This window comes from Arvicanthis niloticus, chromosome 9 (genome assembly GCF_011762505.2).
Source record: "Arvicanthis niloticus isolate mArvNil1 chromosome 9, mArvNil1.pat.X, whole genome shotgun sequence".
Classification (NCBI taxonomy): Eukaryota; Metazoa; Chordata; class Mammalia; order Rodentia; family Muridae; genus Arvicanthis; species Arvicanthis niloticus.
Window position 1 is genome coordinate 63,839,811 of NC_047666.1, and position 144,179 is coordinate 63,983,989.

The window sequence follows — 144,179 nt, forward strand, 5'->3', positions numbered from 1 at the left end:
CTTAAGTGCAACTAGATAGCTGAGGTTACCCCTGAGGTGTAAGTGCCACTACTACACTCTTGGGAAGATCTTACCGTGCTAGTCATTGGGGTTCAAAGGCTTTCCATCAGCTGATTATGACTATTCATTCCTTTTCTAGCTTGCATAGCAGCTTCAGAAAATGTGAGAGCTGGTTTTCAGAGAGGAGGCTTCCACATCGGTTTCAGCTCTGTTCCTCCAACCGTATACCAATAGGGTCTTAACATCAATTTCTGTTGCAACCAAGGGCATTGGCAATAGCCTATACTGTTTTGTGAGTCTCTTGGGCACCCTTGGCCATGGCTCAAAGAGCATTGACCTATTCCTGCCACTGGGAGTTTTGTTAAATAGTGTAGTTCTTGGGATAAAAATTATCACTGAGTCCAGCTCTGGTTGCCAAAGGGGAAAAGCACTGGTAGGAGGTCGGGGGAGATAAGACTTGGTCTTGCAAGAGAATAGGGCTGCTTTCTATAGTTACATATACCTATCCTGACTAAGTTACTCTAAGGCCAGAAGATGCAGGCCTCTGGACCTATTGACACTTGTTGCTAACAGTTGGGGAGGGAGGGTAGGTAAAGGATTTATTGCTACAACTCCCTTCTCTGGCAAGGCAGACAAAAGTCTCTCTGGATCAGCTGGTTAACTCTTTGTAAACCAGAAATAAAGGAAAGAAGATTTTTTTAAAATAATCTTTTACACAGGCATATATGCACAGAAGCATTTACATTCATAGGTTCATTTACATTTTCATTCACACATTAGCACATTCTCATTTTTATTAGGCAAAACCACCTGTCTGATACACTCCACAAGTGCATGCTTATATACAGACAGACATACATACATACATACATACATACCCCTACACACATACATGTAAACAAACAAACATATACATTTGGATGATGGATGGATGGATGGATGGATGGATGGATGGATGGATGGTGGGTGGGTGGATGGATGGATGGATGGATGGGTGGGTGGGTGGATGGGTGGATGGATGGAGCAAAGCCCCTCAAGCCAAAGCATCCAGCCAACTTTATCCCCCCCCCTGGCTTTTATATACCTTTTCAGCCAAAAAGTTTTTTAGAAAGTTACCTCAGAGATAAAATGTTACATAAAATGGAAGATACAGAGGATATTGATATTCAGTTCAAAGCAGTGTTTCATTCTACAAGCTCATTATAAGTTCAAAGCAACAGTTTTTACATGACCTTGCCTTATCATAGTGCATACCTCTGGCTTTATCCTTCCACCTAAATGTTTTTCCTAGAACAAAAATTTCTCCCAAATTTATTTCTTTTTTTAGTGTAATTATGAAAGCTCATTGTATTTCTTATCATGAAGCCTTACTTAATATTATGAGGAATGGGCACGTTCTATTCTTGATTCTAGCTTTATTATATCTTTCTAGTAAAGCAACTATATAGCAAAGTAAAAACTATCTAAAATTATTTGAATTGAATCAGGAATTCTTTAGAAACATTAATTCATTTAAACAGCATTAATTTATGAAAGTTCATCTTTATGATGATATGCAGGAAATCTGATCAATGGTATGGGCTAATGCCCAGGGATTATTATATTAATTTAATAATAACAAGAAAGGCATATCAATTGCAAGAAGTTGCAAGCTCATAGAGCTCACCCACTGCAGACCATGCAAGAAAGGTAGGCCACCTCCAGAATGGTCACCTGCTAGACTTAGCCTATAGACTTAGCCTATCCTAGATAGCTCCTGACAAAAAGGTGTGTGTGTGTGTGTGTGTGTGTGTGTATGTGTGTGTGTGTGTTTGTGTTATTTTAGATAAACATAAAATGTTTCCTTATGGCCTTTCAAATATGGTTGCTGTTATTTATGCCTCTTGCCTTCGCCTCCCCAACTAAAGAGCACCCCCTCCCCGCTTTTCTCATTTCCCTCTCCCTAGCACCTGTGTCTTACTACTCCCCTCTCTAGAATTCCTACCCAGGCCCCATCCATGCTCTATTTTTTTTTTTTTTTTTTTTGGTTTTTTTTTTTCGAGACAGGGTTTCTCTGTGTAGTCCTGGCTGTCCTGGAACTCACTCTGTAAACCAGGCTGGCCTTGAACTCAGAAATCCGCCTGCCTCTGCCTCCCAAGTGCTAAGATTAAAGGCATGCACCACCACTGCCCGGCCTATGCTCAATTTTTTTTTTCTTTCCAGATTTTCAGTTATTCTAGGTTATAGTCACATGTAAAGACTCAGTGAAAAAAAATGAAATTACAGGTAAATAGATTGATAGGATTAGAAAACATTATAATGGGTGAGGTAAACCAGACACATGACTCATGTTCTCTCTTATTTGTGACTTACTACTTCTCAGCTGTCGATCCATGTTCTCTCATCTCTCACCTAGCTGACCAGTGAAAGAAAGATTGAGTAGTTGTTTTCTTAATCATATATTTTGAAAAAAATATATTGTTTATTGCAGTGCAATAGTGATGCAATTGTTAGGAAAAAGTAAATAAGGTGCTAGACAAGCTTACCTCCTTCTCTCTAAATCAGTGAGGCTGTCTAGATAGTTTCTGTATTTAATTTTTACTTATATAAGTAAATTACATAAAATATAAGTGATTATATAAAAATGTGTTTATACATGTAATTTTAGCTAAAATTACACCATATCCTTATATGTTTCTTCAGCTATTCAGCATACAGTGAAACTAATTTTAGCCTAACACTTCTGCACATTTACAGAGTTACACTAAGTTATTGAGGACTGTGCTAACAGGGCATTGGCAGAGGTCCTCATTGTCTGTAGGTGGGTAGGCTAGATAGAATGTATTTACATTTACAAAATGCATTAATTAAAACCAAATTCCCAGTCTGTGTGTGTGGTTAGGGATGTCTGCGTACTTGGTCCCCACCTAATGATTTTATGTGGAAAGGTTGAAGAATGATCATGAAGTGGAGCAGGAAGGGAGTGTGTCATTGCAGATGGGGTCTTCATGATGCTAGTTTAACCTGGATCCTATTCTATTCTGTCTATATGTCTTTACCTACTCTGATGTAAGTAATCACCTCTACAACCACAAGCTGCCCCTGCCTCTATTATCCTAGCATAACAGATGACACTTCCTAAAACTGTGTGGCAAAGGAACCCTTCTTACATTGCTTCTTGTTAGATATGTAGTCACTGCCATGAGAAGTCATGTACCATCTCAGTGGTCCTCAACCTGTGGGTCGTGACATCAGACATTCAGAGTATCAAATATTCACATTGTGATTTATACCAGTGGCAAAATTGCAGTTATGAAGTAGTGACAAAATAATCTTATGGTGGGGGGGGGGGGCGGTTCTCACTACAACATGAGGAACTGCATTAAAAGGTTGCAGCATTAGGAAGCCTGAGAAACACTGTACTATCCAATAATGTCAGCAAGAAGTTTCCCATTCCCAACACTCCACATACCTCCTTCTCAGTCAGTGTATCTTAGACACCTAATCCTTTGTGCCCAGCAAGAAAACACTTTTTTGATAGCAGCATAGACCCTTCCCCAGAGGCATAAGTTCATGAATGAGCATGATGAAGCTGGAGATTCATACCAGTGTGTTGAGCTGCATTTAGTGGAGGAGAATTTGTAAGTGGATCTGTAGACTACTGGTATGAGGATGGAAGACATATTTGATAGATCCTTGAATCTTTCAGTGCACTTGGTCCTGGAAACCTGGTGAGGAACAGCAGGAGTGGAGAAATGAAGGAAGCACATACAGAAAAGCTGGGTTTGGGTGGGATGCAAGCAGTCTGGTGAAGAGTACCAACTGCACAACAACCAGGGAGTCTAGGGCAGTTACTAAACACAGCACAGGAGAAAGGGTGAGCTTGTCTCAGTGGGAAGTCCCTGGTCTGATGCACTGGATTCTTTGACATGACCGTGCTCATGCCAATAAAACACATTCACTCAGAAATTCATCTGCTCCTTACTAGAATTTCCAACACTCTCATGCAATCTCAAGTTCAAGGGTTCTCAGTTGTACTCATCCACCCAAACCTGGCCAGCTCAAGGGCCCAGCAGGCTCTCATATGGTAGGATAGTTTCACTAAATGACTTTCATTGTACTGTATGTATGTATGTATGTATGTATGTATGGTATATATGTGTGTATGTATGGTATGTATGTATGTATGTATGTATGTATGTATGTATGTAGACAGATGCTGAGGAGGCTGTGGACATTTTAGTACAGAGTGAGGAGGACCTCCAACTGGTTTAAAGTGTTCTTAACTTCTCCAGTATAAATGTTACCTCCAATCCATGTGACATTCTCCTGTACTGAGATCAAACTTGGAAGATCAGAAGTCAATACACAGCACAGATTCTCTGGTTTCTTAGTCACTGCCCCTGCAAAAACAAACAAACAAACAAACAAACAAAACAAAAAGCAAAAAAAAAAAAAAAAAACCACCCCAAACAAAAGCAAACAAACTAAAAGCCCACAGAAATGCTTTAACTGAAAGAGCCAAAAGCTAGACTGGGAACAAGTTCTATGATTATTAAACGTAAAAAGATGTCAGTCAGGAGTCTCTTCTCATCAATCCTTGTCAAAACAGAAATGGTTTCCCCCTAAAAGCTATGCTCAACATTGCCAAAAGAACGGCCATAAGTATACCATGTGTTAGTCCATGTTTTGTTAGATTCAGTCTAAAATAAAGCCCCTGGGAACTCCTCTTATTTATGGCCCTCGTGCGTGTGTGTGTGTGTGTGTGTGTGTGTGTGTGTGTGTGTGTGTGTGTTGGGGGAGGCTTTTGTTGTGTGAAGTCATGTTATGTACATCCTAATCACTGCCCTTGAACACAGATTTCCTTCATGAGACGTGACACAAGAGCAAATGTCGGCCCTTCCTGTCTCTGGAAAGTCAATTAGCAAATGTGTTGTTCCAGGAAGAGGTGATTGACTAGGAGGGAGTGGGAAGCTGTGTGAGCTTAATTAAGAACTAGATTATTATCCTGGGCTTGGGGATGTTTGTTGTACATTTTGAGATTTCTTTATTTATGCTCTCTCTCTCTCTCTCTCTCTCTCTCTCTCTCTCTCTCTCTCTCTCTCTGTGTGTGTGTGTGTGTGTATGTGTGTGTGTGTGTGTGTGCGTGCGCATGCGTGCCAAAAGAAGGCATGGTATCCCCTTTAAGTTATAGCTACAGAAGATTGTGACTCATCAAATACTGGTTCTGGGAACCAAACTTTTGTCCTCTATAAGAGCAGCAAGCACTCTTAACTACTGGGCCATGTCTCCAGCCCCTCTTTTAAAGTTTTATTTCTTTTTACATGCTACTTAAATATACTTCTGTATTTGTAATTAAAATTTCATGCATATTTACAATCTTTTCCTAAAACCATAGAAATTCTCTTACCTATCTGAGCCTGGATACATCCTTAGTGACCCAAGGGTTGTGTTGGACATAGAGAAGTTTCTCAGATAATGGCTGACTGGACTAATGGTCACCAGACTTGAAAGCACAGAGAGGCAACTGTGGAGAGAGACATACTCAGTTGCAAAGCTCAGTAACAGTGTGTGTGTTCCCTCTTCTTTATCACTTACAAACATTTCCAAACTTTCACATCTTCTGATACTATCCTGAGGTCCTAGCACCACCTTGTTCCTTGCTCTGGCTCCTTCCTCTCTTCTCTCCCTCCCCCTTTCCCTTTCCTCCTCCACCTTTCCCTCTTCCTCCACCTTCTTCTCTTCTTCATATTCTCCACTCCCCCTCCTTCTTCCTCTCCCTCTCCCCTTTCTCTCCCTCTCCATATCTCCCTCTCCTCCTCCTTTCCTCCACTCCCCCTCTTCCTCTCTCTTCCTCTCCCCCTCTCCCTATCCTCTACTTCCTCTATCCCCTTCCCCATTCCCCTTCCCCTCTCCCTCTCCCTCCACCTCCACCTCTCTATCTTCCACTCCCCCTGCCCCTCTCTCCCCTCCCCCTCCCGATTCCCCTTCATCACTACCTTGCCTCATTCCTTCTTTTCCTTCCAAAGCTGCAATAGAGATCTTTGTGAAAAGATGCTGAGAGTTGTAATCAGCATGTCTCAGGACTGGTGAACAAGTTGTCACACACTTCTGATCCCCTGACATCTCCCTCTGATAATGTAAGTTCAACAGGGTCTTCTCACAAGACTGCCACACAAGACATGTGCTTCACTCAGTGTGGGGAGGACTTTAGCTTAGACCTACTTGGACTGTTTGATAATAGATGAAATTATGAACCTCAGGGAAGGCTGAATCTATTTTGGCAAGTTGATGGTAGAGATAAAGGTAGAATCAGGTCTACTGTCTCTCTGTTGTGATTTATCTCGTAAATCAAGTGTGGTACTAAAACTCCCCTTAGCACTGACATTAAGTTTGCTATTGACTGTCATAGATGCTGTAAGACTTGCTTCTAGAGGGGGTTCTGTGCACCTGGTCCCAGGGCTTCTCTCTACCTGCAATTAAATTACATTAACAATGGGCATGACTAAGCTTGGCTATCAACTTTATTCTCCTGGGAAGATGGAAGACCAGTTGAAGAACTGCCTTCAACAGATTCACCTGTGGGCTTGTCTGTGGGGCACTGTACTCACTGATTATTGATGGGCAAAAGCCCAGCCCACTGTGAACAATGCCACCTATAGGTTGTGCATGTGGTCCTAGGTGGTATAAAAAATCTCATAGAGAACCAGCATGGAAAGCAAGCCAGAAAGCAGCATTCCTTCATGGTCTCTGCTTCAGTTCCTGCCTCCAGTTTCCTACCCTGAGCTTCCTACCCTGGCTTCCCTTAATAGTGGACCATGATATGGCATTGTAAGCCAATAAACCTTTTCCTCCACAAATTCCTCTTGGCCAGAATTTTTTACCTAGCTTAGTGATTTCTTTAAGTCATTAAATATCAGATGCTGTCTTCTGACTGACCCCATGCACCCTTTGGCATTTCCACCTAAAACCTGGATTGCAGTCTTCACAAGTAAGCAAGCCTGCTAAATAGTAAGGCAGGTTCCAGATGGTATCCCACAGTAGGGCCCACAGCAATGGGAGCTGGGAACCCTAGGTGGGGCGCAGAAAGCCTTGTACATAGCAAAAAGGCAGAGGAACCAGAGGTAGCTCAGGTCTTTGCCACTTTGGAATATTTCTCTCTCCTTTCAGTATCATCCACATCCCCACCAGCCCACCTCTTAGCTTGCAGATGCCTTACTAAAGGCACCCTAGGCAAACTGCATTTACAATAAGGAAATCCGGGTTCAAGTTTTGGGCTGAATTTTTAACTTTCTGTGTCATGTTGGGCCACGTTGTTTTGGTCTATTTGGTGTAAAACAAAAGCTTATCTGGTGGCTTATGAGTCAACAAGAAAGTTCTTAGAGACTGGGGGCAATCATGGGGACCTTTTCCACTCGGTATTTACTTGTTCTTCCAGTGGATGAAAGGTCACCTATCCTAGGGGTCTCAGCTCACAGAACCCTGTACCTTTACCCAAAGCAATCCTTTAGTACAGTATAGCCTGTTTGAAAATAACCTGCTTCCCTGGTCCGTAGTCTGGCCTGTCCCAAGACCAAGGCCCTACAGGCTTCTCATCATTCACTCCAATACACTAAGATAACAACCATGGAAAGCAAAAGGGTTTTAATGGAAGAAGAGTGCCAGTCTGTCGGCCTGTGACCCACTTGTGGCCCAAGGCCTTTACCTACAGTTAGGTGGATGACTCTGAGTGGAGCATTCCTGAGACCACCCAGGAGTCCTCACAACCTGTAGAGCAGTGTATACATACAGTATTGCTCTATCTGCCTCCTTAGAGCCATCATCCTGCCTGCCTGGGTCCTCAGAAACTGCTGGGCATGGCCTCAGTGGGGAGAGTGGGCTACAAGGAGAATTTGGCAAGTGGTAAATCTGTCTTCAAGGATTTCAGGGGCAGCTGCGTGAGTACTGTCCACCTGGCCACACTCCCACCACCACAGGCTTCCGGATGTTTGTGAGCCCACAGCTAGGAGTGAGAGCCAACCCACCCAACCCTGAACCAGTACAAATTCTGCACTCACCCTCAAAAAAGGCAAGAGAAGGGGCTGGGGAAGATGAGAAGAAATGAGAGAAAACAACATTAAACAAAACTTTACCTCCTCCACAAGCTTCCCTGTCTTCCTCCTCTGTGTTTCCAGAACATTCATCAGACTATCAACTAGTGTGCATGCAGAATGTATGTCTGTGTCAGCCTTTGAAATGAATGAGTTGTATCTCAATACTTCATAAATCTGCTGTTAAGTGAAATGGGCTGGAAGCATTGCAATGCACTACTTCTGGGACCCAACACCTAGCACTAGGGTCACTACACCACTTTTTATGGTAACAATTATAAGAAAGGAGAAATGGTAGAAGCAGGAACAATCCAAGGCTACCCCTACAATAGCCTTGATATCATCTAATCCCTAAGACCCAGATGGTAATGACAGCTTTGTCTCTGACACGGAGAAATTCTGCCTACTGCTATCATCATCAATAAGAAGTGTAGTGCATCCCAGTGCGGCTCTGGGGCTGTCCAACAAGGTGAAGGGGATAGAGTCCACTGTACAGAACTCACTGAGTTATTAGCAGAGAATCTGGCAGACAAAAGGTTTTCAAAGCATATTCCCATTCGGAACATGTAAGAAGCTTTGTGTGGGAAGGAGAGGGAAGAAAAGAGCATGGAAAACTTAGTCTAAGAGTCTTTCTATTCCTTGTCCACCATTCTGCTTCCTTCAGTGGGATGCCCTCAACCAAAAAGGCTTCCCCAGGAGACAGGAAAAAAAAAAAAAAAAAAAAAAAAAAAAAACTCTGATCTTCCATAGGAATCATGCCCATGAGTAAGGACTGTGTATATCTGTCTTCAGCCTCTGCAGAACTGAGAGGGTAGTGAGCAAGGCCAGGGGACTTCTGTCCCTGAAACCATGTGGAGAAAGGCAATGATCTCAACAGAAGGATCAGACACACAGTGTGGAGGAAAGCAGCTCTGTGCTGAGAGGCCCTGACACTGGTGTGTGTGTTGGGGGTGCTCTGTTTTCATACCCCACTTCTTTCTCTCCTTCCCCAGGATGACTCTGTCACACTCTGGTACTTCTTCCACTCTTCTTTTTTTTAAATTTATTTTTACTTATTCACTTTACATCCTTCTCACTGCTCCCTCCCAGTCACTCTCTCCCACAATCCTTCCCCTTTTCCCCCTCCCCTTCTCCTCTGAGTGGATGGAGGCCCCTCCCTGTGTATCCTGTACCCTGGCACTTCAAGTCTCTACAAGGCTAGGCACTTTCTCTCCCACCGAGGCCAGACAAGGCACCCCAGCTAGAAGCACGTATCCCACTTATAGGCAACAGCTTTTAGGATAGTCCCCACTCCAGTTGTTTAGGAGCCACATGAAGACCAAGCTGCACATCTGTTATATATATACTGGGAGGCCTAGGTCCAGCCTGTGTACATTCTGTGGTTGGCAGTTCAGTCTCTGAGAGCCCCAAGGGTCCAGGTTAGTTGATTCTGTTGGTCTTCCTATGGAGTTCTTATCCCCTTCAGGACTTACAATCCTTCCTCCTATTCTGTAAGGATCTACAAGCTCCATCCACTGTTTGGCTGTGGGTGCATGGCTCTGTCTGAGTCAGGTGGTAGGTCAGGCCTCTCAGAGGACATCCATGCTAGACTCCTATCTACAAACATAAAAGAGTATCATTCATAGTGTCAGAGATTGGTGCTTGCCCAGAGGATGGATTTCAAGTTGGGCCAGTTATTGGTTAGCCATTCCCTCAGTCTCTGCTCCATCCCCCATCCCTGTATTTCTTGTAGACAGGATAAGTTTGGGGTCAAAAGTTTGGTGGGTGGGTTGATGTCCATAGCATTCCACTCTTCTCAAACCCTCACTGTCATTCCAAACTCAGGAAAATCGATATCTGAGTGAGAGCCCTCAGCAGAGTCCAGGACCTAACTGATTTCATGAAGTCATTGTCAACTAGTTTACATGTGACTCCAAGTCTCTGACATTCAGAGCAAGTGATGTGGTTTTTCCACTGCCGTATGGTTCCCTTTAAAAATAACTGCATTGTGTTGAAAGTAGACCTGACTAAAGAGAAAGTATTAGGTAATGGCACGTTTGGGTGTTTGTAGATGTGCCAAGGACAATGAAAGCTGGATGCTCAGGGCTGATGTTAGGGGCCCCTGGGATTGTGAGGAGAAAGAAACACAAGGTGCCCAGTTTCTGTCATTGTTCTGACACTTGCTAGTGCATGGCCTGATGCCATTGTAACATCTTGTATGACTGCTTTTCTATGTGTAGAAGGGGGAGAGTTGGTAGATCAAATGCTTTCAAAGCATATTCCAGTTCTGAAATTGCAGGAAGCTTTGTGTGGGAAGGGGCGGGAGGAGGAGAGTGTGAAAACAATGCTTTGGGTTGTAAAATGAGGTGGAACTTTTCTGTCTATCATCTCTGGAAGTAGTGACATGAATGCTTGTAAAAAATAACTTTTATTTGCCTGATGTAATTGTTGTCTCCAAGGCTTACTGCCTCACTCTGCTAAACTAGGCCTAGTCCTGGAAGCGTCTAGTCTTCGTACACTCTTATCTAGACCTAGAATGTTCTCAGTCTCTGAGACTTACTGCTGAATAAGCTCATCCCTTCCTAGCTGCCTCTGAGCTCTACTCCTCTTGTTCTGGCTCAAAGTCCTCTCCAAGCTGACTGCTTCAATGTGGCTTCTCTTTAGGCCTCTGACTTTTTGCTCTGCTTGGCCTCAAACTAATTCTGGCAATATGTTCTAATCTTCTGGCTCCTTCTTATTCTATGGTTCATTCTGTCTTTACCTTTGTCTACCTTGTTCTCTCTTCAACCTGTCTTGGTAAAATTAACTCTCTCTCTCTCTCTCTCTCTCTCTCTCTCTCTCTCTCTCTCTCTTTCTCTCTCTCTCTTTCTCCACAGCTCTCTTAAAAAGTTTCCCTTTCCCCTTTCTTCTTATGAGGGTTAGGCATATCCTATTCTGTCAAATCTTTCTCTGATTCATCACTTTGTCTGCCACTCAATTAGACATCACTTTTAAACATGGGGACTTCCTTCTACAAACTAACTTTACCATTATTGTTTGGGATTAAAGGTACGTACTAAGGATAGAGGCACACTACAATCAAAAAGAGTTTTCTTCAATAAATAACAAAAACTTAGGGTTCACAGTGTCATCAAATATCCTGCAACAAACACTTGCTCTGGTTCACCATGAACTGAGGCCTAGACACAATGCCAATCCATTAATGCTTTTCTCTCCTCACACACCCAGCCTCCTCCTCACATGGTGGCTTTGTGGTGCTGAAGAGCTATGACATTGCTTTTAGAAAGGGACTCTGCCTGGTCTACATATCCTGTACTGCTCTTCCATGCTGAAGCTTACTTAAAAATAAGACTCTGAAAATGTCCTGATCATTAATGGCAACATGGACTTGGCTCCATTACCAAGAGCTCCCTGGAGGATCCCGTCAGCACTGCCTGTCTTCCCATTGTTACAAGTGAAATGAAACCCTTTCCAGAGGCCTCACTGGAGTTTGCAGTGAAACGAGAAGTGGGGACCGTCTCTGTACTGGGACCCAGCCCTTGTCCCTCTTCGACATTAGTGACTGCTTTGGAAAGAGAAAGGCAAGATTTGATCTTGAAAGAACTTTTCTCAAGAGTTCTTGAAAAATATTACATGAGATATCTAATCATCTGAGTAGCTAAAAGGTCAGTGAAGCTCTGGAGAGACTGAGCAAACCAGAGAGACAAACCAGGAGGGGTATGGGCTGGAAACAGGGGGTGGTCAGGGAGAAAACATGATCTGAAAGCCTAAGCTTCAGGGTAGAGTCTGAAGATGCTCCTGTGAACCAGACCACACATTGTTATATGGGATATTTCTGGCAAAGAGATGTTCTGAAGATTCCATACTAAAGGGCTTAGCTCTAATAAGACACCTCCTCCAGCTGGGCTAAGCAACTTCTACTCCTGACATTTCCTCAAAGTATGTGTCCATGGACTCTACACTGCAATTGTAATGGTGTCTTCATCCTGTGCAAGAGGGTACCAAATTGACATGAGAAGGGAGCACACTGTGTTCTTGAGCACCAGTAGAGGTGTGGATGGTAGTAAATTGGGCTCCATGGTCTGCACAAGATGGCTGCCAAGGTGGACAGGAAGACTCCTCAGGGTATCATCAGTATGGATTGGCAAAGGGAATCAGGAATTCCAGAGTTTTATTTTAACTTAATTTACTTTTTTTATTAATGTGAACTAAATTTACAGTTTATGGGTTTCATCATGACAAGATGAAACTTGTCTGGTAAGATTTATACCCCTCCATTACCTCCTTTTATGCATCTCCATCACAGATTCTTATTTGAAAGTTGATGAATTAGAAACAAAAACAGTGGGTAAGCCAGATGGCCCATCAGATGAAAATACAGCCAAGCCTGACAGACACCCTAAGTTTGGTCATTCAGATCAACAGTGGGAGGAGAGAAGCAACTCTCAGAGGTTGTTCTCTGATCACCACATAATCTCTATGGCACATGTGTGTCTAGACACACACACACACACACACACACTTAATAGGTAATAAGATTTGAAGATGATAATATGATAATGTGTCCAGGGGGGAAGTACCAAGTCTTAAATCCACCCTTTCTGTCAGTTTTTGCTATAGAAGGCCAATCTGGAAAAAGGTGTCAGCCCCTCATTCTAACCTTTGCCTCACTCCAAAAACAGCCATGGCACCTATCGAGGTGCCATGAAGAGGCATTCTTTGCCTCTGTCTACCTAGCACTATCCTATCCCCACTGTCGGATTTTTAGTAGTGAAAAAATATTTTGTTTATTTGAACAAAGGTGAAGTTCACTCACCTCTTGCTCAGTCCTTATCCCCTGAGATCCCACCATCACAACCAATACTGTGTGACAGGTTGAGTTTATAGTGGAAAGGATGGTGGATCCGACATTAGGAGAACTGGATTTGAGCCAGACGAGGTGGATGAGGGGAGCTTGCAGGCATTTTGATCAAGGTGGGGCCGGGAAACACCTGGGATGAGAACCTGTGGGAAATGACGAATTGCCTTATCTCTCTAGAGTCAGGTACAGTTAGGTGAGCTGTAGCACAGCACTTGTCAGGGTCTTGGGGATAAAGTATGAGAGGATTGGGCAGATGAGCCAATCAGTTGGAGTGCTCTAGTCCAGAACTTGGGCTCTTCGGCAAATTGCAATGATCAGACCTTCCTTGAGGTCCCGGGGCTCTAATCTCAAATAGTGTGTCACAGCTTCACATTTGCCTGGCAGGTCCAACTTTATTTTTAGATGTAAGAGAACTTTGGGTTGCTTTATAGGGTATGCTTTTAGCATATGAAATGACATTTTCTTTTATGGTCTAGAAACCTTGATGCTTGGAGAGAAATATTTATTCTATGTGTTTTGTGACTTTGTTCCACCCCTGGGATTTACCCAAGTGTACTTACATCAGGTACACACAAACTCCTGCTGAAGGAGTACCACTAGGAACCATGGGCAAGAGGAGAGATGGTTATGTCAGGAAGCTACTGAATAGTAAAGGAGAGAAAGGCCGGCATAGGTTGAAAGATGCAACAGTAAAGAGTGAACTGTAAGTTCCTTGCTCCATTTCCAAGAGGAGTTATGGATCACTGGCCAGACTTTGACTGAACTAGGAAGATGCCCTTTGAGTCATCTGACAGAATAGTTTTCACCGGCCAGAAAATGTGCTTGTGCTGACTGTGGTCCAGAATTAGAGAAACCAACCCACAAACAAATGGTGGAGGCAGCTCCCCATGCCTGCTTCAGTTTAGAGCTAGCTTGGACCAGGCAGCTTTGCATTTGAAAGAAAAGCGAAGAAAGTCCCTAATTACAGCTGTAGACTCAAGCCAAGCATGGGCTGTTAGTTCTGTAAGGGGCTCTTTAACAGAGACTTTGACTAAGCGATATTTTGGTGAATTAAATGCAAATGAATGAGAACCATGTGTGGGGAATGTAGATCACACCCTAGGAATAGGGCGGAGGTCACGGGAACAGAAAATCCTGGAGACTCTGCTAAAAGGACCTTGGTAAATATCTGGTAGCAGTTGCTCCCAATCTGCTTTTTAAAATCCAGATATTGTTCTGGGGGATGCTGGTCCTCATTTATAGCTATAAAGAAGCCCAGCTTGTCAAGAATTCTCTCTGGCAAACTGAAGCCAATTTAGGCCAAGGTAGAGATAACTGCAGGTTATCATGGACTCTTTTCCCCCTCTCCATCACTTGGATGTTTCTATGGGAACACACAAGCTAAGGCTTGGGGATTTCCAACTGAGTGCTGATAAAGGGGGTTGTGAGTAGTCCAAATACCCATGTCACTATGCATGATTTGTATCCATGAAAAATATTACAAGCTTATTTCCTTTCTTAGTGATGAGTTGCTTTGCATCGTGACGAGGGAGTTGAGGTCAAGAAACCTGTAGTAGACCTTGGTGTGGAGAGAGCAGGGAGGTCTTGAAGGTGGGAAAGGCTGCAGAAGTGAGGTAAGAAGACGCTTATAATGCAGACACCTTGTCTAAACTTCTGCTGTTTTTGTTCTTGTTTGTTTGTTTGTTTTGCTTTGCTTTGCTTGCTTTTTGTTTTCCTTTACTTCTTTTCTTTTTTTTTTCTTTTTCTCTTTTCTTTTTTTAAGGGAAAAGAGCTGAAGAATGGACTGGAAGCCAAGAATGAGACCCAGAGAGCCCACACTCAATTATTACATCAGTTTTATAAATACATGCTCAACCAGGAAGCAGTCTTGGAGGAATCCTCGTTTTACTGGCACAGCCCTTTCTAGGTTCCTTGTGCTCCATTGTAAGCATCATGCCAGCGTTTCAGGAAAGCACTTACAAGGAGCTAACTGCCAAGTCCACGTTATTCATATAATCATTGACTCTTTCTAAACCTCAAGCTGCTTTAAACCACTTGTGTACGGGACATGATACAGGACACCGAGGCTGCAGAAGAGACTGGTATAGCCTGTGTCCCTAAGCAGCATCCATCCATTTCTTGGCTTCCCCATTCTGCGCTCTGGCTGCCTACCCTCATCCCTCCTGTCTTACACAATGAAGGTTCAGGGAATCCACAAGGCAAGTGTCATGGGGTGTTTAAGTAACCCACTGGCTCTAGGTTACCCAGCAAAATACAGGGCTCTAGGTTAAACTTGAGTTTCTGGTAAACCTAATAGAACATCCTAGTGTTCTTTTGGTGTTCCTTTGTCAGCACTTGGATGGGAACTATGGAGTCTGCTTTCCAGCCCCGATCTTGATCTTTTCCTGAGTATATTTTCTTTCCACATACTCTTATCGTGGTTCCTGCCCCCAACATCTCTTAAAACATCTAGCATTTTCTCTTAGCCTGATATAAACTTTTCAAAAGTTCTTTTATTATAAGCCCTCATTCTAACTATGGAGCAAAGTTCATCACACTGGAAACAAGCGTCAGGCTCTAGTTGAGGGGTGAGCCAGAGCCCCCCTGTACCCTTGGAACGACACCACCCACTGTGTCCATTGGAACTGAATTCAGGTTAATATCAGTCTACAGTCAACTGTCTCAACACCTCTTTTAGTCTTTGTGATGATAAGTTTCATTCTCAACTCAACTGGACTTGGAATTACCTAGGAGACATAATTCTGGGCATGTAACTGAGAGTGTTGCCAGACAATTACAACTAATGTTAAAATGAGATAGGTATATGTAAAATGTAATGCTCTTTCTTCTAACTCCTCTACAATGCCAATCAAAACCCAGTAAGGAAATCTATTATGCCAGAGAAAGGCTCTGGAGCTTCCTCCTCCCTGTCTGGGAGGAGGGCTCCCTCACTTACTCCTATGCTTAAGCTGGCAACAACTTTAGGAATTCTTTACCTATAGATATCTGTCTATCTGCACTGTGTGCAGTGCTATTTAATGATAGATGGAGGTCAGCGTCCATCACGAAAGACCAGCTGAGACATCCAGCCTCATGGACTCAACAATCAATGGATTCTTGGTTGTTAGATTAGCTAACCCACAGCCTGTAAGTCATTCCAATAAATCCCCTTTCTAAATATAGAGAGAGATGGATTCTATAAAGTTTGTCACTCTAGAGAACTCTGATTAATACAAGGTGCTCAGTGGAACAACTGATGCAGAAACCAACTTGGAAAAGATGAGGGTTCTCATCACCACCATATAGAAAGCCAACATCTAAGAGCATCTTAAGAGAAACACAGAGAGATATGAACAAAAGACATGGGCAGAGTCAGATGAGTAAAGGGGACAGTAAGTGCCTTGTGTTTCAATGTAGACATGAGCTGGATTGTTCACACAATAAACTGGTACAAAAAAGATGTTCAAAAATATTCACACAAAATTCTAAGTCTGCAAAAATGAATTAATGAGAGGCATATCTATGTGATTCTGAAGATATAATGTCTATAAGGAGGCAGGCTATAGAATAAATCATAAAGTAGGAGGCAACTTTATTTCATGTCTATGTTGTATGCCTTAGGAAAACACACACACACACACATGCATGGGAATTATGAACTAAAAATTCAAAGCAAGGACAGTGTGAATATTCTCAATGATTTCTTTATCTCAACCGAGTCTTGTATTCTTCTTTACATTTGCCATCTAACAAACTGAGCAAGTTGTTTTCTCAAATATTTTACTCCATGCTGTCCCTTCCTTATGGCTTCTTTTGTTTTATAAAAGTGTATCTCTACCCACCTTCCCAAACACAAACTGGCAGTTTGTGGTTGTTAACCACGCCCACTAATGTGTCAGTCCTATTTCCAGCTGCTTCATGTTCAGCCTTTCATCCCACCAAACTACAACTATGATGAAAAACTAGCAAAGCATTTCTACACTGGGGCTGTGCTCTCCAAATTGACTTCAGCATCAGCTCCAGCACTTTTTGCATGACCTCCAGCTTCCCTGCACACATTCTCAGCACTCCTTCCTCTCATGGTTGTTTAGGTGCAGGTTGCTTCTGGCTTTCAGGGAGCTTCAGTGTTGACCAAGGAACTTCTTTGAAGGGGGGTCAGAATTAAAGTGTCTCCATGGGTGACACTTTAATTTCGACCTGGTGACCTGGGACAGTTGGGATTGGTGTGAGCTTTGCCTACTTTCTCTGTAAGTTTCTTTTAATCTTAACATTCTTTCATCAGAAGAATTGATTTAAAAACCCAAGTCTTAATGTAAGAAACAAATCTCCAAAGAACCATGGTTAAAAGTCATTCTATGACTCCCTGATAACACAGTGTTGGCACACACATGGAGTTTCATATAGTATCACAACCTACGCTGGGCATAAGTTGTTACAACACCTTTAAGGAATGATTTATCGATTCCTGTTAAAGGTAAAAATGCACATGCTTTTCAATCCAATAAATTCGCTTCAAGGAGGATTCCAGCGAATGTAAACAGTGAGAACGTTTATGTTAACATCCCTAAGTCCAGTGATAAATTGAAAACAGCCCAACTATCATCCAACAGTTGAACTGGTAAAGAAATTGTGGAATATTCTTATAATGGAAAAAATAATAAAGCAGCAAATTAAATGTCTAGAATTATGTGTGTTGGAATGAGTAAGTACTAAAGTACTATATACATATAAAATGTCTGGATGGGAAAGAGTCAAGCATCTACAACCCATAGCTGAGGAGCTATTGACTGTTGAGAGTAACCTTTCTTCAGGCTGTGGCCCTTGTTACTTGGTCATGCTTCAGGGGGCAACCCCTAAACCCAAACCAGACTCAGTGGGTTATAAAAACTTACAGTTCAAAGTACATTGCATGCATGTATGAAATGCTCAACATTAATAAGATATATTAAAATTATGCTTTGCAATGGGACATATCATCTCTCTGAAAGGCTTAAGATTTGAGAGCTAGCATTATGTATCACTTGTCGATGTATACATACAAAGTAATACAAATAACTGATTGGAAACACTAAGCTCAGACAGGAAATAGTTGGGATGAGATGATTAGAAAAATAAGAAAGAAGATAGAACACACTCAGAGACTCCACGTGTCTCTACTATGGTTTTATTCTTATTGTTCATGTTTTTATGGTTTTAAAGCAAATGTCTTGTTTCATTAGTTTTATCCAATAGTGGGCATTTCCATGTACAATCATAAATTTATGTCAAACCTACCAACATTCATTGTTTTCTGCCATCCAAAGTATGCAGTATATTAAATCTACACAGTGTCTTAGAAATATTTTTATTTTCTAAGATGGTCTTTGTTGGCCGGGTGAGGCTCAAAATATTGAGTTTAAGAGGATCCTCTTGCTTCAGCCTCCCTAGTTCTGGAAGAAAATGTATTTTTTTTTAAACTAAACTTGTACAAATCTGAATTCCCTTGCATTCTACACAGTACAATTTATGGAAAAGTCACAAAGTGCTTTACATGGAGAGCAGGGTCTCTTTTTGCTCAACTCTATATGCCTGGCCCTATGCACACCTGCCTGCTCATTCCCTCACTGTACAAACAAGATCCCTGAGTCTTTGCTGTCCCCATATTCTGTATTTACCTCCTTGTGTCATCTAACTTATCCCTCCTGCACTGTGATCCCCACACAGGGAATGTGAGTATGTGAGAATTGGCTACATTCCAATTCAAATTATTTTGAAAAGAAAACTTCCTGGGTTGTACTGAATATGTCCAACATACCACCTGGAGAGAGGAACAGTGTTTTAGTGTTGGGAAAGGTGAAACCAGATAAAAGGTGATGGCAGCTAGCTCCCTCGACTGCCTGCTATCTAGTGTCCAGCAGAATTTTTGCTCTTTTATTAAAATTTTTAAATTTTTAAAATTTTATTTTTTTAAATTTTATTTATCTATCTATCTATTTATTAATATTCCATCCAATCGAAGACCCCCATCTATCCTCTCCTCCCAGTCCCACACTTACAAATCCCTCTCCCCATTACTCCTTCACTTCTCAGAAAAGATTAGTTTCCCCCACCACCACCAACTTGTGAGCCACCCCATCCTGAAACATCTAGTTGCCTTGCCTCTGTAGGCCTAATTGCATCCTCTCCCACTGAGGCCCAACTAGGTTTTCCAGTTAGGGAAAGGGGATCCAATGACTGGCAACTGAGTCAGAGACAACCTCCTATTTTAACTATGAGTAGACATGCCTATTTCTCTCTCTCTCTCTCTCTCTCTCTCTCTCTCTCTCTCTCTCTGTGTGTGTGTGTGTGTGTGTGTGTTTGTGTATGTGTGTGGGGGGGGGTGTCTGTGTATGTGTGTGTCTGTGTTCTGTGTGTGTTTCTATGTATCTGTGTGTGTCTCTATGTGTATGCATTGTGTGGGGTTTCCTGCAGAGGTCAGAAGGTGGTGTTAGATCTACTGGAGCTGATGATATAGATAATTACGAGAATTGGAAATTAAATTTCAGTTCTTTGTAAGAGTAGCAAGCACTCTTAAACATAGGGCCATCTCTCTTGACAGGATCTCACACTGTAGCCCAGACTAGCCTAGGACTCACTGTGTAGCTTAAGGTAACTTCAAATTCATGACAGTCTTCCTGTCTCAACTTCTGATGTGCTAGGAATAGAGCCGAGGACTAACGTGCCAGGATCCTAGCTGCCTTTCATGCATCAGTTTAAATTATTGATGATTATTTCCTGGATTGATGATTTTATTCAAGTTAAAAAATTGTGATTCTAATATTCTATTGTACCTTCACTTAATCATAGTTACTTCTTCAACAAAAAGAGACTTCTTTATCTGCAAAGGCTTTTCAGTTAATTTGAAGTATCGCTGCCATAAGGAGGGTAGCAAGAACACTCATGGAAGTGTTTAATTTTAACTGTCAATTCTCAGAATTAGGAGTTAGTGCAGTAGCGTTTTCCTTTTTAAAAAAAAAATCCTAAACAAACTAACAAGCAAAAACAAACAACAACAACAAAAAAAACAAAACCTGAAGGCAAAGAGCTGGGAGGAGCTTCTGAGGTAGAACATTCATCTAGCCTGCAGAAGGCTTTGGGTTTGATGCTCAGAAATGAAAAAAGGGAAAATTCCATAGGAGGAAAAATACCACTAGGAAGAAAACTTATTGTTAAGGACACTTGATGCTCTTAGAGAGGACTTGGGTTCTAATCACAACACCTTCATGGGGGCTCACAACCATCTACAGTTCCAGTTCCAGGAGATCTGGGGCCTTCTTCTGGTCTCCTTGAGCACCAGGCATACATGATACACAAACATACCTGCAAGCAAAACACCCACACTTTTAATAAACTTTTAAAATTAAAATAAATGTATATATATCAGCAGTTGTTAAGGGCTTATAAAACCGGTAAATAGCCAACTGATTTCCTATACTTTAATAATTTTGAAATATTTTATGTTGGAATTTTTAGTTGAGCAGAAGAAAATATCTTTATCAAGCTCACATACTTGAAGGGTTCATACAACATTTTAAAAACATTAACCTAAATTTTAGAAATAGAAGCTATATAATAGTTTTAGGAAGGCAATGAAAATTTGTGTAAGAAAGAAAACTGAAGATAGAAATAAGGACTGGAAGAGGCACAGAGTGAACAGACCATCAAGCCCGTGGGGAAGGAGGCTAATGGAGGCACCAACCTGCCCCAGAGAGGGTCTGATTTGCCCACTTCTCTCAAGTGGAGTGACAAAAGAGCAGTAAACTAAGCTAACAACAGAGTCTCTAAAGGTTGTTCAGAAAGTTCAAGTACAGGAAGGAGAATGGACCACAGGACATGGTACCCAGGCAAGGATCCTGGACTTGTCAGCCAGGAGCTCATGTCAGGGACTAGAGGGAGCTCATCTGAACTTGTATCTGGAAGGCACACTGTCACAAGGCTTAAGAGCTAAAGAATGCATTCAAGGGGTTGCTATTTAAGGAGCTGAGGAAAAAACACCAGCATGAGTTTGGCTAGGCAGAGCTGTATTTAGGTGGCACTTGATGAGGGATAAAAAGACTTGGCCAGGGGTGAATGGCAAACCTCTGGGGACAGGAAATGGCTTTTGTTCCTTCATTCACAAGATGGAGTGAAAAATACTTGACCATAGGGTTGTAGTGAGGATCCGATGGGATAGCTGCATTGTGACATAGTATATTTTGAAGTTTTTATTTTGATCATTAGTGATACAATAGCTCCTGTTAGTTAAATATGTGATATCATTTAAATACATTCTGCAAGCTCATGCACCAAGAACTTAATTCCCAATATAAAAACCTGAAGATCAGCAAGAAGATCACCACCACTGACTGGGATAACTCTGATACTCTTACTCTTCACCCTGGACCACTCATTCCACAACTTAGGGCGTGAGAGAGCACTGCACATCCTCTGTTTCCATCTCCCTTTGTGCCCTCTAAGCCTCAGACATGTTTATTTTTCTTGACTCATGTGCATATTGACATGCTTCTGTCTATGTGCAGTTTCCATCTGTATGTCCACCTGCTTTCTCCTGTCTGTGAGCCTTTCTGTGTCTGATTCTCCATACCTTTGCTTGGATCTGAATCAAGGGTTTATAGTTTTGGCCTTCTTACACCACTGGACTTATCTTTCTCTGCACTCCCCATTCTCTCTTTTATCCCTACATTCATCCCTCCATATCTGTGGAAGCAGCCGTGGCTAAAACCTATGTTTTATGTTTTAAAGATCACAGTGGCCCTAAACATGTAAGAGACCTTTTCTCACCAGTATTCCCTAAAGCAATGCAGCACAGTTATGTATATACCATTAATGTTGCATTGGGTGGTGTATGTACTCTAGAGATGATGTAACATGTACAGAAGGAGGTATGTAAGTTACATAAAAGTAATGTGTTATGTAAGAGACTGGAATATCTGTGTATTTTCATGCTCACGGTGGCAGTGATTCTGGAAGTGAGATTAAGTGGAAAGGTAGTGACATGTACAATAACTAGGGGAAGCTGCAGCTGTGTCTTGGTTCCAGCACCTCCTGATTAAGCAGGGAGTTAGATGTGAGGTGGCCAAGAAAGTTGCAGTTGAATCATGGTACCCATGTCTCCTGATGGACAGAAGGCCCCTTCGTGCTTAAACATCATTGAAGTTGCATTTAGGTTCCCCCAGCAATATCAAAAATGTGTGGTACAACTCTCCTAGTTGACAAACATACACACTAACAAGGGGCATGCGTCCTCAAAAGATACCAGCTTCATCAGAATCTAACTTGTAGTGTGGTCTTGGTCCCTCCTTTGGGGTTTTTCAACAAGACCACAAGATGGATTTTTCTAAAAGGGAAATTTTGTTTGTCATGATTTGAGAGGGGAAAGAACCTTATCCCTACTGATACCCCCAGCCACCTCATAAATATTTATAAATACAACGTTAAAATACCTAACACAGAACCCACTGGACCACTACCTACTCATTAAACATTTGAGTCAGCCTGCTCCAGGGTCTCCCTCCAGTATATCATTGTTTCCATTTGCTTTGCTAAATAAACTGTTTAAACGGTCTGCCTCTCAGCAAGAACAGAAGAACTGAGCCAGCGGGGTGACTCGGTGTGTATAACACCTGCTGCACAAGGCTGATGACCAGAGTAGGAAGGAAACAGAAGGTCATACTCGTTGAGACATATGGTGCTGATATAGATATCTGACATGCACTGAGAGAGCTGCTGCTGGGTATCTAGGGGGGCTATGAGCCAGCATAAAATGGCTAGCAAGCGGTGATGTAATCTGTTATAGGTCTATTTTTAGAAGAGTATTACTTTTGTGTGATTATGCAAAAATACAGCCTTGAGGTTAGAGCCTTTATCTTTGCATTTGCCTCTCTCTCTCTCTGTCTCTCTCTATCTCTCTCTCACTCTGTGTCTGTCTCTGTTTCTCTCTCTGTGTGTGTGTGTGTGTGTGTGTGTGTGTGTGTCCATGAGCCTGTGTGCCTACCTCTGTTAAGAATATATATATATATATATATATATATATATATATATATATATACTGTATATATATATATATATATATATATATATATATACTGTATATATATATATATATATATACTGGTCTCTGTGTGTGTGCCTCTGCCTACCCTGCCTACTGGTTTCTGCTTGCCTAGTGGCCTGTATGCTGGTGAGCAAAGTAATTTTTTCCTGCCCATGACATCTCAAAATCTTTTCAACTTCAAGTCTTTAGTGACCCTTCTTCCCTGACATCAGAGCTCAGACCTCCCAGTTTTCTATGCCAGAACCCATGTAAGGCAGATGTGGCAATGTGCACCTGTATTCCCAGTTATCCACTGATAAGATGGCAGATGGAGATAGAATTTAAGGGAAGCTCCAGGGCCAACTTCTCTGGACTATGTAAGAGGGCAGAGACCATGAAAGCGCCTACCTCAGCAAGTGGCAATTAAAAACTAGCTCCTGAAAGTTACTTTCTGACCTTCATATCTGAGTATTTGCTCTTTAACCATCTGTCTGTCTCCCTTTGTCACACACATAAGTAAAGAAATAAAAGTAATAAAAAAAAACTTTTAATAAAAACATATCATGTGTAGCCGTTGATGAAAATTGAATGGGGAACATCTTATTGCAGAAGAGGACAAACCTGAAGAGCAAGTCCTCTATAGTCCAGGTCTTCCTGGTGCCCTTTTGGGTAGGGAAGTCTAGGGGGGTGAAATGGGAGACTTTTCTTCCTCTCTCTCAAGAGCTGCAAACTCACTGCTCACCACAGCCTTGCCACAAGTTTATCTAGGAAAAACGGCGTTAGGGATGGGATGAGTGCATTTGCTTGGTTGATTCCAACAAAGGAAAGCTTAGACTTGGTGAGTAGATGTTAGCACTCCACATGTATTTTGTTTGTGATCTCCTTTGTAGTATGTTTAGGATATTTTCTGTCACAGCTCAGGGAAATAAAAGCATGTGTATTGGTCATTTTCTTTACAAGTACTTTCAAGAAATTCTATGACTAGGAAATGAACTTCTAGTGTAGAAGCTGACTCCTAGAACGCTAATGTCTCTTTATGAAGCTAACTTCCTCTATCTCATCTGCACCACTTAAATCTCCAGCTTTGATCAGGGAATGGTGGAACTCCAAACCCTTCCCATGATTTGTGCTAGCCTGAGTCTCGAGGCAGGTGTGTCTCACAGGGCATGTTCTACAACTTGTCCTTAGAGCATCACTGAGGTTTTTCTACCAATCAGTCCCTTTCCACTCACAGATCACACACTGTTCTCAGTCTGTCCTTCTAGAAGGCCCCAAGCCTCCAGATTCTCCCACCTTTAGCAATCAGTTCAGTGGTTGCTTGAAGGTTGACGCCCATCAACCCTCACATCCTCTCAGATTCCTCATAATTTACCAAATGTGGTGCAGAAAGAAGTTATGGATTTTTACTAGTGTCTGTGCCAGCCCCTCTTCAAACTAGGAAGCTAGGCTCCAAACAGAAACCAGAGCTTCTGTTAACTCTCCTTCTGAGAGGCTCAATTCCCTCCCATCCCACTATGACCATCAGAAAGTCATCCCAGGTGGCAAAATGCCAGATGTGGAAAGGAATTGGAGGCTCAGTGCCCCTTCTGTTGCCTCTTAACAGCACAGGGCCTGTGTTGGACACTGATTCACTGACAATATAAAGGCCGTGGGTGGTTTTTCATTTGCTAACCCTTAACCTCCCCTTGTCTTGGCAAGCCTAGAAGAAACAGGAAGTGTACCTCATTGATCTCATGTTTTATGTCCTCTATTCTTCAGAAAAGAAATTTCTGTCCCTTCTGCCCACAGAGGACACTCTGTCTTGTTTCTCCTTGTTCTTATTATCTCAACATTATTATCCTTTGACCCTGCATTAACCTGAATTCCAAGGTACCCAAGAATGCCACACCCTTCTGAACAGTTGAAATTCACAAATTTCAGCTCACTTTCACCCTCAAAAGTGCAAAGCCTCTTTCAGGATGGATATTTCCCAGAGACCCATCAAACAGTAGTCTTGGTATTCTGGACCACTAAGGACTTAAGATTCAAGCTTTGCACCCAAGTTCAAATCTCAACTGTTTGCCCTTTGGGATATTTATCAGTGCTTCTGTGACTTAGATTTTAGATACTCTATCATCCTGGTAGGATATGTGAGGACTTCACTACGAAATATTACAATGTTGTGTTGTCATTTCCAGTGACAATACATTGAGACCATGGAAGTTACTTCCCAAAGCCATTTTAAAGATTAAGCAGAAAAACAAATGTGCTTAATAAGTTGTAGATAGTTGGCTTTTTCTATTTGTTTAGACATGTATACCATTATAAATTACTCTGAGAACAGTTTCATAGATCGGTTAAACAATTAATTAGAGCTTAATGCCAATTTGCAAATAATTTTGCATAGTCAAAGTTTCCAAAGCATAAAAGTCATCTCAATTCATTCATTCATTCATTCATTCATTCATTGACACATAGCACAAGGTGGAGTGTTACATAATAGGCTGATGTTGGGACACTGTGAAAAGTACAAGGAACCTGTCTCAGGAAACAGGAGTTTATTCGGGTGACATCAGGCAGGACACACAACCTTAGTTATTCATCTGTAAAGGAGTTATAATAACTCTTTTATGTGTTGTATTGGATACTGGTGGACAAATCAAGCAACCGGAAACATTTTGAAAGCTGTCAAGCATGTTGTTTAGAAATTAGTTCTTGCAGAGACAGTGCCCATAAATGCAAACTAAGCTGCAAAGAGAAGGTTCACAAAGTAAGCTAATAACTGTGTCTGAATTTCCTCACCTTGCTGATGTCAGTTTTCACCTAGGCCTTCTTGATAGAAATAAATTAATCTGGGAGATGACCTAGCTACCAATTTGTTAAAAGGTAATGTATTTCTTATTCTTTGACAGTTTCCTACATGTGAATTTTAGTCATTTTCTTTTCCTGTTAACCTGTATCATCCCCCTTCTTCTCCAAACAAGTTCCCCTTCTATGTTTATTTTCATGGCCTTTCTGTGTGACTCACATTATATTAAAGTTGCCTGCAAAAGCTTGGGTAGGGGCTATAGACTAGCACAGACAACTTATCATTGGCTACAACACTTAAGACAGTGATGCTCATTCCTCCAGTCCCCATTGGGATCTCACAAGCCTTTCTCACATTGATGATGAAAAGTTAACAGGTCCACTTTGGTCCAGGTTCTTATAAACCACACTTCAATGAGTTCATGAGTGCAATAGGTGGTGTGTCATTTAGGCCTAGTCATTTAGACTTTTTAATGCAGAACACCTCCCCACTTTCTGACTCTCCCATTCTTTCTACCTCCTTTTTCTTACCATCTCCTGAGCCTTCAAGGGATTGATACAGGCGGCCCATTTAGGGTCAAGCATGCTACCATCCTAAAAGTAATCTTTAGACTAAGATGTGATCATTATATTCATGCAAAGATAAAATAAGATACCATCAAAGATGATTTTGAGCACATTAAATAATGAAAGAAGCAGTGTGATGTCACAACTAGCCAAAGGGGAACTGAAAGAAGAATGTATTTATACAATGGAAGTGTAGTAGCTAGGGTTCTCTATGGGAACAGAACCACTAGAAATATATATGTGGGCTGAGGAGATGGCTTAGTAGGTAAAGTGCTTGCTGTACGAACATAAGGACTTGAAACCACATAAATGTTGGATGGGTAGAGTGTTCTCACTATAATCCTAGCATTTGAAAGGTGTAAACAAGGAATACCTGAGGCAAGTTGAATAGATACCAAAGTAGAGTCGGTGGACCCTGAGTTTGAGAGACCCTGCCTCAAAATATAAGACGAAGAGTAATCAAGAAATTTAACACCAACGTCTTACATCTCCATGCATGTGTAGGCACACCTATATACACACATGTATTCATTCACATGTGAATTTACATAAGCACATGTGGACACCATACATACATAACCTCACAAAAATGTATGTATGTACTTGTATTATGAATGGAATTTACTGCATTGGTGTATGTAGTAGAGACTGGATAATCTAATAATGGAACTATATACTCTGGAGAGGCAGAGAACCCAGTAGTTGTTCAGTGGATCTTTCTTTTGAAAGCCTGGAAGCTCCCTGGAGAGTCACTGGCCAAAAAAAGCCGGAGTCTGAGATCAACGGAGGATGACAACAGCAGATCTAAAGGCACAAAAGGGAACCAGGACAGGTATGCAGTCCTTATCTTCCCCTTGGTCTTCCTTTTTATCTGGGTCACCCATTGAAAGGTGCTGCCATATGCAGCAGCCTTTCCCTCCTGGTCACTTGTCAACCTTTTTTTAAATCCCCCACCGAAAGACATAAAGGTGTATTTGCTTTATCTAAGCATTCCTTAATCCAGTCAACTTGACGAGGCAGACCAAGCTTCATAGGGAGACTGAAAAGAGATTGCAATGCAAATACTGGTCCTACATAAAGTAAAAATTGAGAGCACTCCATCAGACATAGGAGATTCCACTTATGATATACAACCTATTGCTCAGATTTGATTATTGTATATAATATGTATGAGTATATATACCCACATTATATCACAATGTTACTCATAAAGATGTACAAATATTTTTCTTTCAATCTTTTAAGAGGAGGAGTCTTCCAAAGAGCCTGTGACACATCATCTTCTAACTTTATATTTGGAAACAGGCTGGGGTGGAGCAAAGGGGCAGATGTCACATCAAGATACTTAAGTTTTAGATAGGGGCCATTAAAAGTGAACAGAGAACATACAACAATTTCTGCTTTTTTATTTCCATTCAGTCATGCTATGCACACACTGCCAATAGTGCATAGTTCTGCTAACTCCAGGATGTATAGCATACTTGCCTGAGGAAGACTGACCTTCACAATCACACCCAGACAGCAGCTGCCATGAGCTGAAGCCATTTCCAAAGAGTTTTTGAAGCACCTCATAAACAATTTTCACAATGAAGATAACAAAGGTTACAATGCGTGCAGCTGCATCTCAATGCCAAAACACAGATATACAGACACACACACACACAAACACACACACACACACACACACAGAGAGAGAGAGAGAGAGAGAGAGAGAGAGAGAGAGAGAGAGAGAGAGAGCATCAGAAAGGAAGACATATGCCACGCTTAAGTGCTGCTCAGGGGCTGCCATCTTACATGCAGAGGAGAGGTAGGAGAGAGAGGCAGGGAGGAAATTGCTGGGTTCTCGGTATGATCTTTGTAACCACACCATCTTCATTACTTAGAAAATCTGACAGCAGCAAAATGGCATGGTGAAAAACCATTCCAAAACCTTGAGGCAGCTCTACAGTCAGTAGAATTGTTTGCAAGGTGTCTGTTTACTTTGGGGAAAATACAACGGAGTATAAAAGGTATCAGACAAAATATTCCAAGCACATTTCACTGGGACCATTTCCAATCATCCTCAAACAATTTTTCTAAGTTCTAATAAAGTGAATAGAATGGCCATACACTTTGTAAAAATGTCAATTTTTACAGCATATTTTAAATATATTTAATACGGTTAGGAACATACCTTTATTCTTTCCAATGACTAGACTCATTTGTTGTTATTGTGAGATGTCTTCTAGGAGACGGGTCAATCATTATTGTTTTTTGTCTAAAGCCCAACATTTGTCCAGAAATGCAATGGTCTTCATCCTAAAAGTTGGGGGTGGCAAATGTGGACATGCTTTATATTAGCCCATTTGTTAACTCCCAGGATGCCCTGGGTAAGGAATAGAGAGGATCTATACCACCAAAGGGGCTCTGATCATTGAAGCCAAGATTCTCAGTGGAGTCTGACAAAGTCCTCAGGTTCCATTAATAATGCTACTTATCTAGTCTGGCCTGGCCTTAAACACATAAACTTCCTGCCTTGGCCTTCTGGGTACTGGGGGTATACTATGTCATATGACCTGTGTCACTCTGCCTAGCCTACATATACATGTCTGAGCAAAGAACATTTTCCCCCTTCATGGGGTCTCTATTCTCCTGAGAAAGACTTAACAATAAAATGTAAGTGGATTTTAATAAACGCTATTAGTTATTAATAGAACCAGGAGCCCCTCAATAATCAAAGCAGAGTCTTACAGATTTTTCAAATCAGCTGTATCACAATTACTGGGGGATTATCCCTAATCTATATTTTCATATCGCTAGACTGTCTACTTCTTAGCTGTATTACTCAAGTACTTGCTGTTTGAATCTTACCTGGATTACATCTGTTTCACCCACATGTTCTCAGAGTCCATTTCATTCAGACATGTCTAGTCCATCATGTCTAATGGAGGCTTCCTCTTCTCTCTGACTTCCTCCTCCTTCACTCTTCTCTCTCCTTCCTCCTTACGGTCCTTACCTGCAACCTCCAGCCTAGTAACTGAAAACTCCACCTCTTTCTATTCTCCTTATAATTGGCTGTAGTCACCTCTATTTAATCAATAGTTTTAAATTGGGGGGGGGCAAAGTTTACATGGAATCACTTGGTGTGCATGAGGATCTGCTTGTTGGGGGCAATCAGATCTTGAGGGCCAGTATTTAGCATCTGAATTCATAGCAACACCAGACCAACCCCTAACAATAAAAGATGAGCTACCGTACATTTTAAAAAGGAAGAATGAAAAGTAATATCTTCATCATAGAAAATATTCACCATGATAGTCTATCAACACTAATTTTGATGCATTGCTGGTTGAAGACTCATTGATACTCATTCACCTGAGAAAATGTTTTAAGCATGAATCATGTTTCAGACACTGATGCTGGGAGTTGGGCTTACTTGGCTGAATGATAGAGTGCCTTGGGTCAAGAAGACTTTTCTAGGGAGAAATACAATCCACAGCAAAAACAAGGGAAATCCACAATGATTTTAAACTCAGAAAAAGTGATAGCTTGGGCGTAAACATAGAAGAAATCAGGAGACTGCCCTGAGAAATATTCAGTGATATATAGACTGCTTAGAGATTGTCTTAGTCAGGGTTCATATTCCTGCACAAAACATCATGTCCAAGAAGCAACTTGGGGAAGAAAGGATTTATTCAGCTTACACGTCCACATTGCTGTTCATCACCAAAGGAAGTCAGGACAGGAACTTTGAGGCAGGGGCTAATGCAGAGGCCATGGAGGGGTAGTGCTTACTAGATTGCTTATTTTCTTACAGAAGCCAAGGCTACCATCCCAGGGATGGCACCACCCACAATGGACCCTCCCATCCTTGATCGTTAATTGAGAAAATACCTTACAGCTGGATCTCATGGAGGCATTTCCCCAAGGGAAACTCCTTTCTCTGTGATAACTCCAGCTTGTGTCAAGTTGACAAGCTAAACCAGCCAGTACAGGGATTAATCCTTAAACCTTCTATCATCAAAATCATTATATCAATAGCACTTGGTTATCATTGGAGAAGTCATAGAAAATATAGACATGTCCTATTGGTTATCTGGAGAAACTTGGCTGACACAGGTAAGTGGAAGAGATGCTTGGCATGGAATAGATGCTCTTCCTCTTGGTCAGTTGTCGATAATTAGGACATCTTTGCTGCCAAGACAGGATTGGAGACTGATGGAACACATGGAGATGGATAGAACTCTTAGTGAGCAGTAACTGCCTCCTGCACAGCATCACAGTTAAAGAGTGCTTTTCGCCGTCACCATCGTATGGGCTGGAGAGGTAGAATGCACAGTGAGAAGGGAGATGTTTCAGAGGTGGTCTTTGTACTCTAGAAATGATATTCAGAGGTAGGCAGCTGCGTGCCTCACACTTATACAGCATTACGATTTAGCAGAATAAAACTGCCTTCACCTCTTGGCTCTGCAGTTCACCAGATGGTTTTACTACCAAGCTTTGGTCTATAGCTCCTGCATAGAGAAGAAAGTGGTGTTAACCAAAATTGTTTAATCCAGGGTCTAGTGAAATTCGACAATAGGTGCACTGGGGACATGTGCTATCTCCATGTGGTCACTAATATCTTAGGTCAGACAGAGTCTCCTGGGTATTTTTAGTTTGAAGGGCAGAGAGTGGGGAATTCTACCCTGTAACAATTTGGGCCTGATGTTTTAGAGTATGAGAGAGCAAAACAGCTTACTTTATGGCTGGAAAGCAGAAGAAAAGGAAAGAGGGAAGAAAATCCTTTTGCTGTCTCTACAGGCATCTCAAAGGCCCACTAGTAGCCCTACCTTCTAAAGATCCCAGCACCTCCACTAGCACCATGGGAAGAAGCTAGACGTTCAGGATAGGGGCTTGAGGAGTAGTCACGCCATGGCCCTTATGTGCACCTCCTTACTCTCCAGCGCTTTGGACAACAAGCTTCTTTGCCGTGTTGTTCTAAGTCATTCCACATGGTTCAGAGCAGTAGCTCACTCCATGCGTGTAGCTTCAGGTTATTCCATTTTATAAAGCAACCCTTCTGGCCTCATTTGCTCTGCTGTGAGGATACATGCTGTAGAAACATGATCTTTGTCTCGTGTGTACAAGTTAACTGCCACCTTTTCTCTTACTGTAATTTTTGTCTAGAGGAATTCTCACAGCAAAGAGCTGTGACTTTAGGCTCCGTACAATGACAATCCTGCCTGCCCAGGACATACAACCTACTTCAAACATAGAGTACTCAGCCCCAGCTGGGATAGCTGTGATTTCCCCTCTGATGTCCAGGGAACAGAAGAGGGGACAGAAAGAATATAAGGACTGGAGGAGGGAAAGACATGCTGGGAAATGCTATCTTTTGATGTGACCTGGCCATTGTAACAATGGACTCAAAGCACCTGTAGTTAGCTGCACAAGATCAGCAAAAGATTGGGCTATCAACACTCCATCACACATGGAAGAGGGACTCGTGAGGCTCCACCAGGGAACAGCTGGTGGTGAGTTGTCAAGAGAGGGGAAGTCATTTTCCTCAGTGTTGTAGCCAATGGTAAGTTGTCCAAATTCTTGTACATTACCCCTTCCATGGCCATGCCGTCAACTAGTTAAAATCCTCAGTGAGTCGAAAATAGGCATAAAAGTAGGAGGCAGACTAGTTAGAAACAAAAGTAGGTTCAGCAGGAGTGAAAGGGGGACAAGAAAGAATAATATGAATAAATGTGATCAAAATATATTGTATACATGTGCAAGACGGCCCTCAAGTTGCATGTTGTACACATGTGCAGATTTGTTTTAAAAAATTAATTTAAAAACAAAGAAAACAATTATCTGCAATGTAGACCTGCATCTGACCCAGAAAGCTCTGTGGTTCTGGTTCCCAAAACGTATCTGGTCCGTCATCAGCTCTCTGCCTGTACCTTCAGAGTAGCCTGTCTGAATTCTGCAGCTTCCTTAATTCTCTCTTTGCCGTTCTGTAACTCATTATGTGAGGAGTAACACATAATCTGAGAGCTAGTATCAGTAAACGTTATTGATGTCTTAGTTACTGTTCTGTTGCCGTGAAGAGACATCATAACCATGGCAACTCTTATAAAAGAAAGCATCTGTTGGGGGCTTAGTCATAATCTACAGAGAGAAAGAAGGAGCACAAACTTTGGAAACCTCAAAGCCCACTCCCAGCGCCACACTTCCTCCAACAAGGCTACACCCCCTAATTGTTATAATCCTTTCAAACAGTTTCACTCCCTGGTGACCAAGCATTACAAATACATGAGCCCATGGGGGTCATTCTTATTCACATCACCATAAGTGATGCCAAAGAACTTGTGATTACAAACAACCACAGACAGCAAGAAAAGCTAGGAGGTCTTGGTGAAGTAAAGCTAATGAAATAGAAACAGCTTGTAATGTCACCGTTATTTAATAAATGCCGACATCGTGGAAAGGTATGATGGGGTCATATTTGTTTCTGACATAGCTCCCTCATGCAATGCCTGTGTTAGAATGTTCTCATGGGGCTCTGAGTTGACTGTAGAAAGCGTGGCAGAGCAGGCATGCAGGAGACCGGCAGATGAATGCACAGGCTTGCTGGCACTTGTCCTGCGCCCACAGGCCTTGGTATTCTCTAAGGCCAGGAAGGGGCAGAAGGAGACATGAAAACACTCTTAGAAAACAGGTTTCATTTCAAAACATCAGAGAGCAAAGAAAAACAGTGAAAGAGTTTAGGAGAGGGCTTTCGCCCAGGCGGGCATTCTTTTAAAATCCTTAGGAGAGAGAGAGAGAGAGAGAGAGAGAGAGAGAGAGAGAGAGAGAGAGAGAGAGAGACAGAGAGAGACAGAGAGAGACAGAGAGACAGAGAGACAGAGAAGAAAAGAGAAAAGAAAAAGCAATTTGATTGAAAGCTACTGCTTTCAATTCTCCTGTGACAAGAAAAACAAAGCAAGAAACAGGCCTGAGTTTTGCCAAATCACAGAAAAGCACACAAGCTAAATCATCTCCTTCCCAGGGGGTATTAGAGAAAACATCAGAATGAATGAAATTTAACTCTGAGTGCAAACATCTGTGGAATTTTGTATTTTAAAAGAACAAGAAAAGAAAATGTACTTAAACCCCACAGCATGTGGAGAGGCAGGTTCAGAAGAATAGCAGGTACCAAGCATAGCTCTGTGACTCAAAGGATGCTGCCTCCCACAGGGCTCTGCTGGGGTGTCTAAAACAACAAGTCACTTGAGAAGGGGTGCTCCTCCCATTTGCATGGAAGAAAAGCTCCCACCAGTGCTGCCTTTGCCTTCCAGAACCTTCTCATTCCTGGCTGCTACATACACCTTTCTTCCCAGGAGATTCCATCCTAAGCTCAGGTAAACTGCCATGCCACCCACCTGTCCTTCCTTCTACACTGTCAAAGGACACATGTACAGCCATGCCTGTGCTCACCCTGCAGTGTTTCAACCTTCAGGCAAAGTGATTTATGCACAAATGGACATCTTGCTGAGACTCTTCCCTCCCATCGAAAGAGTCTTTGACAGAGCCCTCGGTTTGGCACAGTGACTTTGTGAAGAAATGGCCAGTCTCCTTCCCTGGGACAATGAAGATTTTGGGGACAACAGGGAGCCACCTTTGACACTGCAATGTGGGTGCCTGCTGCGAACATAGACAATGAAGAATAAAGAAAGAGAGCATCTGAAGAGGTGACAGGGGCTCAACCCTGAGGACAGCACGCTGCATGGGTTGTGGTTAGTGCTGAGGAAATCCCTGTGTGACTAGTGTTAAGCAGTGTGGCAGCTGGAAAGGTGCGGGCCTCAGACAGGACACTCTCCTCACTAACCTCCTCAGATGTGTCCCAGAGAACAGGGGCACCAGTGTCCCCAGCAGCCCAAAGCCATCAGAGTTCATCAGAACTGGTGATGACAAACATCATCTGTTAGTGTTTGTCAACTTGACACAAACCGAGTCACCTGGGACGACAAAACCGCGACTGAGAAACTGCCTCCATCAGACTGCCTTTGGGCGTGTCTATGGGGGAACTTTCTTTCCTTCCTTCTTTCTTTTGTTCTTTCTTTCTTTTTAAATTTTCTTTAATTAATGATATGTGAGGTCTATAACCCCTGGTTTTGTGGTCCTGGGTTGTGTAAGAAATCAGGCTGAGCAGGTCATGAAGAGCAGGCCAGTGAATAGCCCTCCTCCATGGCTCCTGCTTCAGTCCCAGCCTCCAGATTCCCACCTTGGGCCCCTGGCCTCAGTAGTGGGCTGTAAGTCATAAGAGCAAAGAAGCCCATTCCTTCCTAAGTTGCTTCTGACCAGTGCTTTAGCATAGCAGAAGAGAGTGACGCCATCCTTGTCTACCCACTAAAAATGGGTGGCATAGGTCTGCCTTACCTGTTGGTTTTTCTGTGCCTCTTTCTCAAATGAGAGCTTTTAATGAATTTCCTTCAGCTGACACCAATGACAATAATACTTAAAGGAATCAGGATCAGGCTCAAGACTCCCCAGATTAAGTTCTCAGCACAAAGGAGATTTCTATGTTCCAGAGGGACAGAGAGCAGAGAATAACAGACAGCAGGAGACAGCCATCGAGGAAGAAGGGGAAGCAAACAGGGAGGAGAAATGGATATTTGTCCCAGGAATTGGGGGTGGGCAAAGGACTGACCCTGAATGGAGAGGAAACAGATATGGTTCATAGGCAAATGATGGTTTATAAAGGGAAAAGGAAAACCCATGTTAGAATGATATGTTTAATATTAATTGGACACGTTAATTAGCTGAGCCTAAAAGGGGTTTTGATTGGGAGACTTTAATATTTTGATAGCTGGACCTCGGTGGTCAGCCACAGGAGGAGGAAGTGGTCAAATAAGGGAAGAAGCCTTAGTGCCTAGCTTTGAGAACGTAATCTAATAAATTTTAGGAATGAGGGAGAAGGTCCAGGCTTATGAGAGCTATGTTTGCCATGCTCAGGCTGTCTAGAGTCTCTTTAATAATGATGATGATGATGGTGGTGGTGGTGGTGGTGGTGGTGGTGGTGGTGGTGATGATGATGATGGGCCCTAAATGGCCATGCATCTCTAAAGTCTCTCTGCCCTAAACATCAGCCTTTCTGAGATAAGGTTTCAAGTTTTTAGGAAGTAATCTGGATGTTTAACATAATAGGGATCAGTGAAGCTTAAATTGGGGTAGTGTGTGTGTGTGTGTGTGTGTGTGTGTGTGTGTGTGTGTGAGTGTGTGTGTGTGTGTGTTCGGGGACTTCACCAAATAGCCATCCAGTGAGTCCCAAGAGCTGCTTTGTATTACTTCCCCAATATTGGATTATAGGAGTGTTGCAGCCCACATTTCTGCCTGGTTCTTGTTGTTGTTGTTGTTGTTGTTGTTGTTGTTGTTGTTGTTGTTGATGATGATGATGATGATGATGATGATGATGATGATGATAATGATAATGTTTGTTTTGTTTTTCAAATTTGGATTCCGGGACTGCACATATTTACAAGGCAAACACTTCACTGACTAAACTATCACACCAGCCCTAAAATTGTGACCCTTGAAGACAGCAGGCAAAGGCAGGCAGGAGGCTGGAGGTGAGACCATTGTGTTCAATTGATAATTTGGATCTCAAAAGCCAGGTCACTTTCTCACTCTGGGATATGTGTGCGGTCATCCTTCTAAGGGAAGGAAAGGGGAACAGAAATCAGGTAAAAGACCAGTGTCAACTTCAGTGTTACCATGACATGAATGTAAGAAGTCACTTGAGGCGCTGGAGTGATGACTCAGCGGTTAGGAGCACTTGCTGCTCTTGGCAGGACCTGGTTCCCAGTTCCCACACAAAGCAGCTCCCAAGGGTCTATAATTCCAGTTGTGAGGATCTAATGCCCTCTTCTGGCCTCTTTGGGTACTGCACACACATGGTACTTCTACCTTCCCATGCCACTCCAAGGACACTCAGTAACATCAGCCTTACCATTTTTATTCTTGACACCAGTAGATGTATGTCAAGTGTCTGCAACACAAAAGCATGCAGAGGTTGAGGATTCTTGTGGGGATCCCTTGTAAGTGTCACAGCTAAGATGGGAAAGGTATCCTGGCAGCCAGGAGCCAAAGAATCCCACAAAGTTACACCATACAAGAAACATCACATAGGAGATTTATGGGGAGGGAGAAAAAAAAACAGAAGAGTGGCTGCCTCTTCTTGGGCAAGAAGCAGCAGAGAACTGAGTGGAAGGCCAGGTTTATATAGGAGTTCTTTGGGGTGGAGCTCTCCAGTGTGGTATGGGATTTGAGGGATTCTGTGGCCTGATCTTGGGGAAATCTCAGGGATTGGTGGGGTTCTGTGGCCTGATCTTGGAGAAATCTCGGATTGGTGGGATTCTGTGTGTGGTGTGTTTGTGTGTGCGCGTGTGTGGTGGCTCCCATACATCTGAACATGGGCAGGATTTGCCCTCAGCTGTCACTACTCAGGAGCCATCCACCTTATTTTTGAAGTCAGTGCTTCTATCTAGGACACAGGGTCACCAATTAAACTAGATTGTATGATCTTGCCGAGAGTCTAGCTTTTGTCCCCAGCACTCACATGGTGACTTAAAATGATCTGTAACTCCAGCTCCAGGGAATTTGATATCTTTTTCTGACCTCTATGTATGCCGGGCATATGTGTAGTATAATACATATATTCAGGCAAAACACACACACACATACACACACATAAAATAAAAGTAAATAAATACATTTTTAAAAATTAAATATCAGTTGTGGTCATGGCATTGTTGACTTGGAGGAAAGGACAGACACAGGTGGACAAAACTAGCTACACCTTTAGTTGCCGGTATGTGGGGACATTTTGGGGATTTAGAACATTATCAGCTTCCAAGTGGAGTGGGGGAGGCGCTGGATAGCTTACATACAGGGGTGCAAACTTGTTGTAGTAGTGTTTAGTCTTGCACTCACGGAATTTTTCTTGCAAATACAGAAGATTTAGGAGCCTTTTAAGAGCTCACAGATATGGAGGAAAGACTCCCTGTACTGACCCTTGGGAGGTGACCCAGTGGTTCAGAGCATTTGCTATGAAAGAGTGACGGAGATCCTGTATTGCAATCTCCAGCACCAGCCTGAGAGCCAGGATGCCTGGATGGTGATATACACCTGTAACTACAGGACTAGGAGATATGGAGCAGACAGGACGGTGTAGATCTCTGTGCAGAAATAAATAAATAAATCTGGCAAGCTACAGGCTCAATTAAAAATTATCTAAAGAGACTAAGGAAGAAGAATGATGGAACAGGACACTTGACATTTTCTTGCCCCTGCACAGATGCACCATGTGCACACACACACACAAATCAAAATATTACAAAAAGTCTCTTATATTATTGGGTATTCTAGAAATTAAAATTTTTTGTGTAAGTTAAGACACATCACCTCCAAAGCTCTCCATTTCTCAGTTCTAGGAGCTATCTATCTATCTATCTATCTATCTATCTATCTATCTATCTATCTATCTGTGTGTGTGTTCATGTATGTCTGTGTTTCTGTATGTCTATTTGTGTATGTCTGTGTGTGTTTACAAGTCTGTGTGTGTCTGTGCATGTCTGTGTGTATCTGTGTCTGTGTGTATCTGTGTCTGTGTATGTCTGTGTGTGTCTGTATGTGTGTCTGTGTGTGTGTGTCTGTATGTCTGTCTCTGTGTGTCTGTGTGTCTATGTGTGTATCTTGTATCACTACTTCTCATGTTGCTTGTTCATGACCCCAAGGGCTGTGTCCTGAGGCCCTGTTTCAGGGCTCCCTCGGGTGTGAGTAAGTTGGCATGGGGTCAGCCCTGCAGAGGAGCTTTCTGAAATGAGTCATGATTGCCTTGAGTCAAGCCCTCATTGGCAGTTTGTGAAGTCAGAGGACAGCTGGTCACCACAGTTGGAGAGTGACCTTTCCCGTTTTCAGCCATGTTGAGTCATCCTTTGGCTTCATCAGCTCAGGCCTAGAGGCTCAGCCTCTTCACCATCTCTTCTTCAGCCTGAAAAGGGACTGAGGAAGATTAGCACAGACCTAGAACTCCAGGGGAGTCTCACTAACACGAGCCGAAGCAGTGTCGCTTTAAATAACCTGTGTGTACATCTATGTACATATATTGCTGTGATTCCCATCAGTAGATAAACCCTCCACAGCTACCCCTTCTCTCCTTCCTCACCCCTACCTTCATCCATTCGAGCTTCTTTACCATCTCTCATCTTCATAGGCTCAATTCCATCACACCACATAACTCCACGGGCCATGATTTAAAAATTCAGAAATGACTCAAGTTCTACACCGTTCCAGTCTGTTGTAGAAGTCTCCAGGATTCCTCTTTCCCAACAAGTGTCCATGCTCTCTGTTTCATCTCCCATTTGTTTGCCCGCTTCACCTTCCTGAGCACCTTAGCCACTCTCTTCATGATGTCCCTCTCTGCATGGGTATCACTGACTCCCGCAGCATCCGCAGACCATTCACAGGGATGCTGTGGAGGAGAGGATACATGCTGGGTGACAGAAGCGGGGTTGTAGAAGTGAAGGAAGCCAAATTTCTGGGACTCTCAGAAATGTGACTTTAGATCTATATTGGCGACCCTGAAGTGAGGAAGGTGTTTGGGCACAGGTGTGCTGAGGCTGGCGGTAGTGTGACCTGTGCCTCACTGATAATTCTAGATGTTGTCAAACCTCTAGCCCTCTTTGTTCCAGTCTTGGCCTCTCACCTATGTGAATAAAGCCAGCCAAGTTTCCAGTGATTTGAGGATGGCCTGAGTAGAGAAAGCACCTGAACATGGACAGAACCTGCTATGATCGTCTTGCTGCTGCTGCTGAACCTTCTGTGTATTTCAGTCTCATTCACAATGAACACTGGAAGCTGAATGTCATTTTTCTTAAAATTTTAGAGTTGAAATCTAACAGTGTAAAGTAGAGGACAAATAGTCCTCCCAGTGGGTGGCTTTTCAGTGTGAAGTTTCACATCAACTCATCTCTTCAGGCACCTAGGATGAAGCCCATGAGTCTAGGGAGAAGGAGGAAGAGGAGGAGGAGAAGAAAAAAGAGGTGAGGAAGGTAGAAGGAGGGGAAGAAGAGAGGAGGAGGAAGAGGAGAGCTTTTTCTCAGAAAAACAAAAACAAAAAAACAAAACAAAAAAAACTATGATCAAGACTAGCAGATGTTGCCTTAACTGTCTGACCTCCTTGGGGACACTTCCCAAAGTAACTTTAGATCTGGTAAAGGGTTGCTGCCCATCAGGAGGAGGTGTGAAATTCTTTCATGGATAGAATTAGTCTTGGCAGGTGAGCCGCAGGCCAGAAGAAGTAGAATGCAGGCACGTCTGCTTGGTATGTGAGGCAATACAAGACAGAGTCACGGACAAAAAAATAAAGTAGTCTGGCTTGCCTCATCGATATTGTTCATGAAAACTGGAGAAAGCAAATACTTCGAAGAAACAAGAGGCTGGTTCTGACTGAGCTATGCTGAAAGCATCCTGTGTGCTGAGCATTGTGCAAGATCTTACACAAACAAGTGTTAAGTCACTTTTTCTAATCAACAATGCCATACAGTCTGTTAACACTGTCCTCTTCAAAACACTAGCACTTAAATGCATGTAAATTCAGGCATAATTCACAAAACAACAGAATGCATCTATAGTAGAGTATAATTGAATGAGTTATTTTTGACAATTACAGATAATTATAGACAAATATAGATGATAATGGTGTGTGTGTGTGTGTGTGTGTGTGTGTGTGTGTGTGTGTGTGTGTATAAGACATAGAACACATCCCAGAAAATTTCAGATCTAGTCTTTCCTTGAAAGATACCTTTCTTCAAAATTCAGGCTCACTTAGTTGGCTCTGCTAACTTAGTTTCACTTACTTTTGCTCTTGTTAAACGAGAGATACTGTAACAAAGAACAACAGGCTGGATAACTTACACAACAAAATTTTATCATCTCTAGAGGTTGGGAGTCCAAGATCAAAGAGTCTAGAGGCTTCAATTCTTCAGTCTGATCTCTCTTCTTGGCTTGTAAACAGTTGTCTATTTTGTTGGTCCTCAGATTGTTGTCCTGCTGCATGCTTGCAACCCTGATCTCTTCTTCCTTGTATGTATGTGTCTATGTCTCTGTGTGTGTCTGTGTCTGTGATGGCACATGTATAAAGATCAAAGGACAACTTGGAGTGTCTTCTCTCTTTCTAAGGACAAAACTCACAGAACTCAGGGTTGGTTCCATAACCTGCTGACCATCTATCTCACTGGCTCCTGTCTGCACCTCAGGCTACCATGGAACTCAGTGGAACTCAGAAATGCTCTCGACTAAGCACCCTACCTACTGAATGCATTTGAACAGGTATGAGCACCATACCTAGCAGCATTCACTTCTTCTAAGGACACCAGACACGTTGGATTTGGGTCCATGCTGATGTCATCATGACTTATCTGAAGTATACTCAGAATCCGAAGTGCTAGGTAAGCAGTGGAATTGGTGAATAGCCTGTAACATGTATCCTGGAGCTTCTCACGAATCGAATCACAGGAATTAGACTTTAGCATCAGGCTTCATTCCCTCTGCATATTTCTGAGAGACCCATTATTTCTCATTCTCTATCTATTTCTTATTCTAGTTTATTCTTTCAGGCTTGTTGATGGACATCAACATTCATTTCAGTTTGGGTCTTTCCTTGTTAAATGTGCTATGTACATTCTCCTCCAAACCTATTTAGTGTGTGTTTGTTTCTGTTGGGTAATTAATGGCAGAGTCACAGGAAAATACAGCGTTTGCTTAGTAATAGCTATAAAAATGGAATTCCAGCGGCTGCACTGGTTTCAAGCCCCAGCAGAATGAGAGGGTCTCAGCCAGTGGACATCCCAGTCAACACTTGGAATGGTTAGTCTTCTACTTAACTGTCATGAGTGTGTGGAGTGAAATCTTCCCTCTGTCTCTCACTCTTTTGATGTAGACTACCTACTGTGTGTTTATTGCTTCTGTACAGATATTTGTGATGCATATAGCCAGGAGCTTCTTGTTGTTGTTGTTGTGGTGGTGGTGGTGGTGGTGGTGGTGGTGGTGGTTGTGGTTGTTGTTGAAAAGTCAGATTGTCTTTCTGCTGAGTTGTAGCATTTCCTATGCATTCCTACGATGTCTTTTGTAAAATAAAGGACTTGAGAATATTTTGTTCTATTCTGAGACTTTCTTCTCAATGTTCTTAAAAAAATGAAAATAATTTTTTTTGTTTTCTACCCCCATTCTCTCCCTCCATCCTATCTCCCCTTCTCTTTCCTTCCTCTTTCTTCTGCTCTCCCCCTCCCACTCTTTAGTCCATCTGTAAAAATCTATTCTATTTCCCCCTCACAGGAAGATCCATGTGACGCTATGACTAACTCATGCCATATCTTCCTCTACTTGTCACCCCTCTGGTTCTATGAATTATAGCTTAGTTATCATTTATTTAATGGCTAATCTCCAGATATAAATGAATAATACCATGTTTATCTTTTAGGGTCTGGGTTACCTCACTCAGGATAGCTTTTTCTAGTTCTACCCATTTGCCTGAAATTTTCATGATGTCACTTTTTTTAAAGATCTGAGTAATAATCCATTGCGTAAATGTACCACATTTTCTTTATTCATTCTTCTATTGAGAAACATCTAGGTTGTTTCCGATTTCTGGCTTTTATGAATAAAGCTTCTGTGAACATAGTTGAGCAAGTGTCCTTGTGATAGAATGGAGCACATGCCCAAGAGTACTAGAGCTGGATCTTGATGTAGCTCAATAGCCAGCTTTCTGAGGAAATGCCATACTGGTTTCCACAGTGGCTGCACAAGTTTCCACCAGCAGTGGTGTTTGTTCCTTTTGCTCCGCATCCTCACCACCCTGAGCTGTCACTTGTGTTATTGATCTTAGCTATGCTGACAGGTGTAAGATGGAATCTCAAAGTAGCTTTGATTTACCTTTTCCTGATGGGTAAGGATATTGAACGGAAAATAATTTTTTTGAATTACACACCAAAATTAAATAGACCCAAACACTAAATGACTTAATGAACTTATACACAGTTACAATAGGCATTCAAAATGGAAGCTTCACATTAATGTTACTTTTAATATAAAATAGATTTTATATACATATCCACCACCAAACCCCCCCCCCAAAAAAAACATATATGACAGAACAAGAACTAGAAAAACATTTGTTTCATAACTCAGACAGGTCTACTACTGTCATTCAATTGTCTTAGTTGTATTTGTGATGAGAAGAAAATTTTAGCTTTATAAAACCCAATCTATCTGATTCTTTTTTAGACTTACTATTTTGAGTGTCCTGACAAAACATTTCCAGTCCATAATCCTGCTTTCTCTCATTGTCCTCTAGAAACCTTAAAATGTTTACATTTGCTCTGTGGTCCATGTAAGGTATGAGGTGGTGTTTACCACTTCCTGGCCCCTGTGTGGGAACTAGTTCTGAATGGTTTGTTTAGACTTTCCTTCCTTCATTAAATAGGCGATTCCCCCACTCCACCCCCAAAAAGTAACATGGCCCATGTACATATAGGTCCATTTCTAAACTCTGTGTTGCATGTCATTGGCCAATAGGTCAGTCCTAATGGCAACATCACCCTGTTTTAATTGTGGCTTTATGCAAAACTTCACATCTGGTAACACTTCTTGTCCAACTTTGTTACAAGATAGTACTGGAAAAGAGTATTTTATAACATTTTCATGGACATTTGAGCATAAGCTTGTTTCTTGAGCTGTAAAACCTGTACTCTTCTAAACATCCAAGGAGAACCTTGAACGTCATCCCGGTGATTGGTGTTATAGAGATGTTCTTGCCTGATCTGTGCTTGGGATTGATCAGGTGGGCTGGCAGAAAAGACCCAAAAAAGGCATCAGAGTATCAGAGGTGTGTGTGTGTGTGTGTGTGTGTGTGTGTGTGTGTGTGTATGAAGGTTTATCTCCCATTTGGGAGAAAATTAGAATCACACCTTAAAACCTTCAGAAAACAGTTCTTCCTTAACTAGAGTCAAGTTGAAATTGAAATGTGTTGTAAAGACAATGAAAAGTGGATAGAGATTTTCAAGTCTGCCCCTGTTTCTGCTGAATCAGACTGAAATCTGTATGTTACATTTTAAACACTCAGTTACAAATACCTATTTAACAGGATATAAAGGACTAGACAATTGTAGTAAATTATTAACATTGAAACCCAAAGCTGTGGGCTGGGGAGAAAGCTAAGCTGCTAAAAGACTTGCCTTGAAAACACAGGGACCAGAATCCATGCTTGCAATACCAGGGGTAAAGAAGCATACACTGAGGGATTCTTGGGTGCTAGCCTAGGCTGTCTCATAAAAGAAAAGAAAGAGGAAGAGAAAGAAGGGAGAAAAAAAGAGAACATGGGGGGGGGGCGGGGGAGAAGGGTAGCAGCTCCTGCAGTATCCCTCCTCAAGTTCAGTTAATTCCCTGTGGAACTCTGGAGGCATCTAAAGGTAATCAGGTCTTCAGAGAGGCCAGCCAGGCCACGGTTGAAGAATCTGTGGCCTGGAAGAACATTCTCACGTCCCTGGCACTGGCTAGCCATCAGGAAGGGCTACCTGTTTCACACCATAATGAGGTCACAAACATGTCTACAACCCAAGAGCCAGCTTTTCTCTCTTCCCTTCCTTGTCTCCTCTCCCACTCTTCCTTCTCCTCTCCTTCTTCATCCCCTTTTACCTTTCCTTCCTTCCTTTCTTGTTCTCATTTGTCTCTGTTCTTCCTTCTTTCTTTTCTTCCTCTCCTGTCTGAGTGCCCCCCTCACTCCATTCTCATCTCTCTCCTCATTTTAACGAGTATCCAACAGCTGGGAGCTTTCTTGAAGCCCCTTCTTTGTTTCTTTCTGAATTGATGGTGAGTTGTGTGAATTTGTGAGATTGCCATAGGAAAGTAAATCCATGCTTCCGGAGTCTGAGTCCTGCCCTTTGTTCCCCAGCTTAGACAAAAGGCTTATTTCTCCTTCAAACATACCACATTATCCCCAGATCAAAGTCAACGCTCTCCAAAAAAGTGACAAATGATGAAGCCTACTGCCTCTCGGCTGCCCCTACAATAGCTTCTGTGGAGAGAGAACAAATCTGCTTCCATTGGTAGTGGAGGGAGCTAAGTACCTTATAATCCTGTTATGATGGGAGAAGATCAGACCCAGGGGTTTAGGCAGGCTTACACTTGACTGGTCATTCATTATGCTTGGCAGACGTGGCTAGTCATGGGGTCTATTTGGTCATATATGATCAGTGAATGAGGTGATGGGATTCTTTTTAATACTATATTATTAATACACATAACAAAATGTTTTGTTAGAAGTGTGACTTTGTGCAACTTAAACAGTTGAGGAAATGGGATGTTCTGGTGGGGGAGGTGGTGGTTAATGTTCTCTCACTGTCTTGGGTAGAGAGCTTCTCCATGATTCTGGGCTGACTTCACTACATGGCAGGCAGGTACTCACTCAGAAGTGGATTTAACAGTGACTCTTCTGGGGCATTTGAGCCTGTCACTGCCCCTTACAGAGCTCTGGTCTTCACAGCACTAGGCCCAGTGCTATTGCCTCCACTGCTTTCCCAGGAGGCAGAAGGCAATAAGTTTTGACTGAAAAGTATCTCCCAGCCATGTCTGATAATAGACAACTATCATAATGCTGGAGATAGAGAAGAAACAGACTGAGTTGTACGGACTTTTCTGGTGGAGGAATTGGCTCCATTGGATTGGTCTGTGGGCATATCTGTTGGACATTGTCTTGGTTGCTAAATTATGAAGGAGGGTGTGACCACTGCGCACAGTAACCTCTGGCAGTACCCAACTATTTAAGAAAGGAAGCAGAGTGTGAATGGGGCAGCAAGCTGGCACACGCTGTACTCCACAGCCGTTGCTTTGGTTTCTGCCTTCAGAGTCTCACCTTGGTGTCCCCTGATGATGAACTGTAACTGATAAGCCAACTAACCCTTTCCTCTATGAGGTGCTTTTGGTCATGGTGTTTATCACAGCAAGAGAAAAGAAGCTAGAAAGCCATGGAAAGTCTCAAAGAGAAAAAGACATCATTCTCCCTGGGCAAGCTGGAGGGGTAATGAACAGAAACAGCCTCCTAGGAAAGCTTTCCAAGTCCCAGGGCCTGAGCATGTCATGAGGGACTTTCACAAGTTACGGTCATCTCTTCTCTTAAAGGCTGGGACATGACGCTGACAGCTTGCTGGTCAGCAAACCTACTGCTTTGATTTCCTGAGGGAAAGAGGCAAATTGGAGAAGCCTCTAGAACAGTGGTTCCTCCACCTTCCTAATGCTGTGACCCTTTCATACAATTCATGTCATGGTGACCCCAAACCACAAAAGTATTTTGTTGTTGCTTCATAATTTAGGAATTGTAATGCAAATATCTGATACTTCTGATGGTCTTAGGTGACTCCTGGGAAAGGGTTGTTTGACCTCTAAGGGAGTCTTTAGCCGTAGGTTGAGAATCATTGCTCTACAAAGCCATCTGCCCCTGAATGGGGTGTTATAGTCTTCTCATCGCTTCAGCCCAGATCTAGTCACCTGGAGAAAGTGTCCTACTGCCTCTAAGGAGAAGATGGAGGGCAGGGTGGTGGTGGCGCATGCCTTTAATCCACTTGGAAGGCATGCCTTTCAGCACTTGGGAGGCAGAGACAGGCGGATTTCTGAGTTCGAGGCCAGCCTGGTCTACAGAGTGAGTTCCAGGACAGCCAGGGCTACACAGAAAAACCCTGTCTCAAAAAAACCCAAAAAACAAAACAAAAAAAAGGAGAAGATGGAGGCCTCCCAGGTAGAAGTTGGAACCAGTTCTGTAGCCTAAGGACACAGTACCCAAAGGAACTTTGTACTGAAAACATCTAATAGAATCTAGAAGATTGCCTTGTCTTTTTCTTCTCTGAAGAAAGGTGCTGGAAAATAAATTCTAGTCTGCTTTTGTTGAATGGAGTCATTGTTGAGTTGGTGCACAAAATAAGCTGGCAATGCCTTTATACTGGGGAACAAATGGGGTGAAAAAAGAGACGGCAGTCATCTATATAACAGACTCCTTTTTATATGAAGTTGTAACCTAACACACCTTGTGCCTAGCAAGGTCTGCGAACTAGGGACCACACTTTGGCTCTGTTAAAGGTAGAGTCCTCATTACGTTCAGAGAGAGAACTGAAGATTGTAAATTAAGGACTGTTAGTAACTGCTTTTAAGATCTATTGATAATACAACACAGAGAAGGGCCAGAGGCACTGGATACCATGGCACACAACTGAAACCCTACCATGGAAGGAGGCTCGTGAGATAGAAACTGTCCTGGACTAGAGAGTAGAACATTGTCATCCACCACATGACACAGGGTCTCTCATTTGCCTGCAGGTCATCAAGCTAGGCTAATTGGCCAAGGATCTCCAGGAATCTGCCTCCATATCACTGGCATTATAAGCATGTATAACCATAGCTGGCTTTCTCCTCCTCCTCCTCATCCCCCTCCTCTTCCTCCTCATCCTCCTCCTCCTCCTCCTCCTCCTCATCCCCCTCCTCTTCCTCCTCCTCCTCCTCCTCCTTCTTCATCCTCTTCCTTTTCATCATCCTCCTCTCCCTTCTTTGGCTATGTTTGGGGAATTAAACTCAGGCCCTCATGCTTGTGAAGCAGGCTCAGAAAGCTCACTGACTGAGCTATCGCCCATCCCTTCAGAGAAGGTTTATTAGGTAAATCTTACTACCATGTGTCTTGTAAAGCTGTAGAATATCCTCATTTGTGCAAAGTTCTGTATTCCAGGAAACAAGAAAAAAATGCTGATACACTCACCAGCAGGGATCCTGTCATTAAAACACTTCAGTTGGCTTACCTACAATACGATATCGAATACAAGGCATGGATGACAACGTGACCCGAGTCCTGGTTCCTGATGGTGGGAGGAGAGTAGGCAAGGAGAGGGCAATGCTCCAAGCTCAGAATGGGTCTGTGTAAAAACAAATGACCACCTGGACATGCAGAAGTTGGCTTCTGCTGCAAGCTTCTCCACCCTTGTAGGACAAGGCTCCCACCCAATTCCTTCTGTGGAAAACACTGTTGGAAGTGACACCATCTTCCAAGGCATTCCCTGGATTGAAAAGCCTCCTTTTTGAGGATGGAGCTTCACTGGAATGAAATCCCCAAGCCTTCCTGACTCTTCAGCATTTCCAAGTTAAAGACATGAGGGGGAGAATTAAGAAGCAGAAACAGAAGGCAAGACATGAGATATATTCTTGGCAGCGGAATGCCCATCATTGGCTTCCATTTCCTCAGTGAGGTCTTAGACAGTAAGTACTAACCAAATGGCATGAGGAACAAGGAAATTCTTCATTTTCTTATAAATCAATAAATCCAGAAGCCATTTCTGCAATGGTTGATCTTCAGAGCCAACTTCATGGGATTTAGAATCAGCATGGAAACACAGCTCTGGACATGGGTTTCCACAAAGATTTGATAGAGGGAGGGAGACTATTAGAAGTGAGACTTATAGAATACATGTGGCACCTTTCTATGAGCTGGGGTCTCAGACAGCACACAAAAGAGAAGGTATGCTGAACATCTCACTCTGCTTCCTGGCTGTGGACATTATGTAGTCAGTTGCTCATCCTGCTGCCTTGACATATCCCACTCCCCATGGTGGGATGCACCTTCCAGCTGTGAGCCAAAATGAGCCTTTCCTTCCATGGGCTGCCGTTGTCGGGTATTTTGTCTAAGCAGAGAAAAAGACACACTTGTAAGTAGGTTTGGAACAGGCAAGCTGCAAAATGTCTAGACAGAGGTGCTTAACACACACACACACACAGAGAGAGAGAGAGAGAGAGAGAGAGAGAGAGAGAGAGAGAGAGAGGAATGCATGCACGTATGCATACACATATTGTATGTTTTGTATTTACCTGGTAGTGATTCCCAGATCAGCCATTTGAAGGAGGCTCAGCGCGCACATGAATGGGTACAGAGCACCAATGGCATGTGATGACCCTCCAGAGACCTTCCTAAGGTGAGACCTAAAAGGGAGAAGTGGCAAAACAACAGTAGTTAGGAAGGACAGTAACAGGTAAGAGGTGCTGGAAAATGAGATGGCATTACTGAACTAAGAATTAGGATGATAGGCTGGGGAGAGAAGGAGGGAGGGAGGAAGGGAGGGAGGGAGGGAGGGAGGGAGGGAGGGAGGGAGGGACAGAGAAAGGGAAGGAAGAAAGGAGGAAGGGAGAGAGGGAAGGAGGGAGGGAGGGAGAAATGGCTCTCAAATATTTTTAGGAAAGAAAGACAAAAGTTTCAGAACCAATGTGCTATGGAGAGGAACTCTGAAAATGTGCATAAGGGGACGCTGAGAGGATTCTGGTGATGGTGAACCCCATCTTCTCACATGGGTCAAGTCCAAGGATTCAGAGTTGGGAGGAAGCATCTGCTTGTGTTTGCAGTGTTCTAGTAATGGGGCAAGCAGAAGAGTGGTCAGAAGCCAAGACTGAAAAGTCCCTACAGCTTAGACTGTGCTCCACTAGACTGAACTGAATTAGACAGTAGGGAGCCTAGAGATGACCTCGTCCTGATGGTTTACTGCCCTGGGAAGCAGAGGGGAACCTGGTCCATAGCAAAGGGGGCAAGGATACAGATTCCAAGGCTTTCTGAAAACAAAGTGCCACTTAGGAATTATGAACTAATAGGGTCTTTAGTAATAATTTTAAAAAAATTTGTAATTTTCCTGCCATAACTCTCTGAGTCTGTGGGTGGTGCTTGAGTAAATGTGATAGCCACAACACTGCTTGGAACTGTGTCCTAGAAATGACCAGACTTCATCTGTCCCCTCCCTGGCAGAGGAATAGGAAGGTCAGAGGGATAAGTGGCTGTCCTTACAAGTTCTCAGCAAGTGAGTAAGAGAGGTAGCTGGCAAGCCAGTCTCTTGGCTGCGGGTCCCGAAGGCTTCCCAATACAGCCCACTGCTTTGCAGGAGTCACCCCTTGCTCCTAAAGAGATGGGAAAATAATCAAAGACAAGTCATTCTCTAAATGATGAGTCCATCTCTTCTGAAGATGATGGCCTGAAGAATCAGCAGAGAGGCCCAGACTGTCAAGGAAGACGCAATCAAGGCCCTGCATCATGGGTGTCATTCCTAAAACCTACAAATCGTTGGGCCAAGAATTAAAAAATCGCTGATTCCCCTTCTCCTCTAATGCCAAGGCATCTCAGCAATGCAGAGCAGCGAATTTTCCACGTCGGAGCCCAATATCATAAGGCATTTCAATTCCCCAAATCCCTTCTCTCTTTTCAGCCAGCTGTCTCCTTTCTTCACACTGTTCTTAGTGTGAACGTCTCTGTGGACCAGTCAGCTCCTATCATGTAAATAATGCTGTTTCCCACTAGAAGGGAAAGGAAAATGCACCCATCCAACCACAGAAAATTGCAGAGACAGCATAGAGACCTGAAGAGGTGCCATATTGATAGAAATGTTCAAGTTAGGAAGAACGGAAGAAAGAAGAAAGGTCATAGGGGAAAATGGGAAGGTGAGGAGAAGGAACTGGGTGGATAAAGAAAAGAGGGTTAGGGCATGGTCCCCATGGAGACCTTCTGAAGTGATTCAGTGAGCACACAAGAAATAGCATTAATGGGAGAGGGCTAGGCTAGAAGCCATGTATATCTTTCATTTGCTTCTCTGGCTGGCATGCTCCACTATCTCCCCCTTGTGGGGAACAGCAATACAAGGTGCAGCCAAGATTCTGCCGAGCAGACTCTGGTATAATGGACTGCTGTAGGCAGGCCAGATACTACTGGACACTCGGGTACTGTCAGGCCTAACAGGATTGGTACAAAGCATAACATCCCTTCGCAGTGATTCTGGGAGTGATGGATCCACCCAGCATCAGTTTCAGGGGCTCTTGAAATTTACTGTCCTTCACATGGAGAGATAATGGCTCGAAATGTTCCCATGCCCCATGAAGTACCTTCTACCATCTAATCTCGAAGCCTTCCAATAAGAGATTATTATTCTGATTTACAAATGAGGAGACTGAAGCTTCATAAAATTACCCAAGAGACAGTGAACCATACTAGCATCTCTCTTTGCCTGAGGACCTGTCTCTTTCTGTGCTCACCACAGAGTGCCTTCCAAGAGCCTTGGAATGAAGTTCAATTCTTCACCCTCCCTCTCTTTCTAGTCAGTGTGGCATGTCATTGATTCTTCCCCGCCCAGGGCACAGTGCACAGCCACAGAATTGTTGTGAGTGTGCCGTGCCTCATGTGCTGGCCTGGAGGCATTCCGACTTGGTCAGAGCATTCTCACAGTTAAGATTCATTCAACCAGGATGTTTTATGGTTCTACCCCAAACTGGGATGCTGTGTCTTCAGAGTAAAATCCCATTCATCTGTATTGACGCTCCTTCCCACAAGGCTCTGAGACTATCGCAGAAAGAATGTAAGAGCCAGAGGTTAGGAAGAACTGGAGGGAAGCAGTGGGTTTTGGACAGCACGGGGGCCACTGTGTTCATGAAGTTCTGGTTGCTGTCGCTGCTCACACAAGATCAAACTAGTCGGCACTCCAACATGGAAAGGGGAGCTGCTCGTGGGTCCCCCACTCCCAGCAGAGGAGCTATTGACAGTTGATGATGTCTTCAGGAAGGAGACTTAGTTTTCTGTAACAATGATGTGGTTTCTTATAGGTTGAATATCCTCCCTGCAGTGGATAGGCCTTGAGTTTATGGTCAGTACAAATAACACACACACACACACACACACACACACACACACACACACACACACACGGACAGGAAGTTGTAAGGGGTCAGAGGATGAGGTGCCTCTGGGACGAATTGGGGGCAGAAAAAGGCGTGAATATAAACCAAAATACATTGTATGCATGTATGAAATTCTCAAATAATTAATTAAAATACTATACATATCTTAATCCCAGGTCTAATGGTCACAGCATAACTATGGATGTTCACCTCTTCCCCTGGAGGCATCCAGACAATTCTACCCTAGACTGATCCCTTAGACCTGTTCTGGTGTTCTGGCCCCTGAGTAGAGAGAGAGATCTGAGAGACTTTGGTCTTGGGCCTGAGTTTTCTTGTACTCTGGATGTCTAACTCAGGCAAGCCAATACACCTCTTTGGGCTTTGGTTCTAAATAATGAAAGGAGGGCACTGGATGAGCTGGTTTTCTTCCTTCTGCCTAAAGTGCCAGCCCCAGAGCATGGAGGATCTAGAGGATCAGAGTCTCAGAGCATGGAAGGTGTAAAGTATAGGGGTCCTGGAGCATGCAGGCCCCAGAGCATGCAGGCCTCTTGGGCCAATCCTCTTCTGTGCTGGCTGCTACTGAGGGTGTTGACTGACTTCATCTGTTTACCAAGATAGACTCAGCTGTCCGCCTCCAATTACTTCATCACAAGCACTGACAGACCCTCTGGGCAGGGCTCCTGGCACTGCCCCTCTAGAGGAGCATCTGCAATTGTTGTCCATCCTCATCAAATTCAGATTTACGGTGTGTGAGACTTGACAATGCCCCAGGAAGGTCACAGAACACATGGTCTCAGAGTCCCCTCGGGAGCTTGTGTTCTGACTCACAGGCAGTTTTCCAAGGTCTTCTGCCAAGCAGGTCAGCACTATGGTCCTTATCCTTACCGGGTGAGGTTAGGGGATGGTGACCAAGGCCACAAATGTGTCATGTGAACCAGGTCATTCTGCCATGTTGTGCTGGTGACAGTGGCAAGCTGCTCCTGAAGGTCACATTGTTATTGTAGCTGTATCTTCAGGTATTCCCATTCAACAATTGGTATGGTGAGGGCAGACACATGCAGACAGACAAATGATACTCTCAGCCTCCAGTAATGAGAGTGTTCCTGTGTAGTGGTCATTACACCAAAACTGTCATGTACTTTTTACTCAGTTACACCTTCCAACCACCCCGCAGGGCCATCATGAATCATCCCAAGTTACTGACAAGGGAGCCGTGCTTTAGAAAGAACAAGATGTTTGCCTTGAGTTTACCTTGACTTGGGAAGCTTAGACATCCCTCATACATCCCAACATGGGTAGGATAAGGGATCCCCTTCCCAAATAATGGCAGCCAACAGAACAGGCCTCTTGTAGGTAATAAGACTGAGAGACTCAGAGGACACATGAATGGGAGTTGAAGGAAAGAGCCTCATAGGATGATGCATGGGTGGAGAGCTCCCAGTGCAGAGGTGTGGAACAGGACGGGCAGGCAGGCATGGTTCCCCAGGTAAGCAGAGAAGGGCAGACACAAGGAAAGATGCAGAGGTGTGTGTGTGTGTGAGAGAGAGAGAGAGAGAGAGAGAGAGAGAGAGAGAGAGAGAGAGAGAGAGAGAGAAACAGGAACCTCAGGAATGGAAAGAGAGTACAGACAATGTTTCATTCTTCTTACAGTTCACTGCCTCTGTAGCCTGATTTCCAGAGACTTCTAAATTACTGGGATGAGCATATGATCAGAAATGCATAAAATGCTTGCTTTTTGTTGGGCTACAGGTAGAGCATGTGACCTCTGGAATCTTTAGACTTTACCAGCAAGGCTGTTGACCCTGGCACTCATCTACCTATGTATGATGGGGGAAATTGCCAAGGTGGCATTTGGGACCTGTATGTCAGAAGGGATCAAAGGGCATGGTCCATCACTATTCTCATCACACGGTGGCCTTACATCCCTGCTGTGCTCCATGACACAGAGCACACTTCTGCCCCATTCTGACTGCTCAGTCTTCCTGCAATGTTTCCTCACTGCTCTAGACTATGTTCCGGTTCAGGGTTGTCCAGAACATAAGCTTCCTCTAGGAATCCGAAGTCAAAGACTGAATTTTGGAGGGCTGCACACACTCTGATGTAGAGGTGACAATCATCTCCCTCTGCTCCCCCTGGCTGTGAAGCAGTGACTGTGCTGGTGAAGAGGAAGGGGGACACACAGTGACTTATACTTCTCAGGGTCCCCCACTAAAGCGTGCTATTGGGCACTCGTGAATGCGGTCTCTGCAGGCAGCTATGGGAGAGCCTGCACACTCCAGTTTTACTCACCCTGTGCCACACGCAAGCTCCACACATGTTCCCAAGTAGAAAAGGTCAACCCACAACCCCTCCCTTGCTTTCTTTGTCCCTTACAGCTCTATTTTTAGTTTAGGAAAGACCTTGTCATCTGACCCATGGTCCCACTGACAAATATGCCCTTAACAGAGCAAGCTAAATGAAAGGGTCATTCTCATGTCACGCTCCTGTGAATCAAAGAGGCCCTTGTCACTGGGCCCTTTTGGCCATTTTGCACTAAGCTCTCTCTAAAACCATATTCTCTGGACACTTATGCAGACCAGAGCATTAGGACCAAATAATAAACACACACACACACACACACAGAGAGAGAGAGAGAGAGAGAGAGAGAGAGAGAGAGAGAGAGAGAGACAGAGACAGACAGAGACAGACAGAGACAGACAGAGACAGAGAGACAGAGAGACAGAGAGACAGAGACAGAGAGAGAGAGAGACAGACAGACAGACAGACAGACACTCATACACATACAGATACTCATGCACACATACCACATCACATAATGCATCATGCATGCAACACAGCACACATATAGACCACGACTCACATACATGCCATGCATACAGACACAGCACACACATGGCACACTACACACATCACACTAAAAGTATTTTATTTAAGTGCCTACATGACTCTCCTGGGAAATTTTAATCAGGAGTTATTCCTTTAATGCCAGAGAATTCCCATGGTCGAGGTGTCCAGAGAGAAGAGGGAGTCAGAGAAAACAAAAGCAAACTGTTGGCCTTGACTTTCAATACCTTCATTTGAAGAACCCATTGAAGCTGAAGGTTAATTGCACCTCTTGAGAACAAATGGGGGGCCTCCTTTTAAGTTCTGAGGTTGGCTGGTTCCAGTCCTAGGTCTGAATCTCACCCCATTTGTCCCTGTTCCCTTCTAGTCAGCCATTTGCTCACTGGTCCCTCTGTAAGGAGTAGAAATTCAGGCCTGTTAGCAACTGGGTCTGGAGAAAGACACTGTTGAGAAGAGGAAAACTTTAGAAGGAGGTATCTAATGGGAGTTCTCCTTAAACCAGTGGAAATTTTACCTCAAATATAGTTACAGGTCCCTGGCTTCTTCCTTGGCCTACACCCGATCTTGGTAGAATCTCCAAAACCATGAGCTCCAGCAAACCCTTCATCTTTGTAAGTTAATCATTACATGTATCGTGTTATTATATCAGAAAGCTGATTAACATGGATACCTGACATGCCTATTTCCCTTTTATCTTTTTTAATAGAAAAAAAAATAAATAAATCTAAGAATTAGAGACCAGAAGCTAAACCAAAGATATTAGAACCTTCAGTGAGTTTCTGTTCTCTGTGCCATCTGTAGTAACAGAGCAGACTCTTGGTTCTAAGTATCACAGACGATCATGTGAACGTCCCGTTTTTCTGCTAAACTTGCCCATGATTTTGTACCGGGTTCCTAACAGTCCTAGGAAACATAAACTCTTATCTTCGTGTTTCAGTTGTAAAAATGCATATACAGAGACGGCAACACTTTCTTGCAAGCACCAGCACTAGCATAGAAATCCTTTCCTGTCCCAGATCCACCCCTAGCTAGGAGTCCTTTCACCAGGTCGTGTAGAGTAAATATCTATCAAATGATGGGTTAACAATTCCCATGGCCCTGAGTTTATAGAGGATCAGGACATGAGTGTGGCCCCAAATTATGAATGTGAAAAATCTCCCACACTCTTCCAGGAACACCCCCTCCCCCCAGCTTTCCTGAGAGATTGCCCCTCATGGTCAAAGAGACCAACACTGAAGGCTTGAGAAGCTCAAGCCCACAGCTGGTTCACCTGCCCCTCTCTTTCCTCGGCTCCCATGGAAAAGAAACCCAATCTTTCCAGCCCAGCTTTGTGCTCCTGGGAGCTTTGGTCCCAGTGGTTGATTGGATTATCTTTATTGGTCTTTCTGCCATTATTAAATCTCTGGGGACGTGAACCAGATGTCCCTGTTTGACCAGGCATTGTAGTTGTGTCCAGCAATGACCAGCTGTTTCAGGCTCCGTTCACAGACTGTCTCATTTATCTTAGATTTCTTAGTGCCAGAAGCAAGCTGCCAGAGGAGAAAGGGATGCTCCTGACCTCAGGAGGAAAGTATGAATCAGGAATCCAGGAAATACCACAAAGCATCGCTTTCTTCCCAGCATGCACCCTCCCCGCCCAGCTAAGCCTTAGAGGTATGCTTTGTTTTCCTTCCTTTAAGAATCTGATCCAGGCATCTCCCCTTTCAGAAAAGATTTCCCGATCATCTCTGAAAAATCTGTTGCATTTTAAGGTTGATCCATAGAGGGATTAGCTTTTGGGTTTTAGTTCCACATCTTTAGTGAATCGGGGTAGCACAGCTGGATGGACAGCTTAGCTTCACACATCGCTGAGGAAAGCTTTGAGTCTAGGAAATTGTTAAGGACCGTCAATGTTTTGTGTCTCTTCCCTACCTGCCTGTTACCTATTTCTAAGACTTGAGACAAAGCACCACTCCAACTTAAGTGGGATCAGAGAAGCTACGTTATCACCAACAGTATCGAACTTGTGTGGAGGTGTTGGAAAGGAGTGTATGCTGTCTGAGAATCAGGGCACTTGTGTCGTTATTCTGACTGCCCCTCTGCGGGTTAGATCATCTCATGGGGATGTATATCTCACAAATACATGGAGAAATACTTGCCACCTCTACCCAGAACTGAGGTGCATCACAGCCAGACTTCCATAAGCAACCTGGAGTGTGGGATCAAATTCATGGGTCTAATCCAGGCTTAGTTACTGATCTAGACTGAGTTTCTCTGGAACTTGGTTTAGTTGCAGATTTTTAACAGACTGTCTCCCTTTCTGAAATAGTGTTTGAAATATTTTAAAACAGCCTGCATACATTCTCACCCTGAACAGTTGGAACTCTTCATGCAGAACTTCTTGTGTCATTTCCCATAATCCTCAGCACCGCATGAACACCTCTGGATCTGCTGGACAACAAATGGCCAGAATGGAACTCCAAGTAAAACTTTAGTTGAAGTATTAGTATTACTTCACCATTTCCCTATCAATCTTTCTAAAGTATCAGGACAAATATTATTTATAATGTGAAATCCAGAGACTAGGGGGCTGGCAAAGGGTTAACTAAGTATCTCATTATGCTTTATGCTATAATGTGAAAATTAAAATCATACTGTAGAAAAGTGCTCAAGACTCTGGGAAGGAGCCTCAGATGCAAGGTTGGGTCAAGGACAGGAGGCAAATGCAAATGATTGAACCCAACCCCTTGTATCAAGGATGACTCTCGCAAGCTTAAAGTCAAATGAAAGATATATAGCTCCCAGTGTAATACATACTATAAAGGTCAGAAACAACTAAAACTTACACACAACAATGTAAGATGTCCAATTAACACCTCTCTCTGTAGAGACATGTGACTATTCTGTCACTGGAAAGACATATCAGGCTTCTAAATTTTGGTAAGTTTTGTTTATTGATCTAGGTACAGGTTTGTAACGAGCTGTTTTCTTTCTGGCCCTAAGCCTCCAGAATAATGACTCAGAATCAAAATATACTTACAAATAGCTAGGCCATATAGCTAGGTTCATTCCCTGACTAGCTAATAATTTTATATAACCCATTTATATCAATCTATATTTTGCCATATGGTTGGTTACCTCTGCTCAGGTACCACGTATGCATCTGTCTCCTCACATCTTCCCTGGAAATTCTTCCTGCTCCTTGCTCTATCCCAGAATTCTTTCTGCCTACCATATGTTCCACTTTCTATTCAACCCTTCCCTATAGGCCATAGGTTTTTTTAATTGACAGATAATACATCCAAATAACATACAAGATATTCTCTTGACATAGGTTAATTTAGTATGATAATTTTCTCAAAATGAAGCTCTTACACTTTTATTGATTATTAATTGACAAATCGTGTGTGTGTGCATGTGTATGTTTAAGGGGAAGGATTGAAAGTTGATACATGTCTATGATATGTAATAATTAAATCAGAGAAATAAGCATCCCCATCAAAAATATTTCTATGTGGTGCAGCATTCCAACTCTTATTCTTATTCCTCTCTTATTCTGAGAGGTAAAATTAGTTACAAACTGTAACCCTATTGTGCAACATTACACCAAACCACTTTCCTCTCTGTGGTAGTTTGGATGAAAAATGTCCCCCATAGGCTCCTGTAGTTGAGTAGTTGGTTCTCAATGGTGATGCTCTTTGAAGAGAAGGTACAGCTTTACAGAAGAAAATGTGCTACTCTAGGGGTGGGTTTTGCCAATCTTTTCCATGTTACAACCTCGTTCCATTCCTGTTCTCTATGTCTGTCTGTCCTCTGTCCATCTGTCTGTCTCTGTGTGTGTATCTCTCTGTCTCTCTCCATTTCTCTGTCTCTTTGTCTCTGTATCTCTCTCACTCTCTCATTTCTTTCTCCTCTGCTTCCTATGTGGAAGAAAATGTGAACAGCTGCCCCCCCTCCACACTGCTTTTCGCTACCTCTTCTTAGTCATGGTGGACATAACCCTCTAGATCCTTAGGCCCAAATAAACTTTACATCCCAGGTTTCTTTTAGTCAGGGCTCTTTATCACAGCTACAAAATACAAGGAGTAGAATAGAGGGAACCAGGTCACATTTATTCCTGTCCAAATGGTTTATACCCTACATGGTGGTCCCATGTCTCCAATGATGAATTCCTGTGCTCTGTCATGGTCAGTCACTTCAAGGCACCACTATTCATTTGCTGTTTGCATTACTTCTAATCTGTAGAGGAGACAAATGTTGACCTCTATTCTGATTTTCCAGTGTCAACTAGTATATGTGAGCTATACTTTCAGAAAGCTTATATTTAGAAAATATGAAGTGTCTAAAACTCAGTGTGCTAGGTTCACACAATTTAGCTGCTGGAGGTATCTACCAGAAAAGACTCAGACATGGGCCCAAGCCAGTGTCTTTACTATCTGAATGATGACTACATCGGGTGTTTGGGACCAGAGTGTAGTCCCCAAGCTTTTTTCAGGGTTAGCTTTATTTAAGTACAAAAACCACATCCTAGGTTGACACACCTCAATTAGCAAGAACAGTTAGCCAGAAAACAACAGGAACCCAAAAGGAAGGTTAGTTCATATGGTGGTTTTAATAGGTATGTCCCCCCCCATAGACTCATGTGTTTGAATGCTTGTCCATAGGGAGTGGCACTATTAGGAGGTATGGCCTTCTTTTGTGTAGGTGTGGCCCTGTTGGAGGAAGTGTATCACTGTGGAGGGGGTCTTTGAGGTCATATATGATCAAGCCATGCCCAGTGTGGTACTCAGTCTCCTGCAGCCTGTGGATCAAGATTGCACTCCTCCAGTACCATGTCTGCCTGCAGGCTGCCATCCTTCCTGCATGATGATAATGGACTGAACCTCCGAAACTGTTAGCCAGTCCCAACTGAATGTTTTTCTTTATAAGAGTTGCAGTGGTCGTAGTGTCTCTTCACAACAATGAAACCCTGATAGAGTACATTTAGGGGCTTTCCCAGAACTATGGACTTTGATAGATTAGATATAGATTCTCTTTCTGATAGATGTCACTTCCTACATACTGGGCTTCAATGGTACTTCCATTATGAAATCAAGGTCTAGGGGCCTGTTACATAGTGATTTTGAAATTACTTTACATTTATGTTACAGATTCATTAGCCTTAAACAAGTTAGTAAATGGTCTCTAGATAATGAGAGTCAAGCTTCTCAAAAGTAACCAAAGAAGACCAGAATAAACCCTGCAAACGTTTATTCATTTTTAGTTTTATGTATGTGTATGGGTGTGTATGCTCACAAGTATATGCACATACATGTGAATATTTCTGGAAGCTAGAAGTTAACTCTCCTAGAGTTAACGTTACAAGCAAATGTTGGCCCTCCAGTGAGTGCTAAGACCAAAACCAAGTCCTCTGCAGAAGCATCGAATGCTTTTAACTGCCAAGCCAGGTCTCTACCCCCTCCCCAATAAACCCTCTAGCATAGCACTGTAATAGCAATGTAACTTAAGAATTCTAGTTCAACTTTGAAAGTTATGTTTATTTACACAGATGAATAGATTCAGAAACAATCACAAAAAAACAAGTTTACACACAAACACACGCGTGCTCGCACACATGCGCACACACACCTCTTAGCTCTGTCTGGTGAAGAGCCAAGGAGCACTGACCCTCTAGTAGCAATGAGCATGCGTTTTAAAATACAACTTCCCAAACCTGCTGGGGAAGTAGACAAGGAAAATGCAAAATGGATCAAGGACATTTTGTAGGCTTAGAAAGTATGAAAGTGCTCACCAAGATATATTCAAAGTCATGAGGAGAGCATGCTCGAAGGACACAGGAATCAACCTGAAGAAATGTCGAGGGTCAAAACTAGCACAGTGTGAGTGTGGACAGCCAAATCAATAACCATCTCAGAGACATATAGTCTACAAATTGGTGACACTGATGCCTCTAGGGGGGCAGGATTTAGTTCCTCTCCACCTGAGCTCAGGCTGGAACATGGCATTTACAGGGAATAAACTCCAAAAAGTAGTAGCAAGGGTGCAGGCAGGCACCTGGTAACCAAATGGTAAGTTGTGCAGCTTGTGTGCTGCCTCCAGTGTGACACTCTGTGCCCTCTGTGGTCTTGCTCCCATTAACCCGTATAACCTCAGCTTAATTGTGAGCAAACCTACGATGGATCAAAGAGAGGGGCACCCTTCAAGCGCTTGACTAGTGCTCCTTAAAATTGTCAAGGTCAAGGGAAACCAGAGGAGGCTGGAGGAGACAACAGAGATGTGATAATTAAATGCAATTAGGCTCTGGCTTTTGACCTCGGAACCGGAAAGAGCCCTCACTGGAACCAAGGGTTCTGATTTCAGTCTGTGTGGTTAGGTAAGAACAGTACAGCCATGCCCACGGCTTGGATTTGGCAAACATAGCTGTCTGCTGTCAAAGACATTAGTTGACACTGGGGAAAGTTCTAGCCCTCCCTATCATATCTGAAACTTTTCTGTAAGCAACTAAAATAATCAAACTAAAATTTAAAAGTATATGTCTGTATATTGTATGACTAATGTTATTTAAATACACTTACAAGTGATGGTGTAACGTGTTCATGAACACACACACACCAAATGTAAACACAACAGTGCATTGAACACAGTGTGGGTTGGCACATACCATTGTCTCTAAGAATAGTAGTGTTGCTTGGGACACACTCCTGGTCACAAAAGCAGGTCAGTTGAAGGCTGGATCAGCGTACAAAGTACTGGGCACACAACCATGAGAAATTAAGTTTGGTCCCAAGAACCAATGTCAAAACCTGTTGTAGAGACACAACCTCTAATTCTATCCCTGGGGAAGTGGAAAGGGGAAGATTCTTCCATGGGGCTCACTGGCCACCCAGGCTAGCCAATTGGTAAGCTCCAGTTTCAGTGAGAAACACTATCTCAAAAAATAAGTTTCAGCCAACAAAATGGCCTGCTGTCAAGCCTCATGACCCAAGTTAATCCCTAAAACCCACACGGTCAAAGGAGAAGGCTTACTGTCAAATGTTTTTCTCTAGCCTCTATACAGACATGCTGTGATGGGGCATGTGTACACAATGTCTCTCTCTGTCTCTCTCTGTCTCTGTCTCTGTCTCTGTCTCTCTCTCTCTCTCTCTCTCTCTCTCTCACACACACACACACACACACACACACACACACACACACACAGCAAGTATCTATGCTGGTGAGATGCCACACTGAGTAAAGATGTTTGATGCCAAACCTGATTATCTAAGTTTGACTTGAACATTGTCCCCCTTGTCACAAGTGGATGGGAACACCACACACACACACACACACACACACACGAGTCAGAGGCAATGTCTTAGGGTTACTATTGCTGCGATGAAACGCCATGACCCAAAACAAGTTGGAGAGGGAAGAGTTCATTTCACTCACAGTTTCAGTCATCATCAAGAGATCTGAGGGCAGGAACTCACAGGACAGGAGTTCTGGAGGCAGGAGCTGATGCAGAGGCCATGGAGGGGTGCTGCTTGCTGGCTTGCTCCACATGGCTTGCTCTATCTGCTTCCTTATAGAACCCAGGACCACCAGCCCAGGGATGGCACTACCTACTATGGGCTAGGCTCTCCCCCATTGATCACTAATTAACAAAATGCCTTACAACCAGATCGTTTGGAGGCATTTTCTCAATTGAGGCTCCCTCCTCTCTGGTGACTCTAGTTTACATCAAGTTGACGTAAAACCATCCAGCACAGGCAGTGAACGAATCCCTGTCATCACTGTCCTGTCTAAGGCAGGAATTTACCAGGCAGGTTGTCCTTGGGTTTGAGGGTGGTTGAGGTCTCTGATTAGGGAAGATCACACTGCCCTAAGTAGCACCAGCATACAATAGGCAATTAATGTGATGGGACCAACCTGGAATGCCATGTGAGGTTTTGCAATACATCAGCCCTTTGCTCCTGGCCAGGGGGATTATGGCTTCAATTGAATCACACAGAAGGCTACTGGGAGAGAGGCTAGAGACCAGGTCAGAGTTATCAGCTGGAGAAGTATCAGACAGGACTGACTTACATGGTACAAGGTCCCAGCTGGAAACGTTCCCTTTTCTGGGAGGCCAGTTAGCAAGGGACCAGTCTGAGACAAGCTAATGTCTGCCTGTCATTCATCATTCAGACATCATTCACCCCCCCCCCTCCTCTCCCTCTCCCTCTCCCTCTCCTCCCTCTCCCTCTACTCCCTCTCCCTCTCCTCTCCCTCTCCCTCTCCCTCTCCCTCTCCCTCTCCCTCTCCCTCTCCCTCTCCCTCTCCCTCTCCCTCTCCCTCTCCCTCTCCCTCTCCCTCTCCCTCTCCCTCTCCCTCTCCCTCTCCCTCTCCCTCTCCCTCTCCCTCTCCCTCTCCCTCTCCCTCTCCCTCTCCCTCTCCCTCTCCCTCTCCCTCTCCCTCCTCTACTCCTCCCTCTCCCTTTCCCCAGGCAACATTCTGAATGTTTCAGGCATAGGGCCCAGTGGCTAGACATACACAGCATAGCAAACTACATTCGAGTGTGAGTTTGTAAGTCCAGTGTTGGGGAGGGAGAGATGGCTCAGTGGTTAAGAGCACTGACTGCACTTCCGGAGGTCCTGAGTTCAATTCCCCGTAACCATGTGGTGGCTCACAACCATGTGTAATGGGATCTGATGCCCTCTTCTGGTGTGACTGAAGGCAGTGATAGTGTACTCCTATACATAAAATAAATAAATCCTTTTTAAAAAAAAGAAAAAAGAAAGAAAAAGAAAAGAAAGTCCAGTGTCTGTGGTTGCAGGGGAAAGAAACGGGCGTGATGGTACCTGATCCCATGATCCCATGCTTCCTCTTGCATGCCATATGTGCCCTTGTAGGAACGCGCTCAGTGGGGCATGCTAAAGGCTCCTGCAATGACATCCAGATCTCCAGATTGTAAGAGACCCAAGACAGACACTGGGTCTGCTCTGCTCTGTCACTCACTGCATGGCAGATCCCGCTGATGGAGGTCAGCGCCTAGGAGGAACTCTCCTGGACACTAGCATGCCTCCTGGAGGGACAGGAAGTATCACTTTCTTCAGTACAGATTCCCTTCTCATAAGGACACGGGAGCTAGCAGCTCAGACCTGTGAACCCATTGTCACACGGAAGAGTACACGCCGTGAGTGTGACCCCGAGTCCCTAGAGCCTCGGACATCCATTATAGAGGCATCAACGCCCCTGGGTGGATGTAGGTGTAGTGGCCATCTGGATTTCTCAGCCTCCTGAAGGAGAATAGAGGTGTAGGGGGAACATCCAAACTGCTGTGCCTGGACACTCCGGGTCCCGACTGACTCTTTGGGAGCAGGAGGTGGCTGAATACAATTAACAAAGTGCTCTGGCCTGGTTTTGTTTTTGTTTTTGTTTTGCCCACGATGGGCAAAACTCTGGGCTGATGTCCTTGATTTAAGCCAGTGTAGGATCCCCGTTCTTCCCTGGCCTACAGGTTGGTAAGAGCCATAGATATTACATCCCCACAATTCCCTCGGTACAGCACACGGTGAGTCTTCTTGGAGACAAATCTTCCCTTAGTTAAAAAGGAAAACTGAATTTTCTGTGTCTGTCTGGTGTCTTGAGGAAGCAGTGGTGAGCAACATCATTGACATGGCGGCATTCTCGTGCGCATGCGCATAGACACAGCCCGCAGGCATGCGGCTCTGGGGGAGGAGGGGAAGACTTCAGCCTTTCCAGCCCTCCCGCTAGCCTCTCTCAGTAGCCACAACTAAAAATATAGCCCATGAAAAGGAGTCTCTTTCCAGAATAAGGCTGTGAAGGCAAATGTCACTGTATTCACAGCAGCAGACCTCTAATTCCCAATATAGCAATGGGAAGAGGCCAACTCCACCACTGCACCCCACATGCAGAGCCTCAGAGCCAGAAACAAGGACTCCGCAGGACAAGGAAGAGATCAGGTTAGGTGTCCATGGTAACCGAGAAGCCAGACAGAGACAGAGCTCAGCAAGGAAGGGGCCTGAGGGTGTGTGCTTCAGACCTTGCGTTTGTCAAAAAAAGAAGTTCTCCTGTCAACTCTGCCTGCAGAAACTCTATGTGTGGCTTTGTCCTTCCCCCCCCACCCCCCACCCCCACATCTTCACTGAAAAATAATTGACAAGTAAAAATTGTTCTGGGGTGGTGTGTATGCCTTTAAAGGCAGCTCTTAGGCATGTATGCCTTTAAGGGCAGCTCTCAGGTGTGTATGCCTTTAAGGGCAGCTCTCAGAGGTGGAGATGTGTGGGTCTCTGAGTCTCATGGACTGTACTTTTAGCATTTTGGTTTCCTCCTTACTGTCTTGCGAGAACTTCTTTTACCTATAATCGGGCTTTCTGCCTACCTGTGCATTCATGCTCAGAGCTAGTGTGTCCATCCACTCCACGGAGGAAACCACTTAGACCGGAGTCTGTGCCATGGACTCTTCATAAAAATAACTGGCCCCTCTAAAGCCAAAACCTCAAATCTCAATGCCATGAAACCCCAACTTTCTAAGCAAAGCATCTAATGAGTGAATTGGTTCATTCATTAAGCACCTTGACCTCTCGCTGCTTAACAGAGGCTATGCTAGTGACCCTGCACACAGATGAAGGTCTGGGTCTTGCCACAGGGTTGCTAATTGCACAAACTACTCTCACTAGGAAGGTGCTCTCTGTGGAGATGATTGCTGCCACCTAGAGGCAGGAATGATGCAGAGCGCCTCTGGAAGCTTCAGGATAATGCTTTAGTACAGTTCCTCATGTTGTAGTGATGCCCAACCAAAAAATTATTTTTGTTGCTACTTCGTAACTGTGATTTTGCTACTGTTATGAATCATAGTGAAATTTCTGATTGTCTTAGGCAACCCCTGTAAAGGGGTCGTTTGTTACCCAGAGCGGTCGCCACCCATCGGTTGAGAATGGTTGGTCTAGCAGCTGAAGAAAGTCTTCAGAAAGGACTAAGTACAGAGGTTTGGGTCCTGGGAGTGGCAGGCGGCCTGTGAGCCTCCTGCAGAGGCAGTGTGAAGAGGTGTGGGCTGCCCAGACCTGCAGGTAGCTGTGCTCATACTGTGACTTGGGGGTAGTTGGGGAGGTGGGGGTGCTACTTATAGAACCATTACTAAGGAGAGTAGTAGGGTCACCCTGCAGCTGTAGGAAAGATGGGAGCTTCCTTCTCAAATAATTCATGGCAAAAGCAGCAGAAACCTTGTGGAAATGGAACCTAAGTGGTCAACTCCAGGACACAGACAAGAAGAAGGGGGATGGACTTGGGCTGGGGCTGAGGCTGGGGGAGACAAAAAAGAATTTCTAGCAAATGAGGGATGGATGGCGAAACTAAGCAGACAGAAGGGAGGCAGGGAGGCGGCAACAACGGATGTGTGAATTAAGACTGGCGTTCCTCTATGTCTGGAGTTCAGACTAGGCACATGAGAAGAGCCCAGGCAGTGGAGCCGGAGGGCAGGAGCTAGAGAGGGGGGTGACTGATCTGTCAATGTTGTCAAGACTCCAGGATGTTGTACAAGAGGAAGTACTTATCCTGGCTGAACCAGGGACAGTTTGGTTTGGATTTAAAGACACGGCATCTCTGTGGCTAGATCTTTGTCTTCAGCTTAACTTTTTGTTTTTTGTTTTTTTAACAGAAAGAGAGGCTCTGCAGACCTGGAGACAGTGTCAATGTAACTGTTGTAGCTGCAGCAAGAGATGGAAAGAGATGGAAAAATAAAGGAAGGGAGGCTGGAGACAAAGGGAGCCAGAGAAAAGCCACTGTGACATAGAAGAACTCAGATAACAGACAGAAAGGAGTCTGTATTCTAGTTCTGGCTGTCAGCTATAGCCCTCAGAACAGCTCTCTGGTCCCCATGCTGAGTGATGGAGTCTTTAGGGCCTGCCAGAGATATGCCGTCTTCCTACCGTGTTAGTCAGCTTTCCACCACTGTAACAAAATACCTGACATAAATCAACTTACAAAGAGAAAAGGGTTGTTTGGTCTCACACTTTTAAAATCTTTGGTCTGACTGATTTATGAATGTGGTGGAGCCCCTACAGCATGGCCAGGAAGTGAAGATAAAGATGGCCTGGGGTCTTACAATAGACTTCCAGGGCATACCCCCAGTGATTGTAAGAACTTCCATAAAGCCCTATCTCTTGAAGACTCCACCACCCCTCAGTGGTGGCACTTCGAGACGATGCCTTTCCTTAGTGCATGGACCTTCTAACCAACTGGGAAAGTAAGACTGAGGCACTGTTCAACTAACTCGACTAGCAACACACTTTGAAAATAAACAGAAAGAAAGGGGAATTGTGAACTTTTGGCCACTGTCTCAGTTTTGGGACCATTGCTGTGGTTAACAGGATCCTAAAAGCAGTTCTGTGGCACCACGAACTTGTGACAAAGATGAATACTTTCACGCTTGGCACGCACAGAGCAGATTGGTGACCGTGGATGCAGCAGAGCAGAGACCATGCACAGAGCAGCGACTACACACGTTGTAGGAGGCAGTGGCCATGCACCGGGCAGAGCAGTGACCACGAATTGGAATTCCGTAGGTGAATGATTAAGACTGAACATATCTCCTCTGTATCAGTTTTCCTTTACCTGCATTTCCTGAATTCACCCACCACAGCGTATTTGTCAATTTTTGACTCTGACCCAGCAGCTAGTCGGTTATCAGATGTTTAGACTCCCATGATGAGCCCACTGCCACAGGCTGCTAAGCCCAGCTCTTGGCGACAAAGCAAGAGGAACTCTGGGGCCAACATCACCTACACAGCAAGTCCTAAACTGCCAGAGATAGACAAAGTCTGTCTGCAGAACCACATTTTCCCAGTAGGTGGCGCCCGAGGCAAATGTTTGGGATTCAGCCCAGCCTGTCAGCCTAGCCGGCCTTTCTATGGTGTCTGTGTAGGACACAGGTCTACCCTAACATAACACAGACAGAGGGCCTGAACACCATGTACCTTGTCGTGAATGGAGCCAAGAAGTATAAAACAATCCAGCTTTGATGCTCACTTGCCAGAGGAACCTCTAGGTTGTGAGACTTCGGATATGGCAGTCTCTTAGCAGACTGCAAGCCAAAAGCCTGTTTGGGACAAGAGATGGGAAGGCCAATCTCTCCAGAAAGCTGTCCTTGCAGCCAAGCTCCAGCACAGTTCAAACTTTTTATCAATGCATATTAACTGTGCAGAGGGGTTCCATTATGGCATTTCCATGCATGTTTGAGGAGTACTTTGGCCACACTCACCCCCTCTGTTATTACATTACATATTATAGTCACACACACACACACTTCACCATTTTGCTTTCTGTATTCCTGGCAGTCCCCACTTCAGCTCTGTGTCTTCCCCACCCTCCCCAGCTTCTAAAACGGAAGGAAAGCAAGTAACACTGCCCTCCAAGTCTTCCTTCACTCAACACGATAATCTCCAGTTCCAGTCATTTTGCTGAACATCTCGTTCATCTTACAGCTGAGGAAAACTCTATTGTTCAGTCATGCCCATCTTGTGGCCCAAGAGAGATATGCATACAGCCCAACTTAAACTCACAGACTTACCTAAAATGTTATGAGATCATTTGGGTGACTTTTATGCACATAACTTGTTTTCATAAAATTTTGTATTGACTACAATGTATGTGTATATCTATGCGTAGGTGTGTGTGAGCGAGTGTAGTACCCATAGAAGCCAGAAGAGGGCATCGGATCCCCTGGAGTTACATGCTGCTGTGAACCACCTCCTGTGGGTGCTCAGTGGTGACACGGAAACTCCCTGCAGTTATCTTGCCCTGGTAGAGCTGTGAAGATGTGGCATGGTTAAGATTTCCACTCAAGCTAGAGCTCACCTACTGTACTACAGAGGCTCCAGGTGTGAGCTCAGTGTGGATGCGCTGGGGGCGTGGCCTGGCCATGAGAGGTGGACAAGTCATGGCCCCTACAGGATCTTAAGAGAAGATAGGAGTGGACAGGCAGGTGACTAAAGAATGCCCGGTGTTCGAATGTTCTGATACCCATTGGTAAACCTATTAGCAGCCTGGGAGAGTCACCAAAGAGGGCTTTGGAAATGAAAATGAAAGGGAAAGATGTATACTCCAGGAAGAGAGAAGAGTCTGTGCCAGAACAAAGAGGCACAGATGGGCACTGTGTGCAGAAAGGAGGGGAGGGCAGCGTGCACAAGAGAATGATGGGATAAACTTGGAAATGTCAGCAACAGCATAGACGAGCTGAGTATACATGCAGGGCTGGGCTTTAGACAGGGATGTAAGGAAGAGGTTTGTGCCAGTGTGTCTGGGAAGCTTGGAGAGAAGTACTTCTGTCAAAGATGGTGGAGTCCATCCCTACTGGCCACATGATCCAGAATGTTCTCCACACACTCAGTAGTGGAGCTGAGAAAGTCCTCAGCACCCGAGGCAAAGAGAAAGAGCAGAGACAGCTGATTCTGTTTACAGGAGTCAGTAAGGAATCAGAAACTTGAGGAGAACCTCCCAGAAGAGCCAGCTGCAAGTCACACACACACACACACACACACACACACACATTCATAGAACCTTGATCAGGAGATCTTATAGTACAAATGGGCTGACCACAAGAAAAGCTTCACAAAGCTGGAGGGGGCGTGCTGCTATGACGAGTTCTGCGGTCACTTCAGAAGCTGCTGCTTCTTCACATTTTTTGGGTTAGTTGCCCTACCCTGACTGCCCAGAACTGGGGTTCTCAGAGCACATTTAACCTAATCACAGATGAATGCTCTCTAGGAATTCCCTTTGCCTAAAGTGAAGGGTAGGTAGGCTGGCTTGTCTTTCATCTCACATTTCTCTAGACTATTCCTTAAGTTACAGAAATTGAGAACTCTATCATAGGTTGTGGTGGTTTGAATAAGAACACCCCTCCCCCATAGCTCATAGAGGTGTGGCCTTGTTAGAGGCAGTGGGTTGCTAGGGGATGGGCTTTGAGGTTTCAAAAGTCCATGTCAGGCCCAGTCTCTCTCTCTCTCTCTCTCTCTCTCTCTCTCTCTCTCTCTCTCTCTCTCTCTCTCTTCCTCTAGTCCTGTAAATCAGGATGTAGCTCTCAGCTGCTGTTCCAGCACCGTGCACACTGCCGTGATGATTATGAGCTAAACGTCTGAAACTGGAAGCCAGCCTCTATCAAAACCTTTCTCTTATGAGTTGCCTTGGTCATGCTAACATTTCATCAGTGTAGCAATAACTCTAAACAAGACAGAGCCTTCAAATAAGCAAGAAGATCAATTATTGAAGATGGGAGGCTCCGACAAAAAACAAGTACAGTGGCCACTATCTTTTCTGATACCTTCTGTGTTCTCCAGATATGACTTGCAGGATGGCACTGAAATAAGCCTAGGACAAATTATGTCAGTCACACAGCTGGCCTTTGCAGGTCTTTGGCTTCCTCTGTTTACTCCCATGATGCCTCTCTGGGGAGGGATGTCTTCTCTGGCTCCTTCTCCCACCAGCTGTCACATGGCTGCTTATCTCTGCTGACCTTCTCCTGATTAAGAAGATGGATTTGCCAGGACTAGAAGTCAAAACATTGCTCTGTCCAGATCTCACTGACCATGACATAATTATCTCTGACCCATCAGACATGTCAAATGGCTTGTATTATTGTGCAAATAATTGAGCGCCCACAATCTTTAAAATGTGCTATTTTACAGAAAGTCATGGATGAAGAAGAACCCTCTGTGCTCCAGAGGTGACGCCCCTCGGGATTCTGAGTTGTTAATTCTTGCTGTACTGGCCAGCAGAGCAAAAAACACAATATTTGTGCTTCTATTCTTAATTTAGCTAATTTTAACAGCTCTTGTGCCTACCCTCTGTCACAGCTGAAGAATGAAGTGGATTCTGCCACCTCATACCTCCTTCCTGACAGGCTCCTGTCTTTCACTGGTTATTCCATCTTATGCTTCCCCTGGTAATCTTCATGACACTGGAAAACACACTTAAATTATTTAAAGTATAACTCCTGTATTAGCACAACCTTAAAACCTTTAGATTAAGATTTTTAACTTAATCTGGGACAGTATCTGTGTAAGCCTTCATGGGAAATGAGAACTCTGATGTGTTGACCCTTTCCTTTGGTTCTCAAAATCCCAGTTTCATGTGCTAGTTCTCCACTGCCAAACAAGAGCCACACCCCATGCAGCCTAAAAGGAAATTTAGTATTAATAAGGCTTGGGCTTGCATTTTCTGTAAATGGCCAAACATATTTAAAAATCTCTCTAAGAAGGAAAATACCTCCAGATAGTCTCATCCCTCATTTTGCTTTCTTCAGTGCTTCTGATTCTCAGTTCTTTAGGTCATAGGCATGGCTTCTGGATTTATCTTCTAACACCACAGATAACTGAAACCACGGTAATCGAGATCCCTAGCTGCAGATGAGAAAAGAGCTGTTTCTCCTCATTTGTCCCCAAAGTCACCAACCAGCTATGTCTTCTTAGTCACCTCTGGTTCCCTCTGAGGAGCCCCATAGGAAACAGCACAGATGGAACCACACCAGACCCAGCTAACCTGGAGCATGCAGGACTGGGAAGATGAAACACCAAAACCCCAGGCTGAAGCATCTTAGAGGTGGAGAACCCCCCCCCGTGACTTGGTCCTCCCCTCCCCCTTGAGCTAGGAACAGAGAGAAGACAGAATGCCTGGGATCTCTGGCTCTCAGCTCAGCATCAGCGTAACTCTAGCGAAGAGTCTAGAATAATGAAGCAGCCTCTCTTTGTAATCAATAAATGGCTTCCTTGTCTAAAATGGAACTGTGCAACTACCCCTCCTGGGGCTTAGTTACAGGACAGGGTGGACTAAGCTAATGCATGCATCTACCATAGCATATAAAAATGCTCACTAAATAATACAAGTTTTAAAACTTAGATGTGTATTTTATACTCACAGGAAAGAAGGGAGTAAATCCATGGAGGTCATAAGTCAATGACATAATTGAAAGCTAGCCCTCCTGTCTGCAGGAATCACTAACATAGGCAGCAAACAGGACATGCAGTACATATATACATATATATGTATATTGTATATTATAATATATATTTATATTGTATATTGTATAATATTGTAATATATATATATATATATATATATATATATATATATATATATATGTATATATATATTCTGTAGGCTGTAAAACCATGTCAGGAAGTTTGGTAAGGTAGAACAAGTTGAGAACCAGAGACTCGGTGGGCACACACCTGAGGCTTAGGCAATTCCCAGCTCCCTGTCAGATCCTGACTTGGAACACATGCCATGCTTCTCATATAGAAGAAACATGTCCTATGGTCACATAGGCTCAAGACAGAGTTCTCCATTCTAATAAGGTGCCTAGAGGCCTGGAGAGCTTACCCAATAAGCTCCCCTCCCCAGACATTCCTCCCTGCAGAAGGTATTTAACTTCAGGCCCAACCTAAGAAGTTGGGTATGGTTTTACACATCAATTTTCTGCCATGACAATACATTGTTTTGAGCCATGGACTGTCTCTTTCATCAAGACCCACCATGAGGGGCCATGAAGAAGACTTTCACCTACAGAGCCGCAGCGTAATCTCCTGTAGAAGAACTCTCTGCACTCCCAGCCACAACCATCAAGCCTGCCTCCACCAAGCTAAGGATAATCGTCCCCAATGGGAAAGGCTGGAGCTCCCCTTGTACCCAAGCTAGATGCTGTCCCATGCCCTGGGGCCTCCAACTCCATTCTCTGCTCTTCCCAGTGGTGCAGGGATGTCCACGAGTCCTAGAACCCCAGGATCCCAGCCTTGTCACAGGCCCAGGGACCCCTGATCGAGCTCTTGCTTTCCCACATCTCAGACTGCCCTTTCCCACTTCTGGAGCAGTATCTCAGCGCTTCCTTACAGCCCCCAGCATGGGATTAACACAGATAAACTCCCTGCAGCAGGCCAACCCGGGGTTTACAAAAATCCCTACAAATCATCCAGGCAGGAGTGAAGACACCTAAAGGGAACCATTGTGCCCTCTCCATACTTCTCAGTTGCTTGAAACGATGGTCCCCATGAAATCAGAATTTCCCCAGGAGTCTCAAAGTGGGAGAAGTAAAAGTCTTAATCTTGGTGCTAGCCAGAGAGGAAACGTTGTCCCTCAGAACTAAGTGTCATACCTTCTGACAACCTGCCAGCCTGGTCACCTTGTAGGAGAAACTGGAGCTGAGACACTAGTGGATTGGTGATGGACAGGCTCATGTCTTCAGAACAACCTAGTTATCAATACCTCTCACCCTTTACTAAAATGTAAATTTCATGGAAGGACCCTAAATAATAAATAGACTTGAGGGTTTGCTTGATCTCTCTCATGGTGTTGTTGTTGTTGTTGTTGTTGTTGTTGTTGTTGTTGTTGTTGTTGTTCTTCTTCTTCTTCTTCTTCTTCTTCTTCTTCTTCTTCTTCTTCTTCTTCTTCTTCTTCTTCTTCTTCTTCCTCCCAGTATGGCTGCATTGAATACATGCCCTTCCTCTGCTTAGTGTGTTTTTAATTAGACTTTTGAGGATTGATGACCAAGTCTAGAACAGACCCAAACCCTAACAACACTGGTAAAGTTAACATTATTTACAAAGGACAATGGTCTTAGGTAAAACGTTATTTTTGGTAGTAGTATGAGTGGTGTATCTCTCTAGCACAGTGGACTGGCAAGGCGGTTTTCTCTGCTTGGGGTGCTGGATGGGAAAGGGCTATGTTGGAACAAGAGTTTGGTGTCTAAAAATACCCAAAAGCAAGTGATGAAGAGAGACAGAAATATAGACTTGGATCTGGGCTCCAGAAGTCAATGTTGATTCATAACGATGTCCATTTAAACAGTTCTGGTGAGGGCCAGCTCACACTGCAACACTTCTGTTACCCCTGCTTATGCTGTGAGTGGAAATCAGAAAATGTGAGCTCCCTGGTATAACAGCAAGACACCCAGAGAGGTGTCTCATCATTGGAGCAAAGCTGACCCCAAAAGTCAGAAGGCCGAGGTGACCAAGCCTTCCCAGAAGCACCCTCCCCCATTTGACAGATGAGCTCACTGAGCCGCTGGCGACAGCACGTGACCATGCGAAATTTAGTGATGAACTAGAAGAACTTAGCTTTCTCAAGTCACGGGCTGACCCCTGAGGTACGGTTTTGAAACCAAGGCACCAGGAAGGACAGTAAGACAGACAGCACACTAAGATGAGAAGGGACCCACATCCACTTGCACATTTTCAGACCCACTCAGCCTCAACATGAATGCCAAGCCCCTGCAGGGAAAGGATTCCAGGTTGGCTGAAGGTTCCTCTCTCATGGATCAACTCACTGATTTACCTGACTTCCCTCAACATCTGTTCAGCTCTTGGGATGTGGAGACAGACATTAGTTTTCCACCACTGACAAAATACCAGAATCAAGTAACTTCTAAAGATGAAAGGTTGATTGTGGCCCATGGCATGAGAGGTTCCAGTGATTGGGGACCAGTGATTCCGGTTGCTTTGGACATGTGGCATCATGGTGCATATGGATGGAAAGCCTATACCAGACAAAAAGCCAGGAAGCAAAGGAAGGAGCTACGATCTCAACTTCCCCTTGAAGGGCACAGCTCAGTGCTGTAACTTCGTTTCAATAGGCTCTACTCCTAAAGGCTCCTAACCTTCAATATAGGGACCTTTTGGAGACATTTCAGATCCAAATCACTGCATGCTTCAAAATGGAAAACTGGTCACTGCTTCAGACTGACGTGCTTCCCCTTGCTCCAAAAATTATATTCTAATGAAGGTATCCGCCACATCAACGGTTCTCAAGCTAGCAAGTAGCAGAGCCATCTGGAATGCATTTTTTTTTTTACTTTATTTTGTGGGGAAGGGTGTTTTGCCTGCCTATATGTCTGGCTACTACATGCCTGGTGCAATAAAGGGGGATCAAATCCCCTAGAATTGAAGTTAGAGACAGTTGTGAGATAGCATGTGGGGGCTAGGAATTGAACCTGGATCATCTGGAAGAGCAGCCAGTGCTCTTAAGTGCTGAGCCATCCCTCCAATCTTCTGGACAGTTTCTTGAAGCACATTTGGTGAATCTATCTTTGGAGCTTCCCATTATGCAGGTCTGTGTGGGGCTTATGGCAGCCAGCCTACCCTTCTTGTAACAACATCCCCTTTCTCTCCTCTCTCTCTGTTTCTCTCTGTGTGTCTCTGTCTCTCTGTCTCTCTCTCTCTCTCTCTCTCTCTCTCTCTCTCTCTCTCTCTCTCTCTCTCTCTCTCTCTCTTTCTCTCTCTCTCTCTCTCTCACACACACACACACACACACACACACACACTTTTGTGATAGGGCTAGACCATGTTTACATAGCTCAGATAAACCCTGAATTTGGGGTCCTCTGCCTTCTGTGTGTGTGTGTGTGTGTGTGTGTGTGTGTGTGTGTGTGTGTGTGTGTCTGTGTGTGTGTCTGTGTGTGTGTCTGTGTGTGTGTCTGTGTGTGTGTCTGTCTGTGTGTCTGTCTGTGTGTGTCTGTGTGTATGCCTGTGTGTGTGTCTGTGTGTGTGTCTCTGTGTGTGTCTGTCTGTGTGTGTCTGTGTGTATGTCTGTGTGTCTGTGTGTGTGTCTGTGTGTGTCTGTCTGTGTGTGTGTCTGTGTGTATGCCTGTGTATGTCTCTCTCTCTCTCTCTCTCTCTCTCTCTCTCTCTCTCTCTCTCTGTGTGTGTGTGTGTGTGTGTGTGTGTGTGTGTGTGTATGTGTGTGTGTGTGTGTGTAGATAAAATGTGTGTGCTATGCCCAGCTTCTGATTGTGAATCTCTCATTCCCAGGTGCTGCTGCTGCTGCTGCTCCATTGCTGTTCTCTTTGAGAAGAGCCAAGTTAAAGCAGTACTTTGCAAACCTTAATGGGCATAAAAACCACCTTGTAGCCTTTTTCAGAGCTGATCTTAAGTCAATGGGTCTGAGCTACAGCCTGAGGTCTGTAAACTTTAGCAATATCCCAAGTAATCATAATATCGTTATTTTGACTGTCAAGTCTTAAGAAGCCATGTGAGTATGTATGCCTTGGTACTTAGGTGTGTATTTTTGTAGAAAGAGAAGAAATAGCAACTATGGACACTTATTTTTAGAATTTTTTTTAATGTACTAGAGAGCAAACCCAAGGTCTTGCTCATGCCAGGCAAAGGCTCTAGAGGCAAGCAATAGCCCCAACCCAGCTATGACTCTTAAGCTGGTCATGACCACCTTATCACTGGTAATTATAGTTAATCATCTAGAAAAGCTAGCACTATGGCCTGCTCTATCCTGTCAGGATTCTATGGAGTGACCTAACCGTTAGCTGGTACTGTAAGAGACAATGAAATCTGAGGTACCACAGTTTGGTCTGGGGTTAATCCAAAAACATGCAGGCATACCTAAGTATGGGATTCATGTGGAATGTCCCATACTGGCACCAGCTTAGAACACAGTTCTAAAATTGGCCTTTCTTCTCCTGGGAAAGTCAGATTCTTTCCCAACAGCTAGTCCAAGGAAGATTGGAGAGGGAGGGAGACAGATCTTTCCATGGGCCATTACCTTCTGTGATGGATGACATTCCCCTCGGGATTTCATTTCAAGCCAGCGTCCTCGTCTTGGCTGGGACCCAGGCTGTCTGGAGCCTGCACAGTGTGTCAGATAGGGAGGGAACCAGGAACCAACTCTTCTGCTGTGTTCCCAGAACCAACTCTGGATTTCTAATTATAATCGTCTCTTGCTCTCAGGTTGTGCATCCACTTCTCAGAGATCTTTCTTCATCCTCTCCATGTGCATATATATTTACCGGGTTGTGCAATGTGCACAAACCGCCCTGACCCCTGATGAAGGAGCTGAGAACCGCAAAGACATACTGAATACTTGGTCATAAGCAAGCAGCCAGTAAATGGCCAGTCTGGTATTCCTGTTTCCTCCATACTATTTCCTAATGAAATCTTTCTAAATAGGGAGGCTCCCGGGGAATGCCTTTCCTAGCTCCCAAAGGAGTATCTGAGGTCATAGGTCATAAATACTTCTAGTGTTGGCATCTAGATCGCAATGCAAGGTTCAAGATCACCAGCCAGAATTCATGTGGGACTTCCCCTAACTTCTCTTAGGTCCCCAGTAAGAATGAGCAGAGAGTTTGGAGGTCCGAAAGGAAGCATATTAAGGGCCACGACAGCTGAGGAACTCAAACATATCTACAGGGAAAACCCTGGAACTGCTAAAAGCAGTGTGGTTCTTGGCACCATTCTGAGGAAGAAACAGTCTCCAACACCACCAAGCAGGAGCTGGGGGCAGCTGTGGTTTCACGATGCTGTGGGTCTTTCATCCAGCCTTCTTATTGCTCTGAAGATGGACTGCTGATAACACTGAGGTTGGGCCCCCTCTGCCACTCTCCAACACAGACACATGTCAATCAAATGTAAGGCCTGAGTTTGTAACCCTCTGTGCAAGACTGCAGCATGTTGGGGTGAAGGCAACCTTAGCATTTCACAGAGTTTCACCATTGGGGTCTTCACCCTGTAAACCATCCTCTGTCAATGCTAGGGATGTCCCCAGGTTGGACCTTGCTTAGTCACTGTATTTTCTCAACTTGTCTGTATTGAACACTTGCTCTCTGCATCTTTGTGAAAGTACACACTAGAAAACATAAGGAATGGAGGACCCTGGGCTTGCAAATACTAGTGAAAACGCCCATCCCATCCTTCCCAGAAACACCTTCCTCTTCACCCACAGTTCTCTGACAGCATCCAGACTCAGATGAATGGTGGTCAGAGTCACCCAGGTCTAAGAGTGGGAATCTGGAAACTCACTCCTGGTGAGTGTGGTTTAGGGCTTCCTGAAGAAACTAGATTGACCCCTGTTATAGACCAACCTAACCCAAGGAGTTTATGGCTATCCCCATCTTAAAGGGAAAGTCTTTATCACAACCTGGAAAAAAAAGATTTGTATCTTTCACTGAGGGACCCTCAGATCCTTCTGTTCTATTGGCAAACACAGAAGAGCCATATAGATGTCTCTAGACACTGATCTATGCCAGAAGGAGGACCCAGCTATTACTAACTAACTTCAATTTGCCTGGTGGCTTGTTCTGAGGAGTCTCTTCTGCAATCACTGTTATGTTCCAGAAACAACCAATCTGATTGATTGACATCCTTTAGTAAGAGTCAAAACTGTCACAAAGCAGCTGCGTGATCGATCAGTCCCAGGACAGTAATCAGCCAGACCAAATCCTGCCGGTGACTTCATGGCTCTGCAGACTCATAGTTCCCCAATTCCACTCCTTCCTTGTGAGATCTCAATGTTCTTATGAGCTCCTGGAACACAGGGTTGAGGGTGCAGGTCTTCTTGTCTTTTGTGAATGAGGCCATATCAAATAAATTCCCCTAATGTTCTTACTACTATGTGTCTGTTAGGTTGGTTGGGGCCAGTGGCAGAGCTTGGTCCACTGGGACCCCTGAGCTGGGCCTCTGGCCGGGACCCTTATAATGGAAGGCAATGAGGGAATCACATGGCATGCTCTAGAAGATCCTCCAGACATCAAGCTCATGGCAAGACTTTCCAGAAGTTAAGAGAAGGTGTCACCTACTTCTCTCAAGGAGACTGTCATGACATTGGAAGATGGGGGAGCTCCTTAAAATCTTAACTATGACGTCATTGTTTGATAGCTTACTTTGCACTTAAGCCAACACGAACTCATTAGGCTCTCAGAATGCATGAGATCAAAGCTCACAGTTGCCATCACTTTTTGGGGTGGAGGTGGGATATGGAAGAACTGGAGTCGTAGGCTTTCAGGTAGTCCAGGCTGGCCTCAGATTTATTTGGTACCTGAAGATGGCTTTCAACTTCTTATCCTCCTGCCTCTGCCTTCCAGATCCTGGGATTATATGTGTCTAGCACCACATCCAGTTGTATGTAGTTCTGGGGATCAAACCCAGGGTCTCAAGTGTAATAAACACTCTACTAGTTGGGCTACATCTTCAGTCCACCTCACTCTTCACATAGGACACAGATGTGGAGCTGTTGAAGAGCTAACAGTCAGGTCTCTGCTAAGCTGGGGACACAATTCCGGTCCTCTTGACTGAAAGTCTAGTGGGGCACAACATCTCCATGGTGCCACCCTTTGTTTACCATCTAGTCTGCTCCAGGTAATGATAAACACACCCCCTCTAAGAAGTGTGTAGTGTCAACTCCGTGGGTTAAGTTAGCTTCATAACAGAGGTCAATCAACTTTCTCAAGGCTGGCAGACTGTACTACAGAAAAGTCGTCAGTGGAGATGTCTGCAGAAGGTCCTGACTTGCCTATCTCTTTAACTCAGAGAACCATCTTTCAGTACTGTGCAAGAGGGTAAGAAAGATGGAGTGATCTAGAGAGAACACAAACAAGTCTGGACAAACAACGGGGCATTGAGTTGTATTTTTACAGCTAGCCTGAAAGAGCTTCAAAGGGATGGCGTGACAATAAACAGTGGTCCCACTACATCCTAAATGTGTGTCTCACTGTGTGCGGTGCCCTCAGCTACCACATCCCTGAGGACTGACCTAATTTGAAACCCAGCCACACCCCTTCTTTACCAGTTCAGATTCCTCTGCCAGGCATCTACGCTGATTATCCTTTGCTCTAACTATTGACATTGGCCAAAGTCCCGGCAAGCCCTTTATCCCTCAGTCAAACATGTGGTTTCTGAGTGATGTGTCCTCTGGGTATTTTTGGCTCAACTAAGCCCTTTGTGTGGCATTCGTTGCTCTCTTAAACTCTCTCCAAATAAGAAACGTAACTGCTTTTGGAATGGTAAGGTTACCACCTGAGTTTAGAGAATGGAAAGGTGATTGGATTCACATTTGGACTGTTTTGGTGTCAGGAAACATATCCAGAGGCCCTTACGCATTTGGGGTATTGAAGAATTACCACCTGGGACAAACCTCAGGTCATCCCATCAGCTTCTGCTTCTGCCTCCTCTGCCCTGATCCAGTACATAGCACTGAGTAACCAGCTCGTCACTGGGTCATTGGTGACTCTACCGACTCTTGCCCCTGCCTGTTCCCTTCACATCTCTAAGGAAGCCAGTTCTGGCAGTTGCGATGGGCAGAGGGGCTGAACATAGAGTGGGCATCCAGCTGCCCTGCTCCACAGGTAATCTTGGCTCAAGGTAAAAGAAGCATGGCAGCAGCATTCTGGGTTGCTTTTTGTTTATTGCTGTTGCTTTTGTTATGTATGTATGACTCTATGTGTGTATGTGTGTAGGTAGGTAAGTAGGTAGGTAGGTAGGTAGGTAGGTAGGTAGGTAGGTATTGTAAGATAGTGTAGTCTGACCCAAATCTTTCAATCCTCTCCAGTGCTAGAATTATAGACATGCACCACCGTGGCCTGCCATTTTCATTTTTAAAGGTGGTTGTGATAATCCTTCCACAGGAATCAGAGAGCCCTCTGTGGCTCTCACCTTTCTCATTCCCCAAATGAAGTCCCCAAAAGTACACTCTATGCACTGTGCATACATGAGGGAGGAAGACACGATGACTCAGAGACCCACCCTCACCCTGACCCTGTCTACAAGGGGATGCTTCCTGGGAGTGTGGATGCCTGGCCAGGCTGTCTGAGGACAACCACATCTAGGGTGCTCCCCCAACTGTAGTCCCTCTGGGAACTGCTGCCATCTGCTGGACAGTAGGCAGATTTCCTTTTGTCCTCCTGTCCCTAGACTCATGGAGAGGAGGGAAAGGCATCTTAAGATGGCTCCCATGTGGCCCTAAGATGTCTTATGATCCTATAGAACTACCAAGGCTTACTGCTACCCTCTCAGGCCCTGCTTCTTGCATATCCAGCCACTCCCAAGTCAGTCTCTGCCTTATCCTCTCTTCCTCGTCCTCTCTTTCTCCTGCTATTCCGTGCCCTTCTCCAACTCCTCTGCTCTCTCTCTCTCTCTCTCTCTCTCTCTCTCTCTCTCTCTCTCTCTGTCTCTTCTCTCTCTCTCTCTCTCTCTCTCTCTCTCTCTCTCTCTCTCTCTCCTCTCTCTCTCTCTCTCTCTCTCTCTGTCTCTCTCTCTCTCTCTCTCTCCATCTTCCTCCCACCCTTCCTTTCCTCTTTCCTCTCCCTCCCCTTCCCCATTTGGGCGATCACCTGGGCTAAGCATGCACATCCCTGACAGTAGAAGCCCACAGTACCTGCCTGCCCAATCGTAAGATACATGACAGCAGCAGTCCCCATTCTAAGTGGGTCACCGCTGCCAGAACGCTTCAATGTCCTATCTCCAATGCCTCCTCAGGCCAGTGCAGCATGTCTTTCTCCAGCTCTTTCTCTCTCTGCTCCAATGAGCAGCCCAGGGCCAATTGGAACAGGCTGGCATGCAAAGTTGTGACTGGGCTAGGAGCAGACAGAGATGACATGAGGCAGAACAAAGACTAAATTACTGGACTCAGAGGAAAGACATAGATGTCAGACTCTGAACCCAGAGGTGACCTCACCTTCAGCCTTATCTCTGTGATATTGGTGTAAGACACAGAAAACATAACTCTCTTCTCAAATGAGTTAATAAGTAACGTATTCTGAGCCAGTTGGAATGGATGTGGTAGGGAACGTGGACTTGGGTGGTTCTGGGTGTCCCTGGAAGTGGCTACTTGAATTTTTATAGTTACAGAATCACATATCAAGATATTTACCAAATACATCAAGGTAGGCGGGCTTCAACAAACAGAAAACTCTCTGTGATGGGTTGCAGATGTTGTTTTAGTTGGGGGGTTTTATTTCTGTGTAAGGCACCATGAGCATGACAGTTCTTATAAAGGAAAATATTTAATTGGTGCAGTCTACAGTTTAGAGGTTTAGTCCATCATCATCATTGTTCTAGAGAATTCTACATCTTGCTCTGCAGGTCACAGAAGGGCACTGTCCCACTGGGCATGGCTTGAGCATGTATGAGACCACCACAGTGCCACACTTCCTCCAAAAAGGCCACACCTCCTAATGGTGCCACTTCCTATGGGCCAACCACTCAAACACTGGAGTCTATGGGAGTTATTCCTATTCAAACTACCACAGATGCTCAGCTTTTGAGGTAGTGAATGCCAGGTATCTATAAGTATACGCCAAAGGTTTCATCTGATAGTCAAAACTTTGTTAGGAATAGAAGTAAATGTTATTAATGGGGGCTAAAGACAGCCCAAGATCATTTTGAGTCCCCATATGTAGTATTCCAACTCTGTATATTGACAAGTTCTAACTGTTAATCAGCTTGTGGTAACTTCAGTTTATAGTGCTATTTAACATTCTGGTGTATGAAATGAGAGGCTTGAGTTGAAAAAACTAAGTCCTAGCCAGCTCTGTAATACCATAAAGCATCGAGCAACTTGGACAGGTAGATGGCCCCTTGCACATCACTCTCACTTTATGAGATGCAGGGAGCACCTCCCACCCAACACCCAGAAGCAAACATGGAGGCCAGGCCTTCCAAAGCCCAAAGGTCAGGCATAATGAGAACCACTTAGGCACTTCTAATTCCATCCTTCCAGTGAGTTTATGATTTACATTCTTATTCCTGGTTTACAACAACAACAAAAGGCTAAGTCGGTTAGTGGATGGGTCATCACCCTAAGAGGGGTAAATGATTACTCTTAAATTGAAGGCCCCCGTGACTCTAAACTCCATTCTAATACCTGGGTGACAGGTGACCCAGAAGCACCTCCTAGAAAGACTACAACCCCATGTAAGTATGAGAGTCTCACACTAAAATGGTCATATAGTTACACTTCTTGTTCATCTACCTGATTTACAGTCATTTCATTTACATGTGGGGAATTGATGAAATCGCCTGTTGATAAGAGGTTGGCCCACCTATAGCTACTCACTCATAGAGAACAAGGCTTGGCTGGAACTATAGTCACTGACTTCCAATGAGCTGGTTGAACATTGCTAGGCACAGCCAAGAAGCAATGGCAAGCATCCTTTCGCCCTTCTCTCTCCCTCCACTTCCAGCCCAGTGTTCTTCCCAAACCATCCTCTCACTGTCCCTGTTCATCTGGGTTAAGGCAACCCCTCTCTGGGACTTAGGAGGCCCCTGCCTACCTAGTTCACCTTCAACTCCTATTCTCTGGTCCCCTAGGCTTCTAGCTTCAGCTGGAGAGTAGCTCTGACACGATGGTCATGGGCCCTATGCCTCTCCTTTGCTTAGTGACATTAAAATTCTCAGCTGGCAGGGGAAGTGTCATTCTAGTCCCTGCACAGCCCAGAGTCAAGTATTAGTTATTTCTTGGTTGCTGTGACAAAGCAGGTGACAGTTTACAGACAGTGGCTCACAATTTAGACAAGATTGTCTATCATTGAAGGAGGTGGGGTGGAGGGAGTGTTGTGGCCGGAAGGCTGGACCAAGAGCACAGAATGCTAAACAAGCATCAGAGCCTTCTATCCTCTTCCAGATCACTTTTGCCAGCTAGGGTCTACCTCACTGAAGTGCCACAACACCACCCCCCCCAAAAAAAAAACCAGCATTGCCATTTTGGGGACCAAGTGTTCAAACACATGAGCCTTGTGGAGGTTTTGCATTGAAATTGTAACTCGGTAGTTAATAATTCATAATCATTTTCTCTGCTGAAACAAGGAAAGTTACAAGAAGGAAGCCTTGTAATTTTAAAAATATGTGTATCTAATGGATAGATAACAGGGAGTATTGTGTCAAACAATAGCCATTAGACTCATTCTCTATTAGCAATAGCATATACACAGGCAAGCTTATGCATTCAGTAAATACACTATAAAGTATGAACACTTTATCCCCAGTGGCTCGAAGAATATAAATAATAATCACTTCTCTAGTCCTGCTGGCTTTAGTATCCCCCAGCCCTTGGCCTCTTGCCATAAATAAGTCCCCTTTCACTTGTAGGAAGGAGGACTCTCCTCAGGAGGTGGGTAGCTGGAATTACCCTGAGACCCACCTACTCAATCACACCTCCATCCCCCTGAGATACAGCTTCCAAAAACAGAAAATGGGTGACCAGAAAACTCACACTGCACGTCAGCAAAGAGATGAAGGATGCCACCGCCACCTTCCCTCCTCACCCCTGCCCCCGTCGGCTGATGTCTGAGCATCACCACCAAGACAGCTGCCTCTTGAGAACCATTACCCCACACCTGCCTCCTCACTGCCTGAGTGGCTCTGCTTCCTCAGCTCCCTCCCTGGAGACACACAGAGTGGATGCATAGCAACCAGAGCAATAAGGAGGAGGAGAGAATTGCCTGACAGTCTGTGAAGCCCTCAGACAGAGGCTGCTTCGCTGCATCCCCTGGCTCTCCCTGAGATAAGACCCTCCACACTCTTTGGGAAGCAGGAGCTTAGACTCACTGAGATAAACGGTTGTTCAAGGAAGTCGCAGAGGGAGAACTGAAGCCCAGAATGTCCTCCCTATAAAGACGCTGTCCTCAGTGATGAGGGTGTGCAGTATTGACATTTCATCTTCTGAAAACCTTGTCCATTTTGATTTTCAAAGACATTTCAATCCCCTATCTTTATTTACTGGGAGGTTGTGTCTACATATTTTACAGAATGAAAACTGAAGCTGGATATGGGGTTTAATTTATTTCAGATACACACACACACACACACACACACACACACGAGGTGTTTTTTGCCTTCCAGCCCCATCATGGTGGCTTTCTCTGGGGTGTCAGACTAGAGTTTCCAAACAGGTTCCTTCTTCTCACCTGCATTCTCTGAGTTTGAGTATCAAATACCCAGCTTCAGGGAGTGATCCCTTACCCAACACTCCTTTGAAACAATCAGAAATCGGACACATGAAACACAGCCCTTTCTGTCCTTTGTCAAAGAGCTAACACCAGCTTTGACCATGATGTCCTTTATATATAAATTACCAGCAACTTCTGTAGTTGGAAATTTCTGCCTGATGCCCGAGTCATTGCCCTCTGCTGCTGTCACTCACTACAACGCTCATCTGCATGAAGGTAGGAACTTCAGTGAACATTTTGATTATAAATTAGGTTTTAATCATTGCAGTGCTGAGCTGTGGAATTTCCACACTAGGCAAGTGCTACCCCACTGTAATGCAGCCATAGCCAATTAGGTATCTTTCATCAGCACTTTTAAGATAAGGAAACATGCTTCCAGAAGGTTCTCAGCCTGTTCAGGTTGCCAGCTTCCCATGCCATCAGGATTTCAGGGTCAGGTCCAGGATATTCCTGTGACTAAGCATTTAGCAGACTCCCTCTGCAATGTTTTCTAGGTCTGTAATGTCAATGTGATTATGTCTAAATTTTATAACATTTTCAACAATGATTTATGACCCACTTCTGTGAAAGACATTATTTCCCTGGGTGACAGGAAGCGAACAAAGATGCTTAAGCTGTAAGCCTAAGCGTAGCTCATGGAGGTCATGAGATTTGCATACATGCACCCACAACACAGGCATGTGGTCAAAATATGATGGGAGGCAGGTGAGCGAGATGTCTCTCATGACTGGGGGAACTGAATTGTGTACAAATAAACACAGGTCAGTCTCAGTAGAGAACAGCATTTCTCCTGGCGAGGGCTACTTACACAGCCATAGAGAAAAAGTAAAGAGTGTCTCCCACACTGCCAGCCTCACTCCAACACCGGTTTCCCCCAACCTCACCACAGGCTTCCCCAAAATGCCGCCCCATGATGAGCACAGGTGACACTGGTGAACCACGGCAGCTAGGTTCCTTCTACCTCAACAGAACAGACAGAAAAACAATTATTATAAATATTATTCACCATAACTCTTGTGTGTGTGTGTGTGTGTGTGTGTGTGTGTGTGTGTGTGTGTGTGTGTGACCTTGGAAAGAATTAGTAGCATTCTTTCCAAGGTATAAAAAGTGTCACCTTTGTCAAACTTCACCAACAACTTCCTGGGTGCAGGCTCAAAAGAGAAACGCACGCTACCCCCAAGTTCATGAGCTGCACATACAGATCCCAGCTGTACCACACAATAAAGCCCTGTTTATTGCCTGCCAGCTTAACACTAAAGTTTAAATGTCCCTAACATGGAGACCAGTCAGAGGATGCCTGAGGGTTTATGGGTGGAAACAGTTGCCCAGAGGAAAGGATCTCTCTTAAGAGAAAATGATGAAAGACAGTCTACATCGGAACAACATGGCTTGATATAATTTTGACAACTTGACAACTAGAGTCCTCTGGGAAGAGGATTATCAACTGGGGAATTGTCTCCATCAAACTGGTCTATGGGCATGTCTGTGCAACATGTTTTTTGATGAATGATTGACACGAGTGGGTTCAGCCCACTGTGCATGGTACCACCTTGAAGCGGCTGGTCCTGGGTTGTATAAGAAATGAGTCTAAGTGAGCCATAGTCAGCCAGTATGCTTACAGTCAGCAAGCCATGATTTCTGCTTCGGGTCCTGCCTTGAGTTACTGTTCTGGATTCCCACAATGACAGACGGTAACCTGTAAGCCAAATAAGCCCTTTCCTTCCCAGAAGGTTGCTTATGGTCATGGTATTTGTGACATCATCAGAAACCAAACTAGAGCACAGCCACTATCTTGTATATCCCAAGCCATCACGTCAAAGGGAGGGAGCTCTAAAGAGCCTTACCTTGGTAATTATATATGCTTGCTTAGAAACGCTGCATATCATTCTGTTTCCAACTTGCTGGACAGAACTAGTCACATGGTCCCTGCATACCAGGAATGATGCCGAAAGAGTGGTCCTCCACAGAAGGGAAAGAAGGTCAGAAATCCAACAGGAATCGCCGCTCCCAACCGATAACTGAGAAGTGAGATTATCAGAACACAGAGGCTACCCAATGCTCACGTTTCTGGACATTGTTTCTTTCTCTAAGTCCATGATTCAACTGTGATTTTTTTTTCTTCCTTCAAGAACTTTAGTGAATGAAATTAGTTCATTTTCTGAGTCACTAATTCCTGGGAACTCAAACGGACTGGGATGAAAGAATCCAGGAACCTCCTTTGGAAGTCTCCGCCATCAAGGTTCTTCAAGGCTGACAGAAAAGCCCCGCCCTTTCCCTCCCTAATAAACACACTCCACCCTATGATAAGCACTTTGTATATAAGCCAGGTGAGATGACGCAGGTCTGTAATCTCAGAATTTGGACTGCTTAGATAAGAGAGTTATTAGGAATTTGGGACCAACATAGGCTCCATAGTGAGACTCTGTTTCTCCAAAAGCTTTGTAGCTTTCTTCCTATGAGGTAGTAGACAAATCTCTTTCTCTGTCCCTCCCTCCTTCTCTCTCCTTCCTTTCCTCCCCCTCCCTCCCCTTTCTTCCCTTCCCCCTCCTCTTCCTTTTCTAGTTCTGAATGATTGTTACAGTACTGCCACCCATGGGTAAGGAGTCAACAAGATAGAATATATAACACTTAAATTAGTCTCTGACAGATATAAGTGATTTATGAAAAAAAGGTTCTAACTACAGTTGCTTGTAGATGGTGGGTACACTGTGTACATTGTGATCTGATACCAGAGCAGACTAGAAACAAGTCAAAGAAGAAGGACAGTTTTGGGAATGCAGTTTGACTCACAGTTTGGGGAATGCAGTCCATCAGGAAAGTATGGTGGTGGGAGTGGCTCTTGCTGTTGTGGCCGGAGCATGACTTCCCTCATCTGGGAAGAACAGGAAACAAAGGAAGGAGGTTTGCTCCTTTGGGTCTGAGACCCCAATACATGAGATGGTATCCTCCATGTTAGGGTCAGCCTGTCTTCTTCAGTTAGTCTCATCTGTAAACACTTTCACAGACATATCGAAAGATGTGCTCTACCAAGGCCAGGGATGTTCATTAGTCCACTTAGGCTGGCAATCCAGTGACAATTAAGTACCACTGTGGGGAAATGAAGCAGCAGCTTTGCTTCTGTCTTTTGCATGATACAAGGAAAGAGGTTACACTTATCCATGGAGGCAGATTTGAAAGTTAAGATTTAAAAATAAAAATGATGCTTCAAGTAGAATTGTCAAAAGAAAGCGCTGGTTATATTTAGAGCCATAGAGACAGGGCAGCCCAATTGCCATAATTGACATTGACATTGTTAAAGGAATCTGAATGGAAGACCTGGGGATCTTTGACTAAACAGATCATACAGGTATAGAACTAAGGGGGGGGGGGGGGCGGGGAATCCAGTAGTGGTTTGTTGGTATTGCTTATTTTTTCTGAGTTTCAACATTGCCTCCAAATTAAAGCATGTTCTAATAGGGAAAGAGAGGTTGGAGAGCCTCACTCAGCTGATAAACACTAGGTGAACAACAGCCCACATATGGACTAGAAGCTTGGAAGTGTCTTGAGGGCCCCTGATGACAGCTTATAAGAGATTCAGCTTCCGCTGAGGTGCAGCTGACCAGCCCAATGCAGGAAGAGAGGGGTGCCAAGGCTGTGAAGCTGCCTGCAAACTGCGTAGAGAGCTTCAGGGTTGCAGATGGAAGAAAATGTTGCCCATGCTGGGATGGGCTTCCAGGTAATTTGGCTGCTTTTGAATCATCTCTGCTCCTCCTTGTGAGGAACCACTCACGCAGACTCCTGTTAGTAACCCAGATAAAACACGCATTGGTTCACCAAATTGGTCATTGGTGCAACGATTGCTTTTATCTGTCCTGGGCCTCCTTTCTGGGGTAATAAATATGTAAATACGTTGAGTCTCCCCAGAAAAAGTCTGTTACACACACCCTATTTGGATTTGAGGGGGAAAATGCTTCCAATTGTATATAGATCTGAAACAAATCCCACATGATTCTGAAAAAAAAAAAAAAAAAAAACCCTCAGACGCTTTCCTAAGAAAGAGTCCAGTGTACTAACTAGAAAAAATGTATGTGTGATGGCTTAATATTGCCAGTGTGACAAGGATCTTAAGTGGCAAGCCTCTGGACATGCCTATGAGGAACTCTGTAGATTAGGATAATTGAGGGAGGAGAATGACCTACTTTATCTTTGGGCTGAATAGAAAGTTGAAAGTGAGCTGAGCGTAAGCATTCATCGACCTCTGCCCCCTGACTCTGAAGGTCACAGGACCAACTGCCTTCTGCCTCCCTGCCTTCCCCACCATGAAAGTCTGCATCTTTGAACTGTGAGTTTAAATAAACCTTAACTCCGTAAAGTTGATTTTTGTCACAGTATTTCATCACAACTATGGAAAAGTAACTAATTCTGGGTGGTGAGGACTATAGAACAAAAACACCTAGGCTTATATATACCCCAGGATATTGTCCCAAGATATCCCAGGAAATTCGTCCTTTCCATTGAACTTGGTCATGTTGTCTTATCATTCTGGGCTCCAGCTTCTTCATCTATAAAATAAGAATGAAAGTAGGACACCAGTCTTCCTGAGAACAACAGTATCCCTGAGGAACTTCTAAGATTACCTATAAGAATATTATACATTAATTCTACACTTTTCAAGAATGAGCCTGGAGTACTCCAATGCCAGCTTGTCACTAGAGATTGGTGTGAATGCCACTGCATAGGTTCATGGGAGAGTCTGCAAATGCAGGGCCTGTGTAATTGTGAGTGCATAGGTGTTAGTTCTAAATAAATACATCATGAGTTTGCAACACAGAATATATTTCTAATCAATAGATCTGACTTCATTTGTTTTGGAAGGAGAGATGAAGTAGATATTTGTAGTTTCTTTGGAGACTTAGTTGTATCATGTGATGTTTTTCTGGAAGCTGTCTTCTAAGAAATGAAAGGATGTTTTGCTGAGGCAGACACTTGAGAGGACATGAGACGTTTGGAACTAGTATAAGTAGAACCTAACAGACAATGAGTGAAGCTCTTGCATTGGTTCGCCTTGCAACACATTGCTGGTCTTCACAGATCTTCAGTTGCTGTGACTTCATACAGAGAAACTCACCAAAAACTTCTTATAGTATTCCAGCTGCTTCTTGCCACTTTTACAGACTTGTGCCAATTTAGTGAAACCTCCTGGTTTCTTCCGGATCTAGCCACGGCTACTGATTCATGTTTGGTGTTTGCCAATTGAACCGGTTCATATTTGATATTTTGGACTGAACTGTTGATATCCTGAAAACAAAGATTGGAATCATACCAGAGAACTACTTCTAAACAGGTGCACATCCTCCTTGTCCTGTTAACCATCTTTCTCCCCTGCCCTTGGTCACAGCCTAGAAGGGAGGTTGAAGCATTTGAGAACCCTTAATTAAAGTAGGTTTTGAAAGATCTAAGCCTATAGAGGTAATCTCAAAAAGGGCCTACATAAAATTACAAGAATTGGTCCATGATTTGAACTTATAGATAAGGAATGCCCCTTTAAATGTGTCAGTGCTACTGTAAGGCTCTATATGGAGTGCTTAGCAACCAGATGGACCAGACGGCCTTTTCTCAGACTTCCTTCTTCCAGACTTCCAGACTTCTGATCTTCCAGAATGTGTTAGAGTGCCTTAGTCACAGGAATTATTTTCTTGTCCAGCTTAAATATATAAGAATCAGTTTCTAAATTGGGCAGTGGTGACACATGCCTTTGATGCCAGTGAATCTCTGAGTCTGAATCCAGCCTGGTCTACAGAGCAAGTCCCCAGACAGCCAAGGCTACACAGAGAAATGCTGTCTCAGAAAAAAATCAGTTCCTGCTAATGATGACAGAGTTTCAACTAGCAATGCAGACTTCCTGGTGTGCAAAGACAAGAAGTTCTGAGAGATGGTCTAGAACCTCAGCTTCTTTAAGGAGTACCCAGGTGATTCTTAGATGGAAACTTGAGAACACTTGGCTTTGAGACAACTTCCAAGTCAATCTTTATCGACTCAGTAGCTGTCTGATGGTAAGAACTTCTAAGCCTCATTGGCAGACCAACTGGGCAGAGTTTCCATTGGTTAAGGATATCTCTCAGGTGTGGAAAGAATGGGAATCTCTGGCCACCATGGTTCCAGTATCCACTTAACACATTCGCAGCTGCATAGGGGTGTCACCTGGGCTAGGGGTGTCACCTGGGCTAGGGGTGTCACCTGGGCTAGGGGTGTCACCTGGGCTAGGGGTGTCACCTGGGCTAGGGGTGTCACCTGGGCTAGGGGTGCTTGTAGCAACCCACAGTCTGCTCATCAGCCATTGTCTGTTGCTCAGTGACCCAACCTTTCCAACAAGCCTTGATTCCATTGTAGAGAATATTAACCAGTTGCTGCTATTACAGAACACCCGAGGCAATTAACTTAAAAAAAGAAAACACTTATTTGGGATCATCATGATAGAGTGCCCAGTCTAAGATTGAATGGCCCCATTGCCTTCGGCTTCTCACCAGGTTATCACCTCATGTCAGAAGCACGTGACAAAACAAACTGCTGAGGTCATAAGCCTGGAAATAAAGAGACAGGAAGAACTGGAATCTCATATGTTCCTTGAGGTTGGGCCTCCAGTGGTCTAAGAGTTTCCCACTAGGCCCTACCACTGAAAGTTCCATCACCTCTCAGCTATGCCATCACAGGACCACACATTTAACACATAGATCACAGAGGGACACTCACCCAAACATAGAACCAGGGTATGGAAGGGAGATGCAAACTATCTGTACTTCCACAGGTGAGCGATTCTCCAGAAAAAAAATTAAATTAAATTAAATTTAAATTAAAAAAAGAATATATGACTACAGAATGTTTGACTTCAGCTCCCATGTAGTGATAGGTTTGATTTTAAATGTCCCTCCAAAGAGACAAGTCTGTTGGGAGGTGGCGATCATGAGAGCTGTGACCTCACAATTAAATTCAAAACATAATAGACTATTGGAAAAGAATGAAGCCTGTAAGAGATGAGACCTACTTAGGGGACACAGATCATTAGGGGTATGTCTTTAAGTGGGCTTCTATTCCTGCCCCAACTCCCTTTTTCTTTCCTGGGCTCTGTCAGCTAAGTAGACAACGCCCCTGTGTTGTATTGTTGGACAGAAGGCCTCAACCCGTGGGCCAAGCAGCTGTGGATTGAAACCTCTGAAAGCCGAATCTAAACATGAAGTAAACCTTTCCTCCTGTGAGTGATTTTACCATTGTCTTATCTCAGTGGCAGAAAGCTGACACCCATCTCGAACAAGGAGCAACATCTTCCCATCTCTCCCAACTGGGAAAAGGGAAATAAAAGATGTTCTGGAATGTCCAGGTTGCTTCCACAATTATCAGGAGCATTTGCTAAATGAAGGCAGCGCGTTGTCAGTCTGCTTTTCAGCTGAGGAGAAAATATGCCTTCTCCATCCTGCTGTGGCTGGCAAGCCCTGCTAGCTCGGTTGGACTTGGTGAGCCTTGGCCTCAAGGAGACATGACATAGGCCTTTAGGAGCTGAGCAGAGCACCTAACAAAAGCTATGCTGGGGACACCAGCATCTATGCTGAGGTACACACCTCATTACATGAATGGAAAAGGGTACTCGGGTAGAGCAGCTGCTTGGTCAGCCACAGCCTTCTGTGCTCCTCTCTGGAGTCTTGTCCATGGCTTCTGCCTCAGATATCCTCAGGCCACTGATGCCAGTTTTCTTAAAATGCCACTTTGGTCAGGTCAATTTTCTACTGCCAACAAGCTTCTTCTCCTGAATGTGGCATCAGTTCCAAGTTCCTCACCATGCTGTTCAATGCCCAGCCCAACTTGTGTCTCCAAATATGGCAATTCCCTTAGCTCCTTTCAACTGTCCTAAACCTTTGGGACAAACAATAGTGACCGTCAGTGTTTTCTGAATCCTTACCTCCAGCCTTTTCCTGCCTTGATTACCCCTCGAAGGCCCTGGGTTCTGACTCGGCCCTCTGTCTACCAAGGCAAGTCTGAGGTGGCCTTTGGGTGTCTGCGTCACCACTAATCTAAGCCTTGGCCAACTCAATTTCCAGCCTCCATATTCAACTCTTACGGAGCACCAGCAGAGGGACATACACAGTTTGCAAGTATAAGAATATAACTCTTAATGTGGCACAGTCAACGTGGAGCTGTGGGACTTAGGGTACACCATCACAGCCTTCAGCTTTCATTGGTTCTACAGACCAGCAGCGTTATCTTAGAGATTGAGGGTAACGTATGAGACATCTGCGGCCGTACATGGCGCACAATAGATGCTCCACAAGTGATGCCTACAGTAGTAATAAACTCCAGAATCTTTGTGGAACACCAGCCTCTCAAAAGGGCTTGGAGTCTTCACTGTATTTACTCCCATGCCTGTCATAGCACTTGGCTCTCTGCTGGTTTCTTAGCAGTGTTTAGGAGGAGATAGTTTCTGAGATCTCCAGGTATGTGTGCTGTAAGTTCTCTTGTTGTTGTTGTTGTTGTTGTTGTTGTTGTTGTTGTTGTTGCTGCTGGTGTTGCTTTAGGTGGATAAACAGAGGTGGTGGGAGCTGAGGCCAGCTCAGCACTCACCTGACCAGATGCTTTCACAGAGCCAAAGGACACCCTTCAACACACCACAGCTTCTGGATAGAGTCAACATGTACCCCCCCCTCCCCTCAGGGAAAGTCTCTAAGAGTGACAGCCTTGATTTAGCAGCTGAAACTCTGCTGAGCTTCTTGAGAGCCCAGACAGCTTGCAAAAGGAACCTCTTGGTTGTCAAAACATAACCCCGGCTTTCCTTGGCAGGAGGTGTCAGCCAATATCTCTTGTTGAACATAGCAAGCTCCTGATAGCTCAGTGCTGATGGATGTGTGGTTAGTAAATAGCACATGAGCCCAAGGGGCTGATGCCAGTGGCAGTTCCAAGTCACTCCTATCTCAAAGCCGGGGACAATTGTCCAATTCCCTTCTACAGATCATGGCCCATATTTTAAAACATAGAAACAGAATGGCTATGTGTCTTTTTGTCTTCCATATCCCCAGTAACAAGTCCTCCTGTACACTCAAAGCTATTTCCATTCCTCCCTCTCTCCCATTTCCTTCCTTCCTCCCTTCCTTCCTTCCTTCCTTCTTTCCTTTCTTGTCTCTCAGACCCACAGCTCCAATGACTCCCTTACCCCACCCATGTGTCTTGTTCCCTGTTGTGACTGGTTCAGGCTATTAGTGAATCCATTATTGAGCTAATTTGATGGCAGCTTTGACTGCAGCTTTCAGGCTTCTTCCTGGAGTTTTATGTTGTAATCTTTAACAACTCACCTTTGCAGGTTTCCCGCATGACTAACAGTTATGTGGTTTCTTTTATTATTCATCTGTTTTATTTTCTGGTATTGAAGGTAGAACCAGGACTTTATTCACTCTAGGCTAGTGTTTATAGCACAGAGACAGATCCGAAGACTGGTCAAATTTATTGATGGGGGCATCTTTTTGTATGATGCAGGAGCAGAGGCAGGAACCATGGAGGGATGCTGCTTACTAGATTGCTCCCAAGTTCATGTTCAGCTACCTTTCTTATGTGGCACAGGCCCATCTGTCACCCCTAGTTAGCTAGACCTTCCTTCACCAGTTAGCAATCAAGAAGATGCCCTTACAGACATGGCCATGGGCCAGTCTGATAGAGACACTTTCTTAGTTGAAGTTCCTGCTTCCCCAGTGTGCCTGGTTGACAACCAAGATCAGCCATTACTCCCAGCATCCTCTTTTGCCTCTTTGCAGTTGCCTTCCACCCTTAATGCCCAAATCGCCACTCTTGGTCCCCCACTGCCTGGACACCACGTGCTCTGAAGCTGCTGTATGGGGCTTCACATTCTACACCCTCAGCACTGCATCTGTGCAGCTATTGGGCAGCCTACTGCCAAGACTGGCTTCCTCTACCCCAAAGCTGAACCTCACATTTCCTGGACTGTTTGATTATCCTTAGTTGTATTTGATTTAGCTAATTCGTACCAGAGTGTGAATAAGTATTAGCCTTCTAATGTGCAATGGGAAGTTGACATCTGTGTCAGCTCCAAGGCCTGGTTATGAATCTGCTCCCTAAAGAGAATCCTCTACCGAGCAATGGTAATGTTTCCTGGCTAATTGTATATATAGCATGCTCCAAAATGACCCGTTAGACATTTTTCTATATGCACCCATGCATTTGCTGTCCAAGCTCTACTGAGTTGGTAGCCAGTGTTCATTCATGTCTTTAGCCCACGTCTCACTAATGTACAGTTTCCACTGTGGAGACATTACTCCTTTGGTTCTGGCCATACTTCCTCATCTCTGAAATACCTTGTTGTAATACATCCCCTTTGTTTCCCACAGCCTGAAGGTCGCCCTGGCCAAGCATCAGATGTCAGAGAGTGTTAATTCACAGAATTAAATAACAAGCAGATAGTTAAGTAGACTTCAACCCAGGCTCCTCCTAGAGAGCAGCCCCTCTCAAAGCTTCAGAGCAAAGGCTCTGTCTAACTCAAGGAGATCACCTCTTAGGCTCTGTCCCAGCGGCCACCAGCTGTTCCTCTCTGAAATCTATTTCCCACTTGCTGAGCCACCGATATAAACACCCCTAATGTGGCTAAGCCAGTGTGGGGATGATAATGTCCGTGTCAAAGAAGAATCAACTCAAAGAAGAGTGTTGTGGGGCTGGAGAGGAGGCTCAAAAGTTAAGAGCATTGGTTGCTCTTCCAAGAAATGTGGGTTCAACTACCAGCACCCACATAGCAGCTCTCTCTCTCTCTCTCTCTCCTTCCCTCCCTCCCTCCTGCACCCTCCACCCACAATTATTTAAGAAGTTTCCACTGAAGAAGGTCACTGAAGACCATCCTCTGGGTGGCCTAGGTGGTATCAAGGGCCAGAAGGTGGGTTCCACACTGTCAGGTTGCAGCCTTCCATAGGGAACTTAAGGAAAACCCTGGATAGGATGTCCAGTGTGACATCATCTCCCTCCTCCTTAAACACAGAGCAAGCTACCCCACAGACAGGTGGATAAATCTGACTTTCACTAAGCGTCAGGAGAAAGCTAGGTCTCTCCAAATGTGTTTTCTGAGTGGGGCAATGCCAGTGCAACGCCCTCTCCACATTGGGACCTAGGACTGGGGATCCATAAAGCTGAACACAGGGAAATCAGAGGAACTGCTCTGGGCATTAGAATCTGATGAAACCCCCAAGAGGCAATTCTGCATGACAGCCAAGCCAAAGTGACAAAAGTGTACAGCTCTCCAGGAGAGACAGATCTGACACTTGTAAAAGGTTATATTTTGAATGGCTATATAAAGACATATAGTAAGATAGATTTTGCCTCAGCCTTCAACACCTAAAACATGCTCAAACTGGTCCCTTTCATAAATGTTGCCAAGGAGTACCACCATTGCTGAGCCTGCTGACCCTCCCTCTGAATTCCCTTTAGCAAGATTGGAGCTTGCACTGTGGCCCTCAGTCTTAAGTCAAGACACTTCTTGGAAGGATCGTGACAGACATAGGTCAGGGGCTCCCTTTAGACCACTGCTGGAATTCTAGAGACTTTGGGGTCTCTAGAAGGTCCCGGTTGACCTAACCCAAACTCCACCTGACCCTTGACCTTCCATTTGGGAATCCATAGGAGGCACTTGATCACTCATTGTCTTGTAGAACTTGCTTGTTTTACACTAACTGCCCCCCTTCTCCCTGAGTTTGGAAGCCTTAGGTGTTCGACATTTGTTCCCAGTGTCCTGCACCACATTGGGAAAGAGCAGGCCCACAACAGAGAGAAAAGATCACTTCACCTCCACCCAAGGACCAAACTCCATTGCAAACCAACCTGCCATTTGCAGAGGCTACTCAGAGCAAAGTGTCCCTTCCCCAAAGAAATTCTACTCCACCCACCCCAAACCAGACAGAGTTGCATCAGACAGAATAATGCAATAGAAACTCTGTGGAGAACTCCTCAGGGGCCTGAAGTTTGAACTTTTTGAACCCCCCTCTGGGACACAGCCTCAGCAGGGCTAACCAAGGAGCTGGGAATTTTAAAGAGAGTCAAGGGTTCTTCTCAAACCCACCGCATGGGTTTTGAGATGGCCGCCTTGCTCGGCTCCCACGGCACAGCACAACTCTGTGTACACCTTAGCAATGCACAAGGCAAAGGTTTCTGCTGTGGGAGTCAGGAGGAAACATCTGGAAATGTAGGCATAACTGAAGCCACTTGATTTCACTTCTTCAAGGTGAAGAATGGGGAAAAACAATGACAGGAAAAAGAAGGGTCTGAGAGGGGAAACTCCTTAGCAGGATCAGCCTAGAAACAGTCTGGACCTCAGGTGGCTTTCCTGATCACTGGGGTGCAAGGCAAGCCACAGTCATGGGCTTGGTGACTGCAGCAACTTCCAGAATCAGAAGAACAGGGGCAGTGAGCCCCTTTGAATAGCCCTGTGCAAGCCTTCTTAGTGGCTGTCCCCTGTCATTGCTGTGTGGGATGGGGGGGGGGGGGGGTGGACCCAGAGACTGGGAAGCCTCATTCAATAATCTTGGTCTTTTTTGTAGCCCTAAGTTAACATATCATCCTCCACACATGCGAAACCATCAGTCTTGCACTCTCACTTTCTCCACTTGCTCCCTAAGCATGCGCAGAACTGTGTGCCCATTCGCTGGACATCTAAAGATGAAGTTCCTTAAAAATGGGCCAAGAGCTTATCAAGCCCCTGGATGAATCTAAGTCCTGAGGGTAGCTCTGCCTGCCTCACTCAATCCTGACTATCTGTTTTGCTTTGCAGGGAAGGCAGAGAGCCCTAGGGGTTACCTCTCAGATCCAATTCCCAGGCCAGTGCCAAATCAAAACCACTAGCTTTTAAGGTGCAGGGGTCAGAGGTGAATCCATGGAGCAGGGCTCTGGCAGGTGCCCTGCTTTTCAGCATACTGAAAATTGTAAATCAATAGGGTCTCTTCCCCATCCCCCCTAAGCTTCAGTGTGCACTGAAAACCAGCAGAGCCAGGCTGCCTGGTCCTCCTGTCTCCCCAGTAGAGCTGCTATTATAAAGACAGTTCTTTAGTAGAAATGACTATGGGTATTCAGACACTGGTTTATTTATCCTGTCTTATTTAAATCCACAATCCTTAGACTTAAATTTAGTGAATCACTAATACGGAGTCCCAGCCACAAACTCCAGGGTTGTCTGGAAATAGGAATGACTGGGCCAGTGGTACCTTCCCTGGTGAGGCTGAACAACCAGCCTGTATTCAGTAGGAACAGCAACAGCAGGAATCCAGACAGCTCAGGAACCCAGAAAGAAATTGCTATGGGATTCTGCCACAAGCCACCCAGTTGAAAGAAGAACAAAGAGGTCCATTCTGAGTTGAGGGATTATGGGAGTAAGCCCACAGTTTGTCCTTTGACTGGAACAATGAAACCTTTCCATACCCACCACCATGAAGACATGGCTTGTAGTGAACAGCCAGGCACTTCCCCTGAGTGACCTTCACCAGACGTGACCCTCGGAAAGGACTTGTCTGTAAGCATCAAGCTTGTTTCTTTGAGCTTCCTTGAACAGTTAACAAGGCAGACTTGGGACTTAAAGTAAAGGAGACAACCTTGAAAAATGCAGAGCTTGGGGCCACAAGAGGATAGCTGCAGGATGGGGCTCATCACCCCTTTCCCTTAACCCCAATTCTAGAGTCTGTGCTGACTGCAATACCGCACACAGCCTAGACACAAACAATCCATCTATCATCCTTCTAAGCCAGTGGTTCTCAACCTTCCTAATGCTTTGACAATTTAATACAGTTCTTCATGTTGTAATGACCCCCCCCACTATAAAATTATTTTGTTTCTAGTTCACAACTGTAATTTTGCTATGGCTATGAATCATAATGTAAATATCTGATATGCAGGACACCTGAGAAGTGACCCACCCTCCAAAAAGGGACCTCCTCCTAGAGGTTGAGAGCCTCTGCTTAAGCTCAGAGAGATCTATCAAAAAGACGGTACTGAACTAACCTGTGACCATGGGGGATCACAGAGACTGAACCCCCAACCAAGGAGCATGCGGACACTGGAATTATGTGTCCTACACATTTGTAGCAGATGTGCAGCTGGTGAGTCCCCTAACAGTCAAGCAGAGGATGTCTCCGACTTGCTTGCCTCCCACTGGATCCCCTTCTCCTAGCTGGGCTACCTGGCTAGGCCTCAGTGGGAGAGGATGCACTTAGTCTTGCTGAGATTTGATGTCCAGGATGGGGTGTTACCCTTCTGAGAAGAAGAGGGAATAACGGGAGAAGGAGAGGAAGGGGGCTGTGATCGGGGTGTAAAGTGAATGAATGAACGAATGAATGAACAAATAAATAAATGGAGGATGAAAGAGGATGCTGGGCTCCCGGAGTTTTCTAGCCCTGTCAGAACATTTGCACTGATGCTCAAACCAGACAGCAAGTGGCAGACTTCACTCATTAACATGTCACACCCTCAGCAGTAGACAAACTAGCACTTGCCTGACGGAGTCACATTTTATTTCCTGGTATCAAAATGAAAGGAATAAATTCTCAAAAGCTTTCTTCCAACACCCTTAAAACGCTTCTGTGAAGAAAGCCACAGAATGTTTAAGGGGAATCAACCCCCCCCCTCCAAAAAAAATCAGATTTTCTGGTCTTCTAGAACATTCTCTACCCTAGACACAAAGCACCAATAGTACACCCCAAAATAATGTGAAGCTCGGGAACACAAACCTAAACAACTTCTTTAGGGGCTCTGTCCCTGAATGTCCCAGGACATGATGACCCCCAACACTTTCATAAGTCAAAGTATATCTTAAGAACACACTCAAATATTCCTCTTGTGCGCGCTGCTGTACAAAATGCACTCAACAGCCATAAAAATAATATTTGCCCATACACAAATATAATCACATGTAAAGTAAATTTGGAACACAGGGATAGGGAGAGCTATGAACTCTCTTGGGATCTGAGCTATTTAAAGTCAATTTCGTTTGAGTTATCCCTCTGCTGGGTATAGAAAACTGGCTATGAATACATCCATCTTACAATGAATGCTCTCCACTTCAACGGCTCCTGCGTCATGGAATGCGATGCTTTTTAAAAATAGGTGACCCTTGGCGTTATGGAAAGAGGAAGAAAACTGGGGAAGGTAGAGAGCAGGAGGGTGGGAAGGGTGAAAAGGGAAAAGCAAGCATTCAGACATCGTAGGTGACCAGGTGGGTTTAAATACTCTGTGGTGTAAAGCAGATGTCCAGGCTCAGGGGCATCCCTGTTTCCCAGTTCCACTGTTGTCAGTTTGCCTCGATCGATCTCTCTTTACAAATCTGTTTCCCGGCTAGTGTCCAGACACAGGGCATATAGGGACCTCCGAAGATCCACGTTGCTCTTGGCCTTGAGGTGACACTTTTCTAGAGGACAGCTTCCCCTTCTGATACTGTCAGAACTCTCCAGGGATCCCCCAGTCTTGCAGAAGGAGGCCTTGCTGCAGCTGACCTTCCGCTGACCCCCTGTGTCCAGCCCAGACTCCCGCCTCTGGTTGCCTGGCTCTTCCTTCAGGACAGCCTGCTCCTCGTGGTCTGTCTCCCGATGATAGAAGTAATTAAAATTGGAGACGATGACAGGCACAGGCAGGGCAATGGTGAGGACCCCAGCTATGGCGCACAGTGAGCCCACAATCTTGCCTCCTACAGTGATGGGCCTCATGTCCCCGTAGCCTACAGTGGTCATTGTGACTACTGCCCACCAGAAGGCGTCTGGGATACTGGAGAAGTGGGACCCATGATTGTCTGCCTCTGCGAAGTAGACAGCGCTGGAGAAGAGGATGACTCCGATGAAGAGGAAGAAGATGAGCAGCCCGAGCTCCCGCATGGATGCTTGCAACGTCTTACCCAGGATCTGCAGCCCCTTAGAGTGGCGGGAGAGCTTGAAGATTCGGAACACCCGGACCAGGCGGATCACCCTGAGGATGGCTAGGGACATGGCCTGCTGTCCATTCTGACCACCTCCCCCTGGTTGTTGTTCTGCCAGCTCAGTGCCCAGAGTGATAAAGTAGGGGAAGATGGCCACAATATCAATGATGTTCATAATATTTCGAGAGAATTCTGCCTTGCTGGGGCAGGCAAAGAAGCGCACAAGCAACTCAAAGGTGAACCAGATCACACATGTGGTCTCCACGATGAAGAATGGGTCAGCCAGTGTCCTTGGCAGGAGCGGAGCCACTGTGGGGCCAGAGGAAAGAGCTCCAGAGCCGCTGCCATTGGCCCCTGGGGCAGGGGCTGGAGGCTGCGGTGCCACTGGGGGGTGGCGTAGCAGCTCCCGTTCATCCCTGAACTCAGGCAGCGTCTCCAAGCAGAAGGTGATGATAGAAATGAGAATGACCAAGACCGACACGATGGCGATGGCTCTTGCTGACCCAGAGCTTTCTGGGTATTCAAAGATAAGCCACACCTGGCGCTGGAACTCGTTGCGGGGCAGAGGCTTCTCCTCTTCCTTAATGAAGCCCTCATCCTCCCGGAAACGCTCCATGGCCTCGTCCCCCAGCTGGTAAAAGCGGATCTCATCTGCAAACACATCCAGGGAGACATTGACCGGCCTGCGCAGGCGGCCCCCAGACTGGTAATAGTACAAAATGCCATCGAAGCTGGGCCGGTTGCGGTCAAAGAAGTATTCATTTCTCAAGGGGTCGAAGTAGCGCAGGCGCTTGGCTGGGTCCCCCAGGAGGGTGTTGGGAAACTGCGCCAGGGTGCCCAGCTGCGTCTCGAAGCGCAAACCCGAGATGTTTATGAGGACCCGCTGGTGATGGAGTGACCCTGAGTCTTGAGGAGCCTGGTCCTCCTCCACTGTGCCCAGGTCAGGGTCGCCTTCTCCCTCCTCATCCTCAGCAGATGGCCTTCTAGGCTGTGCCAGCTCCTGAGGCATAGGGGGCAAAGGCCGCCCACCCTGGCCCGCATCCTCGTGCGTGGCGCACTCCCTGGTTGATGTTTCTTTGGACGGATTACTGAGTCCAGCCGTCGGAGAGCACCCACACTCTCCCCTGGGGGTCTGCACACAACTTGCCCCTGCCTCCCCTCCTCCTCTGAGGGTCATGGCACTGCCGTTCTCCAGGGGCACCAGGGAAATCTCCATGGCCCGGGGGCAGGGGGCATGCTGCGCCCCAGACAACCGGTTCCCACACCCCCAACTCACGCTGTGGGCCTCGTGTGGGTCTCCTCTCCAACCGAGGGGCCCCCGCTGGCTCTAGGCTGGCTGAGGTAGCTGGACCGATCCCCTTGGCTGGTCCTGACGTCAAGAAGCTGCTGCCCCTGCTCCCTGCCTCTCTCTCCCTCTCAGTGTTCTGGCAGCTGGTTACCAGGCAGCGGAAAAACCTCCTTCCAGCAGATGCAACCTCCAGCAGCCCCTCTCTGGCTGAGCTCCCCGGCCTCCGCCCTCTGTGGCTCCCTCCTCTCCTCCTCCCCCCTCCCGTTTCTCCTCTGGGGACGGGAGTCAGAGAGTGTCTCTCTGGAGGGTTCAGCTGGGGCCCCTGCAGCAAGGACAGGAAGGGGAGGAGGAAAAGAGTGCGAGGAGCGAGGAACAGGTTGTACCAGGAGCGCTGAAAACTCCCAAGGCAACAGGATGAGAATAGCTTCAGGATCTCGGATCACCTGGAAATGCACTGAAAGCCAGGGGACGCCAGAGGGCGGGAACTGCTTTAGATGGAAGGAAAACGCTTTTAACTAAGTTCCAGTATGAGAGAGTGAAGAAGAGAGTGCTCTGGATGTTTTTCTTTTAGAGCAGTGCTTCTCAACCTTCCGAATGCTGCGTGTGACCTTTAATACAGTAGCTCGTGTGGTGGTGACCCCCCGCAACAGTAAAATTAGTCTTGTTGCTACTTCATAACTGTGATTTTGCTTTTGTTATCGTAACGTAAATGGAATTTGCTACTGAAGTGTAATGTAAATATTTTTGGAAATAGAGGTTTGCCAAAAGGATTGTGAGCTGCAGGTTGAGAACCACTGCTTTAGAGATTAATAGACTCTCTCTTTGGGAAAAATTAGACTGCAGGGAGTGGTGAACTCTCTCTCTCTCTCTCTCTCTCTCTCTCTCTCTCTCTCTCTCTCTCTCTGTGTGTGTGTGTGTGTGTGTGTGTGTGTGTGTGTGTGTGTGTGTCTGTACGCACAACACTCACACACATACATGAGCACGTGCAACTCTTTCAATCTATCTACATACTAATTGAAAGGCAGGAGACTGAGATTTCACAGCAAACCCTTAAGCCTGTTTTTCATCATCCAGACCTTGGTGATCTGATCTGCTAGTATGGACCCAGGGGGAGCCTCATCAAGAGAGAAGCTGTCTGATCTCCTGACTCTGCGTTCTTCACCATCTCTCCAACCTCCTCACCTAATCCTCTTTCAGAAAAAAATGCACAATGAGAAAAGAGAGGGCAATAAATCCTGGTGGAGAGTAGTTGTGCATGGGGAAGCTCTAAGCTAGTGACTGCATAGAGACCTGTGTAAAGAGAAGCAGGCAGAGGCCTGTGAGAGGGACTTGTTTGCTGCTGGTATGTCCAGGTCATTCTTGACTTGTGTGTTTCTGCATCTGGGTACTTTGTACAAAGTAAGTACCACTACTACCTTCAGTATACAAAGAAACTCAGGCGCAGATAGATTGACTACATTGTATATGGCCACAGAACTAGAAAGTATCAACGCTGGAATTCAAACTCAAGTTGCTGGGGTTGGGGAGCTTGCTTCTTTCTCCCCTCCCCATATCTGGCCTGAGAGCACTCTTCCACTGCAGGAGGCAGAAGAGTGAGTAAGATAAAGATAGATTCCTAGGCTGGGACACCAGGAACCCCCTACCCCCTATACTCTGCCCTTGTCTTTAGTTTCTGGGGCTCTCATGGTCCTCAAAAGCCAAGGGGAGGATTTTTCAAGGTCTGTCTGGCCATTTTAGATACAGCTTCCTCTAGATGTTTTTGCTTTTCACATTGCTGGAAAGTTACTGTAATTCTGAGTGTCTGATTATATTGTCTAGTTTCTTTTCCTGCATATTGTTTGAGAGTCTACTCCAGGGATGTCATCACCTATTGTCTGTGAATGAGTTTACAAATACAGGCACTTTGGAAACCTGAGGCAACTGTTTGTGGAAACCGCAAGGGGCACACAAACTTGTGTCTGTGTCGCCGCTGGAAATGCAGAGGATGTGATTTCCTCAGCTTATACGCACAAGAAGGTTGCAGAGAAGCGGGCGTGAGCAGACGTTTGGCCTCATGTGACTTTGTGTATATGGTGTTTGCAGATATGCAAGGATGAGGATTGAGTGTGGATGTGACAGGTGACATGAGGAGGTGTCAGCAGCTAGCCTTACTACCTTGCACTCCCCACTCCACAGTCCTGTGGTTTATTTACTTACTTCTTCATTTATTGAGAAGTTGCGGAGCTAACCTAGGACTTTATACATACTAGGCAAGTTCCCCCCCCACCCCCACTGCCCAAAACCTGCAGCCTCCTCTTCCCAGTGAGTCAGGTGGCTCCCTGCTGGGATCATGGAGCATGAGGTCAGAGATTTATGGCCCTATATCTTGTCATGGAATGGTGCATCTTGTGCATAAGAAGGTGATATTGATTCATATGGGCCACCCTTGAGCTCCCCAGGGGGAGAGTTCTCTAGGGTGTGTCTTCCTGGGACCTTTGAGAAGACTATTCCTGGCAGAATAAGAAGAAAGAACATAAACACATTAGTCAGGCCTCCTTCATTCTAATTTGGTTTCTTAGACACTTAGACACTCCCCCAGATTTCCTGCTGAGTTGCCTCAGGTGTCACATGTGGCAGCCACCCAGGCAAGCTGCTGAGACCTCCCTTCAGGAGAGACCCTTGGTTTTAGCTGACTGAAAGGGGAGTTAGCTGACATTCTCTAGTCAGGTGTATCCCCAGCCTCTATCTCTGCCTTAGCTTTTCTGTAAAGTCCAATTTCCTCCAGGGCAGGCTTCTGCCCAACAGGATCATTAAGATCTGGCCTCTGCACGCGGAACCTAGAGTTCTGCTAACAGTCATTTCTCTCTAGCACCAAGGAGTTGCCAAGACCTGGCAAGAACAAGACCAGCATTGCACCCTGACTCTTCCTGCCTGAGACAGTCTCACATCTCCTTCCACAAGTGACAGCCCAGAACTGTGGTCTCAAGATTGTTCCTCAGAATGCAGCTTCCTGTCACTTGTTCACCACCACCACTCCCAAGCCCAGGACGCATGACTGCAGTGAGTGTGCTTTTCTTTCCATTTGCGGATCTATAGGAAACACGGGCCTTCATGGCAGTGCAGACTCTGAGGTGTCATGATCTTAGATTGCAACTTTAGACAAAGCTCCTGGGTGGTGCTGATGTATCTGTCTGGAAGTGACGCTTTGAATAGCAACCTCATTCAGATTAGGTCCAAATGATTGACTCTCAAGGAATTATTTGAAGCACTTCATTATTTCCCCAGAATAAAATGTACAGACAGGAAGAAAGGGGGGCAGATTCATAAGCCTGGGCACGAGAACAGAACCAAACAGAGGAGAAGTTATAAGAACGACGTTTAAATGAAGGGGGAACAAGGGGTACAGGAGAATGGACAGGGAAAGTCAGAGAAGAAAGTACCCTAAGTGCCAACTTGGTTGATCCACTAATAACTGAGAACCAAGAGCAGAGAGGGCACACCATTCATTAATTCCAGCACTTGGAAGGTAAAGGCTGCATGATTGAAAGTTTAAAGGTAACTTGGGCTACATAGCAAGGCTTTCTCTTACAAAAACACTTACTAAACCAGATATGAAAGCACATACCTGCAGTTCCAGTACTTGGGAGGTAGAGGTTGGAAGAGCAAGTGTTTAAGAGACCATCCTTAGCTACACAGACAGTTCAAGGCTAACCTAGGCTACATAAGATGGCTAAATGAAAACTATTCATTTTTTAAATTATTTATTATAAATATATATTTGTATTATTATACCATGAATATTAATTAACAGATAATTAACTATTAATTAATTGTCTACTACATGCAAGTTATTTCTCTAGAGTATAAATAATGTATTAACAACCAAGGCAAATCTCCTTTGCGACCCTTTAGCATAAGACCCCAAGAAAGGCAAAGCACACTGGCACCTGATTTTACATTGCTTGTTGAATTCCAACTTTGAGAGGTTCCTCACAGAACATGGGGCACTGGGAGAACAGTGGGTCCTGTACTCCTTCTGGAATCTGAAGTGACTTCCCTGAGGTGGTGAGCAGAAGATGGACTCTTTAGGTGGAAGGAAGACTATGACTCAGGCTCCAGAAAGGAAATCCCAGGCCTGACTTGAGGACTAGAAAAAGTTAATGGAACTGACAGAGCAGGCTGAGGAAGGGTCCTGAGAGACCGGCCAGCCACGTGGACGAAAGCCAGCTCCTGAGGAACAGACTGGACGTCTTAGTGATCTCCTCAGCCCTGGAGCAGGGGAGGGCACCTTTCCTTCACACTTCATACATCTCTTGTGTCTCTGTTGAAGCAACTGTGTTTATATGCCTAGGTTTCATCTCTCCCAAGCTTGATTTAGCTCCCTCTCCTCACTTCCCACCACTTCCTCTAGAATATGTCATTGTCTTTATGCTTAAGGTGCATGTGAGCACCTACATTTAGTTTCAAGCATGCATGATGGATTATCTGTCCATTTCTCTATCTATCTATTTATATATCTACCTATAACATATTAATATGTAGGTAAATATATAAATAGGTAAGTGAGAGAGAGGGAAAGAGAGAGAGAGAAAGAGAGAGAAAGCATGCACCGAAGAGAGAACTTGAACCATGCCATCCATTACTAACTTCCAGCTTCTTACAAAACTGTACATCATGCAAGCTCTGTGTTGTAGGTTGTAATGAAGACACACATCGGTTGCCGCTGAACTAAGAAGAAAGCAGCTACTGGGTCAGGAGAGAGGGAAAACTGAGAGACAGAAGCAAAGGTCATTTCTCTAACAATAGCTAGTACCCGCAGCAATCAGAGAGTTGATAAATGAAAGAACCACTTAGATGACCAAATAGGGCAAAGAGTAAATTAGGTTTGCTCTGACCCTTAGCTCGGGTTTTCTATTACTAAATTATCCATTACCAAACAAGCCACATCAATTCTGTGGATAAAAACAACATTATGGGTAAAATGACAAATTAGAATGATGGCTTATACAATTCATTTCCTATTGTTTGAGATGCAGTCATTGTGTATTATGTTAATACAATGCTATTATATTAATACATGATATAACCCCAAACATGGAGATGTACATTTTCACTTAGGTCAGGAGAATGCTTCCACTACAGAGCAGATTTTAAATAGACAAAAGAGGACAGAAATGACATCCGGTTCTTGTCGCAAAATCAGGTATCAGCTGTGCTTTTCCACATTGGAGGGGTGGTGCACAAGAGACCCGCATCAGAAATGTTCACGTGACCGCAGCCTGCAAGCAGGCTGAAGAAGCTTACTCAGGCAGCACAAGTCTCAGTGCTCAGGCTGCTTCCAGTCCTTCCAGTCAAGGACATGGACCAGAGACTGCTGTGAGGTGAGCTCTGGCAGATCCCCGCAGGCAAACTGAGAGATGCTGGGCTTTGGGCTGCTTCTGCCTCCGTCTCTGATCACCTTCGGAAGGAGCTCTTCCACAGTATCCCCCTCACGTGCATGCTCCTCATCCTCTGATTTCTCATCCCTTCAAAACTGCCATTCAACAAGCCCATTATTCATTCTAGATCAGGGACACAGTCACACCCAGATTGGGGATGACTTCTTCATTTTCTTTAAACCCTTCGATGAAAATCTCTCTGAGGAGCTGGCCAGAGAAGGCAGAGCAACCTTGAGACTTCTCCATCTGGACCAGTGAGAGCCCAGTGGAAGTCAGTCTGTTTAAAATCTCCTGAAGTATGTCTGCTTTTCAAATAAATAAAGGAAAAGTTGGTCAGTGGGTTCTTAGTTGTTTGGGTCTCCCTACTGACTTTGTGAAATAGAAAATTACATGCTTCCCTAGAAAGAATACAATCATGCAATCTTGGATAATAGCGTGAATGATGGTACTCTCTTTCCTAATCCTCTGACCCAGACACATCTTCCTCCTCCACATGAAGCATATATAAAATGAGGGGAGGTCTCCTTCCTCTTCATCCTTTCCCTCCTCATTTGCCTCTCACTCCACACACACATCCAATGTGTGCGTGCTGGAGACAGGGGCCGCTCCCTCATCAGTGGAGAGATGGGAAACAAGTAGGGGTGGGCATGGAAGGAGCATCACAGGAGATAGAGGGGATGGGGAAAACAGATTACCCCTACATTGACCCAGATTCCTGTTTAGAAGGATTAAAGTGAGGCCATTCACAAATTAAGGTTCACATCTGGAGCTTGGCTTTTTCCCTCCCCCAACCCTCCTCCCTTCCTGCCTCCCTACCCAGTGATAATCGCAGAATAAATTCATTAATGGGTTCGGTGCATTTTCAGAGGACAAGGGAGTGTAATGTGACCTAAATATACAGTAGCTGGGAAGTTCACGGAACAGCTTGCCTTGGTGAATCACGTGTGTGTGTGTGTGTGTGTGTGTGTGTGTGTGTGTGTGTGTGTTGCTTTCTCCTAGGCTTCTCATGGCTGTCCCTCCTCCACTGACAAGATGCGGGTTAGAGCTGAATTACCAGCCTTTCTCTTTTCCTCTTACATCCCTCTTTTCCTCCCTCAAACCATCTAACCATAGCACCCATCAAAGTCTTCTGTGGGATTATTAACTAATAGTTTCTCTTTTGTCTCAGGTTAGAATTGGTGAAATTGTATTTTTAATTTCCCAATTCCAACTATAATTCATATTTTTAAACACTCTCCCTAAAGGCTCAGACCAAAGGCATGAGCTTGGCATGTTAGCTTCAGTGGCTTTTTTCCAGCTTATTGTTGCCCACGTCATAAAATATGCTTTTGAATCTAGGCGAGGCTATCAAGATGCGCGTAAGAAAGTCATTTTATTTAAAAGCAGCTAAGCAAATGTGAGATGTTTTGGCTGTCGTATAATTAGCATTTCTTCTAAGCCTGGGGAAAAACACGAGGGCGGTACCCAATTCATGGGCAACACTCATTTACTTTTTCTCAGTATGCCTATCAAAGCAAATCCTCTTTATTCTGATTTGGCAAAATGTGGGCTGGATCATGGACGAGAACTGAGACTCAGCAACAGTGTCCAAGCATCTGGAAGCTGAGCTGGGGTGGCCATCCTCTCCACGCTGCTCAAAGCATGGCTTATTGACCAACAATACCGAACGCCAATGGGAGCTTCTTGGGAAGTCAGTTTCCCAGTGCCCTCTGCATCCATACTGCATCAGATCCCCTGGCGATGGGCCCAGGCACCAGTGTGGTAGGAAGCTCCCACAGGATACGCATAGGCACTAAGGCTAGGGAAGACTTACTGCTCTGTTGTCTAGAGCTACACAGTGGGATGGGGCTGAGGTGTAAATTCTCTTCTGTGAGGGTTAGGGCATCCAGATTGAAACAGGCCTGGGCAGGGTCCGTTTCCTTGTGTGTGAAGTGAAGACAATGTTAAGTCTACTTCCAACAGATCTCTAAGTATCCATTGTCCCGTAAATCACAGCTCGACACATTAACTGACATGACTCAATCTGTGCCTTTGACTGTAATAAGCTGCCACTGACCCTAATCAATGTCCGTTAACTGTCCAGAGTGACTGACGGTGTCACTAGTGGTCTCTCCCTGTGCTGACCTCCACAATGCAGATCACCTGAGTTAGTGGAAAGTAGGGGGAAACTGGATCTCTGGGTTATCAGCTTCAGCATCAAGTAAGAGAGACTCGTCTTAACTAGAATTCCTACTCCTGTGAAACAACTCCATGACCAGAAGCAACTTGCTGAGGAAAGGGTCACACTCTACCACTGAGAGAAGTTAGATCGGGAACTCAAGGCAAGAACCGGGAGTCAGGACCAGTTAACAGAGCATGGAGAAATGCTGCTTACTGACTTGCGCCCTATGGATTGCTCGATCTAATTTCCTATGCCACCCAGGACCACCATGATGGGTTGGGCCTTCCCACACCTATCATTAATCAATCAGCAGACATGCCTACAGACAGGTCTTATGGAGGTATTTTCTCAGTTGATCTTAGCTTGTGTCTAGTTGACATCGTCTGCCCTAGGCCTTCATAGGCATATGAGCTTTCTGTCGCTGCTATAACAAGCTGTCAAGAATGCACTCGGTCTTTCACAGTTCCAGACTCTAAAAGCTCAAAATTATCTTCTTTGAACTAAAATCAAATTTTCAGCAGATCAGATAGATGCCTTTTAGGGACTCTAGGATAATTCCTTTTCTGGTCCATCCCAATCACTCAGGGCCACCTCTACTCCTGGGCGAATGAGTCGCTTCATCATCCACAGACAGCTTCCACATCCTTCGTAATACCTCTTTCCCTGACCCATCTTCATCGCCTTCTGTCTTAGGAGGATGCGATCATGATCGCATTTACTCCACCCAAGATCTTTCCTAATGGAAGAGCCGTAAAATGCACTCACATTTGCAAGTCCCCGCCTCCCGAGGAAAGCAGCACGTTCATTGGCTCTGGGAATGAAGACACAGACATCCTTGAGGGATGAGTTATTGTGCTGCCATACAGTGCTGATCCTAGGGACCATGCCCAGTGATTCTGAGTTGAACTTGGAAAGCTTGCAAAGGGATATAAAAGGTCGGCTTGTCAAAAAGCCTCTCACAGTCCGTAAACGTGCAAGTGTTTGCTCTCTGGAAGGATCAGACAGTCTCCACCAACCTGAGGTTTTGGTTTCAAACCCAGACACGTAAGACCCAGCTCAATGGTCTCCCCATACCTCGTAGATGATGACTAACACTCGGTTATCCCATGCGTGCTCCCCGAGCTCTGTGTGTGGATAGATACACGTTAGGAGCCTGCTCTCTCATTACTGTCCCTTCCCATGAAGGGAGAGGCAGCATGACTTCACACACGCAGCAATCATTTCTTTTTCTGATAAAGACACTAATCGGGAGAAGGGCAATTATCTCAGCGGACTTACCAGTCTTTCAGCATGACATTATTGACTGTTTGAAATTGCATGGTATTCATTTGCTGCTATTTTAACGTCTGCCTTCTCTAGCCCTCGACTCCTCAGCTCACTGATCAATCCCACCCTCCTACCCTGCTTCCTTCTTATTAATCTGGGGAGAATAACTGACGTATTTTTAGCTGGCTGATGCTACTATCAGGAATCCAATATTAAGAATCATGACCAAGAATTTCAATCCAGCCACCGCCCACTGAAGGCCCCAGAAGGCTTCACCTTTTCCCTACCAACAAAGAGATGGCTGGCAACAGTCCCTGTATCTGGTTGCTTGATCTATATGGCCCTTCAGAAGCCCTGGATTATTCTAATAGATTAGTGAAAATTAGTTACAGACTGTGACTGTGGTCTCACAGTTCAAGACAGCTTGTGTTCGCTCTCTCTGTCTCTCTCTGTCTCTCTCTTTCCCTCTACCTCTCTCTCTCTCTCTCACTCTCACTCTCTCTCTCTCTCTCTCTCTCTCTCTCTCTCTCTCTCTCTCTCTGTGTGTGTGTGTGTGTGTGTGTGTGTGTGTGTGTGTGTGTGTGTCAGAGATAAGAAGAAAAGGATGCTAACACTTCATAGAATTAAACAGCATGACCAAAGACTAAGACTGGAGTGCTGCTTCGTACTTCTTGTTTTTATTTTTATTTTTATTTTTATTTTTATTTTTATTTTTATTTTTATTTTTATTTTTATTTGTAACTGTGCGTATGCATGTGTGCCTATATGGTGGTATTACATGTGAGTGCATTTGCTCTTGAAGGCCAGAAGAAGATACCAGATCCCCTGAAGCTGGTGTTATAATTGAGCTGACAGATTGGGTGCTAGAATTCAGGCCCTCTGCATGAGCAGTATGTGTTCTTAACCACTGAGCCATCTCTGCAGCTTCTCCAATCCATACTTCTGATAGCTAGTTACATGATGAGAATAAGTAAAATAAACCTTTGTTCTTTGTTCTATAAGATGGGAAATACAGTGTTAAGTTTATAGGTTACCCCAGGTGTCTGTGTAGAATATAAGTTCATGTAAAAAACATGACCTGAACTGTGTGGTCAGGATATGTGGCTTTCATCTCAGTGTCTTAGAACAAAACCCCTAAGATATTTGGAGTCTTCAAAGGGTGGATTTTTCTGCATAACATAAGTGATTTGAAGGCTGAAGCCCATAGGACACTTCAACATAGAGGAAGAACTTGTCACTGGAAGAACAAGGTGGGGCTTGAGAGCTGGTCGTGACTAGAAAGACAGAGGGACTGAGGTCTGTTTGTCACCAGAAGCTAACAATGTCATCAGCTATGGCCACACAATGAAATCTCCATAAAGATGTCAAAGAGCTGGGCTCGAGGAGATGACGTGCCTTCAGCACGTGGGTTCCTGGAGTGCACTCCCCACCTTGTTCTGTGCACCTCATATCTCCTCATCTGCAGCCTTTAGATTGAATAGGTAGATGCATGAACTCCCCTGAGGTCTATGGGTCTCTCCATCCCATAACACAAGGGGTGGGTTGTGGACACTGGGATTCACAGACACTGGGTCAGAGGCACGGGCAACGCAACTTGAGTTTATGAGTCAGCCCCTTGCCCTCTACATCTGACCTTGTCTCCAGGTAAACTGAGTCAGAACTGTGAGCACAGTCAATGCCGGGAGGAGGTAGGGAGTAACCCTATTTCATAGCTCTGGATACTGTGTGTTACCTCAGCTAAGGAGATTGTGTGGGGTTTCTTGAGTGACAGGTCCATAGTCACTACTCGTGGTAGAAGTGTCATTAGGGCCTTTCTGAGGAACTGAGGCCAGAAGGTCCTTACTGGTTTGTTCCAGCTTTCTTCTTCCTCCTTGCCCATGGTAACTGAAAAGCTGGATGGAGAAAAGCCAGTGTCCAAATAAATATATGTCATTTCCAAGGCAGTGGCGGCCTGCTTCTTTAACTGAGACAGCACCACCTGCTGGTTTCTCTCTCTCTTGCAAGTCAACTTTAGCCATCCTGGTTACAGCTCAGAAAGGGAAGTAGTCATGAGTATAAACCCTCCAAGATGCTCCTCCGCTACCAGGAGCACTTTGCAAACCCTGAAGATGAAGTGAGACTGTGATGGAAGGTAGAACTCAGCTTCTGGGATGCAAAGCAACCACATCCAGATTCATTTCAGGGCTCCAGTTTACCCAGGAACTTCCTTCACGGGAATTCAGCCCTTTATCCCATGATACTCACAGGAAACAGACTTCAAAACAAGACAAGCCTGTGTTAGATGCACTCCATCATTTACACGCTGGGTCAGCATGAACAAGCCCCATAAACTCTGCGCATCTCACTTCTCTCATTTGCAAGAGAAGAGGTGTCTGGTTTGCACATCTGCAGGCTAGTACTTTATCTGTTGAAAGCACCAGAAGAAATGGCTGCATCACATGCTTGGTCCGGAGTGGCTCTGACACCCTCACTGTCTTCATCAGTGCACAGGGACAACCAGGAAGTCATCACAATGACTCTGGGAATTCCACTCTAAAGCATTGGGAGGGGGTGAGTTTAAAAGTCAAAAAATAATAATATAATACAGATTGATGTCTGGCAAAACCATTATTTTTATACACATGAAAAACACTGAACTTCAACATATCCTAACGTAATGTAAGGACCATGTTTTAGGCTTGGGAAGGTTTTTCTTTCAAAGAGTGTAACAGGGACAGGCAGAGGAGTTAGTCAGTTAAGTGCTGGCCTACAAATCATAAGAACCTGAGTTGAGGTTCATGCAAAAGCCATGCTTGGCGCCTGTAATCACAACTCTGGAGCAGAATCTAAGAGACTTGCTGACCTGCTATTTAGTGGTTTAAGCTCCAAGGCTTGTGAGAGCGCAGCCCAGGAGGAAAAGTGGGCATAATAAAAGGGTGGATTCTCCTAGATGTGCCTTGGCTGCCAGGAACACTTTGCAAATACTAGAAATGAAATGAGTTTGGGTATTAAGATAGAACTGAGCTGATCTATTGAACAAATTAACTTTCGAATTCCCCTGAGGTCTATGAGTCTGGCACATGGAACACAAGGAGGGGATTGTGGGCACAGGGGCTCACAGCACAAGTGAAGCAGCCTGGGTTTACAAGCCACTCCGTCACTCTCTACATCTGACTCTGTAGACATCCAGGTAGAACTGGTTGCTAGTGCCAACACAGTTGATGTGGGGAGGTGGATGCTGCAAGCAATCCTACTTCATAGGTCTGGACACTGGGTGACGGTTCAGCTAAGGGGGTTGTGTGTGAGAGTCTGGGTTGGGAGGTTCCTGAGTGGCAAGTAGCAGGGCCATGGTCACTACTGGTGGTGAGAGTGTCCTTAGAGCCTTTCTGAGGAACTGAGACCAGAAGAAAGTCTGTAGTGGTTTGTTCCAGCTTTCTTCTTCCACCATGCCCTACACTACCTCAAGTCAGTGAAAGACTAAACGGAGAAAAGCCAGCATCCAAGTATGTGTGACTGACAGCCTGGAGCGGTCTCAGACCTTTGCAGGTTGTCATGGGGCAGTTCCCCAAGAGTGGGGCCTCCACAGGGCCAAGGGTGGGAAAGAGTTTTCTATCCTTTCAGAGGCAGGGGTGCCATGTGCCCTGTTCCCCCAAAGTAAGGTGCAATGCAATTAGAGAGTAACTCTATATCAGCTTCTGAGTGTCGCATATACCCATGCATATATGTATACCTAAATACCTGCACCCACACAAACAAGCACACACACACACACACACACACACACACACACACACACGATGTCATATCCCACTGTAGCTGGTGCAAACAGACCAAAAGTGCATATACACAGCAGATATGGAAGTTTAAAAAGTCCTCATATACACTAACTGTGTCGAACTATTAGTTTCTTATAATCAGATGTATTTAGTATTGAGTTTATGTTGACAGAAGCAGAGACTGAGCCCAGCCATCTGCAGGCCAACTTGTCAAATTCAGCAGTGTTGAAGAATTCCCGTAGAAGTCTTCAGAGCCTGCTTGAGGTTACTCACTTGGTTATATTCAGAATGGTCCCCACCCCCACCCCCACTCCCTTTCCCTCTTCCTGGGGCTGATGCTAAGCTGAGGTGCCATGGGGAAACAGCACTTACCCTAATGTGACTCCAGCATTAGTGTGACCAACCACTGCTAGACCTACATGTGTCTGGGCCTTGGATACCTGTCCCAGGACAATAATCTCTCTACTGGCTCTTGGACATGCGTCTTCTGCTGGGAAGGCCATCCACCACACCTGGAGAGTGTTTCTCTCCTTACTTTGAATCCTTTTGTGCTCTCTCCAGCCAACCTCCTCTTGGTGATTTTTTGTTGTTGTTGTTCCTACTTAGACACCAGAATTTTTAGTCACCTTTCTTGCAGGATTAATCAGACTTGGCAAATAAAAGTAAAACACTTCCAGTTACTTTGGATTTCATGGGTACTTTTTAGTATAGATATATCTCAAGCTTCATGTGTGACACACTTATTGTGAAATGTATTCATTGCTTGTCTGAAATTCAAAGCTAAGTGGTTATTTTGTATTTTCACCTCTCAGCTCTGCCTCCTGGGTTATTTGCAAATCCACAGGGAGATCACAGACTCCTCCCAGCTCTGGCCATTTCTAGGAGGTCATACCACCCACCGTCCAACATCCAGCAGTGTTTAGGCTCGGGAGACTTCCCTATGTGAAAATAAATGAAGACCAACCTTTCTCACTAGTCCCCCTATCTCCCTGTAGAGGAGCTCTGTACAATTTACAGTCAGAGTTCTTAGTGGACTCCAGTGAAGACGGAAGAGCCATTGATTTTAGATAAGTTTATTTGTGAATATGTACAGAAGAGACAAGTGAACAAAGCAGAGAAATTCACATGTTGACAAAAAATAATTCTGATCCATGTACACATGGCCATTTCTCTCATCCCAATAACATGCCATGGAATCATACAACTGTAGAAATACACATACAGAGGATGGTGAGCCAAGAGCTATGTAGGGGGATTAGGGGAGGAATAACTGTTCATCACTACATCAGAAACCAAGTCATTCCTACTGCAAATCAGATAGCAAGCCATCCTTGACCTCATCCACACCTAGGCCTATCCTTTACCAGTGGTCATGACCACCAGGTGCAGAATCTGAGCCCTAGAGACACATTTGTTGAGATGAGGTAGGTGGCAAGTACAGTAGCCACTGAAAAGAAGGCAGTCCCTTCCATTAAAGTACTATATCTAGTAGAGGCAGAAGGTTAGCCAATAGTTATAAATCCACGTGAGAAGTGGGTATGAAGCCATAATTTATTGCATCCCTCCTGGAGTCTAGAAAGGAGGACATTGTTTATCTAGTGGACTGCAGTTCTGGGAATCTGCTGAGAGCTACGTTGTCCTCTGCCAGGGTCTCCGTGAGGACAGCTCTGTTAGTATCTGTCCCTGGTCTTATTCTTCAAGCAGGCATCTTCCAGGGTCTCTTTGGGATGTCTTCTGATGGATGCTGAAGAAAGGATGATGAGGCCAAGATACACGGGGAAGCAATGGTTGCTTTGAAGCCCATCGGAAAGGGGTACTTGGTGAAGAGATGGCAGACAGCCTGAGCGGTGCTGGCCACAAGCTGATCTTAGAAGACAGAAACAGGGAGGAAGAGAGCAGGAACATCAGACATCATCCTGAGGAATGACAACACCCTTCCCTGGGTCCCTTGACTAGACATCATATCTACAAACAGAAATAAGATTTCCCACTGTTCAGGGAAAATGGCCCAGTCCATGGTTCCAGAATCTTCCTGACCCTTCTCCACCCCCATGTGTTATCCAAGAGACTCCTAGTCCCTGTGAGGGGCACCTCATACTGTCACAATATGTGTTGTGATGGACCCTAAGCCTCAGTGCACTCATGCTCCTGTGTTCGATCAGCAACCAGGGGTCACAGGATGTTTGTGTTTCCGGGTGAGCTGGCTGAAACTCCCATGTTGCAGATGACGAAAATGAGAGCTGGGCAGCTGTTAAAAGTTCTCTAGCATGCTTGTTCACCACGGTTAGTTCAAATAACAGAGGAGGTAGCTACTGAGACTCTGACAAGCAAGGAGAGCAAGGAAGACCGTGGGATAAGAAAGGCTCATTCCTGGTCAGGTATCAGGACACAGGCATAACCCAAAACATAGCTGGGGGTCAGTTCAGGCTACTGGAGCTAACAGGTGCTTCTCACCAGCCCAAGCAAGGAAGAAAGACGCTTCCCCTATAGACAGAACCTATGAGAGGCCCCAGGCTGACGTACAAGTTCTGAAGATCTATGCACAAAACCTAAGCATCCAATGAAGAAGGCTGCAGAGAGAAGTGGTTAACAGCCTCCTTACAGCTGGGCACACCCCTACAAGGCTGTGGATAAAAATTGTACTAAGGTTTTATGTGAGACCTGCCATGAGCTAAGGTCCTGATGGAGGGGCTGGGGAACAGGATGCTCTGTGAGTACATGAGTCACTCCCACTCTCTGGGCTGTTGACTGAGCATCTGAGCATTTTTCCAGCTCCCAGGAGGGATAACCAGGATGCTCTCAGGAGCAACAAAGGCCTAGCCTCATGACCTCAGGGAAGGGCCATCTCACAGACAAGCTATGCTAGCACAGAGACACTCATCTCCCAAGCTGTCATTCTGCCAAGCAGAAACTTGCTTCATGAGGGCCTGAACCTCCGAGGGATGTCACTTACCTTCCTAGCTAGAACACACCAGACGTCACCCCACCAATTGAAGAGCATGACACTGTAGCAGTAGATACATTGGAAGGTGGTCTGATACAGGTTCTTACAGAAGGAAGACCTGGAGAGGGAGGAGAGAGGGTGTCCATTCTAGGGGCCTTCTTTCTCCAAGCTTGTCTCCTGGAACTTGAGATACTTCCTTTGGAAAGGGTCAGGTGACTTACTTGTCTTACTGAAGGAAAAATTGAGAAGAAAAATGACAGCAACCAAACATCTATTTAGCGTCTACTGTATGCTAAGCACATTATTTGAGTCTAAAATCATTTAAACAATACACAAGAGTTGGCAATTTATGCTCCCATGGCCTCCACCTTACAGATAGGGAAACTGAGGCTCCAGAAGTTTAGACTCTTGTCTAAAGGCACACATCTAACGTATGCCCAACCTAGGATTTGAGTAGTCTGATTTCAGAGATCCTTCTGACATGTTATCCTGCCTCCCATGATCCACACAACGAGCTGGGTAGAAGGTTCATAAGAAAAGGGCCCTTCTTCCCACACTACCACATGTGAGTTACGATCTGATCTACTCACTTGGTCCTGCAGACACTCTGGATTCCCCAGCTGGGCTCTTCCCCCAGCTGACATGTAAAGATGGCTTTTCGGTCTGATGATCTTTGTCACACATTGCAATTTAAATTGTTCAGTATTCCATTTCGATTTATTCTAGAATCTAGTTGCTAATGGGTGGGAGGTACCCAGTGCTATGCAGGTGCATGGATGAAGAGGGAGGAGCCCAAAGAGTTGGATACTAGGACCAAGTGTCTACGTCCATCTGAGGAAGGTACCTGCACTGGATACCTGGAATGCCATTCAGACCTGCCTGACAGAACTCCATAAAGGAGCAGGTGGAGGATTTTTACTTTGCAAATAACTCAGCGACATTTGAAATATCAACAGCACTAGCACACGCTCGCCCTCTGCTGGGCATAAAGGGGAAGTTCAATGATACTACATCCTACTGGGGACAGGGCTAAGCAGGGGAGGTCCCCCTTCTGCATTGGCTTTTTCTGTGAGCTTTCTGCTCCCACAATTGTTTACCTGTCTGCAGGCAAATGACTGTTAGCTTGGAAAAGAAGGAGAAAAACTCCTAGCATGATTACAAAGGGACTTCCAAATACGCTAAGCCGGACCTTTCTCCGTGGGGGGATTGCGTTTGTTGAAAACTCAGATTCTTAGCCAAGCCTGTCATCACAGCTACTAGGAGGACTGAGAAAGCAGGACTAAAACTTCAAAGCCTGTTTGAATGAGTTTAAGAGCAGCTTGAGAGAGTTAGTGACTCTGTTTCAAACAGTAAGAACTGAAGATGTATTTCAGTGACAGAGTCTACTTGAGATGCTCTAGGTTCACTTCCCAGCCCTGAAAAATCCTAAAGGAAAGAGAGAGGGAAAATAGAGAAAATCAAAGCAGATTCTTGGTCATTATTTGCAGAGCAGAGGCTGAGAGCCTGGGGTTGAGCCGTTTCTGGGTAGATGTTTTTCTCCCACTAAGGCTCTGGCCCCACGGCTGTACACCCATTTCCCACCCTGTGACTTGTCAGGCCTCAGATTGGATTTTCCAGTCCAGAGACTTCCACTCTGCTCCGGCTGAAATAGAACCACTGGTGATAATGACGTGACTGTCCCTTAGGTACGACTAAGTTGTGCCAGCCCCAGTGGGAAAGACCCCAGCATCGTCTAGTTCAATTTTCTTTCCAAAACCTCTCTTTAATGGGCAGATATTGTAACTCGGTTTATGCATACAAAATGAGCGCCCCATCCCATTCCCGGAAAAGTTCCATGTCACATGACATGGAACTGGCAGTGCCAACATCCAAACCGGCAAAACCCCGAGGGAGCCGGTTCACTGCCCTCTGTCCAAAACCCCCAGTGTCACCCACTCTCTCAATTTACATCACTTCTTCTGGAACATACTTTACTCCCAGCTTCCTGACACGTCCTCAGCCCCAGCTCCCTGTAGTTGATTGGCTAGTAGAAGGAGCTATGATCAACTGGAAGCCAGGTGTCATGGCATTGATTGGGCTAAAAGTGACAATCAAGTCACAAAGTCACAAAGCTTTTAGTGACACCGTGGGAGCGCTCCACCGGGCACTAGGAGGCTGAGGTGAACCTAAGTTTGCACCCACATTCTTCCTAGCCACAGGAGCTCAAAGCCTGGCTGGGGATGGAAGAGGCACTCCAACCTCCAAAGCTTGTGCCGAGAGAGCAGCAGATGCACCACAGGTCAGAGGCAGACTGAAGATGGACTAACCTCAACAAATGGGAGGAGACCCCACTTTCTGGTGGAGCAAGAATGTTGGCACCCGAGTGTGGCTGAGCGCCGAGGGATCCATAGGTGGACGGTGATTCCTGCCTAAGAAAGCGAGCCTCCCACCAGAACCGAGGGAGAGGATGTGGTTTAAGAAGAGGCTGGAGGCTGGTTAGGGAGCAGAGCTTCCGCCTTCGTTCCCTTAGCTGACAGTGCTGTGTTGGATGGCTCAACTCTTGTCCCTATGAGCACTGCTCTGAGCACCAAGTCACACTGATAAAACACCTGCCTCCAGGGTCATGGAAACCAAGGGGGCTACTGAGGATTCTGAATAAGAAAGTTGGCAAGGGTAAGGCAGGGTTTATAGAGGCTTGGGATGACCGCAGAGGAGTGGCTGGCTCTCACAGTAAAACAAAAAGTTCTCTAGAGCACATTCTGGGTCCTGTGAGGTATCACTGCCCCCACATGGTAGCATATGGTACCAACCACTCTACAAGGCCTGTCTTTAAAGAGATTAGTAAGTCACAGGCCCTGCCTTGAAACCTGGGAGGGAGACAGAAATAAATCATGGAGCAACAGAAAAACCAGAGCCAGTGGTGCCTGCTCCACAGGCTCTGGATTGGGAGGGGCTCACAGCAGCAGGCAGAAATGTTAGTGGCAGTGGGGGGCTGGGCCATGGTGAATTCCACATTGGCCACCTGGGCTGCCTGACTCTCCTGCCTACCGGTAAGACAGTCCACTAAGGTGGGTCACAAGGATGGACTAGCCAGAGATGACAAAGGGTCTCAGGTGCTACGAGTGACCCCTACAAGGCCTTCTAACCCTCTGTGTAGACAGCCATGGTTGATTTAGCCCTTAGACACTCCAGAAGGGAAAAGGACTTCATCGTTCAGAATACATGCCCTGGGGATGACACCAGGCTCAAGTTGTAGGCAGCGAGGGACTGTGCCAGCTCCCGAGGGTCCGTTTGGGACTTAAACCATAGGGCCCACTGTCACCTGGAGAAGGCTGGGAAGAAGAAAGGTTCTTAAGTTCTCTGGGAGTGGCACATGCATGTACCAGAAGCCAGGAGTGTCTGTGAGTCTAGAGAAGCAAAGAGGGACAACGGCAGTCGGGGGAGTTGCCCATCAGTCCCAGGCCCTTCTTAGCCAACTCCAAAGCTTGCTTGGTGCCCTGCTTCTTGTCCACAGAATGTCAGGCTGGCTGAGAAAACAAATGAGAGTTTCCATGATCTCCTACCTCTGTTGTCTGAGGCCAGGGCCTGTGGATTCTACAGCTTTCCAGGGTATGCCAAGGGTGCACCTGTAAGTAGAAATAAGATTTTCATCTTGTCTAAGCCCTTGCTGCCTGCACTTCTTGTCTCCCTCTTTGGGTCTATGAACCTGAGATCCCCTTCCCATCTCCCTGGCTGGCCACTGGGACACCAGGCATCCACCACCCTTACTCTGTGGGACACGTATTGGCCCCATAGGTCCTCGAGCTCACACCCTTTAATTGCTCTATTTGGTATTTCCAGCCTCTAGCAGTGGCTTCAAGATGACAGGGCTCAAGGGACAGAAATATCAAGCAGGGGTTGGTGGACGGGGAAAGACAGATATGAAGACACCCCCCTCTTCCATTTCCCTCTTGTCTCAGACTGTAAGGCCAGGTCTGACTGAGCATCCGGGGTTTCTTCAGCCTCCCGCCTTCCCTCAGGTCCTCCATCACTTTACTTACTTTGTCTCAGGCTGCTCTTGGCTCCTCAATGAGTGCAACCAGGATTGCTGTTCCAGCTGTGCAGGCTGACGGGCGTCTGATGGAACATCCTCTGGGCTGACTCAGGCAGGACCTTGCCCTACCTGCCCTGCCCAGAAACTCTGGTCCTGTGTTGATGAACCCTAGCCCTTTTGATCCTTCTCACACACACATGCGTGTTCGTGCACACGCCACACACACACACACACACACACACACACCAAAGCCATCTGTGCCCACTCCGACCAGACACCCTGCTTTTCTTACAGTCAAAGAGAATGAGATACACCATAAAAAAAAAAAAAAAAAAGAAAAGAAAAAAAGAAAAGAAAAGGGGTCAGAGGGAACTCAGAGAAGACAGCACCACATGGAGGTAGCCGGTCTTCTCTTATTGTCCCACTGCCTATTGTCTCACAAGGTCCTGTCTTAGTAAGAGTGCCCTTACCAGGTCAGCAGGAACTTAAAGCTTACCTGGGCTATGTGAAAAGGTCTTGTCTCAAAAATCAAAAATCAATAAACAAATAAATAAATAAACAATCAATCAAAACAATAGCTAGAAGCAGAGTGCATGGGGCCTCCCTCTCCCAGCCTAGGCACCTCCCCCATGTCCCAGTCTAGGCACCTCCCCCATGTCCTAGCTTAGGCACCTCCCCCCCCCCCCCCCCCCCGTCCCAGTCTAGGCACCTCCCCCATGTCCAGCCTAGGCACCTCTTCCCTGTCCCAGGCTTGAGTCTCTTTCCTCCTGTCTCTTTCACAGATACAAAAGATTAATTAAGCCGATCCTTCTCAGCCTGTTGAGTCCTTATCTCCACTCTAGCTCTTCATGTACCAAGGACCTGCAGAGAAGCTGTGGTCACTAAAAGCTACAGATCAAATCTGCCCAGCACCTCCCTCAATCTGTACCTAAAGAGCAGAGATTAAAGTGGATGTCCATCCAAACAGCTCTCCCGGGTACAGTCCACCCCCTCTGCTTTACAAGACAAGGGGAACATATTCCCGTTTAGAAACCAACCTGCTGGATTAAGTCACCCAGCCTATGGACACCTGTGTCTGGCTCCCAGCAGTTCCAGGACATTTCCTCCCACCAGGCTCTTTACAAAATAGTGCCTCAGTTTCTCCTTCTGACAGAGTGTGCACGGTGGCCCTGTAAAGACTCAACAGATCACAGCTAGGAAACTCTCCAACTTCCATACCTGGCACCAAGGCAATGAAGAGCCTTGAAGACATGGAAAAGACTGTGGCTGTGCACACATGGGTACACACTGTATTCGAACTCATCCCTTTGCTCCATCCTGTTTGTAACATTGGAAAGAGCCTTAGCTGGCCTCCAATCAGAAGACAAGTTTTTGCACCCCTCCCCACCCTATCAAGAGCCATTCTCTACCCTGAAAGAACCACATTTAAATTGTTCAGATAGTGTTTCTAGCTGGCTCTTGTTCCATCCAGAACCTCCATACCCAAGATCTGTGCACTATTCTGCACCAATCTGATCCTCTCATTTCCTGGTACTCACTACACATTTCTATGTGCCTAAGATGCTCTTGCTTCCTCCCTTACTTCCTGCTCCAAGTTAACCTCAGTCCTTCCTTATCCAATACAAAGATTTCCCCCCCCCCCATTATTCCCCCACCCAACCCATGACAAGCATTGTCAATACAGTCCATAAAGTAAGCTGCAAATGCCCTGTGGGGTGTGGCCACTAGATACCCTGAACAGACCGATGTAAACATCCTGAGACTAAATCCTGAAGATCAAGTTCTTGGAAGGCAAAAATCTTTCACCCTCTGATGCCAACTCCCACCTGGTGTCTTCACACTCCCAACCCTGACAGTTGCCGTGAGAGTCTTGAGAGATCTCCATGTGGGACCTGAAACCCTGAGATGCCTCTTTACTCTAGGGTGAAACAGATTGTATCAAGAGAATGTCTGCTGGAAGAAGGTGCTTGCTGACCGCCTCCCACTAAGTGCTTCCATAGGCTTATAGATCATCTACATTAGGGATAGGTGTGTCTACTGGAATCCCAGACTGAGAAGAAGGTTTGACTAGACATCACTGAGAGCTCTGTCTACCTCAAACAGAAGTTTTACCCCCATGCTACTGGATGTTTCACCCCCAACCTTGCTTAGCCACCTGCTCTCTGGACAACATTGCAGCCTGTGGGCTGATTCTGGATTACCTGAGTCACAGCTGAGAGAGTCAGGCTAGCCCCGAGGTGGAGAACTAGAAATTGTATGTATAATTAGCTTTTGCTAATGAGGGAAGTGCAGCACAGAAAGGTTAAGCATCACACAGCTTGTGAGTGGCAGGGCAGACATTGAGGTCCAGGCAGTCTGCAGGTCAGAGCCACACAAATGGGATGCATTGTGCTTCCTGGGTCAGGGGCTGTCCTGCAGGGTGGATAATAATCAGCCTTGATGGCCACAAAGAGGCTGCCTGTATCTATCACATTCTAAATAGTCCTTTTTCTACTGGCTTTAACAATATTCCAGTGCAAGTAACAATAAAAACCTATTCTCCCTCTCCATCTGCCTTTCCCTTCTTCCCCCTCCTCCTTCTCCCACATTTCTACCTTCCACTCTCCCTCCTTCCTTCTTCATTTTCTCTCTTCCTCTTCTTTTCTATTCTCCCTTTCCCTCATTCATTTTCTCTTCTTCCTTACTTCCTTTCTGATCATTCTCCTTCCACTGAGATCAAAGCAAGGGTTTTTCTAACCCTTGGGGTACAGAATAGCCAGACCTCAGCAGTCTTTTGGGGAAAAAGGGATCCTGGAAAAATGTTCTTCACCTTTGCCCTGGCCCATGAGGGTTTGATGAGACCCTGGGGAAGGGGGCGGAAGAATGAAGCGACAAGAGACACAAAGGAGGAGAGCAAGTCTGGGGTTCTGATCAAGCTCTCAACTTTAATTTCAGGGGCAGGTTATAAAGACAGAGCAAAATGGGAAGTTTAGGCAAGGGTCATTGCTTAGGGCTATCCCACTATTGAATCCTCATTGTCTAAGACCATCCCATTGTCATATCTGGCTCCTAGGAAATACCAGATATTCTTTAGGTTCCTGGGACCTGAGACCCGACCCAAGAACATCCTTTCTTAACCTTGTCTGGCTAGGTTTTCCAAAACAGCAGATAAATTCATGAGGTTCTCTGAGAACAGCAGGTAATTTCATGGGTTTGGCTCCTGGCACACCTCCATGCAAATAGGAGAGTTTCTGTCCTGCCCCTTCCCCCTCTCTCATTACTATAGAAAAAAAAGCACTGTTGGTGATTTTAATAAGACTTCAGATATGACCACAGTAACAGGGATGACAGAGCCAATTTATGCTTTGTCCTCATCCCCTACTGGCCACCATGCTGGTATTGCCTAGGGAGGATCCTTCTCAGAGACAGCACCACTCACACCCTCTGCTCTCACTGATTGTCACGGCATCTTTCTCAGTTTCAGGGTTAGCCAAGGCTATGCCTGTCAGGCCCTGTGGACAGCCTCTCTGGTCACAGCAGAGATGGTCAGGGTCCAACCCTGTCTTGTTAACACCAGTGGAATCTGCACACTTTGTCCCTCTTATAGAATCTAGTCAATCCATTTGTTTCATCATTATGTAAGTTGCCTCAAAATTTTTGTAGAATGACTTGCTGGAGGCTGTAGAAGTAAGTACAGATGTGAACAAGAATGAGTTATCCAGACTGGGACCATGCAAGGGCTGGAGTGCTGAGTCTTGCATAGCCATGTGGAAGGGATGCTGTGACATGGTTTCCTGTCCCTGGAACAGTACCATCAGGGTGTGTGCCTCCACAAGTGTTGACGGTTGCTAGGTGCAAAGCTTGTTTGTATATTCTACTTTATGTTCCTCCTTCAGGGGAATGTCCTCTCTGCCAAGGTTTATGACTCTGATAACCAGAGACAGTACAAATCTAGGAAACAATATGGTAAACACTAAGACCTTCGGGATAGCCCTTAAGGCTGTGAGAAAGAACTCTGATAACATGAGTGTGGGTTGGAGAGATTGCTCCATGGTTAAAGGCACTGACTGTTCCTCTAGAGGACTGGCATTCAATCCCCAGCACCCACATGGCACCCCCTGTCTCTCTCTTTCTCTCTCTCTCTCTCAAACACACACACACACACACACACATTTCTCAACCATGCAAAATATAAGGATGCAATATGAATTATATGAGGGGTTTCATGGACCTAAAAAACAGAGGCAGCTACATTACTATGAGCTAGTTTGTCAGAAAGATATTAAAGAAGGAGAAAAAGAGATTTAGGTAGTGGTGGTCATAGGGCAAGATCCCACCCAGCTAAGATTATTGTTTGTGCTTACATAAACAGGCAGATCTCTAGATTCATTTGCAATGTTAAGAAAAAACATAAAAAAGAATGTACTTGCTGTCTTTTTCTAAGAATCCGGGGGCTGGGGTCATGATGCTGATTCATAAGATAACCAAAAGGGAACCTGGAGTAAATGACTGAATTGACATGTAAATAAAAGACTAGGCCTTGGTCTGGGAGACCTGAGCTATCTGGATCTCTGAGCTATCTGAAGATCTCTAGAGAAAGCTGTCTCTAGCTGAACACAGGCTGTCAGCTTATATATACCCCATGAATCTCTGAGGTGTGCTACCCAAGGAGTGGTCAATGAGCAATGGTTCTTCCTCAGAGGGGGACTTGAAGGGGGGGGGGGCTCTCTGTTCTCTAACTGAAACAGTGTTTCTTCTCTCCACCTGAAACAGTGTTTTTTAATTAACCCCAGGTTACTGTTTCCCTACTTCTGTATAGAATCTCCCAGAAATCATGAAGAGAATACGTGGGCACACATGGAAATTCAGGTGCCACAACTTCCCTCAAACACCTCTGTGTATCTCTGCGTCCCTGGATTCAACTTTCTTCAGCCACACTCACACCCACTTCTATCTGTTCTTCTTTATCCACCTTAGCCTGGACACCAGCAGATACAGGCAGTAGAGAAAGTCTGAGGCAGGAGTCAAGGCTGAACCATAGCTATGAAGTGTTGGAAAAGGAAAGCACTCAGAGAGGCAGTAGAAGATGGAAACATGGTATAGGATGTGTACATTCTTTATCAGGCTAATCAAGCTTTCCCCAGAACCCTAATGGCCTCTACACTGTGCATATCACCATGGAGTTTTGAGTAATCCTTCCCATGCGCTGGGAGAAAGCAGCTTCATGATGTGTGGGTCAAAGTGGCAGACAGGAAGCCCAGCCCAGACTCACATTTCTATCAGAGCTAGACATCAAGCCCTATCCCTATCCAGCAAGCTCTACCACTGAGCCTTAGCCCAGGGCTTGTTTATTGGCTTCCCTTTAGATGCTTCCAGCACTTGGTGGGGGCTGGATCGGGCTGTGGTCTCTGGCAGAGAAGAGACAGCTAATTGTAAAAGCCGCTCACAGGTGCCTCCAAGGGCATTCCTGCCAGCTTCGTGGCTGCAATAACGAGTTTCTGAGCATTGTGGGTTATTCCTAACAAGGATAACTAAATCATTCATTTCATTACCGACAGAGCTTGGCAGATAATTGTGCATGAGAAAATTACCATCCTGCACATTCCAGGAAGGAGTGTGACCAGCTGATCCTCAACAGCAATGCAGAAGGAAACAGGAGACGGGGCTGAAAGCACTCTGGCCTCCTGCCTGAGCCGAGCTGCTTGCTACCAGGCTCGGGTTTTAGGAAGCAGGGTGGGGAAGCGAAGAGGGAGGGGCAGAGCAGGGAGGAGAGAAGGAAAAAGGCAGGGAGGGGGAGAAAATGAGAGAGAAACAAAAAGGAGGGTAGAGAGAAAGAAAGGAAAACTAAATGAGGGAGAGACAGTAGGAAAGGGGGAGGTTCAGGGACTGCGGGGGGGGGGGGGAGGAGAAAAGGAGGGAGAAGGGAGTGAAAGAGACTGGAAGAGAGGAAAGGAGGGAAGCAAGTGAGAGAGAGAAGAGAACTAAGAGAGGCATGGGGCAGAGAGGGACGGTGGGGGGGGCGGGTTGGGAGGGGCAGGGAGAGCAAAGAGAAAGGGGGAACTGGAAGGAGCCAGAGGGAGATGGAGGTTGGAGGTTGCACCTGGCACAGAGATCTCCCTGCTCTTTCTGTCCCAATTTCTGTAGCCTGCCCTCCTTCGCTCCTGTTTCTGCCTCCCTGCAGACCTGATTGTCACAGGCCTCCCATAGCAACTTACTAAAATACTAATTTTGTCTCATTAGCCTCCTGACTGAGAAATCCTCCTGACTTGATCATATCCGTTATCTATAGCTTCCAAGAACAGCTTTGGCCGGTGCCGAAATTTTCCCTGAATGTCTACTCAGATACTGGGATAAACAAAATGTTCTGTACGTGTGCCACGGAATACTACTCAGCCATGCAAAGGAATGAAGGTCCATGCTACCATGTGGATGAACCTTAAGCATTCTGCTAAATGAAGGAAGCCAGCCATAGAAGGAATACATCACAGGATTCCCCACTAGATGAAGTGTTCAGAAAAACAGGTTTGCTTATAACTCTCAACAGAGGGACATAAAGTTGACCAATGGTCACCTTAAAACAAGAAAGAGAAGAGAGAGGTAAATGAGGGAGTCTGCCAATGGGATGAGGTTTCTTTGGGGGACTAATGGGGACAGTCTAGAATTAGTGACAATGGCTGCATTACTCAGTGGATCCACTAACAGCCACTGAATTACACTCTGTGAAAGGACAAATCGCATGGAACGAGAATAAAAATCCTTCTTTGATTTCTTTGATTCAAGGTGTGGCGTAAGGTGGGAGTCACCAAAGGCTGGACATATGCCGGCACCCTGTCCATTCATCAGAGCCAGGCTTGCTACTGTTGTCATAGGAACAGAACTAAACAGATGCCATTGAGGCTTAGTGCCTTGTCCCATCCAAGGTCCTTCCACATCTCTAACCATGGGTGGACCTAAAATCCATCCACAGAATGGGCCTCTTCGTATCTTTCCTGTATATTCAGCAGGTTACATATAAGATCACAATCCATGCTTTGGAGGGATGCAAATACATAAAAGGTGTACACCAAACCTGTGAGCTTGTGTGCCTATTGGGGTGGGGACCAAAAAGGATAAGCATATATGCATATGTAAAATAAGACAAGGGCAGTTCAGTGGTCTGGGAGTCTGATTAAGCAAAGTTTCTACACTAGAAGTAAAAGTAGCAAAAGCACTAAGATTGATGCCTGGGAATATATTAATAATAGCAATAATAATAATTGGCATTATTGTTATGCATTATTATTATCACACTTATCCATAATTTGTGTTCCAGGGGACCTGACACCTTCTTCTGGCCTCTAGAGTCAACAGACACTCATGTGGTGCCCAGATTCACAGTCAAAACATGAATACACATAAAATGATATTTAAAAATGAAATAATGATACTACCAAGCTAACAGCAGATACTGAATTATTATTAAATTTATTGTTGTTGTTATTGCTGCTGTTGCCATTATTACTTTACAGCTTGTGTTTAGAGACTGACAAGCTGAGGCGCTCACCATCCCAGACCCCACTGCCAATGTTCCTACTGGGGCCTTTCTCCCACTGACACGTTTGAGGACAAGAAAAAAGAAAGGAGAATTGCAAAGTGTTAGTGCAGACAGCCATTCCAGCAGGAATGAATTAGTAAACTACTACAGAGGGATGTATGCCTGAAGGCTGGACTGTGGAGTGGGCAGAACCAGCTCTTAAAGCCTGCACCCCAGGACAAGAAAGACTCTATTAATCCCTTGCTTTGTTATTCTCTGATACATCCGGTTATGGGAGCTGTGACATCAGCTCTGGCAACTTGATATAACCTGAAGTCACCTAGTAAGAGAGACTCAGTGAGGAGTTGTCTACATTGGCCAGTGGGTATGTCTGTGGGGGTTTGACTTACTTAAGAGATGTGCAAAGACAAGGTCCACTGTGGGCAGCACCATTTCCTAGTCAGGAAGGAGGGCCTAAACTGTGTAAGAGAGAAGGAATCATACTAAACCAAGCAAACAATCAGACAAGTGACTATGCACTCATACATTTCTCTCTTCTACCATGTATGGATGTGATGTGACTAGTTGTTTCAGGCTGTAGCCACTGTGACCTCCCAGCAATGATGGACTATAATCTGGAATTATGAGCTTATAAAAGAAAATCCCTCTTCCCCAAAAGTTTCTCCTTTTTTTTTTTTTTTTTTTTTTTTTTTTATTTACAAATAACAACACAAATAAAACTAGGAGAAAAGCGTTAGAATTTCCTAAACAAAAATTATATTTGGGGTAGGACAGCCCCAACAAAATATATCCTGACTTTTAAATTTGTTGGGGATCTAACCACACCACTTTATGAGGAGCTCCTTATGTCAGCACTATAATTGGCTATTGTCACATGTTAATGTGGTGTCACCTACTGGTGACAACCACTTCCCAAGATTCCTGCTTTTCTGAGGTTTCCTCCCAACATGACTTCTGATTGGGTTAGCCATGTGACTCACTTCCTTAGCCAGTGTGACACAATTGGAATATCTACATTGGGGTGCAGCCCCCTGTAGACCTCATGTAGCTCGGCAGCCTTGGGCCACCAAGTGAAAGCTCCAATGACCTAGGAGGTGGAGTCACCACCAGAGAGAAATGTCTGGGCAGCCTCTGGCTCATTCCACCACCCAGCAGAGGATCAGACATATATGGGTGAAGATACGACTATGGACATTCTAGTCCCAGCAACAATCAGATTAAACAGAACACCTGCCCCTGTTCAGCCCCATACAACCTCAGAACACAAGGGAAACATCATGATATCGTCTTCTTAAGCCATGCAATTGCAAGTTGTTAGCTAGCCAAAGATGATCAAGACACTGGTACACAGTTGGATCTGAGTCAGATGTGTCAGGCTCATTATTAAGAGTTTATTTCCTTCTTTTAATGAAAGGAGAGATATCTTTAAGCCACCTTTTCAAAGGCCAGACCAAGCTTGACTGGGGTAGAGTGCCACACAGCAACAGAAAGCCCAAGGGGCCGCATGCTCCAGTTCACTTGTGATTCATGAGCTCCGGGAGCATGGCTTTAGGGGAACAGGGCCAAACTGGGATTTTCAATGTCATGACCAAGGTCACAGGAGTTCTAAGTAGAGGAAGCAGGGACCAACTGTCTAACATGCTTCCTACCCTGGTGTTTAATTATTGGCACCATATCAAAACAGAATGTGTATGAAGCCAGGTATAAGACCCTGTCTGATGATGGCGGAAGCTCCCTGCATCTCTAAGGAAAGAGGAAAGTTGGGGGACCGCTGCTTGACCACCCAACAAATACCACACTGGATAGAATAGCAATTCCAGGTGTGCTTAGGCTAGTCTGTGTACATTTATGGGAAAACAAGAGGACATTTTTGGTTTTCCAGATTTCTTGATGTGTATTTTTCAAGTGTCCAAGGTGACTCTCTGATGTCTCTGTGTATATTGTGAAATGATTAGTACAACCAGCTAATTCACATCTCTATCTCTTAGTTTATGTGTCATAACATTCAGAATATCTTAGGACATTAAAGTTCACAATAGTATTATAACCCATGATCTCTGTGCTCTCTCTGCCAGGCCTCTCGGTTCTGTCTCACACTCAGAACCCACTAAAGTATTATTACCAGTCCCACCTTCATCCACTCTCCAGCTACCTTCCATTCTGTACACCGGAGGACAACTTTCGGTACTCAATGTAAATGGAATCACTGTCTCTGTCTCTCTCTGTCTCTCTGTCTGTCTCTGTCTGTCTGTCTCTCCCTTCCCCTCCTTCCCCCTTTCCCCACCCCTCTCACCTACACTCATATACATACACATTTACACACACACACTATACCCTTTTATGTTCAATAGACATGACGATGATTCTAGGTCTTGCTACACTGCACAGAGTTAGAAGGAATGCCATGGGCAAGTGTTTCTTTAACATGCTAACTTTATTTCCTTTGAACGCGGGCATGACCCCAGACTGGGATAATGTGGTAGATGTGTTTCGAATTTGTTTTAAAAAACAAGACACTGCGTGTTGATCTACATGGTCGTATCTGTGTTCCCTGCAACAGTGTGTGGCTGCTGCCAATGCTAGCTTTTGTGCCCTTGATCATAGGCAGTCTAACAAAAGTGTAGGGAGAACCCACCATGTTTGGGGCTCATGTGTGTTTCGTGCCTAGTGAGAGTACCCACCTTTATTATAGCTCTCAGCCATGTGCACAGCCAAGAAATATCTTTTTCTAGATAATTTGCCCATTCTTTTCTTTTCTTTCCTTCCTTCTTTCTTTCTTTCTTTCTTTTTTTTTTTTTTTTTTTGAGACAGGGTTTTTCTGTGTAGTCCTGGCTGTCCTGGAACTCACTCTGTAGACCAGGCTGACCTCGAACTCAGAAATCTGCCTGCCTCTGCCTCCCAAGTGCTGGGATTAAAGGCGTGCGCCACCACTGCCCAGCAATTTGCCCATTTTCAATCAGACATTTTGTTTACTTAAAATTAAGTTCCCCTTGTGCCTTTGACACTGTAGAAGCTAGACCCTAGCAATTTATGGCTGGCAACATTTTCTCTTGTTTTTCAGTCTGTCTCTTCACCCTGTTGCTCGTTTCTTAACTATGTGGAACTGCCTTGTTTTGATACAATGTGTATGCCTATTTTACTTGTTACTCGTGTTTGGGGTGGGGGTGGGGGTGGGGGTGGGGGTGGTTGGAGCAAGAGCCACTGTCTAGATCAGGGGTTCACAACTCCTTCGGCGGTTGAACGACCCTTTCACAGGGCCACATAACAGATATGCATATCCAGATATTTGCTTTATCATTTATAACAGTTGCAAAATCAGTTATGAAATAGCAATGGAAATAATGTTATGGTCTGGGCAGGTCAGCAACAGCATGAAAAGCTGTATTAAACAGGTACAGCGGAGGAAGGCTGAGAACCGCTGACCTAGACAAAGGTCGTAAAATCTCCCATTTTCTTCCGACACTTTCGAGGTTCACGCTGACATCTTTTTCCATTTTGAGTTTATTTCTGCATGTGGTATCAGGGTTCAGTTTCACCCCTCTGCATGTGAAGGTGTGGAGCACTTGGCATCATCTGTTGTAAATACCACACTTCAGCCTGTGTGGGTCCCTAAGACTGACGGCTTCACACAAAGACCTTAGTCTTTGTATACAGCAGCCACTTTAACTCTTAGAACCTGAGACAGGAGCAGCTACATCACCCTGTGGTCTCTTGCCTGGTTCTCAGTTCTTTGGGAAGTGTTTTTGTGTGTACAATCTCTGGACTTCACATTTTAGTGAAGAAGTGAGTGTCATACAGCCAACGTCAGTCACCGGCTCTCTCAGCCACAGTGGCTTGGAGCCATACTCTCACATGTAGGCATTCCATATTTGCTGAGTGAAAAAATTAGCAAATAATCATGTGGGTGAAATTCAATACTAAAACCTGGAGTGTGCTCCAACCCTGAGGCCTAGCTTGGATCTGTAACCCTTCGAGACCCGACCCAATGCCAGTCTTCAAGTCTGGCTACCAGGCTGCCAAGCCCGGTAGGAAGCAGCCGCAGTTGTTCCTGACCCTACCACGAGGGGGCAGATGTGTCCCGTCTTTTCAAGGCAACGACAGCCGCTCTGCCATCCTGGCTGCAAAGGCACCTTGGGCATCAAGCTGAGGCAAACGTTAAATTGCTCTGCCAATATCCATCCAACTCAGGGATTGCTACAGAGGTACCAAATGGGGTGGGGCCAGGGTGGGGGTATGAAATGGATATCTTGGGTCCTTACCCTAGGTGAATAGGGCAAGCTGAAGTGGGCCTTGTTCTGCGATTGAGGCAGCAGGATCCCCTAACCAAAGCACTTAGCCCTCTCCATGTTTTGATTCCAAGCAATGTCACCAAAATGGAGAGGTAGTGTTGAGTCAGCTCCTACACCTCGCTGCTCCCTACGGAAGGATGCAGGATAACCAGCCAGGAAGCTACTGAGACGTGGGTTAGGTCTGCATGCCTAGTTGAAACCAAGGGGCCTCACTGTGTCCCCTGAGGCATGTGTTGTCCTGGACCCGTGAACTGTCCTGGATGCCAGTGTCCTCGGCTCACTTCAGCTGATCCCTCAGGCAATGAGTACAGTCACACTGCATTTTTAGGTCAAGGAACTGAGAGTAAGAATGGCTAGTTAGCCAGCTGATAGGCACTCTGATAGGTGGAAATGTGACCAGGCTGGGAGTCAACACAGGTGGTCTGGCTTCTGCCCACCATGAGACCAGAGATTTGGGAAGGAGTGAAGTCTGAGGCTTAGAGGTGGCAGTTGAACCCCGGGAGAGGTTGACACCCACAAACACCACTGACTGCCAAACGTCTTCTCTCCTTTAATGCTCAAAGCCAATCTACGGTCTAAACAGGGGCATGAGCGCTATCAGGCCCTGCATTCCCTCAGATAGTATGGAAGCAGCTGGCATCTGGGGAGCCCCCTACCTCATCTCTGGAGGTAGAGGTGGAGGGTGATGCTGTCACCCAGCTCATGCTCTCTGGGATCTACCACACTCAGGGAGTTCTGGTCTCTATTACTCCTCTTTGGAAGTTACCTCTTACTTCCCCTTCTCTCTGCTCCCAGAGATTCAATTCTGGATGCTCCACTGTCCAGAAATGACAAGGGTGGGTATAAAGAAAACTAGACTGTATGCCTGAAGTAAACTATGCCCCTGGCTGTTCCCTTTCAAGGGTTTGGGAGGGCTAACTCAGACCTTATGGAAAAAACCCCAGGCTATCCTCTTCAAGGGCTTAATTCTCAGGCCCTGCCTCATTCAGATTCAGTGGAAGGGGGTGCAGGGCTCAGCAGAAGCCAACAACTGGGAGGGACCTCAGCAAACAGCCCAGGTGAGTGTAGGCAGCCAGGATCTCAGGAAGGTCAAGGTGGCAGAGGGAGGTCAGATGTCCTGAAAATGGAGGCCCACATCAAGCACATTTCTGTCACTTAGTGACTGAGAGGTGGCTTCACTGTTAGGTCAAGGACAATGAGACAATCTGTCACAGACCAGAGAACGCTCACTTCTTGGTTGCTATCTCTAGAGTCAGGAGCAGGTTTGTGGTCCCAAATGATACAGTGGTGATGGGTACCTCTTCATAGGGTTAGGGGTTCCCACTGAGCAAGGCCACTCTGTCGAAGAGCCATTTCCTCTGCAATGACTGGCCTTTCTCCCTCAGGGAACCTCGCTTCTCAGTCCCTGGTGCCTGTTCTGACCTGAGCTTGGGACAACAGAGTTGTTTGTGCTGCAGTGACTGCAGAGAAGGCTCTGCAAGCTAATGCTCCCTCCTCTGTGGCACTGGAAGTTTCCACAAGGTTCTCCTGCTTGAAATAATGAAAGTCTATACATACATTCTCCAGAACAGAAAAGAAGGGGCAGGGGGCAGGCAGTATGTCTGTGTGCCATTGCTGTGACTCAGACGGTCAGGAGCATGTAGGTGCCCGAGTCTCTCCCGAGACACAGGCCTAACATTGTGAGCAAATGCATTTTAAAAGAGTGTGGGGTGGGGTACATCACAGGTGTCCAGTCCTTGTCATCTGGGTGAAGAAAACAGAGGCATGCCTGCTCCTTTCTCAAACTCAACTCTCCAACGGCTCTAGAAATGCAGGCCATGCTTACTGCGGTGTGACAGTCCATGATATTCCTGTCCCCTCTGCAAGGAGAACTCAGGAACATCCCGCCCCCGTCCCTGACAAGGGTGGCAACAGCTCCTGCTTCAGAGATAGAGGAAAAAAGGAGATCCCCAGAGTCCACTGTGGCTCTTGAGTAGCATGGTGTTTTGTGTCTTCAGAGGGTCTGGTCATCAGTGGGGGCTGGGTTTCCTCACAAAGTAGAGGAAGCAAGATGACTCCTTAAAGGCTTCCTCAGAGTGTGAATTCAGTTACAAAATTAGGTTCCAAGTGATGGGGTACAAGAGGGAGGCACCTAGGCACAAGGAAAAAGAACTCTCATCCTACATGCCTCACCATACCAAGATACCCTCAGGACTCCCTTTAATTCTAGATAAGAGTAGAGGGCAAAGGTCCCCAGCCTGACAGCCCAGTCATCCCTTCCAGAGACGGGAGGATGCTGAGAAGACATGGGAGCTTCATACAATTCATGTGAATGCTTCTCCCCCGACCCCCTCGAAACCTCCCTCTAAGGAGAGCTGTGCTTTAGAGAAACAGAGGTGCAAAAAGCTGTTTCTAGATGCCCAGGACATTGCGTATCAGGACTTTGGTCTGCAGGGTGGCAGGATTCGGAAGGATTGGGGCACCTTTGAGAGTGTCTTAGGGTTTTACTGCTGTGAACAGACACCATGATCAAGGCAACTCTTATAAAGGACAACATTTAATTGGGGGCTAACTTGCAGGTTCAGAGGTTTAGTTTATAATTATCAAGGCAGGGGCATGGCAGCATCCAGGCAGGCATGATGCAGGCAGAACTGAGTTCTACATCTTCATCAGAAGGCTGCTAGGAAAAGACTGATTTCCAGGCAGTCAGGACAAGGGTCCTAAAGCCCACACCCACATTGAAACACCTCCAACAAGGTCTGCTCCAAATAGTGCCACTCCCTAGGCCAAGCATATACAAACCATTACAATGAGGTAGGAATCTAGGGGCTAGAGAGATGGCTCCGTGGGACAAGTGCTTTCGAGCAAGCATAAGGACATAGTCCAAACCCCAAGCACCCACAGAAACACTAGGTAGATAATCCCAACACTCTGGAGGCAGATAGGGGAGTGGGAGTCCTTGGAGAGGACCAGCTAGCTAGACTATTTGTACTGGCAACCTTTGGGTTCAAGTGAGAAACCTTACCTTAATATGTAAGGTGGGAATACACCCAGGACGATACCCAGCATCAACCTCTGGCCTGCACACGCATGCATACTATCCACATATGTGTTCACCTGCATACGTGCAAACATATATGCACACAGGCCACATATGCACACATGCAAAAACGGGGCTGTTTCTAGCAGAAGGACTTCAGGTCCATGCGGGTATGCCTTCCTCAGAAGCACTGAGAAGTTTCTCATGGATCTCCGGTTAGTTCTTAAGGGAAGATTGTTACAAAAGCCCAGCTCCATCTCACTCCATCTGAGGTGTGATCCTTCCTCCCCCATACTCTCCCGCCATCTGCCATGTGCTCTTCACCAGAGCCTGTGTCATGCTTTTTTGAATTTTGAAAGCTCTAAAACTGGGAGTCAAATAAACATCTCTTCTTTATAAAGTTAGCCTTCCTCAGATGTTTCATTACAGCCACAAGAAGCTGACTAATAAGTACAGGAGGAAACACATTTACCTGGCCAGTGTTGACCTGGGATGACTGGATGTTGGGAGAGAGGGTCCATCCTTCCACTGGCTCATTCAATGTCAGAGAGGTAGAGGGCTTGGATATACTCCCAGACTGTCCCTAGAGTCAGAGGTGGCCTGACCTTTGGGATCTTGGACGTAGCAAGCATGATCATTCTGAGTCTCTGACTCTCTGTGAGATCCAAGCAAACTGTGCCTCCTCTGAATCTCATAGGTGATACTAGACAATGCACATGGGTGTCCTGCCATGGCAATTCTGTGACACTTAGGTTGGCTCGTCTCCCACAATCGACCCCATCTTAGACAAGCCATTGCAGAAGGTTGGGAGGCGATGGCCAAGTACACATGGCCAGGTTTTGAAGACCGGCAGGCTCCTTGAATTATTAAAAATACAGTACTCTCCCGGGCTCTTGGACCCTTCATTGGGAGGTTCTCCCTAAAACTTGTTCTCTTTCCTGTTTCAATTATATCCTCTCATTTCCTAGAAGGTGTATTCAGGATGAGACCCACCCAGGTGCCTTCTGTCTGACCACGCCCAGACAGGGCAGCTGTCAGCTCTACGTTCATGCAGCCACTCAGTGACCCAGCAGAGATCTGAACACAGGTGTGGTCCATTTAGACAGACAATTCTGACCCCTGGCTCTGTCTCTGCACTTCTCTGTGCATATCTACCCCTTAAGCGCAATCAAAAGGGTCTTGCCTTGGTCTTTTCTAAATACAAAAGGGATAAATATGAGATGCAGAAAAATAGGAAGAGGAGAGGAATGAAATGAACATTTTACATGAGAAAACATGAGCTTTAGCCAGATCAAATGTCCCCAAGCCGGAAATGGTGATATCCTTATGCCCTGTGCTGCAAGGAGACGTGCATCCTGGAGCCAGAGTGGACACTTGCCAGGCCATCTGTTGGGTTTTCCCTGCATCCCATGCATGCCATGTGCATGCCAACTCACACTTGAGGAGGCCACTTTATCTAAGACTAGGAGGATCTGGGCCTCCAGGCCATTTTGTGAGACCCCCCCATGGCAAACAGGTTCTATAAAGAGGAATCCCAGAGAAGTAAAGACACTTGTCTAAAGCCACAGAGGAAGTCTGTTCTTTTAGGAGCAGGACTCAGCTCTCACACCATCCACTGAAGCAATAAGCACACTCTGATGTCACAGTGGTTTTCATGGGCTCAAAGGGTCACGGAACAAACTTGATGGGCACTGGCACTATTAAATCGAAATTAGAAAGACATTAGCTTTGGGAGAGTAGGGTAGATTCCAATAGAATGGGGTTCACAGAAGAGATGGAATTTGAAGGTAATCAGTTTCTCCCAAGCTGTGTTTCATGTGTAAGCAGTAAGCATATGTGAATACACACACACACACACAGAGAGAGAGAGAGAGAGAGAGAGAGAGAGAGAGAGAGAGACAGACAGACAGACAGACAGACAGAAGAAACACACACACACTGAGACACAGATATCTTTCTTAGCACATGTTGGTTTCACAGAAGTCTGAAAAGTACTCAGGTGAGGCACATGGAACTTACAGGCACGTAGGTTCAGTCAGTCCTGGCATTGCTCTTTGGGACAGTTGTCTTGGATCTTGCATAACTTTGGGCTCCACACTTGTAAAGTGAGAACATCGAGGGGCCCCATCTCAGAAGAGTGTAAGAACATTCCAGCAAAATGGTGAAAAGGCCACCTGAAACCAAGGCTATGTCAAATACTAAATGCATATAGGATGTTGTATATATGTGTCCACGTATATAGTCAAAGATACCATGCCATGCATCTGCAGAGGGGTGTGTGTGTGTGTGTGTGTGTGCGTGTGCGTGCTGTCTGTCCATACACAAGAACCTAAAATTCAAGACACTAGCTATGAGGTCTAGAAAGAATCCAACTCTATGTAAAAAGCAGGTATTACTTGTCCTGGCCCCCTATGTGCAAACCCTGCATTTCAATCCTGCATATGGAGTGTTTCCGGGACTCTGCCAGGTATACCTGTGTTTGGAGGCTGTACCTTGGCAGGACAAAGGGCAGTTTGACAAAAGGGCACAAGCTGAAAAGGGGGGAATCCTAAAGAAACACCTGCCTTCTTAACTGCCCAGTGGTTCAGGAATCAAGACTCTGTCGTACTCCTCTCCCCAGAGTACCTAGATAGACCAGGGACATCAGCTGCCCTGACAGGACAGAGCTGAAGGGCACAAGGCTGATGCTGGTACCACGGCAGCTGCGCGGTGGTGGTGTTTACTTGTTTTCTGTGCAGAGTAAAACTCCTCCTGCCCCACCCCCAGGAGGGAGGGAGGATGGAGAAGGATGCGGAGTCTCAGGATTTTTGCATCCAGGGATGTGAGTGGGTTTTATATTTAGCAGATGACTCACCTCCAAGCACATTAGTCACCGCCTCCCAGCTCCAATCCTGCAGGCGGAGCGCTGGAGATCACAGAGGGGTGAGATTAGACAAGAGATTGGGAGAAAGAGCTCGAAAGCTATGGGAAGGATGGGGAGTCACAGGGAGACAAGTGTGTGTGTGTGTGTGTGTGTGTGTGTGTATGACAGAGAGACAGAGACAGACAGACAGACAGACAGACAGACAGACACACACACACACACACACACACACACACACAGGACGTAAACAGGGGATTAGGGCTCCAGATTAGAGGGTCCCTTAGAAGAAGAATGCCAAATCAGGCCCAGCAGAGAAGTTCTGGAATGGCAGACACTGGGTCAGACTTACTTCAAGCATCCAGCCATCAAGGAGAGAAAGGGGATACAAAGATAGAAGAGACAAAGACTACAGCACCCATCGACACCTCTTCAGACCCTCCCTCCAAACGTTCTCTGCAGTGGATGCAAGCAGCTCACCAGCCTGAGTCTCAACGAGGGGCAGGCTAAGGCAGTGATGGGTGCCAGAGTAGATTACCCTGGTGCCTCAGTGGGTACCCGATGGAGACCAAAGATCCCGGATAAGCAATATCAGGAGAGCTTGAGATGCTTATGAACAATGAGGGCTGGAGTTCCATCCACCCTGCTGCCCTGACCTCCTTTGCTAGGTCAAAATCTTGTCCCCAGCAGGGTCCATGTGCTCCTCATGTGAATCCAGACACAGACCTCAAGTTTGTAAATGGAACACACACATACGATGTAATGTGAGACCCAGTCAAGCATGGAGGGTTCTCTGTGCCTCAGTTTTCCACTGAAACCTGAGGTGCTCACTTAGAAAGGACTACTTACAAAACAACAAGAAAAAAAATCAGAGGTTACTATGACATTTTCTTGTCAAAAAAAAAAAAAAAAAAAAAAAATCTGTATCCAAAGCAGAGCTCGACCAGGTTCATGTCAAGAAGGCCATGCCTATTCAGCTGCCACGGCTGCAGCTTGGTGAATCCCAGTATTGCAAACTCCATTCTTGACTCATCCCACAGTATCTTATGATATATACTATGGCCCCAGGTCCAAGGATGGGAAACTGAGGCTGAGAGCTCAATGACTTGTTCGCAAATGAGTAGCCAGTCCCCACTTGTCAGGACATGAACCCATGCCTGTAGCCCTGGTTTGGTTTGTTAGTTTGTTTTCACTTCTCTAAGATACCCACAGCATCCTCCAGATTACACTTGCCAGGGGCTGGCCTTGGTAGTTTCAGTGAGATTTCTCTCCATTGCCATCCCCACTTCCCCTCTCCCTTCTCTACATATGGCCCAAACTTTTAAAGCTCTTTTGGTTTTCACTGTGGTCCTGACTCTTCTGTCTCTTCCCTACAGATCATGTGACTATATCATGTAAAGCATGGTACTTGGAAAAACCCAACCCTGCCTCAAGGCTCCGTCTCTCAATGTCCTGCCTCATCAGTCAGCATCCAGGCACTGCCAGATGGTTCCCTGTAGCAGGCAGCAGGACCAGGGCTCTTGCTAGCTTCCCTCATCTGCCTGCACTTTGGACACCTAGAGGACCATGGATGTATCATTGACTATTGCTCTGTGCTTGTCATAGCTTAGCCATATTCTTGCATCTAGAGAAAGAGTATTTCTTAACATGCAGGTTTACCATGGAAAGACACCTTCTGGAAGAGCCTCAGCATAAGTCACTCATCCTCAACTCAAGTCCTGAAGGGCCTTCCCCACCCTTCTATAGAAGTAATTTCATAGAAATGGAGAGTACAGCCCAACTAAACCTGCCCAGGTCTCTCAAGCCTACCTGTTTCTTTCTGCCCTTAACCAGCAGGACAACCTCCTGGATAGCAAGCTCATGGCCTTCCTTCCCAAACCCAGGAACATCTTGCTGCTGCCAAGGACATCCTTTTGATGGACCAGGTGCCATGAAATAAGCAAATAATCAGAAATCGGTGTCAGAGGTGATGGCAAAGGGTGCCAGAGGTGTCCTCCAAGAATCCCAGTTCACCTTCCTAATCTCTGCCTCGGCTACTGTATCTAGGAATCAGAAACAGCAGGCGTGTCGCAAACACCACCGCTGGAAGCATGTTCCGTGAGATTGGACTGATTGAAAGTGTCCAGCCAGGTACTGGCTCATGAATCACACTGGTAGAAAGGCAGACAGGGGGCAAGGATAACTTTAATAGTACAAGTTGTGTGCGTGTGAAAGAATGAAGATGGAGTGTTAGAATCACAACCACGGCTATGTACCAGCCAGTGTGAGATGCACTGGCCATGTCTCCCTCTAACGGTGACATCTGTACGATTATAACGGAAGAGTCAAGCTCGGAGATGTCAAATCATCCACCCGAAGTGACACAATTACCAGGTATTCCGCCAAAAACCTGCCTTGCATGGATGTTTGCTTTTATCCCCACAGTTGGAACTTATTCTTCATAGCAACTGTGTTGCAGGCCCCCAGAGAGATGAGAAGCAAAGATTTGCTCTCAATTAGGGCGCTGAAGGAAGAGAAAATAAAGAAACAGTAAGCTACCTCAGAACCTTGGAGCATGGGCTAAAGCGGGGCAAGGTGGACACTCCTGCAATCCTAGGACACAGAGGATAGCGGGTGGGTTCAGAAATAGTTTGGGATACAGCAGGAAACTGTTTCTTTAAAAGTAAGTGGCTACTCTCAAGAGGACGCTGAGATGATAAAATGTTGGCAGTCGTCACAGGAGGAAAGTAGAGACCATTATCAAGGCTGAGCAGAGCCTGTAGGTTATCAGGGAGGGACATACCAGAGTTGGCATTGGCTTGGAGACTTGGCCTCAGAAAGGTCCTAAGGGAAACAGAGGTTGTCAGCCACCCAGTTTCAACCAGAGCCACATGGATGTAGGGCTGAGCTTGCCCAGTTCAAGTAACTATTTAATGTCTTGGGACAAGAGTATCGTGGCCCTTGCCTATGACAATACAGTCTCCAGATTCCAAAATTTGGGACAAAAAGAAGAAAGTCCTCTTCCATTTGTATGTCCTGACTTTCTTAAAATCTTCCTGGATATCTGGAAGACACTGTGCCTATCCAAGATTTCTCTTAAGGAAAAAGGAAGAAGACATTCCTAACTAGCTGGTTTCCCAGTCTAGTGGCATGCTGGAACTTGGCTGGATGGTCAATCACCTGACACTTCAGTCACTGGGATGTGACAGTGACTTTCTCAAGATGTGTCCTGTCTTCCCAAAAGACTCCGAATCCTCAGAGAAGCATAAGACACCTGCTTCTCTGTGGCTGTGCCATATCCTGTGCCATAACACTTGGCATGATGTAGGCAGGTAGTTATGTTTTGGATGGATTTCCACTGGACATGTCTAGGATCACTAGAAGACACAGCCTGGCTTTCCTATTGCTTTTGGGTTATTGTCTACTAATTTATAATTAATTAACCATTATAAAGGCTGAATGGACCCAGGAGACTATGCCAGGGGTTTCTTGGTTCTCTGTTTTCTTCGCACTCGTTGCAAGAGATATTTAAATCGGCGGCATTCGATCTGGCTTTTCTTAATCAGCCACCATGTTCCCAACTAACCTAGGCCTGCAGCCATGAGTGACGGCAGCGTACCACTGCTGTTCAGCTCCAGCGGTCCACTCAGGTGGTCAGAGACACTGCCCCTGCACCCACAAGACACCAGCGTGGGAGATGGCTCTGCCAGTCTTCCACACTGTCTCTGCAAGGCTGGGCATTGCCCAGACCATCCCGCTATCCACGAGAGCATGGTAGGAAAATGAGACTCTAATGCTTAAATATTAATCAAAGGCTGTATATGTTTGGTAATGCTCAATAAAAATATGCCCATACAAAGAGAGCTGTTTCCCAATTAGCTAACCTAGATATAAGTTGTTACCCAAGACTGCTCTCCACACCTGCGTGGCTCTTCATCCTCCTACATCTCTGCCCTCTCTAGCTCCTCCTCCTCCTTTTCTTCTTCCTCTCCTTACTCCTCCCATCTTAGCTCCTCCTCCATTAATCATTACAAAGGCTGAATGGGCCCAGGAGACTATGCCAGGGGTTTCTTGGTTCTCTGTTTCCTTGAATGGTCTTGAGTATGCCTTAGAACTGCATTAGTGATATTCTGTATGAGAAAAGGAGAAGGAAGGGGATTAGGTAGCCTCCGTTCTAATCAAGCAGTGGCTGAGGTTTGGGTTGTGTGCTGTGGTTTAGCCTTCCCTAAGCTGCCTGGACATGATCCTGTTCTTGGAAAATGAGCACAGCCATAGCCCCAGGAGCCACAGCACCACCCAGAGCAGAGTTCCTGCTATCCTCGCCTGGCTCTGTCCTCCAAGCTTCCTGCCCCCTGGTTGAACCAGCCTGCTGGTTTTTCTCTTTCACAAACTCTAGAGATCTTGGAGGCCCAGCATTAGCCGGCATGTGTTTGTGACTGGCTGGCAACTCAGCTCAATCTTCTTTGCCTTGAATGCCGCCGGAAGCCCAAGATGCCAGGAACAGGCTTTTCTTTCCTTCTGGAAGTTTCTCTCTGTTCAACAATAGGGAATTCTGCCATAAATAACCCACCCTATCATACCTAGATCACAAACACATTCTGGCAGAATTTCCTATAGAACATCACTCCTGAAGCCTGAGAGCTCAGACCACAGAAATCTCAGCTCACAAAGGCATCTCACAAACATAAATATGGCGGTATGCATGTCTACAGACAGGTAAATGACAAGATCACCAAGGTGAAGCCAGAGCTGTAAACTAGCAAGGTCTATAAACGGCATTCAGAGCTGAACAGCAGTATCAAATGTGTCTCATTTCAAAGCCCACGTCCTTCAAGTCTTAAGGAAACTCCACCTTCAACGCTCATTAACCTGTACCATTCAAAAGATGGCTATTGTGTCGCCAAGTTTCAGCAGCTTGCTATAACAAAACAAAACCAAGTCTGGGTTCTTGTGAGCTTACAGGCAACCAGGAAATGAATTATGCAGAATGGCACAACTCCTCCAGCATTCAAATGCAACCCCTTCATCTACAGGGTCTCCAGAGGAAGCTGAAAACTATAAAAGATGCTGGTACTTATTCAGAGCTGCTTTCTGAAGTTTTGGTCAGCCAAAGGTAGGGGTCTGTGTGTGTGTGTGTGTATGTGTGTGTGTGTGTGTGTGTGTGCATACACATACAAGCAAGAATATGTGTTTATATGAGTGCATGTGTGTGTTTAGGAGTGAATGTATGCATGTGGATGAGTTTCCATGCATAGGTGAGTTATCTAAGTAAATGTGTTTGAATTGTACAGATGTTGAATGTACCTGGGCACACATGTGAATGACTGTGTGCTTGTGAGCAGATAAGTGTGTTGATGGGAAGATGCTGTCATGGTCCAGCCACATGACTGATCCAACCGAAGCCCCGGAAAGGGAAGATTTGTAAAGAGTAACCAGGACGGACGTGGGATTGAGCAACTGGTGATAAGAACTCCCATCAAAGCATGTACAACTCCAATTCAGATACTATGGAAAGACAGAACCGGGCAGGCTGGGCTGATGGACTTGGGGTGGGGAGCTCACACTGCCTTGAGTTGCAGCCTGGCTGTATCCAGACATACACTAAACTGCTCAGACTCTCCCTTCTGAACTTTCCCTCAGCCCACATATCCTTGTACACAGACATGTTCCTTCTCCATGGCCAGGGCTGTTCATCTCAGTTCTGTCCACACCATCTCACCCCAGCATGGGAGGACTCACTCACTACTCAAGGAGGTAGGGAGTTTAACCTTCAGCCATCTGAGCTTGCTCAAACAATGGATGTGCCAACTACAATGTCCTTGCATTCTTCTTTCCAAAATTCTTCCAGAAAGGATTGGATGGAGGGGAGGGTGAGTATGTTGGATGGACAGAAAAGAAATCACTAAGTAATAGTCATTTTAATGATATAGAGAGACTGGCTGTATAACACCCGGAGAAGAGGTGAACATGTCTGCATATGTGATCTATCTGCTTACAGCACAGAAACCAGCACCTAGGCCCTCTGAAGGAAGGAGTCGCACAAATTATCTGTAACACCAGGTAAGTAGGTATTTAGGCACAAGAATAAAAGGAACAGGGTGTATCTTTTCCTTTAGGGGTAGCTTATGCCAGGCCAGACTAGAAGCTGGAAGCACTGGCCCCTCAGGATCTCCTCATTCCTCTCTCAGGACTAAGATTTAAACCAGTGCATAAACCAATCCACTCACTCTGACGATCTCAT

General features: G+C 45.3%; 1 protein-coding gene and 3 long non-coding RNA genes across 8 annotated transcripts; all 4 read right to left on the reverse strand.

Moving 5' to 3' along the window:
* Positions 1 to 5,337: 5,337 nt before the first annotated feature.
* On the reverse strand, positions 5,338 to 30,800 carry LOC143443421 (uncharacterized). Its single transcript, XR_013112379.1, has 3 exons — positions 30,167 to 30,800; positions 28,467 to 28,591; positions 5,338 to 5,506 (listed from the first exon to the last, which is right to left on the reverse strand). It is a non-coding gene; the product is annotated as an uncharacterized LOC143443421 (long non-coding RNA).
* Positions 30,801 to 37,496: 6,696 nt separating this feature from the next.
* LOC143443538 (uncharacterized) lies at positions 37,497 to 83,003 on the reverse strand. 2 transcript variants are annotated; one of them, XR_013112623.1, is made up of 4 exons: positions 82,796 to 83,003; positions 48,182 to 48,292; positions 47,122 to 47,997; positions 37,497 to 38,756 (listed from the first exon to the last, which is right to left on the reverse strand). It is a non-coding gene; the product is annotated as an uncharacterized LOC143443538 (long non-coding RNA). The 2 variants fall into 2 exon arrangements; XR_013112624.1 differs by lacking the exon at positions 37,497 to 38,756 and adding an exon at positions 42,349 to 46,274.
* A 15,016-nt stretch (positions 83,004 to 98,019) lies between these two features.
* On the reverse strand, positions 98,020 to 101,056 carry Kcna5 (potassium voltage-gated channel subfamily A member 5). The gene has a single exon (XM_034512454.2). It carries the CDS (start codon positions 100,649 to 100,651, stop codon positions 98,843 to 98,845), a length of 1,809 nt encoding a protein of 602 aa, XP_034368345.1. The 5' UTR covers positions 100,652 to 101,056; the 3' UTR covers positions 98,020 to 98,842.
* Positions 101,057 to 114,379: 13,323 nt separating this feature from the next.
* On the reverse strand, positions 114,380 to 120,929 carry LOC143443539 (uncharacterized). 4 transcript variants are annotated; one of them, XR_013112628.1, is made up of 4 exons: positions 120,286 to 120,929; positions 119,809 to 119,871; positions 116,276 to 116,495; positions 114,380 to 115,188 (listed from the first exon to the last, which is right to left on the reverse strand). It is a non-coding gene; the product is annotated as an uncharacterized LOC143443539 (long non-coding RNA). The 4 variants fall into 4 exon arrangements; XR_013112627.1 differs by having other exon boundaries at positions 116,276 to 119,871; XR_013112626.1 differs by having other exon boundaries at positions 119,809 to 120,929.
* Positions 120,930 to 144,179: the final 23,250 nt, after the last annotated feature.

What these genes read in the sequence shown, in the direction of transcription:
- Kcna5 (XM_034512454.2), bottom strand. Translation starts at nt 100,651, where the DNA reads ATGGAGATTTCCCTGGTGCCCCTGGAGAACGGCAGTGCCATGACCCTC.